This window comes from Heterodontus francisci, chromosome 15, assembly GCF_036365525.1.
Source record: "Heterodontus francisci isolate sHetFra1 chromosome 15, sHetFra1.hap1, whole genome shotgun sequence".
NCBI lineage: Eukaryota > Metazoa > Chordata > Chondrichthyes > Heterodontiformes > Heterodontidae > Heterodontus > Heterodontus francisci.
The window spans coordinates 76,648,579-76,792,757 of record NC_090385.1 but is presented as its reverse complement, the minus strand read 5'-3'; positions in this window follow the sequence as shown (position 1 = coordinate 76,792,757).

Genomic DNA, 144,179 nt, shown 5'->3' with positions numbered 1-144,179 from the left:
CTTGCATTGATGTTCGCTGGAACACTGCAGCAAGCCCAGGACAGAGATGTGAGTAGGAGAGCAGGGGGGGAGTGTTGAAATGGTCAGCAAGTGGAAGCTCGGGGTCATGCTTATGGACTGAGTGGAGATGTTCTGCAAAAAGGTCACCCGATCTGCGTTTGGTCTCCCCAATGTAGCGAAGACCACATCATGAGCAGTGAATACAGTATACTAAATTGAAAGAAGTACAAGTAAATTGCTGCTTCACCTGAAAGGAGTGTCCGAAATGATTAAACTCAATGTTCAGTCTGGAAGGCTGTAGAGTGCCTAATCAGAAAATGAGGTGCTGTTCCTGAAGCTTGTGTTGATGTTCACTGGAACACTGCAGCAGGCCAAGGACACAAATGTGGGCATGAGAGCGGGACAGTGTGTTGAAATGGCCAGCAACCAGAAACTCGGGGTCATGCTTGCGGACTGAGCGGAGGTGTTCCACAAAGCAGTCACCCAAGGCACTCTATAGCCTTCCGGACTGAACATTGAGTTTAATAATTTCAGAGCATGACTATCCCTTTTTTATTCTTATTTTATTTTATCTTTTTTTATCATGTGCATGTCTTAAACTTGGTTTTTCCTGTTTGTGTTTTTGGACAGAGCTGTTCATTATTCTGTCATTAACACTTTCTCTGCACTAATGCTTTGTCTTTCACCACACCACTAGCACACTCCCTTTGCCTTTGCCTCATGATGTCCTTGTCAGTTAATCTCTCCTGCCCTCTGCCCTGTCACACAACTTCCCTTTTGTTCTCTTTCCCCCCATCCCTGCTTCACTTGCATAAAACATATTACATTTTTAACCTTTGCCAGTTCTGATGAAAGGTCACAGACCTGAAACATTAACTCTGCTTCTCTCTCCACAGATGCTGCCAGACCTGCTGAGTATTTCCAGCACTTTGTGTTTTTCTATCTGTAGCACACTTTCAGATATCCCAGAAAGACAACAGACATCCATCTGTAAAATGCCTTAGTAATGTTAATACCCTCCTCAAGGAACCAGGTTTGAATGATGTTAATATGTCTCCATGTGGAATGCTTGATATTTGCAAAATTCAATTTGCAGATTTGATAGTGAAATATCAAAACTATTTTCTAAGGAAAAGTTAAACTGTGGGGAAACCAAAGGTTTATGCATTGAATCCGTTGGAAGATGAGAGGTTTTGTTCAGGTTGCTACTTCATAGTCTTCTACTGCTATTTGGCAAAAATTAGACAAGTCCTAAAGGAAACGGAAGAGAATTAAGTGGATCAGTCAGAAATCTGCCTATGAGTGGGTGTCACCATTCTGGCAATTGAGAAGAAATTAAGCAAGTGTTTGCACAGATTTCAGAGAGCTGAATATTCATACCTTCAAGGATCCACACCCTCTACTATCATAGTTTGACGCTTTGGCAGCATTAAGAAGGATATTATATTCACCTCTATGGACCACACATCAGACTTCTTTAATACACAAGGACAGCAAAAAGCAATCAGTACAATGGAGCCTGCTTTAGTATTATTAGTTACACCAGGTAATTCTGTAACTTTACCAGCTCTTTTAAGTGAATCATGATTTACACTTTTGGAGACCAGGGCCATATTTTCAAACTGGTAGTGAGAAACAGGAACCTGGTCTGGTTTTTGGTCTAGAACCTGCCAGCTCTGGGAGGCTGGTTCAGAATGCAATTTTCAAATGGAAAAGCCTTAATTGGTATGGAGATGGGTTTCCTGTTCTCTCAGAGCCAGTGGGATTGAAAATGACAGCGGGTCAGATCAAATCTCGGACTCATGTAGACCTCTGCAGCAGCCGTCACTGAAGCTGCTGATTGTCCTGAGGGAGAGATCTGCCTTCTGCAGCACCAGAGGGAAGCGTGATGTCACAAGAGAGCTGGAAGCCTGGCATGAGGGGCAGGGAAAATCCTCACTTCATCGATGCCCACCTGGATCGCATGCTGGAGGCCATGAGGGACAGGTGGAAGGTCCTCTTCTCGGATGGTGACAGGAGGAGGCCACCTCATCGTGCAGCAGTGGCACCTCTCTGTTCAATGTTATCCTCCTCAGCCTCCTCTTCCTCCTCTTTTATCTCCTACTCTTCCTCCGATGAGCTGTCTCCTTCCACGACCTCACTATCCTCAAGGTCCATATCTCTCAGGAGGGCCATGTTATGGAGAGCACAGCAGACTACCACAATGATTGAGACCGTTGCAGGAGGGTACTGGAAGGCACCACCCGACTGGTCCAGGCACTGGAATGGCATCTTCAGATACCCAATGGCCTGCTCAATAGTTGGCCTGTTCAGCAGATTGCATTGGTTGTTCTGCTTTTCTGCATCTGTCTGGGACTCCCATACAGGGGCAGTAGCCAACTCGTCAAGAGAATTCCCTTGTGCCTTTGGAGCTGGCCATGCATTTTGGGGGATGGAGTGAAAGACCGAGGCAGAGGATGAAGGAGTCATAGCAGCTGCCAGGAAAGCGAGCACACATATAGAGGAAGTTCTGATGAAGAGTCACTGACCTGAAACATTAACTCTACTTTTATCTCCACAGATGCTGCCAGACCTGCTGGGTATTTCCAGCATTTCTTGTTTTTATTTCAGATTTCCAGCATCTGCAGTATTTTGCTTTTCTTATATAGTGGAAGCTCTTATTGTAGTAGCAAATCATTTGGATGTTGAAGGAGTGGAAGCCCTTCCTGTTGATAGATCTCACTGGCCAGTCTCTGGGTGTCTTGATGGCGACATGGGTAAAATCGATGATGCCCTGCACCTGAAGGAATCCATAGATTACGTCAAAATCCAATGTCCTCTGCACATGCATAGGCCCATCTGTGTCAAAATGGGTGTAGTCCTGTCCTCCTGAAAAGAGCATCTGTGACCTACCTGAGGGCCTAATGAGATGCCAACTGTGAGATGCCACCTAGGTCCACAGCTGATCCCTGGAACGACCCAGTTTCATAGAGATTTAGGGCGATGGAAACCTTGACGGCTGCAGGTAGGGGACTGTCATGGGGGCCTCAAGTCATTGTGGATCAGAGTACACAGGACCGAGACCACCTGCCTGGGAAGGTGCAGCCTCCCATGGCACTGGTGCTCTGTCATTTGCTGGTTGTTGACTCAGGCTGTGTACCCGATGTCTTGGGTAGCGCCTTCCACCCCTTGCAGCGCCGCCACCCCCCCCACCCCCCTCAACCACCGCTGTGCTCCTCTGGCCTCCAGCTGTCCAGGAGGTTGCATCTGCTGCAGCTCATCCTGGCTGCTCTGTCCCATGTCAGGGTATCCTGTTCCCATCTGACCTCCCTCAACTGGGTCTTGAATGCTCACCAGGTGTTCTCATGCAAACCCCAGTTGCCACTGTGATTCCAGCAAGCTCACTTCCCTATCCAGTTTTATAGCACTCTCTAAAGTAATATTTAACTCTTCCACCTTCAACAATATCCACACTGAGACACACCTGAGGCAGCTCTGAGGTAGCTAAACTTCATTTGTTGCCTCTGCTTTAAATTAAACAGCTATTTCCATGCCTTCATCTTCTTCCACAAGGTTCATATCCTCACAATCCTGTCATGTTCCCCCATGGCGTTTTCCCCGTTTCCAGACTTCAAAAATAGTTCCCTGCTCCTGACAAGCCTGTTAATGAGCTCTTTAATAAGCCCAACAGGCAATTAATTGAATGTGGGAACCCAACCCATTCCATCCTTGCTGATTGAAGTTTAAAAATAGCCTTGCTTTCTGGATCCATTGCTGACTTCCGAGAACACGATTTTCAGATCGTGCTCTCAGTGGGGATTGAAAATCCAGCCCCATCAACCTGTTATCTAGATTTATTTTTAATTCATTCATGGGATGTGGGCATCACTGGCTATGCCAGCATTTATTGCAAATCCGTAATTGCCCTTGAGAAGGTGGTGGTGAGCTGCCTTCTTGAACCGCTGCAGTCCATGTGAGGTAGGTACACCCACAGTGCTGTAAGGAAGGGAGTTCCAGAATTTTGACCCAGCGACAGTGAAGGAACGGCGATATAGTTCCAAGTCAGGATAGTGTGTGACTTGGATGGGAACTTGCAGGTGGTGGTGTTCCCATGCATCTGCTGCCCTTGTCTTTCTAGGTGGTAGAGGTTGTGGGTTTGGATGGTGCTGTCTAAGGAGCTTTGGTGCGTTGCTGCAGTGCATCTTGCAGATGGTACACACTGCTGCCATTGTGCACCGGTGGTGGAGGGAGTGAATGTTTGAGGATGGTGTGCCAATCAAGCGGCTGCTTTGTCCTGGATGGTGTTGAGCTTCTTGAGTGTTGTTGGAGCTGCACCCATCCAGGCAAGGGGAGAGTATTCCATCACACTCCTGACTTGTGCCTTGTAGATGGTGGACAGGATTTGGGGAGTCAGTAGGTGAGTTACTCGCCTCAGGATTCCTAGCCTCTTACCTGCTCTTGTAGCCACAGTATTTATATGGCTACTCCAGTTCAGTTTCTGGTCAATGGTAGCTCCTAGGATGTTGATAGTGGGGGATTCAGTGATGGTAATGCCATTGAAAGTCAAGGGGAGATGGCTAGATTCTCTCTTGTTGGAGATGATCATTGCCTGGCACTTGTGTGGCACGAATGTTACTTGCCACTTATCAGCCCAAGCCTGGATATTGACCAGGTCTTGTTGCATTTCTACACGGACAGCTTCAGTATTTGAGGAGTCACGAATGGTGCTGAACATTGTGCAATCATCAGCGAACATCCCCAATTCTGACCTTATGATTGAAGGAAGGTCATTGATGAAGCAGCTGAAGATGGTTGGGCCTAGGACACTACCCTGAGGAACTCCTGCAGTGATGTCCTGGAGCTCAGATGATTGACCTTCAACAACCACAACCATCTTCCTTTGTGTTAGCTATGACTCCAACCAGCAGAGAGTTTTCCCCCGATTCCCATTGACCTCAGTTTTGCTAGGGCTCTTTGATGCCATACTTGGTCAAATGCTGCCTTGATGTCAAGGGCAGTCACTCATCTCACCTCTTGAGTTCAGCTCTTTTGTCCATGTTTGAACCAAGGCTGTAATGAGGTCAGGTGCTGAGTGGCCCTGTCGGAACCCAAACTGGGTATCACTGAGCAGGTTATTGCTAAGCAAGTGCTGCTTGATGGCACTGTTGATGACACCTTCCATCACTTTGCTGATGATTGAGAGCAGATTGATGGGGAAATAATTGGTCGGTTTGGACTTGCCCTGCTTTTTGTGTACATGACATACCTGGGCAATTTTCCACATTGCCGGGTAGATGCCAGTGTTGTAGCTATACTGGAACAGCTTGGCTCGGGGTGCGGCAAGTTCTGGAGCACAGGTCTTCAGTACTATTGCCGGAAAATTGTCAGGACCCATAGCCTTTGTAGTATCCAGTGCCTTCAGTCGTTTCTTGATATCACGCGGAGTGAATCGAATTGGCTGAAGTCTGGCATCTGTAATGCTGGGGACTTCAGGAGGGGGCCAAGATGGATCATCAACTCGGCACTTCTGGCTGAAGATTGTTGCAAATGGTTCTGCCTTATCTTTCGCACTGATGTGCTGGGCTCCCCCATCATTGAGGATGGGGATATTTGTGGACCCACCTCCTCTAGTTAGTTGTTTAATTGTCCACCACCATTCATGGCTGGATGTGGCAGGACTGCAGAGCTTAGATCTGATCCGTTGGTTATGTGATCGCTTAGCTCTGTCTATTGCATGCTGCTTATGCAGTTTGGCATGCAAGTAGTCCTGGGTTGTAGCTTCACCAGGTTGACACCTCATTTTGAGGTATGCCTGGTGCTGCTCCTGCTATGCCCTCCTGCACTGTTCATTGAACCAGGGTTGGTCTCCTGGCTTGATGGTAATGGTAGAGTGGGGAATATGTCAGGCCATGGGTTACAGATTGTGGTTGAGTACAATTCTGCTGCTGCTGATGGCCCACAGCGCCTCATGGATGTCCAGTTTTGCATTGCTAGATCTGTTCGAAATCTATCCCATTTAGCACGGTGGTAGTGCCACACAACACGATGGACAGTATCCAATGTGAAGGTGGAACTTCGTCTCCACAAGGACTGTGCGGTGGTCACTCCTACCAATACAGTCATGGACAGAAGCATCTGCGGCAGGCAGATTGGTGAGAACAAGGTCAAGTATGTTTTTCCCTCTTGTTGGTTCTCTCACCACCTGCCGCAGACCCAATCTAGCAGTTATGTCCTTTAGGACTCGGCCAGTTCGGTCCGTTTTGGTGCTACCAAGCCACTCTTGGTGATGGACATTGAAGTCCCCCACCCAGAGTACATTTTGTGCCCTTTCCACCGTCAGTGCTTCCTCCAAGTGGAGTTCAACATGGAGGAGTACATCAGCTGAGGGAGGGCGGTAGGTGGTAATCAGTAGGAGGTTACCCTGCCCATGTTTGACCTGATGCCATGAGACTTCATGGGGTCCAGAGTCGATGTTGAGGACTCCCAGGGCAACTCCCTCCCTACTGTAGACCACTGTCCCGCCACCTCTGCTGGGTCTGTCTAGCCGGTGGGACAGGACATACCCAAGGATAGTGATTGCAGTGTCTGGGACATTGTCTGTAAGTTACGATTCTGTGAGTTTGACTATGTCAGGCTGTTGCTTGACTAGTCTGTGGGACAGCTCTCCCAACTTTGGTACAGATGTTAGTAAGGAGGACTTTGCAGGGTCGACAGGGTTGGGTTTGCCATTGTCGTTTCCGGTGCCTAGGTCGATGCCGGGTGGTCCGTCCGGTTTCATTCCTTTTTATTGACTTCGTAGCGGTTAGGTACAACTGAGTGGCTTGCTCGGCCATTTCAGAGGGCATGTAAGAGTTAACCACATTGCTGTGGGTCTGGAGTCACATGTCGGCTAAACCAGGTAATGGTCTCTTGCTCTTCGCATCTGATGACGAAACAACCTTACAAACTGGTTTTCAGTCACTCATAGCAGTACGGGTGAACAATTGACAGCTGTGCACCTGCAATGTGTTCCTTGGGCACATGGATCTTTGCTGGCAATGTGGAATAAACCCTTTGATTCATGAGCTGTTACTAACTGCTGGTGTGGAAAGTTCGGGCACCACTAGTTACCAGTGGGTAGGGACTAGAAATTTGGAACAACTGAAACTGGCACTTAGCAACTTGACCAGAGTTCTGTTTCTTCAGTGCAGGACTGGGTGGCTGCAAATGTTAAATGCTTTTATTTTATTTTTTATAATTGTGCCATTCATGAATCAACACACTTAACATTATGTTTAAACAGATTCCAAAGATTATGATGAACATATTGGATAAATTATCAACTTGTAGCCCTACATAAAACAGGCATTGCTAATCAGTCACAACATGTTTTTATTGGAAATGAAAGTTGGACGGTTTCTATAATCAGGCAGCCTATCGACAATGCCTGTTTTACACTGCAGGCGGCAAGTTGCAATCTACCCTTATGCTTGGTCATCCCTTGAAAGCTGAGATTATTGTCGATTGATGATGCGCACCTTAAAAGTGTACATGAACATCACTGTGAATGTTTAGGAGTTCCCTCGTAGAATGTTACCAAATAACATCAACATCAGAGAATGCAGTACCACCAGAAAATAAAAGGAGCCTCAACAGAAGCACCCAATCAACTATTCCATACTGATGAAGAGGAAAGAAGAGAAGGAAAATGAGTAAATAGCTCAGGAATCACAATGTATCAATAAGTTGAGAAGCAAACATTGATTTTAGTATTCAGAATAAAATATGTCATAACAGATAGAAGAGAAGATATGACATAGTAACCTCTGATGGAGGTTAACTTGCTTCGAGATCACAATTCAATCTTGATGACAGGAGGAATTCAAATTGAGAGTTTCTGACACAAAACGCTAAGGGGTAAAATTCAAATTTAACTGGGATGCAAAGACCCCACTGTATTTCCTTTCCATTGAAGTCATCTCTAGAGTTACAAAGTGACATTAAGTGGACCAATATGATGTGTGAGGAACCACAGTATGATTTTCCACCTTGGTAGTGCATTTGTTTTTAGAGATACAGCACTGAAACAGGCCCTTCGGCCCACCAAGTCTGTGCCGACCAACAACCACCCATTTATACTAACCCTACAGTAATCCCATATTCCCTACCACCTACCTACACTAGGGGCAATTTACAATGGTCAATTTACCTATCACCTGCAAGTCTTTGGCTGTGGGAGGAAACCAGAGCACCCGGTGAAAACCCACACGGGCACAGGGAGAACTTGCAAACTCCACACAGGCAGTACCCAGAATTGAACCCGGGTCCCTGGAGCTGTGAGGCTGTGGTGCTAACCACTGCGCCACTGTGCCGCCCCAAAACATAACAATTTCACTTTATGATGATTACAATTTATGATGCTCACCTGATGAATTCTGCAGGAGGGCTGAACAATTTTCAGGTACGGGCCTAATTAGAATACATAAAGAAATTGGGTTTTGATGAAAGGTCACTGACCTGAAACGATAACTCTGCTTCTCTTTCCACAGATGCTGCCTGGCCTGCTGAGTATTTCCAGCACTTGCTGTTTTGATTAAGAAATCGGGCTCTGTAGCACCCATTTTTTAGCCACTACACAGCCTCTTAATGCTCAACATGTAATCTAAGATGTGCATGCACACTTCTGATGGAAAGTGCACTGGATGTCAGCTTTGCAAAGGGATTTGCGTGTGTGCACTTAATAACTCCATCAGTAAGCAGAGCAGGTAGATTATGACGTCACTCAGTGTGCAACATTGTTTTGATACCAGTGCTGCAATTTTCGAATCCCCTACTCAAGCCTACAGCTTGCCTTCCCTTTGCAAAGCTGAACAAGATATTAAATGATATGAAGGGCCCCCACATCAGTAATATATAAAGGGATCATAAAATTCTTGCAGGTTAGCTGCTGCATTATTTCTTCTGGCTGCTGATGCAATTGCATATGTTTTTGGAGATTTCCTATACTTGCTGAAAGTTTTCATAATGTACAAGGAGTGGTCTGGCTGTGTTGAAATACTTTTTGTTGATCTAAAAGCTTGAGCTGAAAGGAGTTGCTACCAGACACAGATGGCCTGGTATGGCTTCCTCTGGAATTTGAGCATGACTGGGAGAATGAAGAGAAGCCAATGAAGAGCAGACTCACTGCTAGAAGAGGGAGGAGGAGGAGGAGGGGAGAATGTCTTTCAGCAGGAGGCCATAATTGCTAAGGGTGTTAAGGGAGCAATACTCTTACCTGAACTGCAGCAAGAACTAAAGTAAAATACTGAGGATGTTGGAAATCTGAAATAAAAACAGAAAATGCTGGAAAACACTCAGTAGGTCTGGCAGCATCTGTGGAGAGAGAAACAGAGTTAACGTTTCAGGTCAGTGACCTTTCATCAGAACTCAGGTTGGCATTCTTTTGAAAGGTCACAGACTTGAAACTTTAATTCTGTTTCTCTCTCCACAGATACTGCCAGACCTGTTGAGTGTTTCCAGCATTTTCTGTTTTTACTTCAGCAAGAACCAATGCTTGAGACATCTTTGCCTCACTGAAATATGCTAAATGCTGCAGCCAGAAACTGTAACCTCAAAGCAGGGCAAGGACTACATTGCCTGTGGCTGTCAAGGTGATTGGGGCTCCTAACCTTTATGCATCTGGCTCCTTTCATTCTGCAGCTGGAGAAATAAGCAACATCTCAGTTTGCAACACACTGCTGCATAAGGAAGATTACTGAGACACTCCATACAACAAGGGACAGCTTCACCTCATTCCCTCTTATCAGAGACAAGCAGGCAGATCGAGCACAAATTGAATTGCAGGCTTCGCCATGGTGCAGGGTGCCATTGACTGCACACATGAAGCTCTGCAGTGCCTCATGTGAACTTGGCCATTTTCCTGAACTGAACAGGATCCCACTCCCTCAATGTGCAGCTGGTGTGTGACCATAGGCAGTCAATACCCAGTATCCTGGCAGCTGTCACGATTCCTTCAGTCTGCAGCAGTCCGCTGTGCCAGCGGTATTTGAACCACTACAGCAAGTCAAAACCTGGCTACTGGGCGACAAGTGTTATCCACTCATTACATGACTCATGACTCTGGTCCAGAACACACTCACACATGCAAAGCAGGCATACAATGAGAGCTATGATGCCACAACGAATATCATAGTGTACATTATTAGCATCCTCAAGCAATGCTTCCACTGCCTGGATTGCTCTAGAGAAGCCCAGCAGTACTCAACTGAGTGGTTATCTAGATTTATGATAGCATGCTGCATGCTACACAATCTGGTCATTATGAGGGAACAGCCCTTGCCACCACCTATCTGGTGGGAAGCTAGGGAGCAGGTGCACGAGAAGGATGAGGAAATGCAGGAGGGGGCAGTGTTACAGGAAGTAGTGGAATAAGAAGAGGAAGGGAGGCTACAAAATTAATTAATAAGTGATGCTAGTATCCAGTCAGGCAGGTGTGGCTTAGTTGGTAGCACTCTTGCCTCTAAATTAGAAGATTATGGATTTAAGGCCCACTCCAGAAGCAATGAGCATAAACATTTAGGCTGACACTCCAATGCAATACTGAGGGAATACTGCACTGTTAGAGGTGCCATCTTTCATGTGAGATGTTAAACTGAGGCCCTGTCTGCACTCTTGTAAAATATACAATATACAATGGCTCTACTACAAAGGAAAAAAAGAGTAGGGGAGTTATCTTCATTGTTCCAGCCAATATTTATCTCTCAATCAACCATTACAAAAACAGATTATCTGGTCATTATCATATTGTTGTTTGTGAGAGCTTGCAGTGTGCAAATTGTTTGACGTGTTTCCTACTTTCTGACAAAAATTGCAACTACTAGAAAGTTCACATTTCAACCCAATTTATAAATTTGATCATGACACAAATGCATACAAAAATAAGCTAATTACCTTTGTGAATCCGCCTTCCATGTGCTTTTGCCTCTCCAGGGCTGTCATATGAGATGCTTCCCCAGTGGCTGCAGCATGGGTGATGGAAGGCTGCTGACCTCCAATTGAGGAAACTGCAGGTGGCCTTGGAGGGAGACCTCACACAGCTCGGAGTTTAGAAGGCCTGGCTTTAGACTGCACCATCTCAGCCTGGGTTGCAGAAGTCTGGTCTGGCTGACTGGCAAGCAACAGTAAGAGTACTGGAGGAGTGGCAAGGGTAGGACCATGAATGCTGTCGCCCTGAGAGAGAAAAGTAGGTTCATGCTCCATGGAGCCACTGCCACTCACCCGGGGCGGTGCTTACTAATCTGTTGGAGAACAGATTGCTGGACTGCTGCGTCATCCTGGAAGCAGTCTGAGCTTCCACTGCAGCACTCAAACCTTTGTTAGAAGCTATTGGGGCTGCAGTGGAAGCTGTGATATCATCCATCTGACACGGCATCATGGTGGGTTCCTTAGGTGTGTTGCTGTGGTTCACCACCTGTTCCATGCTAGAATAGATGGGCTCCAGCTCTGTGCAAAGCCCTGCACTAAGTTGATGCTGAACTGCCCCGTGATCACTGACATTGCACCCTCCAGCGAACTGACACATGTGTGATGCTTTTCCTCTGCCCTTGATCCTGTACATTTGTGCCCATTGTCTGACCATGTGCAGATTCTCTAAAATATAAGCAGTGTCAGTATTTGAGCTGGTGACTGCAACTGTAAAATCAAGTAATGGCTTCTCTTTATCTTCATTGTCCTCTTCCTCTTCCTCCGCTGACTGGAAAGGCTCCAGTTCTTGGATAAGGAAAGGGACAAAGATTAGGTTGTGGTGATGGGAGAGAAGAATGTAAGAAGTGCATGCATACTGTCATGCAGGCCCCCACCTGCCAAGCATGAGGCATATTAATTTTGCCACATGGACATTACATTTCAAACTGTTGTTTAATTGAAGAAAGGACTTGCTTTAAAAAATTGCCAAATCTTGGCTGGAAAGACATTTTCATATTAACAGACAGTGTTTTAAAGTACAAAGCAGCCATTCCTGGCACATTCAACCCACAATAGACTTTTGATCACCAGACATTGAAGGTGGGGCAGCTCGCATTCTAGGTTGACAGCTAAGATGATGAAATACACAAACGAACATGGTCAAACTAGCTAGTCACATGGCTAACCTGCTGGGCAACCTGAGTTTTTGAAATTGTACAAACAGTTTGAACTCAGAAAGTCTGTTTGCTCCTGAACCGAGAAGATCTCTCCTCTCTGCTCCCATCTCTTTCTCACAAGCCTCTGAATCCACTGAAGACACATGAACCCCAAGAAAGAAAAGTTTCCTACAGAGAACAAGATTTAAGAAGAATAGCGGGCCCCAACAAAAAGCAAGATCTACCTGCAATCAAGGACCCTACAGTGAGTTCGAAGAACCGTAACAAAAACTCTTCAGATAGTGCCTCAAACTTTTCTACTTTATTTTTCTTCTGCTCTTTTCTGTCTTTATTTGCATGTGTGTATTACGTATGCATGCTAGCATGGGTGCGTCATGTATCCGTAAGCGTTAACCGAATTAGAGTTTAAGTTTGGTAAATTTTGACTTTTCTTCTTTAAACCTAAGAAAGCATGTTTGTGATGGCTTCTTTGCCTTATAATTGGAAAGTGGTGAACAAGGATTCACCAAGGGGGAGTTAAAAACAGGGTGTGTTTAAAATTAAACCCTGTAAAGGTAAGACCAGGTGAAGGCTGAAAGGGAACCCTAGACCTCTTTCTCACCTGGTTATAACAATACACTGTCTGAAACTTGTGAGTTGGAAGAGATTGATGATTGAGGGAGAAGGGAGGTGAGAGAAGAAAGATTGTGTATGCAGATACCTCCCTCATCATGGATTGCATCACCCTTACCAAGGGCACACAATCTCAGTGATGCCCCAACTCATGATGGCCAGCTCCATCTCCTCCATGGGGATTTAAACATGCAGGTATGCTCGATCTCCTCCAGTTCTTTGATACAGCCTCCTGCTATGCAGCATGGGCGTCGCTGAGTGTTCTTCAATTTGTTTGAATGATGTAGTTGCCATGGCCGAATAGCTGCCAGTTTGTGCAAGCTGAGTTGTGAGTTTGAAGCTTGCAACAGTGCCAAGTGTGCGAGGGTGAGGTAAAGCAAATGAATGTTCAGGTTGAGTATTAATTGATAGAAATTTTTGATAGGCGTGTGATAGGGGTGTAGTAAATTAAGTAGTGGATAAGGCGAGTGATGCAGTTGGTAAGAGATGCCATTTAAAGATGAACTTACTCACCTTGATAACACGGATACAGAACATCGATCCTTTTATCCACCTCTGTCACCAAATTCTCCAATGCAGAACCTGAAAACATTAGTACATGTTCTCGTGCATGTTCAGCCATTGTTCAAGGTATCAGAGCACAGATTCAGTTTTTAAATAACTCCCAGCACTTCTTGCAACCACAATGCACATCCTGTTTAAGGGATGACGGCTACCTTTAAATAGCACTAGCCACTCACTATATTGAGCTCCTGCTGATGCATGCAGCCAATGAACAGCACTGGTAGCGTTTGCTGCATGCAGCAATCATGTAAAAGAGCAGGCAGCACCAAGTTACTGTGGTTAATAGCAGACTGCACTCCCATATCCCTTTCCTGGGGGTCAGCAAATTTTGCCTCCATAAAATTGCATAGAATGACATTGAATTCACAGCCCTTCCCAATTGGTAAATTGCCTCGGATTGCTAGTTTGATGTTTATAACTTGCAGTCACATATAAATGAGACCCTGATTTCAAACTTGCTTGACCTCAATGCAGTGACAATGGGCTGGTGACAGGTCTGTTTCACCATACATTGTGCACCAAAACTAAAGTCTGCCCCATGAACAAACATCCAGTATAAATCAACCAAATAATATTGTGAAAAGTTGTTTATGACATACTATTTAACTTGCAAGATTTCTGTGATGAATACTAGCGTTGTGAACCATTGGGCTGGATTTTATGTGGCTACCGCAGAGTGCAGCAGCGGCCGTAAAAAATGGCAGCCTGCACGCGTGACATTCACTCTGCGGAGCCGCCGCAATCTTAAATGCGAGAGCTCATTAACATGCCCGGGGTGAACCGCGCCCGCCCCCCATCCCCCGGCAACGGCGTCCAGCACCACTGTGCAGGTGCCGGAACCATTTTTAAAGGGCTTAGAGCTCTAAATGGCAGTTTGAATTTTTAAAGAGGCAGCGCATTTAAAAGTATTACAAATAATTTTAAAAAATATTTCCAGCTCATCTCCCAACCCCCCCCCCCAATAGCCTTATATGTCATTCCCGCCCTCTACTCCCCCCCAAAATACTCACCTTCAGTACCTGACCGTCACCCCCCACAAAGTTCAGAACCTTTGTCCTTTACCTCTTCCCATCACCCCCTCAACCAATCAGGTATGTTTGACCCCCTCCCCTCCTCCCCCACTGAGAAAATTACCTCCTTCCCCCCTCCCCACAGGTGTTGCGCCTCGTTTCCCTGGACGGGGATTCGAAGGTGCGGTAGTGCTGGTCGCCAGGATGAAGATCGCAGTGGCAAATCAGGTGGCAACGGGAACTTCATTAATGCAGGTAAGTTAATTTATTTAAATATGTAAATCGTGGTCCCATCGCCGAGCGGCAGTGGGGGCCGCCATGAGGCCTCTCCGCCTCCGTTGAGATTGGGACAGGCCCCGCCGGCGTCGAGGTTCATGGCAGGCCTCATCCGGGGCAATTTTCATCCCTCCCCAACAACAGTTCCTGACATCAGGGCCCCTATAAAATCCATCCTATTATCTTTCAGTAATGGAGTAAAAGTGAAAAAGGACTGTGCAAATGATAGATCTTGGGTACAAAATTTCAAAAATTTGTGTTTACATATACTAATGAAGTCCATAGTGCTATTTGAGGAACTAAAGTGTTCAGTCATAATAGTCAAGGAATAGTAAACAGCCTATAATGGTGAAAGCTAACTATCTTCTCATAAATATGCTTAAATAACTTGGCAGGATTATTATGAACTGTCTTATGAAGTAGAGATGTATTGGGACTCCAATCCCCTGCAGTGATACAATACTGATAAAAATATGAAAAGAGTTATAAATAATGTAAATTACAGGCTGTTATTATCACTCTACCAATTGCCATTTTTAAAAAGAGGATAAGATTTGAAAAGTTAAATTTTACACTTAAAACCTTACCAATGTTTAATGTTTGTTATGTGTTAGAAGTGATTGATCCGCCTGAATTTTTATGTATCTGTATGTGTGACAGAGAGGTATAAAAAGAGCAATAAAATGGTCAACATAAGGAGGGAAATGGGACTGATCGGATAGCTCTTTCAAAGAGCCAGCATAGACACAATGGGCTGAGTGGCCACATTCTGTGCTGTATGATTCCATGATTCAAAAAAATCTTGTAAGAATTGTACCATCATTTACATTTGAAGGAGTGAAAAGATCTTGAGTAAAAGTCTTGAATTTAAACATGCAGCAGAACCTTTTTCTTTAAAAAAAAGTTTTTTTTACCGTCACAGATATATTTGATTGGCAAAGCAAGGCACAAGTAAGTTCAGTCACCCTTGAATTTACACACACGGCAGTCCCAGCATATATACTGAGATCAAGCCTACTGGTTCCTTTCAGTGTTAATCCAGGGTCAAGGGATGACTATTGCCATTAGGGCACATATTTGGTGCCTTTCTTGCCACACAGATTGGAAACTACAGTGAGACTCTCGCATTCTAGCTTCTAGCTTTCTCCCTCGCACTCCCACTAGAAACCCAGAAATCGTCTATCAGGGGTATTTTAACAATTAAGAAAAAAATCCCCTTCCTCCTTATCTTGGAGGCATCAGAAAGCTGGAATGCTTCAAACTCCAGGTCTTTGAGACCAACAATGTGGCTATCCCAGCATGATGAGTCCCTGTCGTTGGCCCTCCCCCACCGAATCCACATCAATGGCTTTATTTGGGGTGGGTATGATAAGGGGAAAACTAAATCCCAGTCAAACGTGCAGCCAATCTAAAAAGGACAAGCAATATCAGGGACATCTTTTCAGTGTTATCATTTCTGATCTTAATTTAAAAAAGCAATCCCCAAAATGATGGAGCAGTTTACTTATTTAATATTGTAGAGAGAGCTGATGTACTCTATTGCTTTTTCATTATTTGTTTTTGGAATGTTGGTGTTGTTGGCAAGAGCACATTTATTGACCATTTCTAGTTGTCATGTAACGGTGGTGGTAAGCCTTCTACTGGAAATGCAGCTGTCCTTATTGTGATGGTATCCCGACATGATTTTAAGTCACAGTTCCAGAATATTGACCAATCAATGATGAAGAAAATTCAGTATATATGAGGGAAGTTGTTATGATTTGGAATGCCCTGTCTGAAAGGATGGTGGAAGCAGATTCAATAGTAACTTTCGAAAAAGAATTGGGAGTGGGACCAACTGGATAGCTCTTTGAAAGAGCTAGCATAGGCATGACAGATCAAATGGCTTCCTCCTGTACAGTGCAACTCTGTAATTGTATGATTCTATACCCAAGTCACATGATGTGCCACTTTGAATGGAACTTGAAGGTGAGAGTGTTCCCATGATTATGCGGTCTTTGTCCTTGATGGTAGAGGTCAGGGAGGAGGAAAGTGCTGTCAAAGTAACCTTACAAAGTTGCTGCAGTATATCCTGTAGATCTTACATACTGCAGCCATAGTACTTTGGTTATCAAAGGGTCAGTGGCAGGGGCACCAATCAAGTGGACTACGCTGTCAAGATGTCTGTCTTGAGTGTTGTTGTGACTGCACCTATCAGGCAAGTGGTAAATATTCCATCACTCTCCTGGCTTCAGCCTTGTGGAGAGGTTATGAAGGGTCAGCAGCTAAGCAACTTGTCATGGAGTATCCAACTCTTTCCCTGCTCTTGTGGCCACGACATTCATCTGGCTAATTAAGTTAAGCATCTGGTCAATGGTGATCCCTGAGATGGTAATGGTGAGGAACTTGGTGATAGTGTTGCTATTGAAGACTGGGGAAATGGCTAGGCTTTCTCTTATTTGAGAAAGCCTTTCACTGTTACTATGTGATGTGAATATGACCTGCCATTCACATTCACGAGTCTAAGCCTGGATCTTATTTAAGTCTTCCTGTACGCTGGCGTGCACTGCTTCATTATCAGATAAATTGTGAAAGGAAGAGATGTTTGTGGAAGAGACAGTAAACAACCCCACTCCTGACATTTCGATGGAGGGAAGCAGATGAAGATGGTTGGATTGAGAACACTTTCTTAATATCCTCCAACAACCATAACCATCAACCTTTATCTCAGGTATGACTCCAGTCAATTCAATGAAAGATTTTCCCCTGTGACACTTCCCCACCCCCCGCAATCCCCAACTGAAAGTTTTGCTATGGCTAATAGGTTGAATGCTGCCTTGATGTCAAGGGCAGCTACTATTATCTCTCCTCTGGCATTCAGTTCTCATATCCATATTTGGTTATGATTAAGCCTGGAGCTGAGTGGTTCTAGAAGAATCTGAACTGAACATTGATCAGTAGGATCTTGGTGAGTGATTGTCACTTGCTGATATCATTACTGACTCTTTCCATTACCTCACTGATGATTGGGAGGAGGCGGTTAGGGTGGTAATTGGTCGGGTTAGATTTATCATTATTGTTTTATTATGGATGGATAGACCATACCTAATATCCACAAGATTGGGTAGATACCAGTGTTATAGCTGTCCTGGAATAGCTTAGCGAGGGGAATGGTTACTTCTGCTGTGCAGGTTTTCAGCACCACAGCTGGGAGTAAACTTTGATGGGATTCATAATTTGCATTATATTTACTCCAAATTCTTATACGTTTCACCATAAATTACCAAAAGTAGTGACAGAAATTAATTAAGCCATAAAAAAGCAAACAAAGCACAAAGAGTCATTTCTAAAGGGGTAGAATTAAAAGGCAGAAAGGTTATGTTAAACTGTATCTAACTTTGGTTGGACCACACTTGGAGTACTGCGAACAGTTCTGGTCTCCATATTATGAACAGGGTATAGAGGCACAGTGAGCCTTGCAAAATAATTTCATTTTGATGAGACCATGGCTGAGAGGATATATTTATTAGGAAAAGCTAAACAGATTGGCCTCTTTTTTCTCAAAAGAGAAGACTGAGGGGTTACCGAATAGAGGTCTTTAAGATTATGTTATGGAAGTGATTTTTTTTTTTGTCAAAATATTTTTGAGGAATTCATAGTCAAACTGAATAAATGTTGGACTAGTTTTTTTTCCAGAGAGTAATCAAGAGGGCACTGAAAGAACTAGTTTGGCAACAACATATACTGGTTGTCATATGACTCAAGTTAAAAATAGAACAGAAACCCAGTTAACAGGGGAAGATGTGGGCAGAGAAGTCAGTAACATCCCTTGATTGGACAAGCCAGCAGCAGCAGCATGCAACTGAGAGGGCAGAAAACTCACAAGTTTTTGCTTGTACGGTCAGTGTGTTTTACCTTCTGGAGTGAGCGGCTGATAAAGTTGGCCTGTTGCTGGAGAAATAAAGGAAGGAGAGAAGACTACAACCCAGCTTGCTTTCCAGCATCTCTAAAAGACCCTGAGAAGTCTGCTGTGTCGATTCATCTCATCTCCTGTCTTTGAAGAAAAGACTGCTGAATTAATTCTCAACGCTGCCTGTTACGACCGGATGAGGAAGGGGTGTCAGGCTTCCCTCTCGCCCCTTTCCTGTTTTGGCCATAACAGGGTTTAACTTTTTAAAACACAGTGTTTTTAGCTTCACCTCAGTTAGTCCTTGCTCACTGCTTTCTAATTGTAATTGTAAATGTACAAATCAGACTTTCTTAGGTTCAAACAGGAAAGATGTAAGTTTATTAACCTTAACACTCTAACTCAGTTCAAATTACTAAAAATATGCAATGCAACCATGCTAGCATGCATATGCAATAAACACAAGCACAAATAGATACGGAGGATGAGAAAGAATTAAAGGGGGAGGGTTTGGAGTAGTAAATGGAATTCAGTTACTGTTTCTGGTTTGGATGTAAAGATCATGATTGGAGTTGAGTCTTGCAATTCTCGTTGGATCCCAGTGCACACTTTCAAACTTGTTTCACTGGTACCTGAAGGCTGAAGAAGTCTTCTTAAGCTGCTTCCGTGAGTCCCTGGAACTTTGTTGGAGAGAGAGAGAGAGAGAGCGAGGGGTGGGGGGGGGGGGGGGGGGGGATGCTTTCTTCTTGAAGTTCAATTGCAGTCTGCCCCAAACCTTTCTGTGAGGCACAATTCAATCAATTCCCAGGTTGGCCAGCAGGTTAGTCATGTGACCAGCTCTTTGTTTGAAACAGCATCGCCTGTGAGGGTTGTTCTTTCATCAAAGCTTACTAGACGCACTCGGTTGGGGGGGTTTGTTGGGGTGGTGGAGTTCTGGCTCTTACACAGACAATGGCTCCCAATGTCTTTTGATCATCGCTATTGACAAAGCCAATCTAGCTAATTGAATCAGGGAACACTTCCATTGTCTCTCTATGCAACTGTCTCTCAGAATGCAAATGTGCAATTGTTCAGCTCTGTGGTCTTTTTAAACAAGTTATGTTCAATGTCCAGTAAAAGTTCAAATAGTGTTCCATATGACAAAATTGATATGTTTCCATTTGGCACGTGTGGTTTCGTCACACCACCCAAAAAGAGCTGTTCTAAAAGATCCCAGTGACCTGTTTACATGTACACAGAGGATAAACTATATGCCAGTTTTGGAACAACATATCCCATCTGCTGTTTTCTTCAAAAATGAGCAAATAATCAGCTCTGAATTTAAAAAAAATCCCATTTATTTTTCAGGTTAACTGGTGTATGTGTGTTTGTGTGTGTGAATGTGAGGGGCTAAGGTGAAAATCTGTGTGTTTCTGCATCAGTTCATTACTGGTTAAGACTTGTTTTATAATAAACTGATAATTTTGTTGTTTATTACAGAAACCTGGTTAGTGTGTTTTATTCTGGGAAAAAAGAGTATATGATTGACAGCATCAGTAAGTGCGAAAATTTAAAATATATGTTGTGACCTGTGGAGAAGTGGGACTACAATAAACAGTGCACTCCTCCGGCTTCAGTCGTAACAATTATGAATGAGTTTGATAGGGTAAACATTGAAAAGATGTTTGCACTTGTAGTGAGACCAAAACTAGAGGTCATAAATATAAGACAGTCATAAATGAATCCAATAGGGGAATTTGGGAAAAGCTTCTTTATCGAGAGCTTGGTTAGAATCTAGAATTCTGTACAACAAGGAGTAGTTGAAGCTAACAACGTAGATGCTTTAAGGGGAAGCTCGAGAAGCAGGGAGAAATGAATAGAAAGATATGCTGATAGGGTTAGATAAAGCTAGAATGTTCGTGTGGGGCATAGGCATAAGCATAGAATAGTTGTGCAGAATCACCTGTTTCTGTGCTGTAGTCTCTATGGGCTGGACTTTGTTTAGGAGACAGGGCTCCTGACGCCCAAAAAGCCGGGGGAAACCCTGCATCTGCATTTTGGCGCCCGCCCCCCCCCCCCCCCCCCGCTAAAAGAACGATCCTCCGGTGTCTTAAAATGTAAGGTTCGGGGGCAGGATCGCCATCCCTTTAAAGACTGGAATCCCGCCTCCATGAGCTGCCAGTCAATCAGAAGGCCGGCAGCTAGCAGTATCGGTAGTGACACTGGGAGGAGTGGCCATTGCTGCCACTGCAGAGGCCACAGACCCAGGCACAGTGGTGGAAACACGGAGAAGAGGTAGGTGAGGCGGGGTCGCCAGAGCCAGTCCGGAAGGCCCTGGTGAGGTTGGGCTGGGAGGTGGTCTTGCAGTCCAGGGGGAGGGGATTCCTGGGATGTAAATTGGTTCTCAGTGGAGGTCTTCCATGGGTCACAAATTGCCCATGGAAGAGGGAACCCCCCCTCACAAGCCCACAGGGAGGGTGCTAAGTATTACAAAAGCATCCTCCCTGCATAGCGGAGGCCCTCCCTGCCACTGGTAAGATGCCAGCGGTGGCAGGATGTAGCCCTCATTGGCTGCTAATAGGCCACTTAAGGGCCTCAGTTGGCCTCTGGGGGGAAGGCCAATGTCGGCCTATCCTGCCCCCAGGGAGATCGCTGGGCGATGGGGAGGCGATGGGCCCTCCACCCTGCCACCTGTCACGATACTCCATGCACCCCCCCCCCCCCCACCGCCTCAGATCCCACCTTGGGTGGGCCCATAAAATCCAGCCCTATATAATTCTATGTAATAAAGGAAACATAGAAGGAACTGTAAAGTGGACTGTTTAAAACTGTATCTGGAATAGAAATAAAATCTGGTTAAAACAGAAAGGAATAACCTGGAATAAAAACAAGAAATGCTGGAAATACTCAGCAGGTCTGGCAGCATCTGTGGACAGAGAAGCAGAGTTAACGTTTCAGGTCAGTGATCCTTCATCAGAACTGGCAAAGGTTAGAAATGTAAGGTTTTAAGCAAATAAAGCAGGTGTGGGGCAAGAGATAACAAAAGGGAAGGTGTTGATAGGACAAGGGCACAGAATAGCTGACCAGAAGGTCATGGAGCAAAGGCAAAGGGTATGTTAACGGTGTGCTGAAAGACAAAGTGTTGTGCAGAGAGGGTGTTAATGGACAGAAAAATGAAAAGCCCTGGCCCAAAGCACAAACATGAAAGAAAACAGAGAGCAGGCACATGGTAAAAAAAAATGAATGATGAAACAAACTAAAATAAACAAATCAAAAATAAAAAATAAATTAAAAATAAACAAAGTGATTCTTGACAACGCAGCCAGTGGGAACGTCATCCGCCTGCGCCAACCTGCGCACATGCGCAAACGGGCTCCTGCTCTCTGCGTGTGCACTGCATTCCGCATTGCCAGGACCAGATGGCGCATGCACAGATGACATCATCACCTAAATTGCCAGGATTGGTACACGCATGCCCAGATGACGTCATCTCATAACGCGGAAGAGAGAGCAAGCGGACAATCGGGGACACAGCGGGCTGTGGGGGGGGAAGCGGAGAGAGAGCGGGGGGTGGGTGGGTGGGGAGAAGCGGGGAAACAGAGGGGGAAGTGGGGAGAGAGCGGCCGAAGACCTTGGTGGCGGCGGGTGCGCCCTCCCCCTGCCTCCCCGCCCGTTCTCTCCGGCAATTCCCCCCTCCCCCTCGATCTCCCGCTCTCTCCGGCCATTCCCCCCCACCGCCCGCCCTCTCCGGCCAAACCCTACCACCCCCCCACTCCGCCGCCCGCTGTCGCCGGCCATTCCCCAGCCAGCTGATCTCTTCGGCCATTTCCCAGCCAGCCAATCTCTCCGACCATTGTGTGCTGCCATGTGTTTACGTTGCCTTTGTGTGATTATTTGAGCAGCGCCATCTTTAATCCTGGCAGCTGCCTGAACATCTCAGACTGTGACTTTTTAGTTGAACGGGCTGCATTTGCGCATGTGTCAGTGCAGCGCCACCTAGTGGTTGCATTGTCAGCAAACGCAGCCAAAAATAAAAGGGGGGCTGTCATTTTCTGAAATTATTGAACTCAATGTTCAGTCCAGCAGGCTGTAGCATGCCTAATCGGTAAATTAGGTGCTGTTCCTCGAGCTTGCGTTGATGTTCACTGGAGCACTGCAGCAAGCCCAGGACAGATATGTGGGCATGAGAGTAGGGGCATGTGTTGAAATGGCAAGCAACCGGAAGCTCGGGGTCATGCTTTCGGACAGAGAGGAGGTGTTGCACAAAGCGGTCACCCAATCTGCGTTTGGTCTCCCCAATGTAGAGGAGATCACATTGTGAGCAGTGAATATAGTATACTAAATTGAAAGATGTACAAGTAAATCGCTGCTTCACCTGAAAGGAGTGTTTCGGGCCTTGGATAGTGAGGAGGGAGGAGGTAAAAGGGCAGGTATAACAGCTCCTACAATTGCATGTGAATGTGCCGTGGGAAGGGAATGAGGTGTCGGGAGTAATGGAGGAGTGGACTAGGGTGTCAAGGAGGGAAAGATCCCTTCGGAATGTTGACAGAGGAGGGGCGGGGAAGATGCGTTTGGTAGTAGTATCATGCTGGAGGTGGCAGAAATGGCAGAGGATGAACCTTTGGATATGGAGGCTAGTGGGATTGAAAGTGAGGACAAGGGGAACCCTGTTGCGATTCTGGGAGGGAGGGGAAGGGGTGAAGGTAGAGGTGCGGGAAAAGGGCCGTACATGGTTGAGGGCCTTGTCAACCACAGTGGGGAGGAATCCTTGGTTGAGGAAAAAGGAAGACATAACAGAAGCGCTGTCGTGGAAGGTAGCATCATCAGAGCAGATGTGTCAGAGACGGAGAAATTGGGAGAATGGAATGGAGTCCTTACAAGAGGCAGGGTGTGAAGAAGTGTAGTTGAGGTAGCTGTGGGAGTTGGTGGACTGATAATGAATATTAGTAGACAGCCCATCCCCAGAGCTGGAGCCAGAGAAGTCGAGGAAGGGAAGGAAGTGTCGGAGATGGACCATGTAAAGGTGAGAGAAGGATGGAAATTGGAAGCAAAGGAATAACCTGGTTTGGTTTACAAACTGCAGATCAGATAAAAAACCTGTACTTTATATTGTAAGAGGGTTGGCTCACATATTTGTGAAAAAAATGGCTGGAATTTTACATTGGGCAGGAGGTCCCGCCCAAAGGCTGAAAATTCAGTGGTGAGCCTGCCTCTGCCGGGCCTGGGGAACCGTGCTGCGATTTTTCTCGCCCCAGGCCCTAAATTGGCCTTGGGCAAGACTTCCACTTCCTTGAGCCAGGAAGTCCCGCCTAATAGAGCTGCCGACAATCAGCAGCTCTTAGTCCCAGCAGCGCCACTGGGAGTGGTGGCCACTACTGGGATTACATCCAGCTTCAGCAGGAAGAGGAAGGACAGCTCCTGAAAGATGATAAATTTTTGGGGCCTTGCCGGGGACAACTGGCCAGGCCCTGGCGAGGTTAGGGGGGGTGGAGAAGTGTTGTGCATTGGGGGCAGTTGGGGCTACAGGGGCAGCTTTCCATGGGGCGCAAGGTGCCCGATCAGGAGGGGCCCCCCCCAGCCCATAAGAGAGTCACCAGATTTCACAGGGAGGGTTCTTTGGGCCTTTGCCATCCAACCGCTGCCAGTAAAATACAGTGGTGGTGGCAGGAGGCCCTTAAATGACTGTCAATTACTCACTTAAGGGCCTTGATTAGCCTGGGGCGGGAGGGCCGTTTCTTGCCGCTGCCCCACCTCCCCCCCCCCCCCCCCCGCCTACCTCTCAACTTTACGGCCTCCTCCCATGCCTCCACCTCCCCCCTCCCCATCCCAGCACCACCAGCCCGCTCGTTGAAGGGCCGTAAAATTCCAGCCAATGCCTATTTTCCAACAGACAGCTTATTCCTCCTTGTTGTTGACAATGTGGGCCTAGTCTCAAGAAAAGCGACTCTGTGACAAAATAAAAGCAATTATTTTAACCACGTCTGCTTGATATCCTTGATCATGAAGGAGGTATGCCTGCGTAGAAAGAAAGGTGCTAAATACATATTGTTCAGAATGGAAATTCCAAAATGGAATATGTGTGCGAAAATACCGAAGGCAAGCAATTTTCCCTTGCTCCTTCAGGTGCGAAAGATCTTCCGAGGTGGCCGAATGGTGTCTTGAGCTAAAATGCTGGTTTAGCATAAGTTTCGTGCAAGATGCCACCTTGGTTAAGCAGTTGAAGGTTACATTCGGAACGAGTGCCCAGCAGATCATAAGGGGCTGATTGCCACTTAAATTGCCTGCTGGAGCTCACTAAGGCTGCTACATAGCATTTTGGTGGATAGAGCTTGACTTGATGTCCTCTCCTGACATTGACCAGTGGATTGGGAGCGAACAAGTCATTGCAGAGGATTTTGACAGCTACTTAAAGATATATTACCTTTTACTGTTGACTTGCTGCTGGAAGTTTGAAGAAGAGTTTTGAAACAAATCGGAGACTTTCTGGGACACTTTGTCAAGACTTCATCAACACTCAATCAAGATTCATTCTGGAAATGCTCTGAGGACTTCATCTAAAAAGAGTGAGTGCTGTGCTACTCTACCTTAATGGACACTTTATAGGAATCTCCCAGAGAAAGGGAGTGCGTGGGCATCAGCATCTTGCAAGTGTCCCCTTGGTCTGCAGGAGGAATGGAAGGGGGACATGAAGCCAGGCACAGCACATCAGCTGCTGCAGAAGAGAGGTACAGGAGGGTGAGGTGGACTTCCCCCCACACTGCCCACCCCTTCCAACCCCTGCTTGCGGGTCCAGGACGTGCCTCCTCCTCTGGACCTCGCAGGAGCTCCAGTGCTGCATCCAAGAATCTGTGCGCCCTCTCACTTTGTCCCCGAGCCATTCTGAAACATGCCTCTGTGTGCCAGCCAGCCCACTCCACACCTACAATGGAAGCGGGTGAGTGGAGTCTATGGGCTTGATTTTCACTCCAGGGTCAGATCCGACACCTGGATAATTTCTGGGTCCTGACCCTACACCTCCACTGTGTCACTCACGTGAAGCTATCTTGAAGTGCTAATGGCCTGATTGGGCAGGAGATGAATGCCTCCAGGAAGTGGGAGCTGCTGACCTGGTGCAAGAGGCAAAGGCAAGAGGCAGCCATGATGGGGCCTGCCATTGCTTTGCCGAGGAGAACAGGCAGCTCCTCAGAGGAACAGCACCAAATATTAAATGGAACGGAGGCAAAACGGCCAAAGGTACTTCACACGTCCCTGTGCAGGAGACTGGGGTTCCCAAACATTTTAAGCTTTTAAAAAAAGATACTTTCCCATTGCCTCCTCAGCAAACCTGCCATATGTGCAATTATGTGCACCAGGTTGTTTGGGTTCACCAGAACCCAGTTCTGCAATTGAGCTGCCTGCCTTTCCGGCCCATTAACAAGCTCCTAAAGGAGCTAAATGTGCCCTTAATTGGAGGCAAGTGGTTTCCCCATTGAAAATTGCAGCCTGATCTTCAAATTGCATTTGCTCTGGCTCCTGACCCCATGGCCCTTTGAAAATCCAGCCCTATATTTATTGCTCCACAATAATTGCATTTTACCAGCATTTGAGTACTAAAGCTTTTAACACCACCAAGCAAGTTCAAATTATGGTTATCAGCAAGTAGGACCAAAATCCAGACTTTCAAACAGGTAATGTCTTTTAGCACTGCACTCAATTAACACCTATTTTCAGCCTTGCACCAGTGGAGCTTATTCAAGGAGCAGCTACTGCATGTCCTTGATAAGTATGTACCTGTCAGGCAGGGAGGAAGGTGTCGAGCGAGGGAACCGTGGTTTACTAAAGAAGTTGAAGCGCTTGTCAAGAGGAAGAAGAAGGCTTATATTAGCATGAGACATGAAGGCTCAGTTAGGGCGCTTGAGAGTTACAAGCTAGCCAGGAAGGATCTAAAGGGAGAGCTAAGAAGAGCAAGGAGAGGACACGAGAAGTCATTGGCGGATAGGATCAGGGAAAACCCTAAGGCTTTCTATAGGTATATCAGGAATAAAAGAATGACTAGAGTTAGATTAGGGCCAATCAAGGATAGTAGTGGGAAGTTGTGTGTGGAATCAGAGGAGATAGGGGAAGTGTAAAATGAATATTTTGCGTCAGTATTTACAGTAGAGAAAGAAAATGTTGTCGAGGAGAATACTGAGATTCAGGCTACTAGGCTAGATGGGATTGAGGTTCACAAGGAGGAGGTGTTATCAATTTTGGAAAGTGTGAAAATAGATAAGTCCCCTGGGCCAGATGGGATTTATCCGAGGATTCTCTGGGAAGCCAGGGAGGAAATTGCAGAGCCTTTGTCCTTGATTTTTATCTCGTCATTGACGACAGAAATAGTGCCGGAAGACTGGAGGATAGCAAATGTTGTCCCCTTGTTCAAGAAGGGGAGTAGAGACAGCCCTGGTAATTATAGACCTGTGAGCCTTACTTCGGTTGTGGGTAAAATGTTGGAAAAGGTTATAAGAGACAGGATTTATAATCATCTTGAAAAGAATAAGTTCATTAGCGATAGTCAGCACGGTTTTGTGACGGGTAGGCCGTGCCTCACAAACCTTATTGAGTTTTTCGAGAAGGTGACCAAACAGGTGGATGAGGGTAAAGCAGTGGATGTGGTCTATATGGATTTCAGTAAGGCGTTTGATAAGGTTCCCCACGGTAGGCTATTGCAGAAAATACGGAAGTATGGGGTTGAAGGTGATTTAGAGCTTTGGATCAGAAGTTGGCTAGCTGAAAGAAGACAGAGGGTGGTGGTTGATGGCAAATGTTCATCCTGGAGTTTAGTTACTAGTGGTGTACCGCAAGGATCTGTTTTGGGGCCACTGCTGTTTGTCATTTTTATAAATGACCTGGATGAGGGTGTAGAAGGGTGTGTTAGTAAATTTGCGGATGACACTAAGGTCGGTGGAGTTGTGGATAGTGTCAAAGGATGTTGTAGGGTACAGAGGGACATAGATAGGCTGCAGAGCTGGGCTGAGAGATGGCAAATGGAGTTTAATGTGGAAAAGTGTGAGGTGATTTACTTTGGTAGGAGTAACAGGAATGCAGAGTACTGGGCTAATGGGAAGATTCTTGGTAGTGTAGATGAACAGAGAGATCTTGGTGTCCAGGTGCATAAATCCCTGAAGGTTGCTACCCAGGTTAATAGGGCTGTTAAGAAGGCATATGGTGTGTTAGCTTTTATTAGTAGGGGGATCGAGTTTCGGAGCCACGAGGTCATGCTGCAGCTGTACAAAACTCTGGTGAGACCGCACCTGGAGTATTGCGTGCAGTTCTGGTCACCGCATGATAGGAAGGATGTGGAAGCTTTGGAAAGGGTGCAGAGGAGATTTACTAGGATGTTGCCTGGTATGGAGGGAAGGTCTTACGAGGAAAGGCTGAGGGACTTGAGGTTGTTTTTGTTGGAGAGAAGGAGGAGGAGAGGTGACTTAATAGAGACATATAAGATAATCAGAGGGTTAGATAGGGTGGATAGTGAGAGTCTTTTTCCTTGGATGGTGATGGCAAACACGAAGGGACATAGCTTTAAGTTGAGGGGTGATAGATATAGGACAGATGTCAGAGGTAGTTTCTTTACTCAGAAAGTAGTAGGGGCGTGGAACGCCCTGCCTGCAGCAGTAGTAGACTCGCCAACTTTAAGGGCATTTAAGTGGTCATTGAATAGACATATGGATGAAAATGGAATAGTGTAGGTCAGATGGTTTCACAGGTCGGCGCAACATCGAGGGCCGAAGGGCCTGTACTGCGCTGTAATGTTCTAATTCTAATTCTAATATAACCCCCTTAGTTTGTCATGGGAATTGTAGAGGAAGTGCTCTGCCTTTATCTCGGTGGCTTACACCTATAAAATTTCTCAAAGGGTGAGGCCATCTCTTTGCAAACTGAAAATAGTATTATTGCTGGCAATGTGAACTGAAAAGAGATTTTTTTTTTAACGTTCAGAAAGGAAATTTTAGATCCAATTTTAAAAATATTTGCAGCTTTGAAAATCATTACTAACATTCCTCCCATATATGTAAAATCTGACATGTTTGTTCGTGTTTTACACATGCACAAACATCATTTTAATACCTCCTGGGATTATTTCCTTTTAACTCTCATGCACCACCAGTTACATGCTGCTTTCATTCTCATTTTTAGATCATTTCTCAAGGATCTAAAATATCAGATATTTATAATATTCCAAAGCAATAATTTTCCTGTATCAGGTACTGGTTCGAGATCAGTATCCATTTATACTGACACAAAACCAGCAATCCCCAGTTATACTGCCAACTTCATGTCTCTATCTGGTGAAAACAGAACTCACATCACCAGCAGTCAAATCTCAGATACATTTTAATATTAGCAAGGAGGCCTTAAGTGGTCAGCTCTTTGCTGATATTAAAAAAATTAAAATTAATTTTATAAAATGTCTAGCCAGCCGCTTTGACTGCCTTGGACAATTTTGCCAAGCATCAGTTGGAGTTATACTGGAACCATTGTGATGGTGCAGCAGTGTAAAGACTTCTTTCTGCAGGTGACTTGAGTAAATTGAACATATTTTAAGTTACCATGAACTTGAGACACTTTTGCATTGAAACAAAATCTGTGGTCCCTGCTGCTTTGGGTGAGTCTGGTGATTTTTTTCCACTGCCTCTCAGATCCAATATGCGATGGCAACAACACTTTGCATTTATATAGTGCCTTTACATCGCAAAATGTCCCAAGGCTCTTCACAGGACCGTTATCAAACAACATTTGACACAGAGCCACATAAAGAGATATTTGGACAGATGACCAAATGTTTGGTCAAAGAGGTAGGTTTTAAGGAGTGTCATAAAGGAGGAATGAGAGGTAGGGAGATGGAAAAGTTTAGGGAGGAAAATCCAAAGCTTAGGACCAAGGCAGCTGAAGGCATGACTGTGAATGGTGGAGGGATTAAAATCGAGAATGCTCATGAGGAGAGCAGAGAACGTGGGGTTTTGTAGGGCTGGAGGAGATTACAGATACAGGGAAGTCAATGGAGGCATTTGAAAATAAGGATGAGAATTTTAAAACCGAAGTGTTGCTTCACTGGGAGTCAAAGTAGGTCAGTGAGCACAGAGGTGATGGGTTAACAGGAATGGGTGCAAGTTTGTATACAGTCAGCAGAGTTTGGATGAACAGAAGTTTACGGGAGATAGAAGATGGAAGACTAGACAGGAGACCATTGGAATAGTCATGTCTGGAGGTAACAAATGCACAGATGAAGGTCTCAGCAGAGATGGACTGAGGCTTACAATGCACTCTTTAGTGGCTGGCAGTATCAAAGGGGTCAATTTTAAATTTTGGGCAACCAAATGATGGAGCTGCTGGTTGGTTGCCTGTATCTGCAGTGAAGACTGTTATTTTACTGGGCTAGTAATCCAAAGGCATGCACTGACAATCCAGAGAGCGAGTTCAAATCCCACCATGGCAGGCTCAGAATCTGAATTCAGGGAATGAACAATCTGGTATCAGTAAAAGTGGCCATTCAGCTTTCGGATTTGTTGTAAACATTCAACTAGTCCTTCAGGGATGGAAACCTGCCATCCTTACCAGGTCTGGCCTCTATGTGACTCCAGTCTCACAACAATGTGGTTGACTCTTCAAATTTGCAGGATGCACAGTCTGACCCATTCTAACCTAAAATGGAAATTGGAGCCTTTGGACTACAATCCAATTTTAAAAGGAATCTATTGCTTGAAGCAGGGACCCAGTGGCAGGCCCATTTCAAAATGTCACTGGTTGCAATGTTGAGGTTAATGGGGTGGTATGGCTATTGACCCCATTTTGAGGCTGTTAACACCTCATTAGATAAAACACAGTCGACCCCACAGACTCTTTCCCACAGCCACACTAGGACTGAACTGGAAGATAATGTATTGAAGAGACTAATGATGAGTGTCATTTGGGCTTAATTACAATTGGCAAAAAATCTAATCCACTGAGGCAGAAATAAAGGGCAAATTGAAAAGATATATAGTGATGTAATTTGAAGTGTGCAGCATTCTCGTTCCTGTTGCCACTGGTGATAAGCTTTCTATTGCACACAACAAAAGTACTGTGAAGGTGTAACAATGTTAATTAAACAGTCTAACAACCCATTTTGTTAGCAAGTCAGACTCAGATTTTCTCCTGTCATTAACTGAAGCAAAATGATTCACTGAGTTCCAAAGAGGTGAAAGGTATGTGTTATGGTCAGGTGGGGAGGGGTTTAAGGGCTTCCCTTTTTCCCTCTCCCTGTTTGAACATAACAGGTTTAATTTTTAATCAAAGTGGATGTACTGGCCAATTCAGGAGGTGTTTGATTACTTACTTGCTATGATCATAACAAGAACCAATCGGGCAGGTTTTCTTGAGTTTAAAAAATAACGAGATTAACTTTATTGTACCTAAACCAAACTAATAAAAATAACAAACTACATGCCAACTTTCACTCACACACACACTAGAGGTTTACACACACATAGATATGTTACAGGGCTGAATTTTACGCTGCCCCAGCGGGTTGGATGGTGGCATGGGGACAACATAAAATTGAGCGGGAGGCTCTGGGAGGCCTACCCACTCTGCTCCGCCTCTGATTAACTTTATGGCAGTCAGGTGGTGATGGGAAATGGCCAACTCGCCTGAGGCCAATCAGGGCCACTTAGCGCCCACTTAAGGGCCCTTGCCCGCCTCCATGGATATTTTACCCGTGGCAAGTGGGTGTGCTGGGGACATGAAAGACTGCCCAGCGATAGCTGCTGGCCTTTTCGAGCGTTGCGGGGGGGCAATGGCAATCGGGCACAGGGTGCCCAATTGAAGGACGCTCCCTCCTCCTAACCCACCCCGGGACCCAAGACGCTCCCCCCCACCACCCCCAAACAACTACCCTTGCCTCGCCGCCATGATCGACCACCACCACCACCACCCCCCCCGGCGAGGCAAGCCCAACTTACCTGAGGTCCTGGCTCCATGGTGTTGGCTGGGCTGCAGTCCCAGCAGTGGCCACTGCTCGCGGTGCTGCCTATGGGACTAAAAGCTGCCGGCCAGCTGATTGGCCGGCAGCTTAATGAGGCAGGACTTCCTCCCTCAAGCGGGTGGAAGTCCCACCTCGGGACAATTAAAGCCCAGGGATTCGTAAAATGTGGGATGGATCCCCAGGCTAGGCGGAGGCGGGTTTGCCACCGACTTTTACGTCAGTGGCGAATTCCCATCCGCCTAGAGTAAAATCCATCCCACAGAGTGGGGAAAGGTAGATTGGTTGAGTTAGAATCCATAGAAAAAAGGGGTATATCGTCTGTGGGGTTTGTTGATTCAGCTGAATTCGGTAGTCCTGAGGCTTTTAATTTGAAGAGGTAGATGACTAGTTTGGTGGGTCTCTTGGAGACAGCGATGCAGATGATTTCCCCCAACGGTGTTTCGGATTGTAGCCGGAGTATGCAAAGTTGGTCAGTCAACAGGCAGAGTTCAAAGCTTTTAAGCTGAAATGGAGAGAGAGAGAGAGCCCCACTTGGGTCTGCGCGTGTCAGAGTCCAGAAGCTTCTCCTTACTACGCAGAGAAACACAAGCTTAAAACCACAGATGGGGAGGGGCTTGTCACATGACAATCACCCAGTGATTCAAACATGGTGGCAGTATTTCTCTTCTTGCTAAAAAGAACTTGTAATTCCCTTAAACTTCTTGGGTCTCAGTTCTTGCTGGATGAGCAGCTATTTCATCTCCCACCTCACAGGCCTTGCAATGTAGGATGCAGTGCTGCAAATTAGGTGGCCATCCTAAGCTGCCAGCAAAGTCATCCATCATCTGTTCTCCCTGAAATTTCGTTGAAAAATATAAATTCAGATCTCCAGTCAGTGGGTTAAAGAAAATTATCATTCAAGAAAGCGAGTTGGCGTGACATATATTTTAGGTTGATTTTACCTTATCTCACCTGGTGCTAACAGGGTGGTAACAGCCTTAATGTGTTGCCAGTAGCTCAACATCCTGCTATGCTGGCTCCCTTCAGGGCAACCATTTTGTGCTCTCTAGCTCGCCGGCTAGATGTAAATGAGCTAGGCCCTCAAACTTGAGGCTGCCTTTTTGCCGCAGAAACAGACAATTGGCCAAAACGTCAGTCGGCCAAAGGTCAAAATCAGTTCCCTTGAGTTTCATATTTTTGTGAAAGAATTCATGAAAAAGAAATTGGATGAGTCAAAAAGTCATAACTCAGAGCAGGGATAACACCAAAGCCAGAAATATTCTCAAAAATATAGTGACATTTGACAGAAGCAAAAGATGCAGAGAGTGAGAGCAAGTGGCTCAATGATTGCAAAGGTTGGCCTTGTATTAAACATTTAGCAAGTTTGAACAAGGATGGAACTGCAATTCCATTATTGACTGCTGCAGGATGAAAGGTGGCTATGATCGTCCACTCCATGATTGAGAAGGACAAGTGGTCGAGCAAGTCCACACATTCTGGGGGTTTTTGTATTTATTGTATTATATTGTGCCACTCACTGTATAAAAACATCAAATAAGCTTTGAGTAAAGCCTTCACTTTTACAACTTGGACAAAGGATGAAAAATACATATAAATAGAACAGAGCAGTCAGCACTAAGTGGCCTTTCATGTGACAATCTTCTGAGGAATCACATGGAAAGATAATTCCAATAAAAGCTGCCTGCTAACTTTCTCATGAGCCTGCTGTGATATGCCATTTGCAGCCAATTCCACTTCCATCCCCTCCCCTCCCCAATCACACATAATTGATATCTGGAGCTCAGACACTGCTTCCCATGTACAGAACTTCAAACCTTCACAGTCCTGTGGTCATTTAACAAATGCCTATAAACCACAGGTGGGCTGAAAAATTTAATGGTGACCTTGTTTTCAGGTGCTAAACAGGTATCTAAATTTATAATATTATGAGCTGGACGCTTGCCAACCACCATATTGGTATAGGCAAAAATATGTGTCCAGAGCTCATGCTTGAAACAGGCATTATGCCCTTTGCATAAGCAAATAAGGGGTTTAAGCTTGTTTGAGGCCCCTTGAGTAAAATTAGATTGTCCTGAACGCAGCCTGCACCAGACTGGCTGCATTGAATATAACCACGTCTAAGTGTGGCTTAACCAGCAGTTCTTAAAGGCACTGCTGCAGGCCACTACCAAAAAGGTATGTGTTTAAAAAATAATTAACTGATTGCAGAGTCAGGAGGTACTGGACTGCTCCTCCTGTCTCTACTACTAGCCACTGATTGCCCTCCTCCCAATCACCCCCATCTCTGTGTCCCAATCGCCCTTCCTCTGATCGCCTTCCTTGCCCAGTCATGGCCTCTTCACACCCCCACCCCCACTCCCATCTGAAAGCCTTCCCTTACCCTTTAAGCATTTGCCGAGTCCACTGAGATGACTTGGCGGCCTGAAATTTAAATCCTCTTTGTTGTGTGATTGCCTTTAAGTATGATGTCCCTTTAAGAAATTATATGTTATTTACTTGTCTGTTTACACAGCTGTTCATTAGGCAGTTCAATTGGTTTTTTTTTACTAGAGTTTGTTTATGTTGTTCACTCTCGAGTGGCTTAATGATTATTTTTAGCTGTGGCTGCCTGAATGGAAACTCTCCTTCATGCTTGAGTGGTTTAATGATTCTTTTAACTTTGGCTGTGTAAATGGAGACTCTGCATTGTTTATAGGTTTCCCACACTTTTTTGTTATCAGGCTCCTCCTGTAATGGTGCCGATCTTGATCAGCCTGGGAGAGGAATTTTTTATGGAGTCTTTGAAACAAGTCAATCTTTTAAGCACTTCAAAGCTTGTTTTATTTTTAAACCAGTATACCAGTATTTTTTAAACCAATATGTGCCATCATCTCAATGACTCACCTGATCACAGGAATTTATTTGCTGTCTGTCGTTCTGTGCTCTGACCTCTACAGCTGAAGATAAGTTCTTTTTGCTTTCCACTGTTTGTGCCGTATTTCTTTTGGACTTTCTCTCTATGGGCTGTAGGAAAGGTTGTTTTCAAAGCTGTGTTACCTGTGGTCTTCAAACTTAGATTTTGTCTTTTCACCACAGCTGCCACCATATAATGAGCTCTTTATGTTGTCTTGTGCAATATAAATGAGATGCATGGAGTCCAGTTTGTTGTAGATCTCTAACAGGTTTATTAACAGCTAAACCATTGCACACAGTACAGAGCAAACTATTTACAGAACATTCCTCTGGGTGTTGCATTTGCAGAGTAATGCTGGCTTCAAGTCACATGACTACATCCTGGTACTTAGCTCATTAGCATACTGAGTTCTTAAAAGGACATCACTCTTAAGGCAATCATACAACACTCTTCACCAGTGAGCTGCCTGGGGACTGTCAGCAGGTATCCACAGTTTGCTAGTCTCATTTAAATGAGGTGGGAGGCCCTATATCAGGTGCACCTCAGGCCTGTCCATTCAGGTGCATGGCTCCTTCCCTGCACCCAATTCACACAAATTTCTAGGTCAATGCTCCTTAACGTAGAAACATTCATTAAATATTATTTTAAAAAGGCCTGGATTTCTAATGATGCATTGTGCCATCAAAAGTGAAGTAGGGCAGGGTGGAATCTCCAGCTGCCATGACATTGCAAAACTGAGTGCATTTTAAATTGCAAAGCCTGTTCATTTACATAGTGAGAGGCATTCAGGCTGTGCAAATCTGATCCGCAATATCTCATATCTACTAAGGAGGTGGAAAACTCGATAAAAAACAGGTCAGTCCCCAATGTGTGACGGATGTTTGGCAGCCGGATGGCAGGCGAGCAGAAAATAGTTGGATTCCATTAACTCCTCTTCCTTTATCTAAATAATGCAGAACTTCCAAAGGAATATCCACTTTGCACAGTGTGAAGTCCGAAGTGGAATAATGAAGTAAAGTATTGTTCGGAACAACCCCAAAGTTTAACAGTGTCAAACCCTCCAGCAGAACCGACTATTGCATGGAACAAATACAGAATAATGTAAACAAAAATGCAAAACAAAAATTTTTTATCAGCAGCTGAAACTGTTAGCTTCTTTTAAGACATTTTCTTAAAATCTCGGGACTTCCATGGTGCCCAGTTTATATGGGCCAGGTGCATGCTACAGATAGATCCTCACCCTAAATCCAAAAATTCACAGAGTGGGATGCACTTTCGAATAATTGATATACATCAATGAGGACAGTGCGTACCAGTAGTGCAGCTCATTTTTTGGGAAAAGCAAGAAGGGACTCATAAATGTAACACAATTGATGGTTTGTACAAGAGAAAAGTACTGCAGATGCTGGAAATCTGAAATAGAAACAGAAAATGCTGCAAGTTCTCAGCAGGTCTGGCAGCATCTGTGGAGAGCAAAACACAGTTAATGGGTTGGATTTTCCTGGCCCTGTGGAGATGGATTTGGATGCAGGGGAGCCAGGAAAATAGGGGGAAATCATGTTGGAGTGGAGGTGACGGCAGTTTCCCGCCATCGAAGCAGCCTTCTGCTGAGTGCGGAGCCTGGCAGCTCCATGGAGGTGGCCTCTGAATGGCAGGCCAAAGGGCCATCAGAGCCGGAGGCTCCATGCCCTAACGAATGAGTCACCAGGATGAAAGGCAACAGCCACAGCCTGAACCGATCCGCTGGAAGGGGCTCCCCTCTACACCAATAGCCCTATCAACTGTGGTCTTCTTCATTCTCAAATTTGCAGAAGGCTTCCGAGAGCGCATCCATGTTAAGGAGCCCTCGCGATCGCCTTTTGGCCTCAGCAGTGCACCACCTCCCCTGGTGGGGCTGTCAGCCGTCCTGTGCTGCAGACCTCTGATTGGGCCTCCCACTTCGGGAACTCACCTGTTGTCCTTAATAGGATTGCAAACGTGGAAGATGCACTGGTGGGTGCCCTGATGACACGAGTTCAGGACCCCCATATGCTCCTGATGCTGTGGTCCTCACGCCCGCCAGAAAATTCAGCCCTCTGTTTGTCTCTCTCTACAGATGCTTCCAGACCTGCTCAGTATCACCAAGATTTTCTAAATCTGTTTACACAGAGGAATGGTTTATTCGTTGACATTTTGTTTTTTTCCTGTTACTTTTACGTTAAAGTAGTGCAGTCAGAATGATCTAAGAAAAGGCCACACACAGAGCAAAGTAGAACATGCGCTGTCAGTTCGGAAATTCAACAGGAGATAAGCAACAAGGCAGATGGAGTGAAATTGAAAAATCTACCAGAATTAAGTCCAATTGAGATATGAGTTTATGAAGTTTTTTTCATAAAACCTAACCAACATCAATCGAAATTACCACTATCTGACCAACAGACCAGTATGAAACACACTTTTGTGAGGGCAAAATTAAAAAAAAAATGAAATGAGAAAATCACTTGCAGATTTAGCGCTTCTTTGTTTCAGAACTTTTCTAACTTTCTTTGGAAATAGTGAAGTAAATAGACAAAATAATACAACGATCAAATATCTTATTAAACCTACTGTTTAATATTTTAAGGTAAAATTGTGTCACATACAATTTGGCTTTCCTTTTCACTTTGATCTTACTGTGTACATTCTTATGCGAAAGCACCTGGGGAAAATAAATGGTTGTACAATTGGACGATCAATGTGAAACTTGTGATAAGACTAACCGGGTGCTGAGATAAATCTCAAAGCTGTTTGATTACAAATAAAAACAAGTTATGTAGTCCTGTATGATTCCTTGATTAAATCACACCTTGAACACCATGTGCAGTTTTGGAAACTTACCTTCAAAAAGGAAAGAACTTGCATTTATTTTCTGTCTTTCACACCTCAAAGCATTTTACGTTGAATGAAGTACTATCACTGTTATTGTTAGCCAAACACAGTAGCCATATTGCACAGAGCAAGTTTCAGTAAACAGCAATGATCTGAATTAATCTTTTAATTTATTTTTGGAGATTTTGGTTGAGGGAGGCTGTTTTATATTGTTATATTATTTGTGAAGGTCTAGGAACTAATTGTTATGGGTAAGCGTACTGCAGGCAGCCACATTCACAGCTGCACCAGAGTCATGTCGACTGGAAATACTATAGTTCGAGTACTTTAGATGGGTCAGTTTTCGTCCAGTGTGTGCAGGAGGGTTTTCTGACACAGTATGTAGACAGGCCAACCAGGGGCGATGCCACATTGGATTTGGTACTGGGTAATGAACCCGGCCAGGTGTTAGATTTAGATGTAGGTGAGCACTTTGGTGATAGTGATCACAATTCGGTTAGGTTTACCTTAGCGATGGGCAGGGACAGGTATATACCGCAGGGCAAAAATTATAGCTGGGGGAAAGGAAATTATGATGCGATTAGGCAAGATTTACGATGCGTAGGATGGGGAAGGAAACTGCAGGGGATGGGAACAATCGAAATGTGGAGCTTATTCAAGGAGCAGCTACTGCATGTCCTTGATAAGTATGTACCTGTCAGGCAGGGAGGAAGTTGTCGAGAGAGGGAGCCGTGGTTTACTAAAGAAGTTGAAGAGCTTGTCAAGAGGAAGAAGAAGGCTTATGTTAGGATGAGACATGAAGGCTCAGTTAGGGCGCTTGAGAGTTACAAGCTAGCCAGGAAGGATCTAAAGGGAGAGCTAAGAAGAGCAAGGAGAGGACACGAGAAGTCATTGGCGGATAGGATCAGGGAAAACCCTAAGGCTTTCTATAGGTATATCAGGAATAAAAGAATGACTAGAGTTAGATTAGGGCCAATCAAGGATAGTAGTGGGAAGTTGTGTGTGGAATCAGAGGAGATAGGGGAAGTGTTAAATGAATATTTTGCGTCAGTATTTACAGTAGAGAAAGAAAATGTTGTCGAGGAGAATACTGAGATTCAGGCTACTAGGCTAGATGGGATTGAGGTTCACAAGGAGGAGGTGTTAGCAATTTTGGAAAGTGTGAAAATAGATAAGTCCCCTGGTCCAGATGGGATTTATCCTAGGATTCTCTGGGAAGCCAGGGAGGAGATTGCAGAGCCTTTGTCCTTGATCTTTATGTCGTCATTGTCGACAGGAATAGTGCCGGAAGACTGGAGGATAGCAAATGTTGTCCCCTTGTTCAAGAAGGGGAGTAGAGACAGCCCTGGTAATTGTAGACCTGTGAGCCTTACTTCGGTTGTGGGTAAAATGTTGGAAAAGGTTATAAGAGACAGGATTTATAATCATCTTGAAAAGAATAAGTTCATTAGCGATAGTCAGCACGGTTTTGTGAAGGGCAGGTCGTGCGTCACAAACCTTATTGAGTTTTTCGAGAAGGTGACCAAACAGGTGGATGTGGTGTATATGGATTTCAGTAAGGCGTTTGATAAGGTTCCCCACGGTAGGCTATTGCAGAAAATACGGAAGTATGGGGTTGAAGGTGATTTAGAGCTTTGGATCAGAAATTGGCTAGCTGAAAGAAGACAGAGGGTGGTGGTTGATGGCAAATGTTCATCCTGGAGTTTAGTTACTAGTGGTGTACCGCCAGGATCTGTTTTGGGGCCACTGCTGTTTGTCATTTTTATAAATGACTTGGAAGAGGGTGTAGAAGGATGGGTTAGTAAATTTGTGGATGACACTAAGGTCGGTGGAGTTGTGGATAGTGTCGAAGGATGTTGTAGGGTACAGAGGGACATAGATAGGCTGCAGAGCTGGGCTGAGAGATGGCAAATGGAGTTTAATGCGGAAATGTGCGAGGTGATTCACTTTGGAAGGAGTAACAGGAATGCAGAGTACTGGGCTAATGGGAAGATTCTTGGTAGTGTAGATGAACAGAGAGATCTTGGTGTCCAGGTGCATAAATCCCTGAAGGTTGCTACCCAGGTTAATAGGGCTGTTAAGAAGGCATATGGTGTGTTAGCTTTTATTAGTAGGGGGATCGAGTTTCGGAGCCACGAGGTCATGCTGCAGCTGTACAAAACTCTGGTGAGACCGCACCTGGAGTATTGCGTGCAGTTCTGGTCACCGCATTATAGGAAGGATGTGGAAGCTATGGAAAGGGTGCAGAGGAGATTTACTAGGATGTTGCCTGGTATGGAGGGAAGGTCTTACGAGGAAAGGCTGAGGGACTTGAGGTTGTTTTCGTTGGAGAGAAGGAGGAGGAGAGGTGACTTAATAGAGACATATAAGATAATCAGAGGGTTAGATAGGGTGGATAGTGAGAGTCTTTTTCCTCGGATGGTGATGGCAAACACGAGGGGACATAGCTTTAAGTTGAGGGGTGATAGATATAGGACAGATGTCAGAGGTAGTTTCTTTACTCAGAGAGTAGTAGGGGCGTGGAACGCCCTGCCTGCAACAGTAGTAGACTCGCCAACTTTAAGGGCATTTAAGTGGTCATTGGATAGACATATGGATGAAAATGGAATAGTGTAGGTCAGATGGTTTCACAGGTCGGCGCAACATCGAGGGCCAAAGGGCCTGTACTGCACTGTAATGTTCTAATATTCTAATACATGTGATACTATACCACTCTAAGCAGTCCTTACCAGGCAGCATGGAAATTGAATGATATAAACAAAGAGCTCCAGTCTTTCCAAGTCCAAAGTGTGATTATTTCTAACATATGGGAACCAGAAGACATAATATGGTAGCTGCAAGTGTCTGTAAGTATGCCTAAAGTATTTTAAATGAATTTAATGTTGAATTAGATTGAAGAAAATCGACCCAAATTAGTGCCAGAGAGAGAAAGAAAAGACTGAGTGAATCGTGTGAAAACAAAAATGTCACATTGAATGCATAGCTGCAGCCCATAATGAATTGGGAAGCTGATGATGTTGTCGAGGGATTTAAGAAGTTTATACAAAAGTGCTGATTGACATTCAGTGGTTTTCTAAAAGCCACTAGTGAAGAGGAGGGGTGTCAGCTATATCTTTCTGTGGACGGGAGATAGAGGATTAAATTTGTTCAATAGCTGGGAGCTGAGTGCAGAGGACAGCAGAAACGAAACCAAAATTTAAAAAAAAATCTGCAGCCATCTCCAGTCAGCATCAAACTATTATATCTACCGATATAATTTCAAGACATCAGACAGGAATTAAGTGAGCCTATTCACAATTTTGTAACAAGATTGAATAATGCAGCCAGAAATGTAAATTAAGGACACAGATGAAGAGCTGATAGATCAGCTCATTTGGGGTTCTGCACACCTTGAAGTACTGAAAGCTCTAATTGGAAAGGACAAACTCACAATATTTCAGGCTATAGACACTGCCAGAGCACATGAAGCCATGAGCAGACAAATGAAGACACTGACTACCCAAATGGCTAGCCTTCATGTAAGCCAGGAGAAAGGCAGCAGGGTTGATGAAGCAAAACAGCAACAAAAGAATCACACCAGATAGTGAGAAAGACGTGCAGGAGCTGTCGGCAACCACATGAATTCACAGACAGAAGGAACTGAACCACATATGGATCAATCTGCAGCGCTTGCAGAAAGGCTAATCACTGGGAAAAGATGTGTAGAACAAAGAAAGAATGTTGTGGACAAGTCACCAGACTCAGAGCAACAGGGCAAATGAGTAGGAGAAGAAACCAAAATATCCATCCCCTGGAAGATAACGATGAGTTGGAGAAACATGGGAGACATAGGAACCATACGACTACATGAAATGTCTGGCGGCAACAGTTCCCAAAAAAAGAAATTCACACAACCATTCAGATCAGGAAGAGAGTGAGAAAAAAGCCACAATGATAAATCTGAAGGTGCAAATTAATACCAGAGCATAGAGTAACATAATTCCACTCAGTCTATACCAGAAGATATTTCCTGAAAATTTGGAAGAAAATGGCTATCCAAGGAAAGGTGCCCTGAAACTGAACATTGCATACGGAAAAACTGAGATTTAATAGCTCGGAACAGCTCAAATCAGAGGGACGTACAAAGAAAAAGATGTTAACTGGATGTTCTACATCACTGAAACAGATGGTCCTGCTGTCCTGGGGTTGAGCAGTTGCGAAAAGCTGCAGATTGTCTCAGGAAACTATGAGGTGAAGGAGGCGACACTGCGGGTTGAAGATTGTATGCCCATTGAAAAGTGCCCTCCGCTCAGAAGCAAAGAAGATCAAGGTATAAAGATTATTACCTATTGAACTTAACAACACTGAAACTGAATCAAATTAGAGATGAGATCAGCAAAGATGAGAAGTTACAGATGCTCTCTTAGCAAGTGATCCAGGGATGGCCTGATAAAATACAGCACACACAGCCAGCAATACGGCAGTACTGGTCTATCAGAAATGATATTGCACTAGAAGATAATGTTCTGCTGCCGGAATCAGAATAATCATACCCAAAACAATGCAGGACAACCTTCTCCAGAAGATAAGGATAAGACAGATGAATGCATGGCTGGAAAGTTGATGCAGGAGGGAGGGCTTTAGATTCTTGGGGCTGGCTCTGGGGCAGATAGGACCGGTACAAGCTGGATGGGTTGCACCTGAATAGAGCCAGGACTGAGTTCCTTGCGGGATGTTTTGCTCGTGCTTTTGGGGTGGGTTTAAACTAGTTTGACAGAGGGATGGGGACCTGAGAATAGACTCAGTTGGGAAAAAAATGAGAAATGAAAATGAAAGGCAGAAAATTAATGGATCAGTCTGGAAGGCAGAGGAAACAAAGGTTAGAACATTTTTAAAAAGTGTTTGGCAGTTCTCAAGGGGAGCTACTTCAATGCAAGGAGTACAGCAAATAAAGTGATGAGCTGAGGGCACAGATAGACACTTGGCAGTATGATATCATAGCTATTACAAAAACATGGCTTAAGGACAGATAGGAATGGCAGCTCAACATTCCTGGTTACATGGTTTTCAGACACAATAGGGAAGGGGATAAGAAAGAAGGGGGAGTGGCAATTTTAGTCAAAGAAACAATTACAGCTATGAGGAGAGATGATATGTTGGAAGGTTCATCAAATGAGGCCGTATGGATCAAGCTAAAGAACAAAAAAGGGGCAATCATACTGCTGGGAATACATTGCAGACATCCAAGCAGTCAGAGGGAGATAGAAGAGCAGGTATGTAGGCAAATCTCTGAGAAGTGCAAGAACAATAGGGCTGTAATAGTTGTGGATTTTAACTACCCCAATATTAACTGGGAGAGTTTTAGTGTGAAAGGTATTGAGGGAGCAGAATTCTTGAGGTGCATTAAGGAGAACATTTTTGGCCAGTATGTAGCAAGTCCAACAGAGAGGGCACAGTTTTAGACTTAGTGTTAGGAAATGAAGATGGCAGGTGGAAAGAGTGGCAGTGGGAGAGCATTTTGGTGGGAGTGATCATAAGTCAGTCAGTCTTAACATAATTATGGAAAAGGACAAGGATAGGACAGAAGTTAGAGTTCTCAGTTGGGGCAAGGCTAATTTTATGAAGCTGGGGAGTGATTTCGCAAAAGTGGACTAGAAACAGCTACTTGAAGGTAAATCAGTGTCAGAGCAGTGGGAGGCTTTCAAAGGGGAGATTCAAGGGGCTCAGAGAAAATATGTTCCCTCAAAGAAAAAGGATGGGACAGCCAAATCTACAGCCCCATGGATGTCAAGGAGCTTACAGGGTAAAATAAGGCAGAAAACGAAAGCTTATGTCCAACACTGAGAACTCAATACTACAGAAAGCCAAGAGGGGTGAAATCAAAAAGGAAATTAGCAAAACTGAATATTGGCAAGTAAAATCAAGGTGAACCCAAAGATGTTTTATCAATACATTAAGAGTAAGAGGATAACTGAGGAGTCGGGCCCATAAAAGACCAAAAAAGTAGCCTATGTGTAGGGGTGCTGGTATTGTTCTTAATGAATACTTTGTGCTTGTCTTCACAAAAGAAGGGGACAATGCAGATGTTGTGGTTAAGGGAGAGGGGTGTGAAGTATTGGATACGATAAACATAGGGAGAGAGAAAGTATTAATGGGATGAGCATCCTTGAAAGTTGATAAATCACCAGGGCTGGATGAAATGTACCCCAAGATGTGAAAAGAAGCAAGAGAGGAAATAACGGAAGGTCTGACCATCATTGTCCAGTCCTCACTGGATACAGTTGTGGTGCCAGAGGATTAGAGGACTGCTAACATTGTACCTTTGTTTAAAAAAGGAGCAAGGCATAGACAGAATATTTAAAAGCCTGTTAGTCTAACCTCAGTAGTGGGAAAATTACACTGGAATCAGTTCTGAGAGACAGGATAAATTGTCACTTAATCAAGGATAGTCAGCATGGATGTGTGAAGGGAAGATTGTGTCTGATCAATTTGATTGAATTTTTTGAAGTAACAAGGATGTCATGCTAGGCTCCCACCTGCCAAGAATGGGGCACGCTAATTTTGTCATGAACATTGATTTTAAACTGTTATCAGAGTGAGGGGAGGACTTGTTGAACAGATCGACCATGGCTGGAAGGGATGTTTGCATATTCGCTGAAGGTGCTTGGAAGGACAAAGCAGCCATTCCCTGACATTCAACCCACTATGGATTTTTGATCACCAGGCATTGAAGGTGGTGGAGCTCACATTCCAGGTTGACTGCTAAGATGGCCGAATACACAAATGGACATGGTCAAACCAGCTAGTCACATGACTAACCTGCTGGGAAACCTGAGTTTTTTGAAATTGTACAGTTTGGGGCTGAAAGCTGTTTGCTCCTGGACTGAGAAGATCTCTCTCCTGTCTCTCCCATCTTTTTCTCACAAGCCTCTATATCCACTGAAGACACATGAACCCCAAGAGAGAGAAGTCTCCTGCAGCGAACAAGGTTTAAAAAGAATACTGGGCCCCAATGAAAAGCAAGATCTACTTACAATCAAGGACTCTACAGTGAGTTTGAAGAACCATAATAATAACTCTTCAGATATTGCCTCAAGCCTTTCCACTTAATTTTTCTTCTGCTCTTTTCTGTCTCTATTTGCATGTTTGTATCGCGTATGCATGCTAGCATGGGGCATTGTGTGTATCCGTAGGTGTTAACCGAATTAGAGTTTAAGTTTAATAAATTTCAACTTTTCTTCTTTAAACCTAAGAAAGCCTGTTTGTGTTGGTTTCTTTACCTTATAATTGGAAAGCAGTGAACAAGGATTCACCAAGGGGGAGCTAAAAACACAATGGCTGGAATTTTATGCCACCCCAACGTGCCGGATGGTGGCGGGGGTGGGGGGGGTGGAGGTGGCACAAAATGAAGCGGGAGGCTCCTGGAGGCCTTCCTGACCCATTCCCACCTCCGCCCCACTTTACGTAGGGGGAAGGGATGCGAAATATGGGCCACCCGCCCCAGGCTAATCAAGGCCGTCGCCAAATAACGGCCCCTTAAGGGCCTTTGCCCTCCTCCACGTAGATTTTACATGTGGCAAGTGGGCATCCTGGAGCCGGGAAAGGCCGTCCGGTATCAGCTGACAGCCTCTCAACGCTCCAGGAGTGGGCCCTGACAATCGGGCCAACTCGGCTTCCCCAACCACCCCCAGGACCCAAGACGCCTCTCTTCCCCTAAATGATGACCCTTGTCTCACCAGGGCCCGTCCGATTACCCCCGGCGAGGCTGCCCAAACTTACATGGACTCCTGGCTCCATGTCCTTTGCTGGGCTGCAGTCCCAGCAGTGGTCACCGCTCCCGGTGGCGCTGCTGGGACTAACAGCTCCCGGCCCACTGATTGGCTGGCAGCTCAATGAGGTGGGACTTCCTCCCTTAAGCCTCGGAACAGTCGTAAAATGTGGAACTGATCCCCAGGTTAGGTGGAGGCGGGCTCGCCACTGTCTTTTACGTCGGTGGCCAGCTCCTATCCGCTCAACGTAAAATCCAGCCTGGTGTGTTTAAAAATAAAACCCTGTTACAGTAAGACCAGGTAAAGACTGAAAGGGAACCCTAGACCTCTTTCTCAACTGGTCGTAACAAGGAAGATTGATGAGGGTAGTGCAGTTGATGTAGCCTACATGAATTTTAGCAACATTTTTGACAAGGTCCCACAAGGCAGACTGGTTAAAAAAATAAAAGCCCATGGGATCCAGGGAAACGTAGCAAGTTGGATACAAAATTGCCTCAGTGGCAGAAAACAAAGGATAATTGTTGACGAGTGTTTTTGCGCTTGGAGGGCTGTTTCCAGTGATGTTCCGCAGGACTCAGTACTTGCTCCCCTGCTTTTTGTGGTATATATTAATGATTTGGATGTAAGCGTAGGGGGCATGATCAGGAAGTTTGCAGATGACACAAAGATTGATCGTGTGGTAGATGGCGAGGCGGATAGCTGTAGACTACAGGAAGATATCGATGGATTGGTCAGGTGGGCAGAAAAGTGGCAAATGGAATACAACCTGGAGAAGAGTAAGGTGATGCATTTGGGGAGGTCAAGCAAGGCAAAGGAATGCACAATTAATTGGAGAATACTGAGAGGGAGAGGAAGTGAGGGACCTTTGAGTGAATGTCCACATGTCCCTGAAGGTTGCAGAACAGGTCAATAAGGTGGTTAAGACGGCATATGGAATCCTTTCCTTTATTAGCCGAGGTATGGAATATAAGAGCAGGGAGGTTATGATGGAACTGTATAAATTATTGATTAGGCCAGAACTTGAATACTGTGTGCAGCTCTGGTCACCTCATTAAGGAAAGCATGTAATTGCACCAGAGAGGGTACAGAGGAAGTTTACGAGGATGTTGCCAGGGCTGGAAAAATGAAGCTATGAGGAAAGATTGCATAGGACGGCAGTGTTCTCTTTGGAACAGGGAAGGCTGAGGGGAGATCTGATTGAAATGTACAAAATTGTGAGGAGCCAGGATAGAGTGGATGTGAAGGGCCTATTTACCTTGACAGAGAGGTCAGTGATTAGGGGGCATAGATTTAAAGTGATTGGTAGAAAGATTTGAGGGGAGATGAGGAAAAACATTTTCACCCAGAGGGTGGTAGGGGTCTGGAACTCACTCCCTGACAGGGTAGTGGAGGCAGAAACCCTCAACTCATTTAAAGGGTGTCTGGATATGCACCTCAAATGCCATAACCTGCAAGGCTACGGACAAATTGCTGGAAGGTGGGATTAGACTGAGTAGCTCATTTTTCAGCCGGCGCAGACATGATGGGTTATGTGGCCTCTTTCTGTGTTTTTAACTTTCTATGATTCTAAGATACATGAAGGCCACATGGGAATGGAGAAATGTAAGGTCAGAGCCAGATCAGCTGTGTGGACATTTACAAAGATGTCAAAAATATGGTATGTACATGCAATGTATGTCAGAAGTACAGAAACAGCTGAAAGAGGAGATGATAGCTACAGATGTACCATTCAGACAATGGCATACTGTAATAGCCGATTTATTCACAGCACAATGAAGAATGGTATCTCATAGTTGCAGACGACGACTCAAAGGTCACTTTTATCTGGAAGGTGAAACACTTGAGAACCACAACAATCATCACAGCAGTATAAGTTCTGATCTCTGAGCAAGAGATTCCTGAAAGATTAATATGTGACAATGGCACCCCATTCACCTGCAGAGAATTTATGGAATTTGCTGAACAGTATGGGTTCAACACCATCACCTCATCAACCCACTACCCACAGGGGCACGCCAAGAACCCTTGCGAAATGACGAGAGGTGAGGGAAGACACAAACCTGGCCTGTTGTCACACCAATCCACACCTCTCAAGACTGACATGAAATCACCTGCAGAGCTGTTGAATGGAAGAAGGTATAAGCCAAGTTTGCCAAGCAAAATATATCCTTCAAGTGACCATGAAGAAGTGAGACAACTCAGTGAAGCACAGGTAAGAGAAGATCAATACTTCAACAAACATGCTAAATCCTGACCTGATCTATTGAAAGGATAAACTGTACATGTATAGGATCCAGTCATGAAAACCTGGAGCCCAGCAAACATTGTTGGTGAAGCTGAGACTCCAAGTTCATACGTCATTGAGACTGAAACCAGGAACCAAATGAGAATGAGCAGAGTCCGTATTCGACCTGCACCTGAGCTGAAATAACAGAAAAGACCGTCAACAACACTGGAAATATCACTATCCAGTGAGACAACATTAACAACATCACCAGCAAGTGACACAACCTTAGCAACAGCAAGCACGACTCCTACAACACAAGGAGCAACAAGCATAACATGGCTTATACAGCATGCCAACTCACCACTGAGAGCAACGAATGCCAAATCTACAAGATGGAGGCACATCTTTCCACCTAAGAGAAATCGTGAATATTATTTTTGGAAAAGAGAAAAAGCTATAAAAGACTCTAAAAGGGGTTTCTTTTATTTCTAAAAATCAATTATTAATCTTTATTAGTTTAGAAAAAAAGGTTAATGACCGGAACAGTTATATTGATAGAGAGGCATTATGTTTTTTAAAGAAAGAGGAATGTCATATATTGCTATATTATTTGGAAAGCACTAGGATCTAATTAGCTAGGAATTAATTGTTATGGGTAAGTGTGCTCCAGGCAGCCACATTTGTGGCTGCACCAGAGTCATATGATGCGTAACACAACATTGCTCTAAGCAGTCCTTACCAGGCAGCATAGAAGCTGAAAGAAATAACCAAAGAGCTCCAGCCTTTCCAAATCTAAAGTATGATTATTTCTAACTTATGGGAACCAGAAGACAACCAGGAGACATAACAGAGGGTGTTTAATCAAGACACAGGGGAAACCCTCTGCTCTTCTTTGGATAGTGCCATGGAATCTTTTACTTCCACCTGAACTACCGGAACAGACAGACAGGGCCTTACTTTGCCATATCTTCCAAAGGACACCACATAGAATAATGCAGCACTCCCTTAACACTTCAAAGAAGTATCAGTCCAGATTATGTACTCATACACCAGCGTGCGACCTTCCAACTCAAAAGCTAGAACTCTGGCAAGCTGACACAAAATGCAATTGACGCATCAGAGAAAGTTCACAGAAGTAGTGATGAGGATTTAAGAAATTTAAAAAAAAAACTTGTTTTCAATGGAATGAAGAAAATTTGGAAGACATAATTAGGATTCTTAAAATGATGTGAGGAATGGGTATTACAGATTGCTGCTAGTTATTTAACATGAATTGTGATCACAGAAGTTAAACACAAGTATAACATTAGTAGGGCTTAAGTGAGATTGGAGAATGTAAGGAATATTTTCACAGTGGTAGAAAAGTAATTAATCCTCTGTCATTGATTCCTTTAGGATTAGTTTTAAATATCCATTCAAAAATAGAATAGAAAGTTATGAGACAGGATAGATGGACAAGGTTGAGTACTCTTCAGAACACAGTAGGGTAGATTTTAGCTATTGGGTGGCCGACCAATAGTGTTTGTTATGATCAGGTGAGGAGGGGTTGAAAGGCTCCCCTCTTGTCCCTCTCCTTGTTTGACCACAACAGGATTTATTCCTTTTAAAACATTGGATGTGCTTACCAAATCAGTGAGTCTTTAATCCTTTATGTATTCTGATCATACTAGAACCAATCGGACAGGTTTTCTTCAGTTTAAGCATGAAACAGGTTAGTTTATTGTACTTAAAATCAAAACCCAATCTAAGTGAAAATAATAATCTACAGTCCAACTTTCACATGCACACACATAGATGAGAATCACATGCACACACACACACAAATATGTTACAGAATGATGAAGAACAATTTGGTTGGATTAGAGTGCAGAACAAATAAAAATAGTATACAATCTGTGGGTCTGCTTATTCAGTTGTTTACTGGTTAAATTCATGGTTCCTGGCTGGCAGAAGTGCACTTGCAGCTGGTCCACCTGGTTCTGTGTTTTCTTGGAGATAGTAATGTCGGTGGATTTCTCTCCTGGGGTCTCTGTCTGTGCGATGATAGGCTTGGACAGGGTTTGAAGCTTTCAGTATACCTGGAGAAGGAGAGCGAGAGAGAGAGAGACTGCCCCACTGGGATCCTTCAATGATTAGCTCCCAAAGCTTGACTGCTGTGTGTAACAAAAACTCCAAGATCGCACATGTCACATGGTTCTCTCAGTATTTTTTTTTTACTTTAATGTGGTCCAAAGTCTAACAATTTCAAATCTCTCACAGGTCGTTCAATATTTATCCCCTGGAGATATGTCTCCACTAGTGAATGCTCTAAGATGGCTTTGAATGTCTTGCTAATGAGACTGATACTAGATAATTTACCCAACTGTTTAAGCTATTGTCCTAGATGAGAGCTTTCTAGACATGTGTCTCCACTTTGATGCCTTGGAATGTGAGGTATTTCAATGCAAATTGTGGTGACCATCTTAGTTGCCAGTTTTTTTAAAGTTGCAAGTAGGATTCCAACTTTCCTCTTTAAAAGTTTAATGTAGGTTTCCGACCAATGAATTAAAAATCCTCATTCAGTATAGCATGTTTTCCTGACACCTCCCCACCACATGGAATGAAATGTGATGACACGAACCTTTCATTATAAGCTCATAGATAAAGGAAAGAAACTGTATAGACACATTCATTCTCAAACACTCACTTCTCAAACTCACACTGCCGTAGCTAGGCTCTGGTTTAATTTTCATCTGGAATGATTCTGCGTTGAGTTAGACTCTGGACAATGCATCAGCTATTACATTGTTTTTCCTGCAGTGCAGGTAATTTTTAAATGGTAGGGTTGTAAAAGCAGGCTCCATCAAAATAGCCTTGCATTTTGATTTTTGAATTTTTCCACAAAGGTTATGGTTGGTGTGGACTATAATCTCTCTATATCCATTTTGGACATAGACCTCAAAATGCTAGAAAGCTAGCAACATTCTCAGTGTTTCCTTTTCCACAGTGAAATACCTCTTTTGGTGTCGGTTTAATTTTTGGAGAAGTACCCAACTGGTCTCTCAATGCCTGACTCATCATCTTGGAGCAGGACAGCACCTGCCCCAAGGTCACTAGCATCAACTGCCACTTTAAAGGGTTTATTAAAATTCGGAACTGTGAGCACTGGTTTATTGGTTAGAATGGCTTTTGGCCTCTCGAAAGCTATTAGGCACCTCTCTGACCACACTACCTTTGCTCTTTTCTGCAGTAAGTCTGTCAGTGGGGCAGCTATTGGGCTGAAGTTTGGGACAAACTTGCGGTAAAACCCACACATCTCCAAAAATCGCATTATTTCCTGTTTGGTCGTGGGGAATGGGAAAAAACTATCAGCGCCTGTACTTTTGCTGCTCTGGGCAGCACTCACCCTTAATCTACAATATGCCTGAAGTAGGTTACTTGAGCTTTAGCAAACTCACTTTTTGCAAGGTTTGCCACGAGGTCAGCCGACTGTAACCTTCGGAAAAGGGTTTCTAATTGGTCTAGATGGCCCACCCAGGTGTCACTGTACACTAACAGATCATCCAGGAACACTACATAGTTGGGTCGGCCAGCCACTACCTGGCTGATTGAACTTTGGAATGTGGCTGGGGCATTTCTTAATCCAAAGGGCATCACTCGGCACTGGAATAGGCCTTCTGGGGTGACAAAAGTTGAGATCTCTTTGACTCGGGGTGTTGAGGTAACCTGCCAGTATCCTTTTAGCAAGTCTGTCTTGAGAGCTGCTGAAAATAGAGACATGTTGTCGAAGCTATTCGTCTTGCACTCACCAGGACAATACGCAAGAATACCAATGTAAGGGAAACTAACAACTTATACCGCATGAGAAGGTTGGCAAGCGAACTCTGATTGGTAGAGGCATTGCCATGGCAAATGCACTGGTTTACGGTGACTGACAGTTAACTGCCAAGCTTTGTTTCAAATTTAAACCAGGCAGCTTGACTCTGATTGGTCAAGGCATTGCCCTGAGGAATGAACCAGAGAATGGCTGTCACTTATTTTGTTCAGCTGAAACAAGCACAATGTTCTTGCTGTCTGCAAAGAACAGGGCCCTGTGTATTAATATATATAGTTTCCAGTAGGCGCAAATGTGCCACACTGCGAGCCCTACTGACAATCTTAAATTGGTTGTCAGCGTAATTCTTAGCACACTGAGGATTATTTAGCAAATGTCCATTCGCAGAATCATATATAATGTTGAACAATGTGTTTTGAGTTTTGCAAGCATGGGCTGGTTAGGTACAGCCTGTACCTTGCCCATTGCGAACAGCAGAAGGGACATGTTGTTTGGTACGATCCGCCACATGACTACACTGACAACCAATTTAAGATTGTCAGTAGGGCTCGCAGTGTGACGCATTTGCGTGTACTGAAATCTACTGTTCTGCGTCTAAGTAGGAGAGTACAGTGTCTAATTTTCCTAACATCTCAATGTTGGCTAACCGGACAGTATGGGTTGGATTTGGGAACCTCGAGGCCCTCCACCAACTCATCCTCACTGTCCTTTTTGTTCTCCTCTGTGCTAACTGCCTGAAAGATCTGGGTTTGGTTGTCCCCTTCCCAGCTGTGATACTGTTTTAACATGTTGCTGTGGCATAGCCTTTGTTTATTCCGACAGTCTGGAGTGTCAATGAAATAGTTCACCTTGCCAATTCTCTTTACTACTTTATAGGAGCCACTGAACTGGACTTTCAGGGATTCATGCTGTATTGGGAGTAGCACTAACACATGGGGCTGAATTTGATCAACTGCGAGCTTAAAAGACGGCACGGCGCACGCGCGACTTATGCGCCGCTGAGCCACCGTGTTATTTTGAGCAGCGGCTCACTTAAATGAAGGGAGGGGGGGGAACGCCCGCCCTGGATGACGTAGAGGGGGGCGGCAGCTCCAACCCTGGCAATGGTGTCCGGTGCCAACATACAGACGCAGGCACCATTTTTAAAGGGCTTTAAGCCCTTCAGCCAAATTTACATATTTAAAGAAACATTGTTTTCACATTGATTGTAAAGAATTCACTTTTGCCCTTCAACCCCTTCCCACCATCCCCTCAACCAATGGAAACAGTTTTCTCTGTTCCCCCACCCCCGGTAATATGCGGCAGAGCCCTCCTGGCATCAGGGGTCGTGGCGGGCCTCTCCCAAAAGAATTTTTCAGGCCCTCCTGCCACAACCCCCGACGTCGGAGGGCAGGTAAAATTCAGCCCATGGTTTCCAGGGCGAAGTGTTCTGGCCTTGGCATGTTTATCTGCCTGCCTTTTCATAGCTGTCTGGGAGGTTTTTAGGTGCTCCTGAGCCACTCACTCCCAGTGTTCATTTTTAAAAGTTTAATGTTAGTTTTCAACTGATGAATTAAAAATCCTTATTCAGCACAGCATGTACTCCTGATATGTTGCAGGGAGTTTGAGAAATAGGCTTCATTGCCGTAGGGTCAACAAGCTGCAGGTGCCATGTGGCCACACCTTTTGCATTTTACCAGCTCCAGGTAATATCGAGCAGTCTATAGATTAACCCAGCTAGCATCAAGGTACCTCCTGTGGAAGAGAGCATTCGGCAATGCGGGAATCCAGTGCAGCAGTGGTTTACCTTATTTTTCTGGAGCCCAGAAGAGCATTCAAACTCTACCTGACTTTAAAAAAAAAATAAGAACTTGGCTTTTTGTCTCTCCTTCGGCTGCATTGCCAGGTGGATCAAGGTGAAGCGAGCACCATGTTGACTTCACCCACTTGTTCTACAAAATAGCAATTGGCTGCCTATACCTGCAATGCTGGTTTTCATAGTAAAAGGGCTGACTGCCAGAATCAAGCAGGTGCTCCAGCCACCAAGCAGTATGTCCTTCCAGAGATGACATTAGCGGATCGGGAGCAGGAACAGGGCAGTTAGTTATTCCCCACCATTTAAGGGACACTATCACCCTGTTTCTGCTCAGTGGCATCAGTGAAAATCTCTCCAATGGTTAATGTGCTGATGGATTTACATAGGCATCATCTGAGTTGATGGACCAGATTTATATTAGATGTGTTTTTGATTACCAAGGATAACGAGAAATTTCACAGGTTTTACTCATTTGGTTTCCACTCAGCTCCACACTAATCAATGTGGATGAGATCGGGAGCTTAACGGTTTTGAATGCAATCTATGTTGCTCCATTCCTCAGCATTATACATCGGTGTTTCAACACATTGCCAGTGCACCACTCTATTGATTCATACTTAGGCAATGTGTCCTTCTGATTCTAATATTAGGTTTGACTATTGGCTATTGAGCTCATTCATGTAATATTCCATACAGCTGATTGAGCTTATCCCTGTAGTATCCTGTACCTCTTATTAAGTTCATCCCTGGAGTACCCTAAATACTTTATTATCTTCATCCCTGGAGTACTTCAACCTTTCCATTATATCATCAAATTGCATTTTGAATTTCCCTAATGTTTTGTTTCTTTCATCCCACCTGACAAATTATTCCAAGCATATGTCATTCTTTGATATATTTTTTAAAATTTACTTTGAACTGATTTACATGCATATGTTATGATATTGACCAAATTTGAAGTAGTGCTGTACCATTTCAGTATTAAATAAAGATAAAGGCGTAATTGTGCATCCCTTCAGTTCCTCTTCGACCTTCTCTAACAGGTTTTATGAAATCAATTGAATTATTTTTTCAGCAACTATTTGGTTGATACATCTTATTGTATAAAATATTTTTGCTCACATTATGATTTATCATTGATTAAAATGTGTCATTTTCAGGTAAAACCAATAAAGCACATGTTTTTTAATAATATCTGTCATCAATGTTATGCAATTAAATTGAAAGTACTTTATTGGACTATTAGATGGTTTTTCTCCAGTCTAGTATATTAGCTTACTCAGCTGGTAATACTCTCGCCTCTAACTCAGAAGGTTGCAGCTTCATGCATAAATGCAATACATAATTCAGCATGACCAATTCCATGTGATATTGATGTGGTACTACCCTGATGGAGGTACTGTTCTTGGATGAGTGGGTCAAACAAGACCTTGTTTCCTCTGTTATACTGGTGCAGCTGGGAATTAAATATCCGGTGGCGCTATTTGAACATGAGCAGCAAAGTGTCCTGGTCCAACATTCTTCCAGAGAACCACAGTGAAACATGGAAACAGATTATTCCATCCAAACAGTGGACTTTGGTTTTACCCTCCACATAAGCAGTAGCCCTATTGTATGTGCCCACTTTGTTCCTGTATCCCTTTATCCCCTTCTTCTTCATCCACCTAATCTATTCTTAAATGTTAACCTGGCCTCTGCTTCAATTATTAACTCTGGCAGTTCATTCTATAGCCTCTCAAGCCTCTGTGTAGAAAGCTTTCTCCTCCCCATCCTAAATTTCTTACATTTAAACTTAAATCTATGTCCCCTTTTTCTAGACCCATCAACTGCTAGAAGGAATTTATTTCCAACTGCGGTACCCATCCGTTCATAATTTTAAACACCTTTAGAAATCAGCCCATAATCTCCTCTAATGTAATGAAGACAATTCCCATCCTAGGGAATCTACACTGTTCCCTATCATTTCGACATCCTACCTATAATGTGGAGCCTAAAATTGCACACTGTACTTCTAATAAGATTTTATTTTGATTCACCATTACATTTTAACCTTTATGTTCAATACCTCTTGCATTAGCTTATTTTTCAAGGCCCTATCCACTTGAGATGCTGCACTTAATATCTTGTGAACTGAAACTTTCAAATCCGTCTGCTCTTCCACCTCAGACAACCCTCCTCCATTCAAAATATATTTATTACTTTTTTAACTAAAATGTTCCATGTCATACTAAATGACATCAAATGCCAAATGCCACTTCTTTGCCCATTCTACCATCTAATCAATATCCCTTTGCAGCTTCCTTTGCTGCTTAGAATTATATATCAGGCCTTCTTAGTATCATCAGCAATTTGGACACCATTCCACTAGCCCTAAAGAACCCAGTAGGACATCGCTACCTAATTCCATTCACTCAGAGAAATTATCCTTAATTCCTAATCTCTGTTTACTTTTTTTAATTAAGGTTGCTGCCCACCCCATAATTCCATACTCCTTTATGTTCTCCACTAGTCTCCTCTGGAGAAGAAAGAATTTGCAATTCCTTCCACAACCTCAGGATGCCCTGCTTTACAGTTAATAAAGTATTTTGCAAGGAACTGCAGCAACTAATGTGCACACAGCAAGCTCCCATAAAAGACAATGAGATAAATGGCTGTCAGCTGTTTTGGTGATGGTGGTTGAAAAATCAATCTTTGCAAAGATACTGGGAGAACTCAAATAAAAACAGAAAATGCTGGAAATACTCAGTAGGTCAGGCAGCAGCTGCAGAGAGACAAACAGAGTTAATGGGCTGAATTTTCATTACGGAGGCAGGAAACAGTAACCAAGTCTAGTTTTGGGTCAAAAAACCACCTCCAATGGGAAACTGATTCAGGTTCAGATTTTCAAATGGGTAAGCCCTTAATTGTTTTGGAGACGGGTTTCCTGTCCATTTACAGCCAGTGGGAGCAGGAATAGAGGTCAGGCAAATCAAGTGGGGGACTCATGTAGACTCTCATAGCAGCCATCACTGAGATCTCTGGTTGTTCTGGGAGAGAGATCTGCCTTCCACAGCACCAAAGGGAAGAGTGGTGTCACAGGAGAGCTGGAGACCTGGCACCAGGGGCAGGGCAGATCCTTTCTTTATCGATGACAACCTGGATCTCATGTTGGAGGCCGTGAGGGAGAGGGGGAGCTCCTCTTTCCGGAGGGTGACAGGAGGAGGCCACCTTGTCATGTAGCAGGGGCACCTCTCCTCACTGTCATTCCCCTCAGCCTCCTCCTCCTACTCCTCCTTCTCCTCCTCTCTTACCTCCTGCTCCTCCCTTGATGAGCTGTCTCCTTTCAGGGCCTCACTGTCCTCAAGGTCCACATCTCTCTGGAGGGCCATATGGCTTGATGAGCTGCCAACTGTGAGATGCCACCTCGGTCTGTAGCTGATCCCTGGAATGGCCCATTTCATAGAAATGCAGGGCAACAGTGACCTTGATGGCTGCAGGTAAGGGACAGCCATGGAGGCCATGAGGCCTTAGACCATTGTGGATCAGAGCACAAAGGTCTGAGACCAACTGCCTGGATAGGCGTAGCCTGCTATGGCACTGGTGCTCTGTTATGTGCTGGTAGATGACTCCTGGGCAGCAGATCCGATGTTTTAGTTCGCACTTTTTTCCCCTTGCAGTTCCCCGCTGTGCACCTCTGGCCTCTTGCTGTCCAGGCACTCATCCTTACTGCACTGTCCAATGTTAGAGTAGCCTTTCCCCATCTGAACTCCCTCAGCTGGGCTATGTGCATTCACCAGGCCTTTCTCTGCCAACTCCAGGTGCTCAGAGATGCCAGATTCCTACCTCTCACTACTGAGAAAAGCAAATCTTACAACTCCAGCAATGACTACTCTGTGGCACTTTTGGAGCAGCTGAGCTATATTTTGCCCCTCTACATCATGTTAATTAGTCTTCCATTAGCCCACCATGGCTCTGCACATTGTTCACATTTCCTAAACCCTGCCGTGGTCCTGACATGGCATTCTCCACGTTCTCTTCCTTTAAAAATTGTAAACAGCTGCTGACAAGCCCGTTCATGAGCTCCTTTTTATCCTTGATTTCTAGCCATATCATGTTGAACCTCCATTTGTGCACGTCAGTCCAGTCTACATCATATATTCCTTCCTTCACCAATATTACCTCTTCCTTTCTGTCCATCCTAAAAGTATTATAAACCGATTTATTTATTTTCCATTCTTGCCTAGTTTTCACCCAAGTTTCTGTTAGTGCAATTAAATCTACATCTTCCGTTGACCCTATTTCCACTAATTTTGCCACACATTTATTAATTTTTTTGCACACACTAATGATATTTTTGTCTAAGCTAACACTTTGTTCCTTTATCTCAGCTTTATCCCCATTTAAAACTGATCAGTTTGATTTTCCTTTTGTATGACCTATATTGCTTTTGCAAGTATCCTTTTGCTAGCTGTGCTATATTTGTATATTTGCATCACCCATTTTTACCTTCTCTACTTATCCTTAAGATTACTTTTAATTCTCTTTGCCCCCTTCCTTCCTAATTTAAATTACTCTTCATATCCCTATTTATCTGTTTTACCTGTTTGTGAGCTAGCTTCCTGTTCAAATGAAGCCCATCATTGCTGCTTAGCTCCCATCTTCCCCAGACCTTGTACCAAATGCCCATAAAATGATACCCTCTTCCTGACATCAGCCCTTTAGCCATGTGTTGAGCTTCCTAATCTTTATTCTCCCCAGCACGTGGTTGATGAAATAATCTATAGATTACGACCCATGAAACCTTTTTGCTAAACTCCTAACTTCTTTTCTCAGGATATTTGTTTCCTTTTTTATTAGTTCCCATTTGGCCCCTGTTCCAACACCACCAAAAATACCTTCAGGGAGAGGACAGGTGCTGGACCTATGTGGGAGCACCTAGAACCGGGAGCGGATAAATACAGCATGAGGCTCAGGGTCTTCACTTACCTTCTGGGAGCTAAGAGGAGCTGGATCTGCGTGGGTGCAGCTAAACAGCTTCAAGAGTCGGCGCGCGCTGACTGAGTTTGTAAAAACAATTACATCACAGGAAAGGTGTAAGTTGACTGGTCGGTGAGTAATTGCTGTTAGGGAGTATCTGTAAATAGCTAAGTTAGTACACTGCTGTTAGGATGTGCGTGTTAATAGTGTTAATAGCTGAAATTAGAAAAATGTAAAATTCAAATTTATGTAGCTACCTTATAATTAATTAAGACAGGCAAGCAGAAGGGAAGTAAGAAACTATTGAGTCTACTGTTCTGTTTTAAAGTGGTAATGTTTATTGTATTACCAAGGTTTAAATTAGAGCAGTATATGTTGGTGAGGAGAGGCATTAATAAAAAATTAATTAAGTCGATCATTAATTAGTTATTTAAAACACAATAAGAATGACAGGGCAGGTGATGTATTGCAGTTGCAGTATGTGGGAGCTCGTGGACACCAGTGTGATTCACAGCAAGCAAGTCTGCACTAAATGCCTTAACTCAGGGAGTTTCAGCTCAGAACTGATGAACTGGAGGCCAAACTACAGACACTGCGATGCATCAGGGAGGGGGAAAGTTACCTGGATGCTTTGTTCCAGAAGGCCCATAGGATAGGGTCTTCTGACTTGGTCAGTGGTCAGGGACAGGAGGATGTGACTGCAAGTTAGGAAAGTAAGGGGATCGAGAAGGCAGAAGTGGAGGAGCCTCTGCGCTTACAATTGTCCAACACTTTTGAGGTTCTTGCAGCTTGTATGGATGAGAGCGGGGGCTGCAGGGATGAGCTCACTGACCATGGCACCATGGTACAGGCATTCAAGAGGGGGTAGTAAATAGGAATATAGTGGTAGTAGGGTACATTATCGTCAGGGGGATATATACCGTTCTCTTCAGCCAAAAGCGAGAGTCCAGAAGGCTGTGTTGCCTGCCCGGTGCCAGGGTTTGGGACATGTGCTCAGGGCTGGAAAGGAACATGCAGTGGGAGGGGAAGGATCCAATTGTCATGGTCCACGTGGGTACCAAGGACATAGGTAGGACTAAGAAAAAGGTTCTTCATATAGAGTATGAGCATCTAGGGGCTATATTAATCTCTGGATTATTACCTGAGCCATGAGCATATTGGAGTAGGGTAAATAAAATTAGAGAGTTAAATGTGTGGCTCAAAGATTGGTGTGGGAGAAATGAGTTTGGATTCATGGGGCACTGGCACCAGTACTGTGGGATGTGGGAGCTGTACCATTGGGACAGTCTTCACCTGAACCATGCTGGGACCAGTGTTCTGGCAAGTCGTATAACTAGGGCAGTAGAGAGGGCTTTAAACTAAATTGTGGGGGTGAGGGATCAAGTGAGAGAAGATACGATAAATTAAAAAAAGAGGACAAGGCAAGAGAGTAAGATAGCAATAAGGGAAACAATAATCAAGAGTGTGGCAGGAAGACACAGAATGTACAAAATTAAGAGTGTGCAAGCAGCTAAGGCTACAGGTTGCATAAATAGTAAAAAGATAGAACTAAAAGCTTTGTGTTTGAATGTGTGTAGCATTCGTAACAAAACGTATGAATTGATAGCTCAAATAGAAATAGTATGTATGAACTGATAGCCATTACAGAGACATGGCTGCAAGATTGACAAAAGTTGGGACCTGAATATTCAAGGGTACATGACATTTCGGAAGGACAGGAAACTAGAAAAAGGAATAGCTCTGTTAATTAAGGATGACATTAGTACAATAGGGAGAGGTGACCTTCGTTCAAAAATCAAGATGTAGAATCAGTTTGGGTACAGATAAGAAATAGTAAAGATAGGAAGTCACTTGTGGGAATAGTTTATTGTCCTCCTAACAGTAACCAGACTGTAGACTGGGGTATACAGGAAGAAATAATGGAGGCTTGTGAGAAAGGTACGGCGATAATCACGGGTGATTTTAATCTACAGATAGATTGGATGAATCAAATTGGCAAAGGTAGCCTGGAAGATGAGTACATGGAGTGTTTTCAGGACAGTTTCTTAGAGCAGCATGTTCTAGAACCAACCAGAGAACAGGCTACTCAAGATCTGGTAATATGTAACAAGACAGGATTAATTAATGAGCTCATAGTAAAGGAACCTCTAGGTAGCTGCAATTACAACATGATGGAATTTTGAATTCAGTTTGAGGGTGAGAAGACTGGATCTAAGACTAGGAGCTGCATTTTACCACAGGTGGGCGGGACTTCGCCATCAACGTAAAAGCCAGTGGCAAACCCGCTTCCGCCCAGCCCGTGAATCTGACCCGCATTTTACGGGTCCCTGGGCTTTAATTGTCCCGAGGCGGGATTTCCACCTGCTTGAAGGAGGAGGTCCTGCCTTAGTGTGCTGCCGGCCAATCAGCGGGCCGACAGCTCAGTCCCAGCAGCGCCACCAGGAGTGGTGGCCACTGCTGGAACTGCAGCCCAGCCGACACCATGGAGCCAGGACATCAGGAAAGTTGGGCTTGCCTCGTTGGGGGTAGTGGGGGGTAGTCAATCATGGGGGCGAGGCAAGGGTAGTCAATTGGTGGTAAGGGGGGGGGTGTCTTAGGTCCTGGGGATGGGTTGGGAGGCAGGGAAAGCCCTCAATGGGGCACCCCGTACCCGACTGCCATGGCACATCCCCCACCGCCGGCGCGTGGAAAGGTAGGCAGCTATCGCTGGGTGGCTTTTCACATCCCCAGCTTGCCATGGGTAAAATACCTGTGGAGGTGGGTGAATGCCCTTAGGTGGCCGTTAGGTGGCCACTTAAGGGTCTGGATTGGCCTTGGGTGGGCAGGCGGGCCGTTCCCCCCCAACCCCCCACCCCTTCCCCCCCGCCGACTGCCGTAAAGTTGGCCAGAGGCAGGAGAAGGGTAGGCAGGCCTCCACGCCCACGCCACCATCTGATCCGCTGGGGCGGCATACAATTCAGCCCTAGTGTTTTAAACCTAAATAAGGGTAATTATGAGGGTTTGAAGACAGAGCTAGCTAAAGTATATTGGAAAATTAGATTAAGGGATAGGTCAGTAGATATGCAGTGGCAGACATTTAAGGAGATATTTCATAACAGTCAGCAAAGATACATTCCAGTGAGAAAGAAAGACTCCAGGGGAAGGACGCACCATCCGTGGCTAACTAAGCAAGTTAAAGATTGTATCAAATTGAAAGAAAAAACTTACAATTCAGTGAAGAGTATTGGGAGGTCAGAAGATTGGACAGAATATAAAAATCAGAAAAACTGACTAAAAGAATAATGAGAGAGAAATTAGAGTACGAGAGGAAGCTAGCTAGAAATATAAAACAGGATAGTAAAAGTTTCTACAGGTATTTGAAAAAGGAAAAGAGTAAATAAAGTGAGTGTTGGTCCTCTACAGAGTGAGTCTGGGGAGTTAATAATGGAAAATAAGGAAATGGCAGAGGAACTGAACAGATTTTTTGCATGTCTTCACTGTAGAGGGTACAAATAACATCCCAGAAATAATTGTGAAAGAAGAGTTGAAAGGAAGGGAGGAACGTAAAACAATTACCATCACCGGGAAAGGGTACTGAGCAAATTATTAGAACCAAAAGCTGACAAGTCCACAGGTCCTGATGGACTGCATCCTGGGGCCTTAAAAGAAGTGGCTGCTGAGATAGTCGATGCATTGGTTTTAATTTTCCAAAATTCCCTAGATTCTGGAAAGGTCACATCAGATTGGAAAACAGCAAATGTAACTCCGCTATTCAAGAAAGGAGGAAGACAGAAAGCAGGAAGCTACATGCCAGTTAGCTTAACATCTGTTGGAGGGAAAATGCTGGAATCTAGTATTAAGCTGGTTTGAGCAGGTCATTTCGAAAATTGCAATGCAATCAGGCAGAGTCAACATGGTTTTGTGAAAGGGAAATTGTGTATCACTAATTTATTAGAGTTCTTTGAGGATGTAACAAGCAACGTGGATAAAGGGGAACCTGTGGATGTGGTGTACTTGAATTTCCAGAAGGCATTTGATAAGGTGCCACATCAAAGGTTACTAAACAAAATAAGAGCTCATGGTCTAGGGGGTAACATATTAGAATGGATAGAGCATTGGTTAGCCAACAGAAGCAGACCCATAAATGGGTCATTTTCAGGTTGGCGAGCTGTAACTTGTGGAGTGCCACAGGGATCAGTGCTGGGGCCTCAACTATTTACAATCTATATCAATGACTTGGATGAAGGGGCAGAATGGATGGTTGCTAAATTTGCTGATGACACAAAGATCGGTAGGAGAGTAAGTTGTGAAGAGGACATAAGGAGTATGTAAAGGGATATAGATAAGTTAAATGAGTGGGCAAAGATTTGGCAGATGGAGTATAATGTGGGAAAGTGTGAACGTCCACCTTGGCTGGAAAAATAGAAAAGCAACATATTATTTAAATGGAAAGAGATTCCAGAACACTGACATGCAGAGGGATCTGGGTGCCCTAATACACAAAACATAAAAATTTAGTATGCAGGTACAGCAAGTGATTAAGAAGGCAAATGCAGTGTTGTTGTTTATTGCAAAAGGAATGGAATATAGAAGTAGAGATGTTTTGCTACAGTTGTACAATGCATTAGTGAAACCACATCTCGAATATTGTGTACAGTTTTGGTCTCCTTACTTAAGAAAGGATATAATTGCATGGGAAACTGTTCCTGGGATGGGAGGGTTATCTTATGAGGAAAGGTTAGACAGGTTGGGTCTGTAATCATTGGAGTTTAGAAGGATGAGAGGTGATCTTATTGAAGCATATAAGATCCTGAGGTGACTTGACAGGGTAGCTATTGAAAGGATGTTTCCCCTTGTGGGAGAGAATAAAATTAGGGAACACAGTTTAAAAATAAGGGGTCTCCCATTTAAGACAAAGAGAAGAAAATTTTTCTCTCAGAGGGTCATGAGTCTGTGGAACTCTCTTCCCCTAAGCGTGGTGGAATCAGGGGCATTGAATGTTTTTAAGTCAAAGATAGACAGATTCAAAGGGTATTGGGGCTAGGCAGGAAAGTGGAGTTGTGTCCACAAACAGATCAGCCATAATCTTGTAGAATGACAGAGGGGTCGAATATCCCACTCCTGCTCCTAGTTTGTATGTTCGTAGATCAACTGGTCATTCAGCTTATTTCTCCCAGTTACAACTTGGTGTGCAAAATGACTACAGTTGAAAGTAATCCCCTTAACATGAAGCATTTTGAGATCGATAACATGCCATGGCTTTCTTCTTTGTACACTCTGGCAGAATGGGAGTGATCATATATTGAAGGGCTCTGAATGTCGTTGGGACCTGGGGTGTAGTAGGTAGAGGACAAATTAGGTGCAAAAGACCTGACAGGCAAGAAAAATCAGGTGAGACCCAGAATCAGCAGGTCTCTACCTAGAAGAGGAGGCTAAATAAATTTCCATTGAGGACTGAGTGGAAAGAGTTTCTGTCTTTTCCAAACATGTTACAGATAGGCAGGCCAGCAGCACGATATTTCCCACCTACTGAGAATTCCTGTTCGTCTTGCCTCATGCCTACCCAATGCCCTGGATTCTGGAAAGAACCCAGAAGGTTATTTACAGGGCTGCAGTTGGGCTCGCTTGGGTATCCAGAATTGGGTTTTGGCCTGGGCATCCTTGAAAAATGTTAAATTTCTCTGGTTATTCACCCTGTTGTAAAAGGAGGGTATTAGGCACCATACAAAAACTGTCTGAGTTGGGGGTACCATCTTGCCACTTGATTAGCTTGCCAGAAATGTATCATCTACACCCCCTTAAGCAGGCATCCAAGAAGCACCACCCCTACTTCAACATCTCAATGTGTTCAGGCACCCACAAAAGTACTCAAATGCTGTGACTCTGTCCTGGCCCACATACTCTGTTCGGGGTCAGGAACAGAGGTCAAAGGTGCAATATAACTCCCACTCTACCGTACCTACACTAGTATACAGGGCTTGAGGTCATCTGGGGCCTGGACCTTCATATTCCTAGCGACCAACTAACATTTTACATCATACAGTGCAATGCTGGTCACTTGTAATGACAGCCCAACAAATATTCTGCCTATAGTCATAAGCCATCTCTGTGCTATCTTCAACTGTGAGTGCTCTCAACAACACCACACAAGCGTGCCATTATGCAGCCTGCTGCTACTTGTTTAACTTGAATACACCTGACATGCATAATTTATACATTTTATTGTCAATTTTGCATATTATTCCTGGTGAAAATTAATAGAGAAAGCTGGTGCCTTGTATTCATTAAAACGGAAAGCAGATGCTCCTGAATTTAGGTGATGACAGACTACAGTGTGCAGCACACGAGATGTTTGTCACAATGCACCTATTTCCAGACCGACATGAAATAGTAGCACAAAGCACACCACAAAACATGTATTAGGAGAAGTGACCTACTTTCCAACTGATCAAGCACCTCATTTTTTAAGAAAGTTGAATTTTCATGTTTCTCCAAATTAAAGTATGCAAGCAATAAAAATTTTACAAGCAAATCTGCTGCAGGATATCTGTGTACATTGTAAACATCAACAGAATCCCATGGGCTGAATTTTATCCTGCCAGCACAAGCAGGATTGGAGGCATGGTGGAGCCAAAAAATTGGGAGGGAACACTCTTGCCCAGAAACCTGACATTGTGATGTCGGTTCCAGATTTTGTCAGCGGCAGGAAAAGTCCAAGGCGGTGTTGCCATACAACATGGCAGAACTGTAACCACAATCGCTGAACAGGTATTTAGCATGTATTTGCACTGGCCTGACTCAGATTTTATGGGAGGTTTCATATTTAGTGGAGGGCGCACGGGATTGCGTGCCTTCAGATCCTAGGCCATTTTAAAGTTGCAGCACTGAATCGAGGCCTCAGTGCTACCAAGGGAAGACAGCCATGGGGATTTGGATGAACCCAGGAAGGGGAACAGGGGGTGCGGTGGCCCTTGTCCGATAGCGGTGCAGCCCTCCCGGCATGAGTGGGCACAGAGGGATTTGCAGCTTTCGAGGCAAAAGTGTGATTTGTCTCTGGTAGTGGACTCTCTGCAAGGTTGGTGGCTGAGGGGCATTAGTCTGTGTTCAGAGGGAAGTGGCAAGGGGAAGGCTCCAAAGGCAAGGTCATCTCTCCTGGGGCAGTGCACAGGAGGGGGAGCAACCAGCTGGCATTGGTTTCATACACCCATCTTTGTAGATCCCCGCGTTGTGCAGCAGAGACTCAGAGGGAGTCAGGGTCAGGCAGAAGCTGGGCAATCTGGTGAAGATCAACTAGAGGAACCACAGCAGCCGGCCATGCCAGAAAGGCTTATTTGTGGCAGAGAGTGCACTGGACTCACCTCAGTTACCTCCAAATGTTCAAGACAGTGGCCGCGAAGACTGCAGCTCTCCAGGGAGGCCATCACCTACCTTTGTGCCATGCTACAGGATGAGCTGTGACCCATGGGTTTTGGTGGACCTCCAATGCCCATGGGCCTGAAGATCACCGTGGCGCTCAACTTTTATGCCTCTGGATCTTTCCAGGGATCCACTGGAGACATGTGTGGTGTCTCCCAAGCATCAGCCCACCGCTGTATCAAGGAGATGACCCAAGCCCTGTTCCAGAGGGGTGGTGACTATGTGCGGTACCGGACCGACCCTGACAGTCATGCAGAGAGGGCCATCATCTTTGGGGCCATTGCTGGATTCCCACAAGTGCAAGGTGTCATCGACTGCATGAATGTGGCTGTCAAGGCTCCAACGGACCAGCCAGCCACCTTCATCAATAGGAAGGGCCATTCAATCAATGTTTAACTGATCTGTGACCACCGAAAGTGTTACCTGTAGTTGTGTGCTCACTTCCAGGGAAACAGCCATGACACCTACATAATTTGACAGTCCCATATGTCACAGTTTTTCCAGCCCCCCTCTCACCTTCTTGGGGACAAGGGCTACCGATTGAAGACCTGGCTACTCACATCCGTGATGAATCCTCGCACTGCAGCAGAGAAGAGATACAACACCTGACACGGGTCCACCTGAGCGACCATCAAGCAGGTCATTGGGTGCTGAAGATGAGATTCTGGTGCCTGGATCGATCCGCTAGGGCCCTGCAGTATGCCCCAGCGAGGGTCTCGTATATCCTGGTGGTACGGTGTGCTCTGCACAATCTAGCACTGCAGAGACAGGTCATGATTGATCACTATTCCTCATTCGATGAGGAGGATCTAGAAGAGGATGCTGAGCAGGTAGCGTGAGATAATGAAACTCATGCACCGGAGGCAAGGGCCATTGAGAAACGCACATGGGAGGCTTGGGACAATCTCATACGTACCCAGCTTTTGCCGCAATGATGCCAGCTCCAAGTGAACTCAACAAATACTCACCTCACTGTAGCCCACATGTCACCTCTTTCCTATCACTCTCCCGCGCTTTGTGCCCAGGCTCACCTGGTGCATATTCAAAGCTGAGAAGGTGCCCACACACAGACTGCTCCTGCACTGGCAGCCTATTGAGGGAGCAAGGGTGAAGGTGGCATCTGACAGGGCAGCAAGGAAAACACAAGCGAAAAATGAGAGAAAGTGATCTCCATTTATTTAAACGTTCACAGTACCCAATAACAAGATCGCGTTGCAAACACCTGGGAAACCCCAAGTTCATCTTGATTCTCCTCCCTCATGTACTTCCATGAACTTCTACAAAGTGCTCCCCCTGCGCTGGCAGCTGAAGTGGAGGAAAGCTGCTGAATGTGCTGCCCCGTGGCCTGGGATGACTTTGGCTGGTGTCCTCTGGCTGCTTGAGGCCTGAGAGTCCCGGCCAGTTATGGGGTTCATGCACAGGTGCAGGACTCTCTTCAGACATCGCAGCTGCTGGAGCTGGACTCACTGGTGGAAGGGTTGAGGTGCCACTGTCCACACTCAGAGTGCCCTGAGGGGAGCCCCCAAATGTTGAGGTCAGCCTCTCCTCCTCCCTTTCAAGGCTCATTTGAACCTTTCTGCTGATTATAGAGAGACGAGAACCTGAAGAAGACGCCAGAAGCCTAGTCTTCCTCTCACTTTGCCACTGCTGCATTGAACTCATGGCCAAGGCAAGTGTATTCAGGTCTGTGTGTATCTGTGGAATCTGGCTCTCCATGAGGGTCACCAACCGCTCCATGGAGGAAACCATGTACTCACACGCCTGAGACATGGTAGCACTCTGGCAAGGATAGACTCCTTCATCGTTCACCCATGACTGCCCATGGCCTCTGGCAGCTCAGCCAGATTCTCCCTTACCTCTTTCTGCAACTTCAGCATGTTCTGTGCTGTCAACACCAGACACTCGTCATCAGCCTGGGGCTCAGCATGGGCCTAGCCTCCCACAGTCCTCCGACTGTCAGTGACCTCACCTGTCATGGCCTCTGTCACCTGTTCAAGTGCATATGTGGTGCTCTCACCTGCTTGTGACCCTACATCTAAGCCTGAGCACATAACCACCAAGGTGAGAGTATCTGTGCTCGTGGAGGGTGTATGGGAATGGTGTGATGATGCATCCTCTGAAGATTCTACCTCCTCGTCCTCAGAGGATGATGGGATTCCAGCGGAGCCAGCAAACAATCTTCCCTCCGAGGTGCTACAACGTGCATGAAAAAACACAAACATTTTGGGATTCTGCTGCATGGATCTTTCCATGCCAACCGTGTGTGATGTGGTTCTCTAGAAGGGTGGCGGTGGGCACATGTACACAATGCCTCCTCATTGTCTTGGCTGCACACTCCAGTCTCTCTGTCTACTATGGATCGGCTGCCCTGGAAGCCCACCAGTTCCAGGGCCTCCTCCACTGCCGGGGTGAGTCCTCATATGTCCAGGATCCCACCTCCAATTTTTGCCCTTTCCCTGGAGTTGTGGGCCGTTTTCTCCTGTGAACAGAAGTAGGACACTTTTAGCCTTCCGATGGAGACCAGCAGGACACTTGTTCTGTTGGCAGCCCTTTTGTCCCTGAAGGGGGCTCCTGAATGCTTCCTCATCTCGTATGCTCTCAAGGGATGCTCGGACAGAAGGCCAGCTGTCTTGGCGATGCAGCAATGCATCTGACATGATCTGCTATTGACTCAGCCCCTTGCCACCTCCTTTGCAGCCATTCCCTGACTGTGTTGTGCTCCCTCCCCAGTGGCAACATGCAAGCCTCAAAGATGAGATGGATATGGAGGTCTCACCTTGACAGGGCAAGGAGGTAATTGACCCTCTTGTAGCACTGGACACAGTTTGTAAGGAGACCTCATGGCTGATGACCTCATCTGCAATCTCCATCCAGGCTTGCTTGGTCAGGTAGCAGGGTCTTTTCCTGCCGTCCCTTGGGAAGAGGAGTTCCGCCTTTCACTGCAGCCTCTTGGCTCCCAGAGCTCCTGGCATTATGATGCCTTGGTCAGGAGTACAGCAGCACCAGGATTTCCAGCCGGGGGAGGGGCAGGGGTAGTGGCGGGGGGGTAGTGGGGGGTGGCGTCATCAGTATAGCATCGGGACTACAGTCAGCAGCACAGCAGCAAAAAGGCAAAGCAGCAACAAACTCACTCAGTGAAGCAGCAGTTCCAGCAGGGCTGGCAGTGCTTTAAATATGGCGTCAGTACATGTATTCATCTCAGCAGATGATGCCATCGGCGTCTCATTACCCATCCTCGTCCTCCAGTGGGATGGGCCCGTGCTTCCTACATTCAAATGGACCAGCCGCCACGTGATCATGGTCAGCCGGCTACACACATGACATGCGGTGATGCCACTGTAATCTGGTCCCACGATAGGCTGATTTGTTTTCCCTGTGCTCTTCAGGGTCAGAGATGTCAGTATAGGGAAATGGAATGCTTTTCCACATTATTCTAGCCCAGTGTCAATATCTAACAGTCGTAGTGCAGGTGTAACACTTGCCAGATGCAAAGCTTCTTCTGTTCTTCCCCAAAAATGTGTTACAAGGCTGGAGAAAGATATCCCTTATTTCACCAGTGTGACATTTCCATTACCCAAAGACACTAATTTAACACTAAGCAGTGCTGAATTATAAACTTTTCTGTGTTATGGACTCATACCAAATAGGAAATGCATTGAGATTTCCAATTATGACTCCTACACCTGACAGGGAAGGAATTATATCCATCATTGTAGGGTAGATTTCGCTGGTATCTCAGAGATGACATAACTGCTCGGCTACTGCTGTAAGACTGAAGTGAAAGGAGATATGTGGGTGTTGATAAACTTGGCACTTAAAGCAAATCAAATCATTCTATATCAGCAACACCAATTGCTGAATATATTACTAAATCTGTATAATATAAATTAGAGGGTGTTATGGAGTGACAACTCAGTTCACTGGTCAGACTGAATCTTAAGCACTGTGTCCAGTTTTGGTGATTAAACACAAGGAAAACATTCAAGTCTGGGATAATGCAAAGAAGAGGCACAAAGGTTATCAGATATGGGAAGACTGGAGATTTGGAGCTCTTTCGCTTAGAAAGCAGATGACAGGAAGAGGACCTTATAGAGGTATATGAGTCATTAAACAATATGGAAAAGGAAATCTGGAGATACTATTTAAGGTCAGCGGCAACAGTATAATAAGGAGAAATAGATTCGAAATAATGAAAGTTAGTTTAGGTCAGATGTCAAGGAAGAATTTCTTGACACAAGGAGTAATCAGCAATGAGAATAGTTTCACAACAAGATAACAAAGGTAAAAACTTAGCATCATTCAAGAGCCAGTGGATGTAATGCTGTAGATTTTGCTTTCTGGATGGTTCAGTTGAGAGGAGCTAAATATCTTTCTTTCTGTGTCTTTATCATAAATCTTGCAAAAAAATGTAGTAGATATAATTTTAATGTTTAGCAATGGTATCAAATAGGCAATATTAAATAAACCATCCATTATACACCAAGCTCACTTCTCCTTTCCAATTAAATCAAATTAGTAAAATAATTAAAATTGCCCCCCCAGTATCTTTCTTTGCTGTCATCAATCAAAACTAAACAATTTACTGCATTCAAAACCATTTTAAAATTTTAAATATGCAAAAAAAGTGAAATGTAATCAAATATTAAATGTCTTTGGAGCTGTCATTCAACTTGGTGGATGTTTCCTGACGTGTAGGCCACAGTCTGACATCCCATGGTCCCAGTCACATTCATGTAATTTGATTTATGGCGAAGGTATAATTTCAAAATTTGTGTGTGGCACCAAATTGGAGGTGTATGGTTAATATAGAGGACTGCAAAAAATATAGAAAGCCATTAGAAAACTTGCAGAATGGGTGTGTAATTAGCAAATTAACTTCAATATAGATTAGTGCAAGGTTATACATTTTTGTAGAAAGAATACAGAGGCCACATACTTCATGGAAAATAAGGACCCAATTTTAATTCTGTGTAAGTGTGTTTGAAAGAGTTAAAATCTCGTAAGTATCTAAATGGGGTGGAAGAACAGAGCAATCTAGGGGGAAAGATACAGAAACAGGCCACTCAGCCCAAAAGGTCCATGTCAAAAGCCTCCTCCCAATCCAATTCATCTAACTCTATCACCATATCTTTCAATTCCATTCTTCATCATGTACTTACTAATTTCCCCTTATGCTATTTTCCCTGTGGTCACAAGTTCCGATTTCTAACTGCTCTCTTAGCAAAGAATTTATTCTGAATTCCCTATTGGATTTATTTGTAAATATATTATATTTATGGCCCTGAGTTCTGGTCTCATCTGATTCTTATCTACATCTACCCTATCAAACCTTTGCATAATCTTAATGACCTCTACCAGGTCACTCCTCAGTCTTCACATTTCCAGAGAAAAGAGCCCCAGCTTGTTCATTTTTTCCTGATAGAGATAACCTCTAAGTGCTCATCATTCTAGTAAATCTTTTTTGCACCTTCTCCAGTACCTATATATCCTTTTTATAATATGGAGACCCGAACTGTTCAGAGTACTTCAAGTGTGGTCTAACCAAAGTTATATACAAGTTTCACATAGCTTCCCTGCTTTTCAATACTCTCTCTCTCTCTAGAAATGAACCCAAGGGCATTGGTTTCTTTTTATTATGGCCTTATTAAACTCTGTTGCTACTTTTAGTGATCTGTGTATCTGTACCTCAGATAGTTTTTTCCCTCTACTCCATTTAGACACTTGTTTTCCAAGAAGTATGTGGCCTACTTAATCTTCCTATCAAAATATATTACCTCATTGAACTTAATTTGTCCATTCTGCAAGTTTATTAGCTTATTTTGCCACAGCCTTCCTTTGTATTACCTATACACCCTAATTTGGTGTCATCCATGAATTTTGAAATTGTACTTCCAGTTCCCAAGTCCAAATCTTTTATGTAAGTGGTGAACAACTTGTGGTCACAGCATAAATTCATGTGGAACACCACTTCTCACCATTTGCCAGTCTGAATTAACTGCCTTTAATAAAAACAGATCATGCTGGAAATACTCAGCAGATCTGGCAACATCTGTGGAGAGAGAAACAGAGTTAACATTTCAGGTCAATGACCTGCCATCAGAACTGGGAAAAATTAGAAATGTAGCAGGTTTTATATAAGTGAAAAGGTGGAAAAAGAACAAAAGGGAAGGTCTGTGGTAGGGTGAAGGACAGGAATGATTAAATGAGAAAAGAGTTGATGGTACAGGACCAAAGGAAATAGTGTTCCTCGAGGAACACCACCTCGTCTATTGATTGGACACTTGACAGTCTTCCAGAATCAACACTTCAACAATTTCAGACCATAATCTCTGCTTCCATTTTGTTTCCATTATCTTTGCAGGTTTTGGTTTTACTCTCATGTTTCCCTTGTTTTTGCTTTCAGGCAGCAGTTGTTCATTCACAACTCCTTTAGACACATCTGTTTGTTTATTTGTCCCATTACCAGTCCCTTTGGCTTTGCACCAGCAACCTTTTGTCATTTAATCTCTCCTGTCTTCCACCCTATCAGAAACCTTCCCTTTTGTTCTTTTCCCACACTTCCTCCTTTCACTTGCTTAAAACCCAGGACATTTCGAACTTTTCCCAGTTCTGATGAAAAGTCACCAGCCTTAAGCATCAACTCTGTTTCGTTCTCCACAGATGCTGCCTGTCCTGCTGAGTATTTCCAGCTTTTTCTGTTTTTATTTCAGATTTCCAGCATCCACAATATATTTCTTTTGTAGCTACCTTTAACTCCTACAGTCTGTTTTCTGTTTTGTAGCCAGCTTGCTGTCCATTCGGCTCCTTATCCCCTGACTCTACATGTTCTGAGCTTATTCATTAGTGTACTATGTGGTATCTTATTGAAGGCATTTTGCAAATCCAAATATATTACATCTACTGCATTACCATTATCCATTCTATCTGTTACTTCTTCAAAGGATTCAATAAGGTTGACTAAGCATGATCTACACTTTTGAAATCAGTACTGACTACACTTTATTGTATTTTCTGTTTCTAGATTTTTTAATTACATCTTTAAGTAAGGATTCTGTTATCTTTCCTACCACTGACGTTAAACTAATTGGTCTACAGTTCCCTGGGCTTGTTCTATCTCCTTTTTATATAAAGAAATCACATTAGCTGTCCGCCAGTCCTTTGGCACTGTTTCGTTTTCTAATGAATTCTTATCTACATGTAAGAGTGCCTTTGCTATCTTTTCCCTAACTTCTTTAATATGCGCCGATACAATCCTTCCAGACCAGGGGTTTTTATCTTCCATAAATTTGATTAACTTATCAATTATCTCTTGCTCCCCCAGCCCCCACTTTCTATCTTAAATGTCTTTTTATCCTTTTTTTTAATCTCTTCTTCTAATGTCACATTCACCATGTTAGTCTTCCTGGTAAATACCAAGGCAAAGTAATTATTTAATGTTTCTATAATTTCTCTATTTATCTTGTGTTATCTCTCAGTGGCCCTATCCATTTCCTTTTTTTTGCTATCAGTCTGCAGAATATTTTTACTGTTTCTTTTTATATTCCTTGATAATTCAAATTTGTTGTTTCAATTTGTTTTTCTAAATTTTTTTAGATCTTTTCCTACCTTTTTCTAATGTCCTTTTGTCATCCTTTCCTTTGTCTTTGTACTTAGTATATGCCCTTCACTCTAGTTTCAATCTTTATTTTCTTTATTCATCCATTGTGTAACATTACTAGCTAGTTTGTGGAGGGAAATGGCACAGGTACATTCAAGAGGAAGCTAGATAAGCAAATGATGGAGAACGGAATAGAAGGATATGCTGATGGGGCTAGATGAATTGGGCTGTGAGGTGGCTTATCTGGAGCATAAACACAGGCATGGATGTGTTTCAACAAATGGCATGTTTCTATTCTATAAATGCTTACTCATACTTTGTAAGACTGAATCAGGATTTACTCTGGTTTAGCTTCTCATATTACTTATGATATTTGTTTGGAAATGGTTGGCCACCAGAAACATTTGCTCACCCAGTGATGACCTTATAATAGGGTTTACCGTATAAATTTAGCAAAATGTATTTCATGTACGTCAAACAGCCTAGGCATAGTGAGGTGCTTTGTTTATTTTGGTGTCTCAGAATGCCTTTTGTGCTGCATTTGAATTCAAATCACCAAGACTGAGCCTAGAAATGTGTTAGTATAAAGAATACTTCTTTATAGATGCTGACTGTACTACTTCCTTGCAGTTAACTTTTGATCAGCAGCTGACAAACATGAAATAGTTAAATTATAGTAATTGATCCTACACTGTAGGCATCATGACAATTCAGCAATACAAAGTGCACTGGTTGTCAGCATCCATGCTAACATCCATCGCATTGAGCATCAGAAACAGAATTAACTCTATTATTATATAATTCTAAACTAAAATAATAGATACCTTAAGAGTAACTTCTTGGATGTAATATCAACCCATAGCTCAATTGATGCTGATAAATAGTTCAAGCTTTTCTTTTGACCTTTAGAATCATAGAATGGTATAGCACAGAAGAAGGCCATTTGCCAATGCCAGCTCTTCGGAAGATCTGACCAATTAGTCCCATTCTCCTACTCTTTCCTAATAGCCTGGCAACTTTTTCCTTTCCAAGTATGTCATACAGGCCCCCACCTGCCAAGAATGAGGCACATATATTTTGCCACATGAACATTGATTTTTAAACTGTTACTGGATTAAAGAAAGAACTTGTTTTTTTTTAAAATACCAGACCCTTGACTGGAAAGACATTTGCGTAGTAACAGACAGTGCTTGGAATGGACAAAGGGGCCACTCCCTGCTCCAATTTAATCCACAATGGACTTTGGATTACCAGACATTGAAGGTGGAGAAGCTGGCATTCCAGGTTAACTGCTAAAATGTTAGAATACACAAACAGACATGGTCAGACCAGTTTAGTCACATGACTAACTAGCTGTTGGAGTGTTTTGAATTTGAATTTGCCACAGAGAATTTGAACTCAGAAAGCTGATTGCTCCTGGACTGGAAAAGACCACTCTCCTGTCTGCTCTCGTCTCATTCTCAACAGCTTCGGAATCCATTGAAGACATATGAACCCTAAGGGAGGAAAGTCTCCTACAGTGAACAAGGTTTAAGAAGAATACTGGGCCCCAATGAAAAGAAAGACCATATCTTCAATCAAGGACTACAGTGAGCTCAAAAGCACAGTAACAAAAAACCCTCTTCAGAGATTGCCTCAAACCTCTCCACTATCTTTCTTCTGCTCTTTTCTGTCTCTATTTGCATGTGCATATTGCTTATGCATACTAGCATGGCGTGTATCCTTAGACGTAAACTGAATTAGAGTTTAAGTTTAAGTTTCAATAAATTTCACTTTTCTTCTTTAAACCTAATAAAGCCTGTTTGTGCTCATTTCTTTGCCTTATAATTGGAAACCGGTGAACAAGGATTCACCAAGGGGGACCTCAAAACATGGAGTGTTTAAAATTAAAACCCTGTTACAATAAGAGCAGGTGAAGACTGAAAAAGACCCCAAGACACCTTTCTCATCTGGTCGTAACAAGTATATATACAATTTCATTTTGAAAGTTATATTGAACCTCTTTCTCTTGCCCTTTCAGACAGTGCATTCTAGATCATAATACCTAATCAGTGTTATATAAGCATTTTGATGAAATTACTTTTATTATCCCCCCCCCCCGAAAAAGTGTATATGCAGTCCAGTATCCTAATAGCGGGCATGGTTAATACAGGCAATCTGATAAACCTGCCTGAAGACCATGTATTAAAACTGTGCCCATGTTACTGCTTTCTCAAGGCAGGATTATCGCTTTGGCTGCACATACCAATGACATGCTTCATTGCTGTTCCTTTAGCACGTGACATCTAATCTCTCCAGGCCTGATTTTCCAGACATGTCCCAACTCCATACTCTCGAGGTGTACATAGTACATGGTCAGAACAGATAGAAAAGGCACATATAACTAAATTATTTAAAAGGTAACTGCACAGATCTGAAAAATGTGTTCAACAAGGCTTCTACGACAGCCCCTCCTTAACCCCTAGAAGGTGCATGGCAGCCTCATCACCTCCAAATTTGCCTCCAAGCGGCACACTATCCTGATTTGGGCACATATCTCCTTTCCCTCATGGTCACTGGATCAAAATCCTCAAACTTATTATTTAATAACACTGTCAGAGTGCCTTCATGATATGGACTGCAGCAGTACAAGAGGACCACTCCCCACCATTTTCACATGGGTAACTAGGGATGGGTGATCAATGCGGGCCTTGCTACTGATGCCCATTTTCCAGAATTTGTTTATTAAATGTTGTATATAACAGGTTTTCTAGGAATGATTTCCATGGCTTAAAGAGTATAGAGTACTCCTAAATAAGATAAAACTGTGTGAATGACAGAACCTATTGGGGACTATTGAGGGCATGGAAGAATGCTCTGGGAGCAAGCAGTGCTTTAACTTTAATTCAAGCAGAGGGGAAAAATCATTGGAAAAACAAAACTAAGGGAACAAGTTTTTATACACATGAAGTGATCCAGTAATATGTAGATGTTCTTTGTGCAGAACCAAGAGTAAATAACTAGGGAACATGCTTATAGGTTCAAGAACCTGTGAAACCAGATTTAGTTGGAAAGCCACTGCTTCACACTCAGAGATGTGACTATATGAGGGGACCATCACCCCTGACTGTGGATGAAAGATTCAGAAACAATTAAGTTAAAAATTCCAGCAAGAATTAGAGAGGTTGAAGCCTGACAATGAGAAAGGAAGGATGATCTGTATATTGACTTGAATGATGGGGAGAAATAAATGGGCTGAATGGTCTTTACTTTCTACTTTCCTACATCCCATCAAAATAAATTAATTTTAGGTCAAATGATTCATTTCAAAAGGAATGAATATGGGGTTATGAAAAGGGCTAAGGGTTATAGGGTTAAGCTGAGACTTTTTGGGACTATGTAAATGCCATCTGTAGAATTCAGGGTTGAATTGTAGCATTAGATTGATAACGCTGTTTTCACTTAATTGCCTCTGGGAGGTTCAGAGAGAAATGTGTGAGAGTCTTCTATTCTTGAAAGGTCTGCTTGTGATTATTCATCACTCTCATAAGATTCAATAGGTTGAAGAGAGTCCATAATAGTGCAAATTATACCTGACCTCTCAGAAGGATTCAGCATTATGGGCCATATGACCTCTTTTCTCATAGTTAAATTCTTATTGTTGACTATGGGCTGGATTTTACCAAGCCCACGATGTCGGGATCCGTGGCGGGGATTTGGGGGTGGGGGGGGGCAGGTGCAGAAGATGGTTATGGCAGAGGCCCGCCGTGGAGGCTGACACCGGGAGGGCCCAGCCTGATCCTCCCGGTGGCAGCGAGACTCCCTGGCGGTCCCCCCATGGCTGGGTGACAGGAACTGGATTTAAATATGTAAATTAATGAGATCAATAAATTTAAATAAACTTACCTTGAATTTTCCAGGCCTGCTGCAATCTTCGGAGCGGCGGCCGGCAGTCCCATGCCTTCAATTACCTGTGTGGGGAAAGCAGGCGTGACATTGGTGAGGAGGGGAGAGGAGCTAAGATTTTTATTGCAGGGGACGGGGTCAAATAAGCATCATCACTGTTGGGGATAATGGAAATGGGTGCACTTTCAACTTTGTACAGTCTAGGGGGAGAAGGTCAGAATTCAAAGGTAAGTGTTATTGGGGGGCCGGTGGAAGGGCAGAAACATACTGTAATTTTTATTGGGGGGTTGGAAAGGGGTGTTACAGTTTTATTTTGTAAATTTTGGAGGGGTTCACTTTAAAAGTTCAGATTTGTCGGCAAGACTGACTGCCCTCTAAAAATGGTGGCACGCCCACGCATAGGCAGCTGATGCTATTGCCGGTGAGGGACAGCCCGCCCCATCCACGTGATTGGTGGGGGTGGGGAGCGCGGGCCACCCCGGCTATTTAAATGAGCCGCTATGTGGGAGATAATGGCAGCTCTTCAGTGACATTTTAAGCTCGCCACTGGAAGCAACAGCGGGCTCTTAAAATCCAGCCCGATATTATTGTTTTGACTCTGTGAGAATTGACAATTAGATTTAATAAGATTGGGACTATCAGAGCGCTGATGGAAATTTGTTTTCATCAAGATTGCACAGTTTTAATTTGACTGTTTATATTTAAAATCACTCAGCCATGAAATTTATTTTGCTGCAGTAGTAGGCCTATTTTATTTTACACTGGAATTACTGAAGCTTGAATTTAATTGACAACTGTGTTTAGCACAGTCTTTTAAAAACTGGGAAATATATTTTCAAAAAGTTGATTTTAATGGAGGCTATATGGTCAGAAACACGTTTTGTGCTTCTCCAATTGCATTTCTGATTATTATATTGCATATATCAACCCTCAAGACCATTTAACATTTCTGGACCAGATTTTGCAGTCACGCTCAATATGGCCTTGAAGAAAGCTGCCCACAGAAATCTAATAATGTCTGTGGGGTGGGTTTTATCTCTCCCAGCATTAATTTCATTCTGGCACCAACTACAGGGGATCTCCGGAGTCCAGCAATAGTGATGTCATCAGGCAACCAATCACATTGAAGAATTCTCACAGACAGAAAATCAGGAAGTAACAAGCATGTTTTACGTTACACTTTTTTATAATTTCCCAGAAGCAAAATAAAGATTGTATATACCCATGGGATTAAAGTAGAACCTGAAATATCACAAACCAACTCTTTATAAAAATTTAAATTATATGGCATTTCTAACAAATGTAAAATTAGTCTTGCAGGGCCAGGAAAGTTGTTCAGTAGTAATTAAGGCTGGAATTTTATAGCCTCCAAACGGGCAGGCTGGTGGCGGCGGAGGGGGGCAGGGGCGTAAGATTGAATGGGAGGTGGGGGGGGGGCATTCCCGCCCCTGCTGCAATTTTACGCAGGCCGGCGGCGGTGGGCAATAGCCTCCCTGCCCCAGGCCAATTAAGGCCCTTAAGTGGCCAATTAACTGGCACTTAAGGGCCTCCTCCCCACCGCGGGTATTTCACCCTTGGCGGCCAGACGGCAGAAGCCTCAAAAACCTTGCCCAGTGAAACCAAGCGGCCTTCTTATGGGCTGGTGGGGGGCCCTTCTGAACGGGCACACTGTGCCCCACGGAGGGCCGCCTCCAAAGCCCCAACTGCCCCCAACATACAACACTCTCCCCCCCCCTAAATGACCCCCGTTGCCTCCTCGAGGCCTGACCAATTGTCCCCGCCGAGGCTCTATAAACTTACCTTTTTTCCAGAGCTATCCTTCATCTTGCTTGTGATGGCTGGGTGTAGTCCCAGCAGTGGACAGCGCTCCCGGTGGCACTGCTGGAACTAACAGCTACTGGCCCAAAGATTGGCTGGCAGCTCCATTAGGCAGTACTTCCTGACTCAAGGAGGTGGCAGTCCCACTCAAGATCAAATGAAAGCCTAGGGAGCGAAAAATCCTGGCGTGCCTCCCCAGGCCTGGCAAAGGCGGGCTCGCCATCGACTTTTCAGCCAGTGAACGGGGCCTTCCACTCAATGAAAAATTCCGGCCTATGACTTAGCATGCTGTTAAAAACTTAGCTACACTTCATGAAACAAGGCATAGGCCTGAAACTTATTCGGATGCCGCGCTCCAGGGCGGCGCCCTTTGAACTCGGCAGCATGCCCACATTCAGCGTTAGCATCACTGCGTTGAGCCACCCCCTCATATTATGTGGGGAGAGACAGGACATAAAAGGCAAATACACAACAGAAATAAAACCATAACCGAAGAATATTTGCACACGATGGGCTTCTAATCATCTGACTGTTAAAAGCCGTAGACTAATATGCATTTGCAATCTGTATTCATTTCTCTGCTAACTGTCATGTGAAAATACATGTAACTGTAATTAAATGACCTTTTTTTTAAAAAACAGGAAAAATGTTCATATTCTAGCTGCATTACCAACTAGAAATATTACACCCACAACTATGAATAGCTGCTGCAGAAGCAAAGTGTACGTGAACATGCTTCGATGTGTAATAGTTGAGAAATCATGACAACAGCACAGATTTCCTCACTAATCCTGCATTAGTTTTCAAACATGTGCAAGACAAACCTTGCCAACAGTAGTTAGAGCAGTTACACGGTGGTGTCATCTTTGCATTTAAAGGGCCACACCAAAAGCCGGGGATGTAGAGGGGTGCTCTAGGATGGCCACACAGTTCAGCAAAGCCTCCCTCTTACCCTCCTCCGGGCTGAGTGGGCAAGGTGGGAGGTCCTTTTTGCCAGCAATGGTAAGAAGAGGCCCTCCCGCCTCAGCAAAGCAGTCTGGCTGGAGATGGCAGAGGAGGTGACCAGCTGTGGGGCTATCCTGCATCAAAGGGTCCAGTGCCAGAAGGGGATGAACGAGCACTCCTCCAGCCAGCTGGGGCCCTCTAGGCCTCGTGCACACAGGGTACGAGCGCCAAAGTCATCCACAGCCAAAGGGCCATCAGATCAGCAGCCTTCCTCCAGTCAGGCTGCTAGCACAGAGGTTGCACCGAGAAGGAGCACTCGCAAGCATTTACAGAGAACACATTGACACAAATGGGAATGCACGGGTGTCGCAGCAATGTAAATACGTCTTACACTAAATGATCCTCACCAGCGTGTGTGTCCTTTTCTCTGTGTGAGTGATGTGTGCCAGCATGTAGTGCCCATATCACATCCCTTTGCACCATTGGCCCTTCAGGAGAACCAACGTATGCAATAACATCATTGCCATGCCACCATTACAGATAAGTGTCTCCACGGATGCAGTGACATGGACATTGGCTTCGTCAGCTGCCTATAATGGTTTACACAGGGATGCTGCAGATGTGGACTTCTGCACAGCAGGTGATCGAGGGTGATGTGTGGCTTGCAGAGCTCATGTCGATTCCTATGGAGCAGACAGCCTTTGTCTGATAAGACACTGCTGTACATCCTGGCTCACTGCTAGCCCTGCGTGCAGAGACTGGGTGCCATCTGCCCTCCCATGTGCCTTTCCTGTTGTAGGTCTTCAGCGTCCTCATAGTCTGAGGAGGAATTCTGTTGATGTCTCTTCTCATCATGCCAGGCCTGCCCCCTATTGGGTGCATAGTTGTGCAGAGCAGCAAAGAAAGAATCTGGCCTTTTCAGCCCATAGTACAGGCCATCACCCTATCCATACAGGCATTGGAGGCGCTTTTTCAGCATGCCAATCACCTGCTCAATGGTGGCTCTTATAGCTCAGTGGCTAGCGTTGTATCTCTCCTCTACAGCAGTGATGGGGTCTCTCACTGGTGTCAGGAACCATGTCTGCAAAGGATAGCCCTTGTCTCTAAGAAGCCACCCCTCCATCTGCCAGTTCAGTGAACAGCGGTGGCAGCTGGGACTGGCGCAGCTACCTGAGAAGTGGGCACAGATTTGATCTCTGGTGATCACATACCATCTTCACCTAGATTGAGAGGATTCCTTTAATGGTAATGTCTGCAGGTGTTAGCCTGGCGGGAGGCCTGATGGTCCAATGGGTGCAGTCTATGAACCCTAAAATCTATGGTTCTCCAGCAATGGTGCCGAAACTGACAGCCCTCTGGGCCTGGCAGTGAGAGTCTGTCCTGAAGTGGACATACTCACTGGCACTCCCTGATGCAGTGGGGCAGTGCTAACTGTGTGACCCCACAAAGGTCTCCAGTGGGCCCCTGAATGCTGCATCGGCATCAAGCTTGAGAACCGCTGCCCCAAGAGGACCACAAGCATAGGATGTCCACCGGAGCCCACAGGCTGCAGCTCATCATTAAGTAGGGCACAGAGATGTGTCACCATCCTCTCTACATGCACAATCACCTCTGACACTGGTGCTCTGACATCTGATGGCATGTCATGTGAGGCCTGTAGATGCACGGCGACCATAATGGCGAGCTCCCTTTGGGAGCTGCTGCTCATGACCGGGGGCCTCTATGTGGACCGCACCTGCCTGTTGATTTTGGCTCTGGTGCACATGGATCCTACACAATGTAGGATAAGCCATACCCATTTCCATGTGATAAATTAAGTTGTATACTTCATTTATTTGAAGGCTCCTAACATGGCAGGGATTGGAGTTGACGGGTACATCAGGTGCTTTCATGGATCAACTATGTGGTGTGGCATGGCATTGCCCATCTTGGCTATCATTCAGAGTGGCACTGCATGACCACATCAAGATCCTACCAACTGCATTGATTGCCCCCACCATCCATATAACCTTAATGCTCCTGCTCTTTCTGGCACCCTCCCCATACACAGGGTGACTAGAGCGCATTGCTCCTTCACATAAACAAATGCAGAACATACACTGGTTACGGAGGGAGGGTACACGATACCTCCCTTCATGCCTGCAGAGCTTTCCCTCCACTAATCACAGACCCTCTCCCTCCTCCCTTTAAGAATGCAGAGCTGAGACCCCTGTTATCCCACCCCCCTCCCCCTTCCAGTAGGCAGAGTGAGACCCCTGAATATCTGAACTTACCCTCCGTCGAGAAAACGCCTGCCTCTGATGACCCACTGGCTTTTCTACTTGGTACGTGACGGCTGCCCGTTCAATGTAGAATGCGGAAGTGTTCGTCGAGAGACGATGGGCTGCATAATCTACAGAGGTAAGTACCGTTTTGCATATGGTAACTGGGGTGCCACCCCTGAGCGGTGAATGGGACGCACCGAGGTTCCCGCACTGCTGGTAATATACAGCGGGCCCTTCTCGACATCGGGAGTCGAGGTGGGCCTCTCCCCATGGAGTTTTAACGGCCCCGCACCGCGACCTGTGGCGTCGAGGGGCCAGTTATATTCAGCCCATAACCTTTTCACAGACTTTTACAGTGAGACTGATAATGTTAAAACTGGAAGTTCACATCAAATCAGTGATTTCAAATTGATTTCCATCTGCAAGAACTTCAACAACTACCCTGTGGAGGAGAGGAGAATCACTGACAGCAACTTCTGGATTCCCACCTTTAACTGCGCATGCGCGAATGCCAGAAGTTGCTGCCAGTTTCACAGAGTAATGATGGCAAAGGCTGACAGTTTTGTTGTCAATACAACCGCAAAATCTGGACCATTGTATTTTCTCAAGACCTTTCAAAATCTGAATGAGCCAAGTAAGATGCAGACATGAAAATTAATACTAAATATTCACAAATAGAAAACTTCAGCTCATTAGAAAGAACGGCAGCTAATTATTTAAAACTACATTGGAAGTATAAAATGGTTATGACCTAAATGAACCATTCCACATTCCTACAGAACAGCAATGGTATGTTGACATTATAAGCTTCTTCTGAGTTTGACTGCTTTATCAGCACAGGTGGCTGGTGGCCAAATGGCACTCACGTTACCCTCAGCACAATCTTACTTCTATGATCCTGCCATTCCTATGAGTGATTCAGAGAGATGGTAAATTTACAGACCACTTACCACTCACTGGAGTGTGTCAGTCCAGTCATTAAAGACATTTGAGCAGAGTTAATGCATTCAAATGTAGGCTTAACAAAATGGTAATTGCTGAGTACTGCTTGTGAACTATTTATACACTAATTGAACTTGATTTTTTGGGGTGAGGTTGGAGGGCAGTGGTCTAGATCTGCTTTACAATGACATATTTGTCATTTTTAAATATTAAACATTTTAGAATGGATTGATAATAAAGGCAGTATTGAGTAAAACACAGAATGTCACAGTCACAGCATTGGTTATATTATCTGCGGAGGTGTAGGAAAAACAGCAAGGAGATAGCTTTACTCACAGGAAAAGAGTTAACTGGATTTAATGAATGAGCGGGTTTAAAACCACCAGAGAGGTAATAAAAGGTCTCAAATGCAGAAGGTTTCCTCAGTGACTCTTAATGTTCTGAAATTATTAAATTGTTACTTACTGGATTTCTCCAATTAGTCATCAAGATTACAGCAGCATTCTTCAAGGCACCTTATTCACCACTGCCACCTCCCAAGTACAAAAGCCAGGCAATTTTAATGCCACACCCTTTCTGCAGGAATGATAACTTCAAATTTTCGTGCTACATGAAAAATCTACATAAATGCAAATAAGGAATTCAAAGCCCAAACCTTGAGTGCTTATTAGGTCCAGACCCCATCTAACATTATTTTTACTCTAAATATTTTTGTAAGTATACACAAATGTTATAAAGTGAAGGACAAGTTCACTATGCTAAAAATAAAAGCATATGCGATTCTTGGTTTTATAGTAGGCAGAAAAATCATTGGTTAGAACCATAGAACCACAGAAAAGTTACGGCACAGAAGGAGGCCATTCAGCCCATTGTGTATGCGCAGGCTGAACAAACTAGCCCCCCAATCTAATCCCACCTTTCAGAACCTGGTCTGTAGCCTTGCAGTTTACAACACTTCAGGTGCTTGTCCAGCTACCTTTTAAATGAGTTGAGGGTTTCTGCCTCCACCACCAATCCAGATAGTGAATTTCAGACACCCACCACCCTCTGGGTGAAAAAGTTTTTCTTCATGTCCCCTCTAACCCTTCTACCAATCAAATTAAATCTGTGCCCCCTCGTTAATTGACCTCTCTACTAGGGGAAACAGGTCCTTCCTGTCTACTCTATCTAGGCCCCTCATAATTTTGTACACCTCAGTTAAGTCACCATCAGCCTCCTCTGTTCTAAGGAAAGCAACCCTAGCCTATCCAATCTTTCCTCATCGGTGCAACTTTCAAGCCCGACCAACATTCTTGTAAATCTCCTCTATACTCTCTCCAGAGCAATTATGTCCTTCCTGTAATGTGATGACCAGAACTGTACGCAATAAGGTGAGGTTAAAATGCTATGTTTAAATTTGGGTGCCCTACTTTAGGAAGCATGTCAAGACCACGAGGAGGGTGCCGAAGAGAATCACTGAGAAGTTACCAAGAATGAGGAATTCAGCCCATTTGCTACTGAAACAATCATCCATGCTTTTGTTACCACCAAATCCAACTATTCTAATCTCCTTTGGCTGGACGACCTTCCAAAACAACAACTTGCATTTATATAGTGCATTTATCATAGTAAATCATCCGAAGCATATTCACGGGAGTCAATGGTGGAGTGATTAAAATCGGGGATGCGCAGGAGGCCAGAATTGAAGGTGTGCAGAGATCTCAGAGGATAGTAGGGCAGGAGGAGATTACAAAGATAGGGACAAGCAAGACCATGGAAGGATTTTAAAACAAGATCAGAATTTTAGAATCAAGGTATTGTCAGACCGGAAGCCAATGTAGGTCAGTGAGGAATGGGTGATGGGTGAACAGGATTGGTGTGAGTTAGGACACGAGCAGTAGAGTTTTGGATGTCAACCTACTTGAGCCCAACCAAAACTCTGCTGCCTCCTAAATCACACCAAGTCCAGCTCACCCACAATCCCTGTGCCTATTGATTTATATTGGCTCCCAGTCTGGCCACATCTCAGTTTTACAATTCTCAATCTGTTTATGAAATCCCTCCATGGCCTCGTCCCTCCCTATTTCTGTAACTTTCTCCAGCCTTAAAGCCCTCCAAAATATCTGCGCTCCTCCAATTCTGGCCTCCTATGCATCCTCAATTTCCTTCGCTAAATTTTTTTCCCCAAAAATATACTTTATTCATTATTATCTGTAAAAAAAATACAATACAAAGCAGTTCAAAAGAGCACTAAGTTGACATTCCAGAAAGTGCAAAGGAAATCAGTTTTCTTCAATACAGGAGTGAGTTGCCTCACAACCCTTCCATTCCATTTTTCATGCAATGTACATTTCACAGCAAAACCATATTTGGTGTATACAGCCCAAGGGGTTTTCCATGGGTCCAGCCCCTGGGTTCACAATAGTGGGAGGACCTTACACAGTGGTCTTTCCACATTGAGCCTTTGCGGCGGCTGCCCCAAGCTTTAGTGCGGCCCTCAGCACGTGGTCTTGGACCTTGGGATGTGCCAGTCTGCAACGCTTGGTCGTGGACAACTCTTTGCACTGGAAGATCAGCACATTTCGGGCAGACCAAAGAGCGTCTTTCACCGAATTGATGGTCCTCCAGTAGCAGTTGATGTTTATCTCAGTGTGCGTCCCTGGGAACAATCTGTAGAGCACAGACTCCTGAGTTACAGAGCTGCTCGGGATGAACCTCGACACAAACCACTGCATCTCTTTCCACACCTGCTTTGCAAAGGCACATTCCAGAAGGAGGTGGGCAACAGTCTTTTCTCCACCACAACCACCTCGAGGGCAGTGTGCAGAGGTGGTGAGATTCCGGGCATGCAGGAAGGATCTGATGGGGAGGGCCCTACTCACCACCAGCCAAGCTATGTCTTAGTGCCTGTTTGAAAGTTCTGGTGATGAGGCATTCTGCCAAATGACTTTGGCAGTCTGCTCGGGGAACGATCTGACAGTATCCACCATCTTCTTTTCCCGTAGGGCCTTGAGGACATTCCGTGCAGACCACTGACTGATGGATTGGTGGTCAAAGGTGTTTTTCTGCATAAACTTTTCCATGAAGGATAGGTGGTACGGCATGGTCCAAATGGATGGAGTGTTCCACGGCAATGTGATCAGACCCATCCTTTGCAACACTGGGGACATATAGAACCTCAGCACGTAGTGACACTTGGTGTTTGCGGACTGGGGCTCTACACACAGCTTGAGGCAGCCGCACACGAAGGTGGTCATCAGAATGAGGGCGAGGTTGGGTATGCTTTTTCCGCCTTTATCCAGAGGTTTGAACATCATGTCCCTCGGACGTGGTCCATTTTGGATCTCCAGATAAAACGGAGACTAACTAGGGTGACGGCCATGGCGCAGGCATGGGGTATGGGCCAGACCTGCTCTACATACAGCAACAACGTGAGCACCTCGCACCTAATGACCAGGTTCTTACCCACAATGGAGAGAGAACGCTGCTCCCACATGCTCAATTTATGGTGTACCATAGCCGCTTGCTCCTTCCAGGTTTTGGTCCACACCCCAGCCCTTCCGAACCATATCCCCAGCACCTTCAGGTAGTCTGACCTGATGGTGAAGGGGACAAAGGATCGGTCAACCCAGTTCCCAAAGAACATGACCTCGCTCTTGCCATGATTAACTTTGTCTCCCGAGGCCAGTTCAAACTGGCCACAGATGCTCATCAGTCTGCGAACGGACAGCGGGTCCAAGCAGAAGATGGTGGCGTTGTCCATGTACAGGGAAGTTTTTACCTGAGTGCCTCTGCTGCCTGGAATTGTCACCCTTCTTATGCCCACATCCTTCCTAATGGATTCAGCAAAACGTTTGATACAGCAAACAAACAAGACAGGGGAGAGAGGACAGCCCTGTCTGACTCCAGATTTGATCGGGAAACATTCTGATTCCCACCCATTGATTAAGATAGCGCTACTGATGTTTGTGTAGAGCAGTTGGATCCAATTGCAGATTCCGCCCCAAACCACATTTTGGAGAGCACGTTCATCATGTATGTGTGTGATATCCTATCAAAAGCCTTCTCCTGGTCCTCATGGATCCTGACATGCTGCCAGTGAGAAGCATACTCTCGTACACTTCCAGCAGGTCTGGGCCGATCCACTCCCACAGAGCAGAATACAACTCAACCGGTAAGCCGTCGCTTCCGGGAGTTTTACTTGTTTCGAAGGACCTGACGGCCTTTGTCAGCTCATCCAGAGTTAGCGGTTTGTCCAGACTCTCCCACATGCTGTCATCTAAGACCTCCGTGATAGATGACAGGAAGAACTGGGGGGGCGGGGGAGGTGGCTGTGCTGTTCGTGGGCTTCAGGTCGTACAGCCCAGCATAAAAAGATTTGCTAATCCTTAGTATGTCAGACTGTGAAGACATTACCGAGCCATTCTTTTCCTTCAGGCTGCTGATCACAGAGCTCTGTGTGTGTACCTTTTGGAAGAAGTAATGCGAGCGCATCTCATCCTGCTTAACGGAGTGGACTCTGGACCGGAAGATGATCTTGGAGGCCTCCATGGCAAAGACCAAGGCCTGCTAGCTTTTCACCTCTTGGAGATCCTCCTTGATCTTGACCCCCATTGACTGCAGCTGGAGCAGATTTTGCATTCTTTTCTGGAGTCGGGACATTTCCCTCTGTCTCACTCTCACATTCTGAACACCTTTGAGGATAAAGAACCTCTTGATGTTCTCCTCGATCGCCTCCCGCCAGTGAACTGGAAACTCAAAGAGGGGTTTCATTGTTCTCAATGCTCTCTGGGGTTAGCAGTGTAACATACATTTCCATGTCCCCCTGCCAACCCACTTGTCATCCTGTAAGTGACAGTCGGCCAGCACGAGGCAGTGGTCAGAGAAGAACAACGGCTTGAGGTCAGTGGATCTGACTGAAAGCATGGGACACAAACAGGAAGTCAATCCTGGAAAGGGGCACACCCGTCCGGTCTTGACCTGGTGTATCTACGCTGCGCTCCATCCGCAGGTTTGCTGAAGACGTCGTGCAGCTTGGCATCTTTTAGGAATCTGGAAATAGTGTCCAGTTTTCTGTCATCACTGCCAGATCGTCCAGCTGCATCAATCATGCAGTTGACGTCACAGCCGGGATATCGTCAGCAGCAGTGGGAGATGCTGGAGGATGGTCAGCTGCTCGCTGCATTGAACCGAGGCATACACGTTGATTAACTGGAGAGGAGCATTGTTGTACATTACATCTGCTATGAGGAGGTGACCGCCCCCCACCACCTTAACTTCGGAGATGGTGAAGTTGCCTCCCCACGCAGAATACCCAGGCCGGAGGAATGGAAATCATTTCCTCCTGACCAGGTCAATGGACCATGGGACCACCATCGCAACCATTGCCTGTAGGTGCTGAGGTGTGGTATTCCACACTCCTGCAGAAACAGCAGGTCGGCTTTGACCTTGGCGAGGTAGTCCAAGGTTGAAACACATCGCATAGTGGATTTAACGCTACGCACGTTAATCGAAGCAATCTTTATGCACATTTTAAAGTTGGGTGTTGCCTATCACATCACAAGGTGTCCTTGCTAGTCCTGGTCTTTGGGTATTTTCCTGCATACCCATAGTGTACGCAAGCTGTTTCACATTCGTTGGGCTCAGAAACCCCTCCTGCTTACTCATGGGGGGGTTTGTTCTGCTGGGGTGACATCGGGGGGGGTCTTGTAGGCAGCAAGGTTTGGGCTGTCCTCTGCTGGTGGTGTCTTTCCCCTCTGTTCCTCCTTGAAGACATCACTGTTCCTGCCTTCCCAGAGTTGGAGTGCGCCAGACGCTTCGCTGCTCTCGGTCTCCCGGAGCTGGGGTGCGCTGGGCATCTCGCTGGGTTCAGCGCTTTGGGGTTGGGGCGTGCTGGACCCGTCACAGTTTCCAGTGCCCCGAAGCTGGGGGGGGGGGGCTTTTTCTTCCAGCTCCTTTGTGTTCTGTCGCTTCTTTTGCAGGTGCCGTCTTTCCGTCCCTTCCTCGTCCAATGAGGAGGAGCTACCGTAGTCTGTCTCAGATGGTAGCTTCCTCTTGCCACTGGTTTGGATGATGACCTGTTCCTTTTTTGGAGGCTTTTTCTTTGTGGTTTCCTTTTTGCCACTAGCCACTGACCAGTTTGTCCATCTGCTGCCTCCTCCTCCATTGATTCTGTCTGTAGAGGAGGAGCAGTTGTAGAGCACGGGGTAGGTGTTGGGTCACTGGTTGCAGCTGCCTCCCCTTTCTTCTTCTTCTCAGGTAGACTTGCCTCGCTGCAGAGAGGGTTGCTTGTCTCCTTCCCAGCACCAGATGTGTTCACTGTTCCTTCTCCCGGCCTTTCCTTGGACCTTGCCTCCAGTGCATAACTGAGGCAGCGTTTGGGGCAGGTTTTGTAAAGATGGCCTACCCCACTGCACAGGTTGCAGCACTTACTCTGTTTACCGTCCTTGGTCTGATGGCCTTCCTTCTTGCAGTTCTTGCAGATGACTGTGCTGCAGTTGGCCGCCACATGACCTGAATTGCCACAGGTACAACAAACTCTGGGCTGCCCCGCATAGACCAAGATGCCTCGACTTCCCCCGATAGCAAAGCTGGAGGGAGGATGGATGATGGCTCCGTTGGCATTGACCTTCAGGGACACCTTGACCTGCTGCTTGCTGATCCAAATCCCAAAGGGGTCCTTGACATCAGTGCTGCTGCCGACCACCTCGACGGACCTGGGCGAGGAAGGTGAGTGCATCCACGACAGGAACATGGGGGTTGTAGAGGTGGAGTGTCACCACCCGGTCGCATTGCGACGGCAGCGTGAAGAGTGGCTGCACTGTGAGGATCGGCAGCAGCGCCTGGTTTCCCCTCTCCTTGAACACCTTCAGGAACTTGATGCATCCCGCCACGTTCTTGACTGTCACGTTGAAATATCCACTGCTGGGGTAATCCTGCAGGCAGAAGATGTCTGCAGCTTGGAATCCACAGCAATCACTAAGGATTTTCTTCATGAAGAAAAAGTATGGTCAACAGGTGCACCTCTTTCATTATCCTTCACCACTACCTGAACACACTCCCTGGCCTGAAGCTCTAGAATTAGTTACAGCCATTTCGCTCAAAACTTACCTGGAACAGGACCAAAGGCCACTGATCATGGTCTCTCCCCTTTGCTACACCTTTGGTGGCCATACCTTCACTTGCCTAGGCCCTAAGCTATGGAGTTCCCTCCCAAAATCTCTCTGCCTCGATACCCTCCTCCTTTAAGATGTTCCTTAAAACCTACCTCCTTGACCAAGCTTTTGGTCATCTGCCCGAGTGCCTCTTAATGAGGCTCAAATTTTGTTTTGTAGCAGTCTACGAAGCACCTTGGGACATTTTGCTATGTTAAAGGCACTATATAAATGCAAGTTGTTGTTGAAAGGCTAGTCTGTTTTCATTGGAACAAGGAAGATTAAAAGGAGATCTGATAAAGGCGTTCAAAATTATGAGGGGTTTGATAAATGAAAGTAGAAAAATTGTTTCCACTAGTGGTTGAATATGTAACTAGAGAGCATCAATTTAAGATTATATCACCAGAAGACCAAAGGGATTAGTTAGCGCACTTTTTCTTTTACACAGAAGGTTGTTGAATTATTAGAAGATGGAACATGCTGTAACAGTGGTGGAAGTAGAATTCGTATTGAAAATTCAAAAGGGAAGCAGATAAATATTTGAAAAAGAAAATATTTAAGTGGCATGGAGAAAGTGCAAGGGAATGGAACTAAATGGAAAGCTCTTTCAGAGACCCAGCACAGATACAACGCAGTGAATTGGTGCAGTAATGAGTCCGATTTTAACTCGCTCAAAACCCATTCACTTAGAGTTAAAATCGAGCAATGTTAATATTCTATGAACTTAATTATGTTATGACCAGGTGAGAAAGGTGTCTAGGGTTCCCTTTCAGCCTTCACCTGGTCTTACTGTAACAGGGTTTTTAGTTTTTAACACACTGTATTTTGAGCTCCCCCTTGGTGAATCCTTGTTCACCATTTTCCTATTACAAGGTAAAGAAATGAGCACCAATAGGCTTTCTTAGGTTTAAAGAAGAAAGGCGAAATTTATTGAAACTTAAACTAAAAACTTTAATTCGGATAACGCCTACGGATACACATTGTATACCCATGCTAGCATGCATTTGCGATACGCACATACAAACAGAGACAGAAAAGAGCAGAAGAAAAATAAAGTGGAGAGGTTTGAGGCAATATCTGAACAATTTCTTTATTACGGTTCTTCGAGCTCACTGTAGAGTCCTTTTGTAGGTAGTTCTTGCTTTTTGTTGGGGCCCAGTATTCTTCTTAAACCTTGTTCACTTTAGGGGACTTTTCTCTCTTCGGGTTCATGTGTCTTCAATGGATTCCGAAGCTGGTGAGAAAGAAATGGGAGCAGATAGGAGAGAGATGTTCTCAATCCAGGAGCCAGGAGCTTTCTCAGTTCAAATTCTCTGTCTCAAGTTCAAAGAAACCTACAACGGCCAGTTAGTCATGTGACCAGCTCACCTAACCAGTCCTGGCCCTTGTGGATTGTCTTGTCCCAGCAAACCTTGGAATGTCTCCTCTGCACACAATACCTGGTGATCAAAGGTCCATTTTGGGTTCAATTGGAGCAGGGAATAGCCCCTTTGTCCTTTCAAATACTGTCTGTTAATATGCAAAAATGTCTTTCCAGCCAGTTTGGCACCCCTTGTAATAGGCCTTCTCTTCTTCCCAGCAACAATTTGAAGTTTTAATGTCCATGTGGCAAAATTATTGTGCCTTATTCTTGGCAGGTGAGGACCTGCATGACAGTTACATGAACCCATTTGAAGTATAGATTTTGCTGCAATACTGCCTGTGGTAGAGCTTTTTGTACCATTTTGATTATTCTTAATTATTCTTAATTCTTTACCTGTTCGAAGGTCAAAAGCAAAATACAGATGACAATCTACCGAACACAGAATTGGCAAAGCAACTATAAATTACAATGTAAAATGCAGCTATGTGTAGAAAGGTTCACTTAATGGCAATTCTTGTAGTAGATGTCAGCTGGTATAATTTTATCATGAGAGTATAAGCTACAAACATTTCCAATTCTTTCAGAATGCTTTCTTCTGCAGCTAAAATTCATCCTGTTTGCTTCAGACTGACATAATGATTTATAATATGTGAAAATAATGTAGCAGAACTAAATGAACAGTGCTGTTAACTGGGCATATAGGAATAAAAAAATATGGCAGATACGGTGAAGATAAAATTTTAAATTGCAGCTATTCATAAAGTTTTTTGAAAAATTGTTGGCATCTCCAGAATGTGTCAATGTAGTGTAACTCAGTATATATAGATATATGAGCAGATTTCTTATGGTGTACTATATTTAGTAGAAGATCTGTTGTAGTGTGGCTCCATATATATATAACAGTAGAGCTCTCATGCTGTTGTTCTAGGCATAATAATAATTCTATCGGGGTGTTCTATCTATTTTTTTTTCAATAAATATATATTTCATGGTTTTCTTGGGTATATATATTTCTTCCTAAATCTCTTGTGGCATTTTCTTTTCCTCTCTTTTTCTCTCATAATATATATATATATATATATATACACTTCAGGAATTGGAGTGTGGTTTCTGATGTTTCTCCAGTCTTACTGCAGCCTGAACACAACTGGGATTCTCCTATTGCTGTACCACAGTAACTTTACCAAATTAATATATCAGATGATTGGCACTTGGTAAAAATATTACATGCTTTATTAACAGTTAAAGATACAGGGTCTCATTGATATAGACGTAATTTTAGGCTAACTCACCGAGCAGAAAACAGGAAGTTCAGGTCAGTTTTTACATTATAATTTTTTTGGCTCTACCTTGCAAGGCTGATTTTGCAAAGGGTCTCAGTGTTGTAGTTTCACAGGAGCATGGTAAAAATTAAATGAATCACTCCTCTCTTGCAGGTACAGTACATACTAATAGAAGCCCAACAAAAAAATTCCCATCTTTTGGACATATAAGTCCCATGCATCAGAGAAAGAAGTAAACTTATGCAGGGGAAACTTCTTCCTGTATTTCTAACATTAAATTATTCATTTTATGAGTAAATTTAGTGGGATGTTTTAATTAACAATTCTATTTTTTTTATGACTGGTGCATTTTGTTGCAGTTACTGATTCCTAGTTGTTGGCTTAGAAAAAATGAGAGGTTGAATTGCATCAGTTGCTGATTCCTAATTGGTAAACTGCTTGCTATTCTTACCTATTAAGCAAGTCAACATGGTAAATTAAATAAAAGATAGTAAGTTATTTTTAAGCCAATCCAAAAATGTGATGGACCACCTTTTATTGGGCTACTGTCATGAAAGTGCTTCCATTGTTAATATTTTTGAGGACTTGTATGTAAAAGACTGTGGAGAATATCTGAGGAGATGCTGGACGTTTTTTTTAAAGGGTTACTGGAAGGACATTTGGGACTTTGTTTAAAAACAAGCACTTACTGGAAGTCACATGTCTTAAACAAAGTAAACAGCAGAAGGCAGGAGCCTTGCTGACTATTGGAGTTATCTACCAAGAAGTGATATGTCCAGATTTATGATGATCAGGAGTTGATTTTGTTTTTGAACTGTTTGAATTGGCAGTTGCTTGCTAAGCCTGCTAAGAGAGAGAGGCTACCAACTCAGCCTGTTCCATCTCTTCGAGAAACCCTGAGAATCCGGTGTGAGAACTAGAGAAACTGATGCAGCATTTCTCCTGAGAAGCTTCTGCAAGACTTTCTCTTGACATCTCCTGAATGAACTGCTTCTGACACCCATCTACGTGTACTTGGACCCCAGATCAAAGAGACATCTGGAATATTCCAGCCCTTATCCTTTTTCTTCAAGAATTAACAAGTATTTGGCCAAAGTAGGTTTGTTTTTGTAAAGTTGATCACTGCAGAGAAAGCTTCTTTATTTTTCCTTTAACGGGTGTGTGTGTGTGCGTCTGTGTTGGGTTATTTAGAAGGGAATGTATTTATACTTTCATATTTCAACCTGTGTGTTAATAAGCTTTGCATCTTTATTGAATGAGTCTTGTTTTATAATAAATTAATAATTTTGATGTTAATTAAAGAAACGTGGTTGGCAGATTTTTAGTCTGAAACTAAGATAGATGAAGTATGTAATTGGCTGTATTGGTAACTGGGTAAAACATTTAAATATATGTTGTGACCCATGGAGAAGTGGAACTAGAGAAAGACAGTGCACTCCTCCATCCTCATTCGTAACACTACAAACATAGATCTGTGACATACAAGAGCATTTGAGTAAATTCCTGCATGAGACAATTGCTGTATTATTCTGTCATTTTAAAGTGCAGAAATACTTAGAATGAGTTTGCGAGCCCAATGGGAGTTTGTTTGTTTTGGGGATGTCATCAGGAACTGGGTTGGATCAGAGGCACTAGTGGGAATGCTTGGAGAACATAACAGAAACAGAGGGAAGAAACAAATCATTTTATAACTGTTGCTGAAAAAAGAGACACACTGGCAAAGCTTTTCATTTTGCACTGATCAGGACAAATGTAAGAATGCCAAATTTCAAGGGGAGCAACAATTTATGCTGCAAGAGAAAAGGGTGCTGATTGGTTGGCAAGTCGATTCCGATTGGTCAAGATGTTGACATGGAGAATGCACCAGGGAACTAATGTCCCCACACTTTGTTTAATTCAAAAAAGGCACAATGCCTGGAAATGTTCCTTTTGCCTGCAGAGGACAGATCCTGCTTATGAATATATGTAGCTTCTAGCAAGCGTAAGTGAGCTACATTGCGAACCCACCTTATAAGCTTAAATTGGTTGTTAGTGTAATTCTTAACACACTCGGGATTGTTCAGTAAGTGCTGTCCAATTGCAGAATCACGTCTAATGTTAGACATTGTGTTCTGAGTTTTACGAGTACGGGCTGGTTGAGTACGGTTAGCATTCTAACTATTGTGAACAGCCAAAGGCATGTGTTGTTTGATATGATCTGCCAGTCATTGGGACATACAGCCTACATACCTGGCATCGCACTGGCACTAGAATTCATAGACCACATTACTCATTTGTGTGGTTGGCCAGGTACATGGGCCATTGATGTCCTGTGAGTTAAGACCAAATGTAGTTCTGAAATGGAGTTCACGATGGGTGGGTGGTGGATGGGGGGGGTGGGGGGGGGGGGGGTGGTGGGGGGAGGTGTGGAGGAATAATTGGACCACAGCAGCATTTAAACTCATAGGGCTGGATTTTCCAGCAGGTGTCAGGACCACAACATCGGGCTCATATGGGGGGGTCTCAAGCCCGCCCATGTCATCACTGCACCCACCTAGGCAACCTTCTGCTGCCTCTGTACTCACTGTCCTGTTAAAGATGGCGTTGGGTTCCCAAGGCTGCAGGCCCCATCAGAATGGCCGCAGTAACGTCAGGCCAACAACACCATAAGGAGAGGTGGGCGCTGTCCAGCAGGCAGGTAAGCGCGAGGGTTCTTCAACATGGAGGCGCCCTCAGTTGCCTCCAAAGAAGTCATCAAATAAAGAGGTCTGAAGCCGATAGGGCCATTGGGGTGGAGGGGAAAGCCCTTCGCAGGAGAAGCGACCACGTGGTTGCAGTTTTTGATTCCCACAGCCCTGTCATTGGGGCATGGAGACTCGCTCCAATGGCCACCCGACCTGCTGCCGAGAGGTCGCCTCCAATGAGCTGACAGCCTCTGCACATGGCGGGGAGGCACCCCGACAGCAGAAATATACCAGCACCATTGCAAAATGGCCCCTAATTGGGGTCTTAATTGCCCCCTTCCATGGATTGGGCAGCCAACCCTGTTCCCACCCCTGGGAAAGTCTCCCGGAGGCAGGAATGCATCAGACTCCTCCCTGTTTTTTGGTCCCCTCCCTCCAACCCCATCTCCACGGGACTGGGAGAATTCAGGCCATACATTCTGTTCTTATTTTAATATGCATGGACTTTATATTACTTACATAGTTAAATAGCAAAACTTAAGGCAATTTGGGAAAGAGGGAAGTAGAGTTGATTGACGAGCAGGAGACTCTCCGCAATATAGGCTGAGAAGCTGGAAGATGCAAACCCAAGGAGTTATAGTGCCCCCACTGGAGGAAGGAATAATTACAGCATGATGAGTTCACACTGGCAGTTTCCATTACAAATGTAAACTGGGAATTCATAACTGAAAAAAATTGACACAAAAATGTATCCAAAACGTAACAACGGAAAGTAAGGTATTGTAAGTGTTCACATGATTGAGGTATATAAAATTATGAGAGGCATAGATAGGGTAGATAGCTAGAGTCTGTTTCCCATGGTAGGGGTGACTAAAACTAGAGGGCATAGATTTAAGGTGAGAGGGAGGAGGTTTAAAGGGGATCAAAGGGGTAAATTTTTCACACAAAGAATAGTGGGTATCTGGAATGAGCTGCCTGAGGAGGTGGTGGAGGCAGGAACAGTAGCGACATTTAAGAGGCATCTGGACAGGTACTTGAATGAGCAAGGCATAGAGGGATATGGAATTAATGCAGGCAGGTGGGATTAGTATAGATAGGATGCAGTGGGCTGAAGGGCCTGTTTCTATGCTGTACGTCTCTATGACTCTATGTAACTTTTTGATGTATTATAAATTATGTATAATTTCTTGCCTTTGTTATAAACATTTTTTTTAAAAGCTTTCGTGTTTTAGTACAACACCTGCTGCTCATTTAAATGGGCAAATGGAGCTGGCTCAAAAGACCCAATCTCCGAAGTTTCAAAATCCTTGTGTCACAAGATCACCAATGGCCTAAAATCCAAAGTCTGGCAGCACAATTGTTGGCAGCAATACAGATGCAGCAGCATTCAGGGTGAGACTGGTGCACTGTTCTGGACAGCTGACAGGTTCATTTATTCCACCATGAGTGCATGGGTATATTTGGTCACATATTTTTAGAATAAATGCTCGTTGTTTATACCCAGATGGAAATATAGGAAGTTATTTGTGATGGTCGGGACAAGTTTTGGTTAGCTTATGATGTTAAACCACAGTTTCTGCACACCATCACAATGGTGGCCACACAGTTACAAAGAGGCACACAACACAACATGAAACCTGGCTCACTCAAGCCTTATAAAGCCTATTTATAATGCTTGCGTTGCTAACTCTAATCGAGGGCAACTGTACCTCAACCAACTTCAGACAAAAGTGGAGAAAAGTGAAGGCAAAAGAAAAGAAAAAAGAACAAAAATAATCCAAAGGAAAAACACATTAAAATTAATCATAATTTGTTGTAATGATTTGCTTTTAAGATGTACTAATAGTCCTTCTCAAGACCATCTGGAAAATTTAAATCTTCCTCATGTAACACTAATCTCAAGGAAAAGAGAATGAATTATCCACGGTCTAGGCACTTCTGGCGCATTAACCTTATAGACTGCAAGTGGTGCCGGCTTCAGTAGCTGCACTGTAGATAAATGACACAGTGCTGCTGCCTCCAAACAAGCCAAGTGCCATCTAAAGAACTGGTGTTCACTGCACCTCTGGCAGCAGTGGCACTGATGGTTGTAATGTATATGCCACATCTAAATATGCAAGCCGCTACTTTTCCTGCAGCTGATCTGTAAGGATAAATGAGATGCTTTTTTGCTCACTGACCTGTGCAAGGCCTGTTCCAGTGATTGGGTAATTGCTACTGTTGAACACAGTTGTCTGTTCTTCTGATATGGTGGAATTATCCATAATGCAAACTGGGTCGATTCCATAGCACGGCCAAGCTTGGCTCCGTTATATAAATTCAGCATCAGACACACCTTTGGTAAAGAAATTATTCAGCTCATGTCACGAGGGATATACAACAATATCAAAACTGGATGCTTAAATTATTACAGCCACAATAACATGTATTAACTAGCTTCATATTCATTGCAGTCAGATGATTAAGAACAGTTTATAAATTATCCCAGCTGATCAGCCATACCAGACAGAGGCAGTAAAGGTCATTGTTTTGGTCAAGTTTCAGTAATATGACTTAGAGAAGTTTTTGTCTCTGTCCCAATTATGAGTGACTATTTAGCAGGATCCTGTTGTGCCACCAGTGTCTGCAAATTCTGTGGAGCAATTGCACACCCACTGAGCATTTTTATATTCTTATTTGGATTGCTTTTTGAGATGTAAATAGACAGAATATTAGATATTTTAATATATGCATACTAGATTTTCAACATCAAGATAATAGCTTCAGGCTGTGCCCATTGCCTTAAATGAATGCAATTCTTTATTAATGATTTTAGTGGATAATGGTCTTAGCAATCTCTCCAACCCATGCGTAAAAGCAGCTTTTACGTCTTTCTAATTCAACATGGATTGCTCATATGTTGCATCTGATGGAATGAGAGTGTGTATGTGTAACTCTTTTTGTTAGATGCTTTAAGACATGGTACTCCTTTTATTGGTTGAAGGACGCCATTTCAAATGGCTTGGGAATCACAGACCCCCCCTCCCATCTCAATTATAGTACTATATGATTCTAATAATGTAAAAGTACTGCATGTAAAGAGTGTTTTAATAATGCTTTTAAAAAAACAGGGTTGCAAAAATCATTTCCATAGTGCCACTGGTTTCGGCAAAACGGGAGCTGAGAAAGAAGAAAAAAAGTTGGGAGATTCACTCTTGACAACCGCCAGCACAGCCCACGCCATTCGCCATGCCACAAAGGACTCAGCTGAGGATTTTGATGGGGTGAAGTACAGGAAAGGCTGATAGGTATGCATACTGAAATGCTTAGTGTATTGACAGGCCTGTCATACAGCTCCCGGCTGAGCGTGCAGCCACTCAGAAGCCTGTTTAGTGTTGGGCTGCATGGCACAATCATGGAGCTGCCTCCCAACATCACTTCCATCAGAGGGAGGGTAATCAGGCATTGCGAGCCCCGCACCCGCTAATGGGACTTATTGAATTCTTCCATCCAAGTATTTACATACAGATATCAGTGAGGTGGGTACACCTGCTTCTCACTCCAGAGTCTGTCTATCCTTGGTGTGATGTTTGAGGTACTCCATCCCCACCTCCCAGTGGATACCATCTCAAGCTGCTTCTCATTCACTTACTATTGACCATGACACCCCCCCTTCCTTGACCATGGTGCCCTGGGCAGTTGCCCACGTTACCTACCCATAAGGCCGGCCAGGCTCAGCAAGCACTTTCACAGTATTTCATAGACCCCAGAAAGTCTGTATGGCCCTCTAGGAGTCTGCAAATCGCAATTTGAGAACACTGTAATAGAGGCTCCATTCTATATCCATATTATAGAAGCTATGCAATCAAGTTAAGTTTAATACAGTTTACTTTAAAACACGAGATCAATCAGAGAGCTGACTGGCTATCACTATTTGTCATTACCACCATCAGTAATTTCTTTAATGTGCATGCATGCACAGCAACCCAGAACATACCACACAGGCCGCTCACAGATAATATATAAGACAGCGAGCCGGGAGGTGGGTACAGAGTGCAGTTACTATGGCTGGAATTTTATGCTGCCCCAACGGGTCGGATGTTGGCGTGGGGGTGGCGAAAAATTGAGCGACAGGCTCCAGGAGGCCTAACCGCCCCAATTCCGCCTCCGACCAAGTTTGCGGAGGTCCGGCTGGAGGGCAGGGGGGTGAGAAGCGGCCTGCCCGCCCGAGGCCAATCAAGATCCTTAAGTGGCCACTTAACGGCGACTTAAGGGCCCTCTCCCGCCTCCATGGGTGTTTTACCCATGGCAAGTGGGTGTGCCGGGGCCATGAAAGGCCGCCCAGCCATAGCTGCCAGCCTTTCCGCAACCCGGGGGGGGGGGGGGGGACGGTTGCCTGGGAATCGGGCACAGGGTGCCCGATTGAAGGCCGCCCCCGCCTCCCAACCCAACCCCGGGATCCAAGACGCCCCCCTCCCCCTAAACGACCACCCCAGCCTCACCAGGGCACGGCCAGTTCCCCTGGTGAGGCTGCCCAAACTTACCTTCTGTCCCGGTTCCATTGCGATCTCCTCGGTCAGCTGGGCTGCAGTCTCAGCAGCGAGCACTGCTCCCGGTGGTGCTGCTGAGATTAAGAGCTGCTGGCCTGCTGATTGGCTGGCAGCTCACTGAGGCGGGACCTCCTCCCTCAAGTGGGTGGAAGTCCCGCCTCGGGCCAATTAAAGCCTGGGGATCCATAAAATACAGGACGGATCCCCAGGCTGGGCGGGAGCGGGATCAGCACCGACATTTACATCGGAGTCCGGCTCCCGTCCTCCCAGCGTAAAATTCCGGCCTATATGTCCTGTAAGGCGAGCCCTGCTCGGTACTGACATTATGGGTAGAATTTTTTGTTGGCCAGCCCCATTCACCGGCCAAAAAGTCGGTGGCGAGTCTGCCTCCGCAGGGCCTGGGGAGCCAGACCAGGATTTTTTGTGCCCAGGCCATTAATTGACCTTGGGCAGGACTTCCACTTCCTTGAGGCAGGAGGTCCCACCTAATGGAGCTGCCAGCCAATCAGCAGGCTGGGATCAGTGGCCACTACTGGACTACACCCAGCCATCGCAAGCAAACTGAAGGACGGCCCTGGAAAAAAGGTAAGTTTTTTTGCCTTGTCGGGGACAATCAGTCAGGCCCCAGCAAGGCAAAGGGGGGTTGGTTAGGGGGAAGGGGGAGTGTTGTGCGTTGGGGGTGGTTACAGCTTCAGGGGTGGCCCTCCGTTGGGCAAAGGGTGCCTGATCAGGAGGGCCATCCCCAGCCCACAAAAAGTCCGCCTGGTTTTATCAGGCGGGCTTTTTGAGGCTTCTGCCAGCCAGCACAAAGGATAAAATACCAGCAGTGGAAGGCGGAGGCCCTTAAGTGCCAGTCAATTGGCCACTCAAGGGTCTTGATTGGCCTGGAGCAGGCGGGCCATTTCTCACCACCACTGCCCTGTGTAAAATTGCAGCAGTGGCAGGAGGAGGTTGGGAAGGTCCCCATCCCGGCCTCCCACTCAATATTACGTCCCCCCCTTACCCCCGCACTAGTCCGCTCATTTGGGCGACGTAAAATTCCAGCCTACTTTGCAGACTCCCAGAAGGTCTCTACAGACCCACAGTGGTCTGCAGACCCCACTTTGAACACCACTTTTTTAAGGAATGTATGCGTACACCTTTTCAAGGATTGGGGGACTTACATTGGCAGCTTAGTGCTATATTAAGAAAAATATATCTTTTTAATTTTCTTACTATTTTTAGATAATTTATGTGGAATCAGGAGGTGCATTAATGCTGTACATTGACCTGGCACAAATGTTGAAATCCATAATTGCAGATTACCTTCATTGATCCTGCATCCTAAGTGGTGAACATCACTTCATGAGCACAATCATTAGGAATAAATGCTAGTGTTGCAGCCCTTTCTTTGACTCTAGCTCGTTTCAATTGTGCCTTCCAGCTCAGAGCATTGGATTGGTAGGTTTACCCTTATGCTTCTCCATGTTATAGGCCAGAACTTTATGAACCCCAAAGAGCGGGAAGGTGGCGGGGGGGGGGTGGGGATGGTGGTGTAAAATGGAGCAGGAGGCTCAGGGGCCCTTCCCAACACATTCCCGCCTCTGCCGCCACTTTATGCAGGGCGGCGGCGACGGAAAATGGCCCGCCCACCCCAGGCCAATCAAGGCCCTTAAGTCGCCACTTAGCGGCCAATTAAGGGCCTCCGCTCGCCATCATGAGGATTTTACCCGTGGCCAGTCGGGTGGCCCGAGCCCAAGAAAAGCTGCCTGACAAAAGCAGGTGGCTCTCTGACGGCCTAAGGGGGATCCTTCATGATATGGCACCCTCCACAATGGAAGGCCGACCCCGCTGCCCCAACCAAATCAACACCCAACATGCCCCCCGTTCCCCCAATCGACCACCCTTGTCTCTCCAGAACCCGACCGATCACCCCCGGCGAGGCAAAAAAAACTTACCTTGGTTCCGGGGCTCCCCGACATCTTCTTCTTCAAGCTGGGTTGCAGCCCCAGCAGTGGCAACCGCTCCCGGGCAGCTTCATTAGGTGGGACTTCCTGCCTCAAGCGGGTGGAAGTCCCGCCTCAGAACAATTGAAGGCTGGGGATCTGCAAAATGTGGGTCGGATCCGCAGGCCAGGTGGAAGCGGGTTTGCCACCGACTTTTCAGTCGGTGGATAGCTCCCGTCTGCTGAGGGAAAGATCCCAGCCATAATCCCTCTCACTCCTTTACCCTTGCCACTGTCACCCATCCTCTCTGTCACCCTCTCCATCACACCTAAACCCACTCCTGTCCTCCTTTTACCTTCCTCACCCCATTCCTATCCTTCACCACCCTTCCTCCAGTCCCCAGTATCTCTCCTATCCTTCCCCCTGCCAACTTGACCTGAAGGCCAGTTTCCCAGCACTAAGGCAGGAAATTGAATCTCTGTTTTCTAAAGCCCTTATAATGCTATAAATAGACAATAGTGCTATTCACACATTAAAGAATAATGTTCCTGTTTCATTGGTTGAGTACAGCCCAAGGCCCAAGACCCAACACCTAATGCCATGGGGAGGGAAGGGAGCAGGCCAGGATGCAGCGGAGCAGTGAGAATAGACGGACAGAGGACATTGATGGGTACAAATGGACAGGGGCTAGATGAGGTATAAACAGGCTGGGGTTGGCTATTGGTAATGGGAAAAGGCCATTATGGTGGCAGCAGCTGTGGGAACAATAGGGACCATAATTATCTTTAATATTTTAATATAAAGGGTATTTTTTTCAGATTTACCTGGAGACCTGAAAGGTCTGAAGTGGCATTGTCTAGATTGGAGGCTGGGAATAAGTAGGCAACAATGCCACCTACCTTGGCGACCAAGTATTTCAGGGCTCAAGAAATAATTATAAAATCAACGTGACAGAAAAATGGCAGAAAAGTGTGGCTGTGACAGAAAAAGTGCAACACAAAATGTGCTATAGGAAATAAGTGTTAAACAGTAAGTGTGTGCAGACCCTAAATTTTTAGTATATAATGACTGGAAAATTCAACCCTAAGTTCCGTTCAGAGCCTGAGTTTGGGCAAAGTTGGAATGCCAGTAAACATTTTAGACAAAAGTCCTGAAGGACCTGTGACAGAACTCATGCCAGCTGGAATGAGGTTTCTGAAGTTGTCACACCATATGCTACTTCATGTGAAGGAGGAATCACCTGTAATATCGCAATGTATTGCTGCAGATAAGCTGATTCCTGCTTCCTTTGCTTAGGCACTTTAGGAACTCCCCATGAGCCCCAATTGCTGCAAAGCTGAAACAATTCACCTTTGGTTCTTTTGGCTGACGTGATTCCAGTTGCTTAGTTCCTATAAAAATCAATGCCTATTTTGTAGCAAAAACATTGTTAGATTGAAGGCACAATCTTCCCTTTGTAATATCTTATCCAGTCCTATACTCACACATCTTGCCTTTGAACTACACTACTTCATCCATTCCCTCATGAGATGATAATCAAACTATAAATAAAAACATTTTGAATCAGAGAAAGGTGAAGTGATGAAATCTAATTCCAATTTAACTCAAATTAGTTCAAGCTAACAAAGGTTATGTAGTAACTGATATAAAATAAAAACAGAAAATGTTGAAAACACTCAGCAGGTCAAGCAGCACCAGTGCAGAGAGAAAGAGAGTTAATACTTTAGTTTGATGACCTTTCAACAGCATTCACAGATATTGGTTGACCTGCAGAGTGTTTTCAGCATTTTCTGTAGTATAATGATACTCTTAAATGACTAGTTGGCTATTGGAAAAAAAAAACTATGATTTCAAGATGTACTCTCTGTAAACTATTTAAAGGTATCTGAAGTTAATTTGCAGAGTTATTGAAATGATTTACAGATACATTGTATATATCATATATGTGACTTCGTAAATTACAATGGCCTCCTAATTGTCACCATTGCTAACCAAGATTCCATTTAGAAATATCTCACATTTAATAAGGGGCATTTTAAATGATTCAAAGCTCTTCTAAATTAATTAAACATATTGAAGTTGCGTTTAAAATTGCCTTTAAAGTTGCATTAACCAGTTATTTCACTTATTCTAATCTGTAAAACTGAGGGGTGATACTGAGTAACAAGTTAGAACAATGTCTTAAAACAATTTTCAATGCATATCTGTCATAGGGTCATTCACAGCACGGAAGAAGGCACATATCGAAATATCCTTAATTTATTTTTGACATCAAAAAATACATTTTAGATATTTTCAACCACTATAGTATACATCATCCTGCATTGGAAGATACTGTGCTATTTGTGATGGCTGAAGGTTGTTGTTCTAGCTGTAGTCCCAAAGGACCATAGGCATCTTTTCCATTCGAGAGAGACAGCTGGTAATGTACAGCTTGAACAATACCATTCTGCAAGCGCGGGGCAAGGCAAGGAGGCAGGCCTCCATGAATTACCACAGCCAGTACGGGGATTGAAGCTGCATTGTTGGCACATTTCTGCATCACACGCTAGCTGTCTCGCCAACTAAGCGAACCAACTTCCTAATGGTTGAATGACAATTCAAACTGTAATACAGCCTTAAACTTTACCATATAGCCATTTATACTCTTAACCAGTGTTCTTCTACTCCTCTGGTTTCGGAACTCATGCATGAATTTGGGCATGCAGTGCTATAATCCATATTGTAACACATTCAGGGCATGGAATTAAATATAGATCCATAGGACACCTTAAGCAAGTTAGAACATTGGATTCACAGCAAGGAGGCACAATTTTGAATTACATTCTGGGCAAACATCCTTGCTTGAGTTGTGTTTGTTGACCTTGGACCAATAACCTTGATATAAGCCTGGCAGGATGACAAAAGAGAAGCATTGATTGCATCTGTGGAAATGTCCAAGGGCCACAGCACAGGTGAAGGGATTGAAGAGGTTAGCATAGATGAAGGAATTAATTTGAAAAGAAAATTACAACCGAAGTGAACCACTATTTTCTTTCCTTTTATATGTATGTTGGTGACTGGGGTTGATAATGTGATCAGAGGTACCCTATTATCCAATGGCTTAAGGCCTACTCCATGCCTGATGTGCCTTGCACAACTAAATACAACCTAGAAACATTTCGCTAATTTAAGTCAATGCACTAATTGTGTGCAAGGCTCGTTAATGCACCCAGTTATCCAATTGACAGGAAGCCCCATAATGATTCTGGCATGCTTGAACAGCATTCCAGACACTCAATGCCCATTCAATGAGCAGGGGGGGAGGGGGGGAATGTTCTGAACATTTTCCGAACACTACTTAAAGTGTTTAGATCAAAGTGCTGCTATAACTTTTTGATTGCTTTTCTTCCACAAATAGTGGTTCCTTGCTCACTAATTAGTCACTAATAAATCTAATAGGAGATTCAGGAGAAATTTCTTGACCCAGCTACCACAAGGGGTCATTAAGGCGAATAGCTTGGATGCATTTAAGGGTAAGTTCGAGAAACCCATGAGAGAGAAAGGAATAGAAGGATATGTTAATGGGGTCAGATGAAGAGGGGTGGGAGGAAGCTCGTCTGGAGCATAAACACCGGCATGGATCTGTTGGGCTGAATGGCCTGTATCTGTGCTGTAAAAACAATGTAATAAAATACCATGTAATGTAATGGTTACTTGTCTGCTTTGTTGTTTATGCAGAAAGAAAAATTACTATGTACAACTAACTTCTTAAAATCATACCGCATTTGCTAGATCAGTGTGTTTTCTCAGAGATATTTCATGGGTCATTTTCTGGGCAATCCTCAGTTTTTGCAGGTTTTGAATGAGCAGCAAGAAGAGAATTTGGTAGAAAAAACAGAAAGGCAGAGTATTTCTTTAATGGTGGGAGGTTGGGAAGTGTTGATGTCCAAAGAGACCTGGGTGTCCTTGTTCATGAGCCACTAAAAGCTAGTATGGAGGTGCAGCAAGCAATTAAGAAGGCAAATAGTATGTTGGCCTTCACTGCAAGGGGATTTAAGTACCAGAGTAAAGATGTATTGCTTCAATTGTATAAAGCCTTGGTGACACTGCACCTGTAGTACAGTTTTGGTCCCTTATCTGAGGAAGGATATACTTGCCATAGAGGGAGTGCAATGGAGGTTCACCAAACTAATCCCCGGGATGGCGGGATTGTCTTATGAGGAGAGATTGCAGAAACTGGGCCTGTATTCTCTAGAGTTTCGAAGAATGGGAGGTGATCTCATTGAAACTTACAAAAGTCTTACAGGGCATGACAGGGTAGATGCAGATAAGATGTTTCCACTGGCTGGTGAGTCTAGAACAAGGGGACACAGTCTCAGAATAAGGGCAGGCCATTTAAGACTGAGATGAGGAGGAATTTCTTTACTGAAAGGGTGGTGAATCTGTGGAGTTCGCTACCCCAGAGGCCTGTGGAAGCTCAATCATTGAGCATGTTCAAGACAGAAATCAATAGATTTCTGAATACTAACAACATCAAGGGATATGGGGATAGTGGGGAAAAATGGCATAGAGATAGATGATCAGCCATGATCTGTTTGAATGGTGGAGCAGGCTCAATGGGCTGAATGGCCTACTCCTGCTCCTATTTCCTATGATCCTATGAGAATCAGAGGAGTGAGTCTAACAGGTACATTGGCCTTTATAGTACTTGGCTTATGTTTCTTCGCTGTTTATACACCATCAGAGATTCCTACCTACACATGCTCAACAAAGCCTTCATATAAATGCACACATCTATAACCTGCCACCTTGAAATTCTGCTCCACACAAACAACAATCTGCCACTGAGCCATATAAGGAGATTTTAGGACAGGTGACCATATGTTTAGTCAAAGAGGTAGGTTTTAAGGGGCCTATTAAAGAGGGAGATGGAGAGCCGGAGAGGTTGAGGGAGGGAATTCCAGAGCTTAGGGCCTAGGCAGCTGAAGGCACTGCCAACAATGGCAGACTGATGAAAATCAAGAATGCCCAAGGGGCTAGAATTGGAAGAGTGCAGAAATCTTGGAGGGTTATTGGGCTGTAAAAGATTGGAGAAATGGGGTGGGGTGAGGCCACAGGGGATTTGAAAACAAGGATGAAAATTTTAAAATTGAGGCATTGTCAGACTGGCAAGGTCAGCAAGCATAGGGTGTTAATTGCATAGTAATTGAATATTTGTGTTCAGGTGGTGGACATTAACTGAGGGATTCACTAGTACTCCTATCAATAGGAACAGGCTGAAACTATGATTGTTGGATTAGGAGATACATGATTGTAATATGTGTCTCTTGTAAATAGAAGCTCATAAAGTGTCTAAAGATTAGGCTCCAGTTCTATCCTTTATCACCTCACTTTCTTGAATAGAACATGGAATGATGGGTAAAGGAGGAGTCCTTCTAAGTAACAGCAGGATATGTCTTCCAAATCTACCAACTTTCAGTGCATCATTGCTGTTAACATATCCTTTAGATGAGATTTTAACTCATTTAAAATGCATCTGCTTGCACAGAGTTAAAATCAAGTCAGCTTGTTTGCATGAGCTGCTCAGTTTATCTGGTTCAGTCTGGAAAACATGCAACAAGAGACGAGTCAACCAAGTATTTGTGGTAGAAACTAAGTTTGAGTTAACCACGTTGGTGCTCAACTGTGGAAGGCCCTAGAGTAGGCACAGTCTCCATGCAACTCAGTCAGACACTCATGCAGCAGTGCACAGATCTATGTCGTGGACTCCTCCATAAACATTTGCAAATTGTGCAATCTTCTTACCTCCTTAAGCGACTCAATAAGTGTATGTGATGATCTAACAAAGTCCTATGGGGTCTGAATCGCTGGACAATGTAGCTCACTAACAGACACCATCAAATGAATTTATCTATAATGTGCTTGCCACTGCAGGAGTGGGTGACTCTCGGTGCTTGCTGTGAGTTACTAAATGGAAGCTGTACATTGGGATTGGCTAGCTCCTCCTTTTCAATATCTGGTAGAGCAGAAGAACAACATAGAACAAATATAAGAATATAAAGAATTAATAGCAAATGATACCAACCATGAAGTTTGGGAAAGCCTCTAATTTCATGCCATCTATTCCCTCTATTGCCTTCATTCATGAAATTTAATTTTTTATTTGTTCATGGAATGTAAGCATCACTGACAAGGCTGTCATTTATTGCCCATTCCTAATTGTCATTGAGAAGGTGGTGGTAAGCTACCTCATTGAACCGCTGCAGTCCGTGTGATATAGGTCCATCTATAGTGCAGTTAGCTTACTTGCAGACTGTACCTAGAAGCATAGTGCGATTCACACGCTGGCAGATCTACTGTGGACATGATCTTCTCCATATGCCAGCTACAAGAGAAGTGGAGGGAACAGAAAATACCCCTTTATCTTACTTTCATAGATCTCACTAAGACATTCAACACCATCAGCAGATCAGGCCTCGACAAGATTTTATAAGAAACTGGCTGTGCACCGAAGCTCCTCAGTCTCATCCCTTCCATAACAGCATGCACTGCACTGTGCAGTTTGATAGCTCCACTTCTGACAGTTTCGGAGTGAATAATGGGGTGAAGCAGGGTTGTGTTCTAGCCCCCACCGTTTGGCATCATCTTCTCCCTGCTCCTGACCTTAGCTTTCCATGCCGATGTGGAAGGAGTCTACTTGCACACTAGGTCAGACGGCAAGCTCAACAATCTATCACGTCTGAAAGTGAAGACAAAAACACATCACATCCTGATCAGTGAACTCCTCTACGCTGATGATGCTGCACTAGTTGCTCACACAGAAACTCAGCTACAAAGACTCATGGACTGTCTCTCCCATGCCTGTAATCTGTTCTGTTTGACTATAAGCATCAATAAAACCATGGTCCTAGGACAAGGTGTTGCATCTCACCCCGATCACACTAAATCACATCTCACTGGAAGCGGTTAGCAAATTTTGGAGTGTTTCGAAGATGTAACTAGCAGAATAGATAAGGAAGAATGGTGGATGTGGTATATTTGGATTTTCAGAAAGCTTTTGATAAGATCCCACACAAGAGATTAATAAACAAAATTAGAGCACATGGGATTGGGAGGAATATACTGGCATGGATTGAGAACTGGTTTATGGACCGAAAACAAAAAGTAGGAATAAATGGGTCATTTTCAGATTGGCAGGCTGTGACTAGTGGGGTACCACAAGGATCAGTGCTTGAGACCCAGCTATTCACAATCTATATCAATGATTTGAATGTGGGGATTAAATGTAATATTTCCAAGTTCAAAATGAGGTGGAAGTGTGAGTAGTGAGAAGAATGCAAAGGCAGTTCAAGAGGATTTGGAGAGGCTAAATGAGTGGGCAAAAATTTGGATGGAATACAATGTAGAGAAATGTGAGGTTATCCACTTTGGTAGGAAAAATAGAAATACAGAGTATTTCTTAAATGGTGAGAGGCTGGAAAGTGTTGAATTTCAAAGGGACTTGGGTATCTTTGTTCATGAGTCACTGAAAGCCAACATGCAGGTACAGCAAGCAATTAAGAAGGCAAATGATATCTTGGCCTTTATTACAAGAGGACTTGAGTATAGGATTAAAGATGTTTTACTGCAATTATATAGAGCCTTGGTGAAACTGCACCTGGAGTATTGTGTGCAAATTTGGTCTCTTTACCTAAGGAAAAATATACTTACCATAGAGGGAGTACAACAAAGGTTCACCAAACTAATTCCTGGGATGGAGGGATTGTCTTATGAGGAAAGATTAAATAGACTGGGTCTATATTCTCTGGAGTTTAGAAGAATGGGAGGTGATCGCATTGAAACTTACAAAATTCTTACAGGACTCAACAGGGTTGATGCAGGAAGGATGTTTCCCCTGGCTTGGGAGTCCAGAACCAGGGGGCACAGTCTCAGAATAAGGGGCAGACCATTTAGGACAGAGATGAGGAGGTATTTCTTCATTCAGTGGGTGGTGAATCTTTGGAATTCTCTGCCCCAGAGAGCTGTGGAGGCTCAGTCATTCAGTGTATTCAAAACAACAAAAGCTGGAAACGTAACAGAGGTCCGGCTGGAAAAAGAATAAACCCATGGTGTAGATTTCTACATATTAAAAACATCAAGGGTTATGAGTGCAGGAAAATGGTCTTCATTGAATGGCAGAGTGGGCTCGAAGAGCTGCATGGTCTACTCCTGCTCCTATTTCTATGCTCTTATGTTCTTATGTACCTTTGGTGCATGGTTACAGACAATCTGTCCCTTGATGCTGAGCTTATTACACGCATAAGGAAAGCAGCTACCACCTTTGGCCAACTCGCAAAATGCGCATGGAATAACACCAAGCTGACCCTTAGGACCAAGCTGATGGTTTATAAGGCATGTGTTCGCAGCACCTATCTGTATGGCTGTGAAACATGGGCGACTTACATCTATCAGAAAACATAGCTCAATAATTTCCATCTTTGCTGTCTGCGGCGCATTATGGGTAGATCCTGGCAGGACAAAATCACAAATGTGGCAGTCCTCGCAAAGGCAGAGCTCCCAAGACACTAATCAAACAGAACTGGCTTCAGTGGATCGGACACGTCCACAGGATGGAAGACGGTCACATACCCAAGGACCTTCTGTATGCTGAGGTAGCTGGAGCCAGACAACTAGTGGGGCATCCAAAGCTCTGCTCCAAGGATGCTTTCAAGCATTGCATGAAGGCCTTAAATGTCGACTATTGCACTACTCACTAGCTGGCAAAAGACGGAAATGGCGACAGATCCTGTGGATTGGTGTACACAACCACAACGACCAGTTTCTACAGCAGCTTGGTAACAGGTGCCAACATCATAAACAACAACTAACAGCATCATTTGGCAGCATCACATGTGGCACTTGTGGCAGAATCTGCTTCTCAAGGATTGGCTTGCACAGCCATGTACCAAGAGAAGACACCTAACCTAAGTGGATTGCTTGCGACAGGTCCATAATCTTCTGCAGATGGAAGGATATCAACTATAATGCTGTTACGGAAGGAGTTCCAGAATTTTGACCCAGTGACGGTGAAAGAAAAGTGATATAATTCCAAGTCAGGATGGTGTGTGACTTCGGGGGGAACTTGCAGGTGGTGGCATTCCCATGCGTCTGCTGCCTTTGTTCTTCTCGGTGGTAGAAGTCGGGGGTTTGGAAGGTGCTGTCAAAAGAATCTTGGTGTGTTGCTGCAGTTCATTTCGCAGATGGTACACACTGCTGCCACAGTATGCTGGTGATGGAGGAAGTGAATGTTAAAGTTGGTGGATGGGTTGCTAATCAGGCGGGCTGCTTTATCCTGGATGGTTTCAAGCTTCCTGAGTATTGTTGGAACCGCACTCATTCAGGCAAGTGGACAGTATTCCATCACACTCCTGACTTGTGCCTTGTAGAACAAAGAACAAAGAACAAAGAAAATTACAGCACAGGAACAGGCCCTTTGGCCCTCCAAGCCTGCGCCGATCCAGATCCTCTATCTAAACCTGTCGCCTATTTTCTAAGGGTTTGCATCTCTTTGCTTCCTGCCCATTCATGTATCTGTCTAGATACATCTTAAAAGACACTATCGTGCCCGCGTCTACCACCTCCGCTGGCAACGCGTTCCAGGCACCCACCACCCTCTGCGTAAAGAACTTTCCATGCATATGCCCCCTAAACTTTTCCCCTCTCACTTTGAACTCGTGACCCCTAGTAATTGAATCCCCCACTCTGGGAAAAAGCTTCTTGCTATCCACCCTGTCTATACCTCTCATGATTTTGTACACCTCAATCAGGTCCCACCTCAACCTCCGTCTTTCTAATGAAAATAATCCTAATCTACTCAACCTCTCTTCATAGCTAGCGCCCTCCATACCAGGCAACATCCTGGTGAACCTTCTCTGAACCCTCTCCAAAGCATCTACATCCTTTTGGTAATGTGGCGACCAGAACCGCACGCAGTATTCCAAATGTGGCCGAACCAAAGTAGATGGTGGGCAGGCTTTGGGGAGTCAGGAAATGAGTTACTCATTCCAGAATTCCCAGCTTCTGACTTGCTCTTGTAGCCACCGTATTTACGTGGCTGGTCCAGTTAAGTTTCTGGTCAATGGTGACCCTAAGGATATTGATGGTGGGGGTTTCAGCGGTGGTAATGCCACTGAACATCAAGGGGAGTTGGGTAGATTCTCTCTTGTCGGATAAGGTCATTGCCTGGCACTTGTGTGCAAAGAATGTTACTTGTCACTTCTCAGACTAAGCCTGACTGCTTCAGTATATGAGGAATTGCGATTGTCACTGAATGCTGTGCAATCATCAGCGAACATCCCCACTTCTGACCTTATGTTGGAGAGAAGGTTATTGATGAAGTAGCTGAAGATGGTTGGGCCTAGGACACTCCAAGCCCTCTTTCTCATAAGAAGATAAGGGACACATATTTGACAACACTTTCTGTCTGAAAGCACTGCCTCTTGTCATGTGTAAGCTCCTTCAAGCAGATATGAAGAGGACATAAGCGGACAGGAGGATTCTGCATGAGTGCTACCCAAATGCATTATAAGCTATATTGTGATGGAGCCCATGGTTTTGCAGGACCAGTGGGGGAGCAGTTGCGAGCTGTCTGTTTGAATATTAGGTGCACAGACTCTAGTTTCAAAGCTTGTTTTTTTTCTGAGACAGACTCGAACTAAAAACTTCAGGTTTCTGGGGAAATTGAAACTGGTTGGAATCAGATAAGACACAGAATCATTTGACCAAAGGCATATGACGACAGCTATCCAAGCTCAGATTTCAGACTTGCAGAGTTCAAGGAGGCTGCAGGCTGTTTGGCAGAGTATTTTTGTAGCCAAGCTGCTGAAACTGGAACCTGATTCTCGGAACTGTTCATTGGCAAATATGAGTGGTGGCAGCTGCTTGCGGTGACTTAACAAGATACTCATGGAATCATGCCATCAAGACTGTTGTGAACAGGACGAAGGACGTTCAAGAGGCAGCAAGACCAAAATGTTGAGGGGAAGCCTGCAACTGTTGCTATCGACAAGAAGGCATTATATTGGTGTTTACATCTTGGAGGACGGGAGCTGGATCTACCTGAACAAGTTCAAAATTTTGAAGAAATTTAAGGCTGTTCAGTGCCATTTTTACTGAGCGAACTGCCCAGTAAATCCATGGGATCTATCTTGGTTGCATTCGATAATTAACGTGAAATCTGTAAACTATATATATTGACTGTGATTTGTCTGTTATTACATGTTTAAGTTAGGTTGATTTTGGTTTGATTGTTGGAAGAAATTTATAAAAGTGAAATCTTGTCTGATTGGCTTTTCTATTGGGGTCAGTCAGTTGTTTTGGTTTGTTTATCTCCACGGGGATCATAACAATCTACCAGCAATATACTGAACGTGTGAATCAGCTAACCTCACATATAGATCAAGTGAAATTGGAACCTGACAAGTGCATATACATTATCAGCACCTCTGCATGGAATTGAGGGAAAATTATTGGCAAGGTTATCTGTAATTATGGGTGAGTTTAATCTGCATATAGATTGGGCAAATCAAATTAGTCACAATACCATAGAGAAGGAATTCTTGGAGTGTATACGGGATGGTTTTCTGGACCAATATGTTGAGGAACCAACTAGAGAACAGGCCATCCTAGACTGGGTATTGTGTAATTAGAGAGAAATAATTGACAACCTAGTGGTGTGAGACCCATTGGGGACGAGCGACCATAATATGATAGAATTCTTTATCAAGTTGGAGAGTGACGTAGTTGATTCTGAGACTAGGGTCCTGAATCTTAGTAAAGGAAACAACAAAGGTATGAGGCGCGTGTTGGCTATGACGGATTGGGAAACGTTACTTAAAGGGATGACGGTGGATAGGCAATGGAAAACATTTAAAAAGCGCATGGATGAACTGCAACAATTGTTTATCCCTGTCTGGCGCAAAAGTAAAACAGGAAAGGTAGCCAAATCATGGCTTACAAGGGAAATTCGAGATAGCATTAGATCCAAGGAAGAGGCATATAAATTTGCCAGGAAAAACAACAGACCTGAGGATTAGGAGTAGTTTAGAATTCAGCAAAGGAGGATCAAGGGATCGATTAAGAAGGGGAAAATAGAGTACGAGAGCAAGCTTGTGGGGAACATAAAAACTGACTGTAAACGTTTCTATAGGTATGTGAAGAAAAAAAGATTGGTGAAGACAAATGTAGGTCCCTTACAGTCAGAAACAGGGGAACTTATTATGGGGAACAAAGAAATGGCTGACCAGCTAAATGCATACTTTGTTTTTGTCTTCACAAAGGAGGACACAGAAGGAAATCAGTATTAGTAGAGAAATGGTGTTGGGGAAATTGATGGGATTGAAGGCCGATAAATCCCCAGGACCTGATGGTATGCATTCCAGAGTATTTAAGGAAGTGGCCCTAGAAATAGTGGATGCATTGGTGGTCATCTTCCAAGATTCTATAGACTCTGGAACACTTCCTACAGATTGGAGGGTAGCTAATGTAACCCCCCTATTTAAAAAGGGAGGTAGAGAGAAAGCAGGGAATTATAGACCAGTCAGCCTGACGTCAGTAGTGGGGAAAATTCTAAAGTCCATTATCAAAGATTTTATAGCAGAGCACTTAGAGAACAGTGGTAGAATCGGGCAGAGTCAAGATGGATTTACGAAAGGGAAATCATGCTTGACAAATCTACGAGACTTCTTTGAGGATGTAACTAGTAGAGTTGATGAGGGGGAGCCAGTGGATGTGATTTATTTGGACTTTCAGAAGGCTTTTGACAAAGTCCCACATCAGAGATTAGCATGTAAAATTAAAGCGCATGGGATAGGGGGTAGTTTTTTGCGATGGATAGAAAATTGGTTGGCGGACAGGAAACAAAGAGCAGGGATAAATGGGTCTTTTTCTGAATGGCAGGCAGTGACTAGTGGGGTACCGCAGGGATCGGTACTAGGACCCCAGCTATTCACAATATATATTAATGATTTAGATGAGGGAACGAAATATAAAATCTCCAAATTTGCAGATGAGACAAAATTGGGTGGGAGGGTGAGTTGTGAGGAGTATGCAGAGAGGCTTCAGGGTGATTTGGACAAGTTGAGTGAGTGGGCTATTGCATGGCAGATGCAGTATAATGTGGATAAATGTGAGGTTATCCACTTTGGTAGCAAAAACAGGAAGGCAGATTATTATCTGAACAGCAATAAACTGAGAGAGGGGAATATGCAGCGAAACCTGGATATTCTTGTGCACCAGTCACTGAAGGTAAGCATGCAGGTCCAACAGGCGGTAAAAAAGGTAAATGGTATGTTGGCCTTCATAGTGAGAGGATTCGAGTACAGGAGCAGGGATGTCTTGCTGCAATTATACAGGGCCTTGGTGAGGCCACACCTGGAATATTGTGTGCAGTTTTGTTCTCCTTATCTGAGGAAGGATGTTCTTGCTATAGAGGGAGTGCAGCGAATGTTTACCAGACTGATTCCTAGGATGGCGGGACTAAAGTATGAGGAGAGATTGAGTAGATTAGGATTATATTCAATGGAGTTCAGAAGACTGAGGAGGGATCTCATAGAAACCTATAAAATTCTAACAGGACTTGACAGGGTAGATGCAGGAAGGATGTTCCCAATGGTGGGGGAGTCCAGAACCAGGGGTCATAGTCTAAGGATATGGGTAAACCTTTCAGGACTGAGATGAGGAGAAATGTCTTCACCCAGAGAGTGGTGAGCCTGTGGATTTAGCTACACAGAAAGCAGTTGAGGCCAAAACATTGTATGTTTTCAAGAATTTATAGCTCTTGGGTCTAAAGGGATCAAAGGGTATGGGGCGAAAGTGGGAACAGGTTACTGAGTTGGATGATCAGCCATGATCATAATAAATGGTGGAGCAGGCTCGAAGGGCCGAATGGCCTACTCCTGCTCCCATTTTCTATGTTTCTATGTAGGTTAGGAAATTGGCTGTGCAGCAGGAGGCAGTAGGGATATTGGGCAGGTACTCTAATTGGCATAATGTGACTAGTGGCTTCCCACAGCGATCTGTGTTGGGGCCTCAGCTACTCATCATACTTATTAACAAGTTAGATGATGGAGTAGGTAGTCACATATCCAAGTTTGCCAATGACAAAAAGATAGATGGATTGTAAGCAGTGTAGATGGAAGCATAAAATTTCAAAAAATAGTAATAGATTAAGTGAATGGGCAAAACTGCAGCAAATGGATCATAATATAAGCAAGTGTGAGGTCATCCACTTTGGATCTAAAAAGGATAGAACAGCTAGAAACAATGGAGGTCCAAAGTTAATTCGGGGTGAAAGTACATGGATCATTAAAATTTCATAGGTCCAAAAAAATAGTCAAAAAGGTTAATGGAATGTGGGCCTTTAAATCTAGAGGACAAGAATAGAAAGAGGTAGAAATCATGCCTCAGCAATACAAAATCCTTGTTAGACCACACCTGGAGTACTGTGAGCGTTCTGGGTACCACACCTTAGGAAGGAAAGATTGAATATTGGCCTTGGAGGGAGTGCAAAGTATAATTCACAGAATGATACCTGGACTCTAAGGGTTAAACTACAAGGAGATATTACCCAAATAGGGTTGTATTCCCTGCAATTTAGAAGTTTAAAGCATGATTTGATCAACGTTTTTCAGATTTTAAGGGGAACTGATAGGGTAAATAGAGAGAAACCATTTCTGCTGTTTGGGAATTTCAAGAGTGCCATTAGTAAACACTTCTACACGCAAAGGGTGGTAAAAGTTTGGAACTCTCTTCCGCAAGCAACAGTTGATGTTGCGTCAATAGTTAATTTTAAATCTGAGGTTGATTCATCCCTGTTAACCAAAGGTGTTAAGAGATATGGGGCAAAGTCAAGTAGATGGAGTGAGGTCATGGATCAGCCATGGTCTAATTGAATGGCTCTATTCCTGTTCCTATATAGCTATTTGATGCAGTTTTTTCAAAGCTGTGGAAAAAAATACTTTTTCTCTTTTGCACTAATAGATTGAAGCACTCACAAATTACAGGAAGCAGTAAATAGTTACAAACATAAAGCCCTCTCCACATTGCCCAAAAAAGCTTCAAATCCTTGTACTCAAAACAACAATTCCTGCTCCTGTGATGTTTTAATTTCCAAGAACAGAAACATCTTTCTTGGCTCTTTGAGTGAAGCTGTCAATTTAGTGACAATAGGTTCTGATTTGAGGAAAATGATAGCCAATAAATTGAGTTAAGGCTGTCTAAACTGCTTTGGACTTTTACAGAGATGAAAGAGTTTAGGATGTGGTCATTGCCTCAGGCCTGCTAATATTGCATTTGTAGCTCTGCTCCTGCTCCTTATTTCTGTTCTTAAAAGTTCACACCCTTTTGACGACTGTAGCAACTTATCAAATAACAAAAACTAAATGGGGAGCTGATGTAGTTAAATGTTCTTCTTGCACTCAAGACTTGTTGAAGCAAAATAAAGGCCCATTCCAATAAAGGCTAATACCTCAGCCTTTCGGAGGTGTGATAATATTTTGTCATTCATCAAGTGGGCTAAAAGCAATCATGCTCAGGTCACAGTCAGATGACTGGAAATGGTAATTTGATGAGATTCTGTTTTGGACAAATCCATGACCCCCTCAACACTGCATCACCGCCCGCGCCCCCACCTCCGCCCCCCCACCCTCACCCCCCAACTCCCTGGACTGTTGACTTATGCATCAGCTGTGTATCAGTTGGTAGCACTCTTGACTCTTTGTCAGAAGGTTGTGGCTTCAAGTTTCATTCCAGAGAATTAAACACAAAATCTAGGCAGGCACTCCAGTGCAATACTGAGGGAGTGCTGCACAGTCTTCAGATGAGACATTAAACTGAGGCCCCATCTGCCCTCTTAAGCTGTATGTAAAAGTCTCCATGATATTATTTGAAGAACGGGGGACGGTCCGAGTGTCATGATCAAAATTTATCCCTCATCCAACATCACGTAAAAAGCAAATTATCTGCTTATTATCACATTGCTGTTTGTGTGACCTTCTTGTGCACAAACTGGGCTGAATGTTGTGCAGCTGTTTGCAGCTGTTTGGAGTGGGAATGGAGGCATGGGAGGCTGGAGAACGATGGAAGTGTCTGCCTGGAAATCCAACGTTGTGACGTCAGTTCCGGATGTAGTCGGCGGCGGGAACACTTACTTTTAATACATTAGCATCTAATTCATCGCAATTCAATGGAGGGCTTGGGTTTAAGCAGACGGCGGGCAGCACTCACGAGTCTTCAAATTCCCAACCGGTGAAAGCTGGCGGTGCTGAGCTAAAGCCTCAGGTAGGCAGCCCTGGCCAGCAATACATAAGGGGAAAGGGGAGAGCAGAGGCCATTGTCGGCACACAGTGCTGTGCGCTTTGCAAGGGGTTGGGGGGGTGGGGGGGGGGGGTTGGGATCTTCGGTGCACTGCAGGGGGTTGGGATCTCGGGTGAGAGTGCCAGCTGAGCAGGGTCTTGGGTGGGTGGGAGTACCAGCTGAGCTGGGTCTCGCGTGGTCAGCAAGGGGAGATTGGATTTAGATGGGTGTATCAGTTGTCCAAACTGTTGGGTGAGATGTTTGGTTGACAAAACTGCTGGATGAAAGGGTCAGCTATCAGCAAGGGTGGGCACCTAGGGCCATCAGGGAGTCTGCCAGCAGAAGTAGCAAAAACACATCTGCCAAGACAGGGTCGTCTCTGCATCGACAGTGCTCTGGAGGCCCACTGGCCATCTGACATGGGTCTCTTACACCCTATCTTTTTAGACTCTCGTGGCATGGTGCAGTGCCTACAATGGAAGGAGGGTCAAGAGGCAGCTGTGCCAGCCCCTGAAGTTCCACAACAAGAGCAGCAGCAGCCGACCATGCCAAGAAGGGCACACATGTGCCAGAGAGTGTGGCAGTCTTGAATCAGCTACCTTCAAATGTCTGAGCGACATTGTCAGTGAAGACTACAGCTCTCCAGGGAGCCATCACCGATTTATGCGCCCTGCTGCAGGATAAGTTGCGCCCTCTGGAATTCAGGGGTCTTCCTATGCCCGTGGCCCTGATGATCACAATGGCAATAAAATTATACGCGTCCGAATCATTCCAAGCATCCACCAGAGACATGTGTGCGGTCTCAAAGGCAGTAGCCCACCAGTGCATCAAGGAGGTGACCAATGCCCTGTTCAAGAGGGTCAGCAACTATGTGCGTTACCAGACCAAACCTGACAGTCAGGCCAAGGAGACCATTTGATTCGAGGCCATCACTGGATTCCTCCAGGTGCAGGGTGTTATAGATTGAACACATAGAGTCATACAGTTATACAGCATAGAAACAGGCCCTTCGGCCCAACGCGTCTGTGCCGACAATCAAGCACCCATCCAATCTAATCCCATTTTCCTGCACTTGACCCATAGCCTTGTATGCTATGGCGTTTCAAGTGCTCATCTAAATACTTCTTAATCATGGCCATTAAGGCTCCAATGGATCAGCCGGCTGCCTTCAGCAACCAGGGCTTCCATTTAATTAACATTCAACTGGTCTGCGACCAACGAAAGCATTTCCTGAGGTGTGTGCGCACTTCCTGGGAAGCAGCCATGATGCCTACATACTTTGATCGTCCCAGATGCCACAGCTTTTCAGGCCCGCATTCACCTTCAGAAATGGTTTCTTGGGGACATAGGCTACCCATTGAAGATACGGCTACTCACGTCTGTGAGGAACCCTTGTACTGCAGCAGAGGAAAGGTCCAACACCTGCCATGGCTCTACCCAAGTGACCATTGAGCAGGCCATTGGGTGACTGAAGATGAGATTCTGGTACCACGTTCGATCTGGTGGAGCCCTGCAGTATGCCCCAGCAAGGGTATTATGTATCGTAGTTGTCATGCCAACTTGCTTTGTTGAATGATAATTTTCTTTAATCCACTGACTGGAGATCTGAATTTATACTTTTTTGAAGAAATTTTAAAAAGAACAGATATAATAAGATGACTTTGCGAGCAGCTTAAGATGGCCACCTAATTTGCAACACTGTATCCTACATTGCAAGGCCTCTGAGAGGGACAAAATGTCTGTTCAGTCCCCAGCAAGAACCAAGACCCAGGAAGTTGAAGAGAACTACATGTTCTTTTTAGCAAGAGAGGAATACAGCCAACTGCTTTGTTTGAATCACTGAGTGACTGGCATGTGACAAGCCCCTCCCCATCTGCAGTTTTAAGCTTGTGTCTTTCTGCAGCAGAGAGGAGAAGCTTCTGGACACTGACATGTGCAGACCTAAGTGGAGTCCCTCTCTCTCTCCATTCCAGCTTGAAAGCTTCAAATCCTCCCTGTTGACGACCACCTTTGCATATTCCGGCTACAATCTGGAACCCCATTGGAGGAAATCATCCACATCACTGTCTCCAAGAGATTCACCAAACCAGTCATCTACCTCTTCAAACTAAAAGCCTCAGGATCACTGAATTCAGCTAGAAGTCAGCCCAATCACAAATGTCAGAGATGTATACCCTTTTTTCCTATGGACTCTAACTCAACCAATCTACCTTTCCCCACTGTGTAACCTATTTGTGTGTGTATAAACCACGAGTGTGTGTGTGTGAGTGAAAGTTGGTGCGTAGTTTATTATTGTTATTAGTTCAGTTTAGTTACAATAAAGTTATTTCTTTCTTTGTTCAACTCAAGAAAACTTGTCTGATTGGTTCTAGATATGATCATAGCAAGTAAGTAATCAAACACCTACTGAATTGGCCAGTACATCCACTTTAAGAAAGAACTAAACCTGTTGTGGTCAAAGAAGGAGAGGGAAAAGAGGGAAGCCCTTCAGCCCCTCCTTACTTGATTGTAACATAGTAACATTATGCTCTGCATAATCTAGCACTGCAGAGCGGAGAGGCTTTGCATGATGAGGACATGGCTGAGCGACACTCCTCCACCAATGAGGAGGATGTGGTGGAGGGGATGAGCATGCAACACTGAATGTTGAAGCCCTTGCACCGGAGGCCAGGCAGATTGAGCACCAGGCCAAGGAGGCAAGAGACAATCTCATACACATCCACTTCTAGCCACCCTGATCACTCAGAGTAAAAACAACAAAAGCCCACCTCAACGTATGCAGTCTGTCACCGCCTTTCTATTTGTCTTTCGTGCCTAGCGCCCAGCTGATGCACGCTCTATGGCCAATGGGAGACCTTATTCATATGAGCGCTGTGCCTACATTTGCATCCACTAAGGAGGAAGGATGAAGTCAGAAACTCACAATTAGTGCATGATAGAATAATCACCTATACACAATGAAGGTTAATTGCTTGAACAAAACAACTTTATACGAAACATCACGTGTCAGACATCAAACACCCATGAACCCCCAAGTGTCTCTATGTGGTTTTCTTTTTCCGTTTGCAAGCGCTTCTACGAGGTGTGAACCCATCGCGAGCAGCTGGGCTGGAGGCAGCCTGCTGATCACACTGCTCCTTGGCCTCTGATGACTTTGGTGGCCATCGTCTGGCTGTCTGAGGCCTGGAGGGCCATCCCTGGCTGCCTAGGAGTTTCCTGCACTGGTACAGGACTCTCCTCAGGTGTCGCGACTGCTGGAGCGGGGCTCACCTGTGGATGGGCTGAGACTGGTACCCACAGAGGGGGTGTCCCCAGCTGTGGAGGTCAGCCTCTCCTCCTCCCTTTCAAGGCTCAAATGGACCTCCGTACTGTCCCGAAAAAGATGAGGAGCCGGAGAAGACTCCAGGAGCCTCATCCTTCTCTCGCCTTGTCAACCCAATGGTGTGCAGGTCTGCATGCATTTGTGGGATCTGGCAGTCCATGAGGGTCACTAACCTTTTGATGGAGGAAGCCATATGCTCACATTCCTGAGACACGGCAGCTGTCATGGCATGGATGGACTCCACCATCATCCACTCATGGCTGCACATTGCCCTTTTTTAATTTGTTTTTGTGGGGATGTGGGTGTCGCTGGCCAGGCCAGCATTTATTGTCCATCCCTAATTGCCCATGAAAAGGTGGCGGTGAGCTGCCTTCTTCAACCGCTGCAGTTCATGTGGGGCAGGTACACCCATAGTGCTGTTAGGAAGGGAGTTCCAGGAGTTTGACCCAGCGACAGTGAAGCAACAGCGGTATAGTTCCAAGTCAGAATAGTATGTGGCTTGGAGGGGAACTTGCAGATGGTGGCGTTCCCATGCATCTGCTGTCTTTGCCCTTCTAGGTGGGAGAGGTCATAGGTTTGGAAGGTAATAAAAACAAGAAATGCTGGAAATACTCAGCAGGTCTGGCAGCATCTGTGGAGAGAGAAGCAGAGTTAACATTTCAAGTGCACCTTCATCAGACTTGAAACATTAACTCTGCTTCTTTCTCCACAGATGCTGCCAGACCTGCTGAGTATTCCCAGCATGTCTTGATTTTATTTCAGATTTCCAGCATCTGCAGTATTTTGCTTTTATTTTAGAGGTTTGGAAGGTGCTGTCTAAGGAGCCTTGGTGCATTGCTGCAGTGCATCTTGTAGATGGTACACACTGCTGCCACTGTGCATCGGTGATGGAGGGAGTGAATGCTTGTGAATGGGGTGCCAATCAAATGGGCTGCTTTGTCCTGGATGGTGTTGAGTTTCTTGAATGTTGTTGGAGCTGCACCCATCCACAAAGTGGAGAGTTTCCATCACACTCTTGACTTGTGCCTTGCAGATGGTGGAAAGCTTTTGGGGAATCAGGAGGTGAGTTACTCACTGCACGATTCCGAGCCTCTGACCTGCTTTTGTAGCCATGGTATTTATATGGCTACTCCAGTTCAGTTTCTGGTCAATGGTAGTCCCCAGAATTTTGACAGTGGGGGATTCAGCAATCATAATGCCATTGAATGTCAAGAGAGATGGCTAGATTCTATCTTGTTGGAGATGATTGCCTGGCACTTGTGTGGCGCGAATGTTACTTGCCACTTATCAGCCCAAGCCTGGATATTGTCCAGGTCTTGCTGAATTTCTACACGAACTGCTTCAGTATCTGAGGAGTCACGAATGGTGCTGAACATTGTGCAATCATCAGTGAACATCCCCACTTCTGATCTTATGATTGAAAGGTCATTGATGAAGCAGCTGAAGATGGTTGGGCCTAGGGCATTACTCTGAGGAACTCCTGCAGTGATGTCCTGGAACTCAGATAATTGACCTCCAACATCCACAACCATTTTTCTTTGTGCTAGGTATGACTCCAACCAGCAGAGAGTTTTCCCCTGATTCCCATTGACTCTAGTTTTGCTAGGCCTAGATGCCATATTCTGTCAAATGCTGCTTTGATGTCAAGGACAGTCACTTTCACCTCTTGAGCTCAGCTCTTTCATCCATGTTTGGACCAAGGCTGTAATGAGGTCAGGAGGTGAGGGGGCCTGGCCGAACCCAAACTGAGCGTCACTGAGCAGGTCATTGCTAATCACATGCCGCTTGATAGAACTGTTGACGACACCTTCCATCACTCTGCTGGTGATCGAGAGTAGATTGATGGGGGGGTAACTGGTCGGGTTGGATTTGTCCTGCTTTTTATGTACAGGACATACCTGGGCAATTTTCCACATTACCAGGTAAATGCCAGTGTTGTAGCTGTACTGGAACAGCTTGGCCAGGAGTGCAGCAAGTTCTGGAGCACAGGTCTTCGGTATTATTGCCAGAATTATTATACTATTATTATACTATTGCTTTTGGAATCTCCACCAGATGTTGCCTTATCCCACTCTGCAACTCCAGCATGCACTGTGCTGTCAACACAAGAGGCTTGTCCTCAGCCTCGGGCTGAGCATGGGCCTGGCCATCCACAGTCCTCTGACTATCAATAGCCACAGCTGTCTCAGCCACACCCAGCTACTCAGGTGCATGTGCGGTGCTCGCACCAGCTTGTGACCCTGATTCTACAGCCGAGTGGAAACCCACTAAGGTGAAAGTATCTGCACCGGTGGAAGGTGTAGAAGAGTCATGGGACAGTGCATCTTCTGACTGCGGTTCCTCCTCAGAGGTTGATGGCTGTCCCCATTCTGCTGGAGTTCCCTGCTAACGCCGACTTACATGACAGAACACAAACATATGTGGATTAGGCTGTGCAGATCTCTTCATGCCAACCATACATGATGTGGGTCTCCAGAACTGAACTGTATGTCGATGGAAGACAATCCTCACTCTCTTGTGCAGAGACTCTAGTCTCTTCATCAGCTATTGAGCGGCTGCCCTGGGTCCCTGCTAATTCAAGTGCCTCCTCTTCAGCTGTCAAGAGAGGCCGCATATCTGGGATTCCTCTGTCAGTCCGGAATGTCTCCCTGATGTTATGGGCCCTCTTGTCCTGCAATTGGAAAGATGGAGACAGTCATACTTCACAGAGAGATCAACATGACAGTTCTACTAGGGGCAGCCCCTCATCTCCTACTGGGTTATCACAGTGCTTCCATCCACTCTCAGCGGGGGTTAATAGGGGTGAGTTGTGAAAGAAGGTGACCTGTGGCTGAGATGCAGCCAAGCATCTGTCAGGATGAGGTGATGCATCACCCCCTCTGCCATGGCCATTGTAGTACCATCCTTCCCATGTCCTACTTCCTCCTGTGTAACCACTTGCAATCACTGAAAAGGAGACAGTTGTCCAGCACTCACCTTGGCAGAAAGAAAGAGATTATTGACCCTCTTGTGGCACTGTACCCAATTCCGTGGGGTGACCCCATGGCTGCTGCCCTCCTCAGCAATCTCCATCCAGGCTTGTTTGGTCAGGCAGGAGGACATCTTCCTGTCATCACTAGGGAAGAGGACCTCCTGCCTTTCCCTTGCAGTCTGGAGGAGAATCTGGAAGGAGGCATCAGTAAACTGTGGGGCCATCCTGTATTTTGCCTCTGCCATCCTGCGGGATCCGCCTCTGGGGGTGGGGGGGGGGGGCGGGGTTGGTGGTGGGTTGTCCACAGTCACTGTAACACCGGTCTCAGTAGTGAAGAGGTAGCCACAAGTTAGTGCAAGGCAGCAACGCAAGCAGGGCTAGCAGGGCTTTAAATATGGCACCAACACCTGCTCTGGAGTCATCCGACACCATATTTGGCATGTCGGCATCCTTCCCCCACTGTGTGTTTGAATGGGCCCCGTGCCTCAATTACACAAAGTGGCCGTCCGCCAGGTGATCATGGGGGGGGGGGGGGGGTGCCAGCCATCCACGTGACAAGTGGAAATGGCACCCACTTCCAGGTCCGCGGCTAGGACCCACAACGGGCTCACTAAATTCAACCCACTGGTAGCCATGACTCCAACATTACTGCAGTGGCTTCACTTCAAAAGTACTTGGTTGTGAAATGCTTTGGGACTTCGTAAGATCATGAAAGGCACAATATAAATGCAAGTTCTTTGTTTACTTTAACTCAAAGCAGTACATTGAGTTAATAACTGAGAAGTACTAAGTTCTCCTCATCCATTGTTTCTTCAGGATAATCATACTGATGTTACTGATCAGGTGGGAAGGAAAGGAATCAATAATATAACGAAGTGTATAATGAATAGGTTAAGGCACAGTTTACAAGTTTGTCTTCTCGGCCATATCACATAAAGTCAGCACAGTGGCACAGTGGTTAGCACCACAGCTCCAGCGACCTGAGATCAGTTCCGAAGAAGGGTCACTGACCCGAAACGTTAACTCTGCTTCTCTTTCCACAGCTGCTGCCAGACCTGCTGAGTGAATCCAGCATTTCTTATTTTTATTTCAGATTTCCAGCATCTGCAGTATTTTGCTTTTATTGACCTGAGTTCAGTTCTGGGTACCACTTGTGTGGCATTTGTAAGTTCTCCCTGTGACCGCATGGGGGTGCTCTGGTTTCCTCCACATGCCAAAGACTTGTGGGTTGACAGGTAAATTGGCCATTGTAAAAAAAATTGCCCCTAGTGTAGGTAGGAGAATTGAGGGAAGGTGGGGATGTAAGAGGGAAAATGGGATTAATGTAGGGTTAGTATAAATTGATGGTTGGTATGGGCTGAAGGGCCTGCTTTGGTGCTGTATGACTGTATGAGTCCCTAACTATTCACCCTTTGTGACACATCATCATGTGCCACATAGTATTGAACCTACGGGATGAAACAATAACTAACTAACCTTTTAGCACAGATATGCAGATAACATATCAAAGTTTCCCCTCTGAAAATGCAATGTTATTCACAACTATTACGCTTTGGGCTTCCTCCCAGCACTTCAACTTGTTTTCATGGGAGAAAGGAAGTTTTCATAAGCAGACCAAGGCCCCTATGTCACAAATTCAAATGCACGGGACAAAATTGACAACAACTTGCATTTATATAGTGCCTTTTACATGTTTTATATGTTTCTTCCCTGTTTAGACACCATCAGAAATTCGTCCCTACATATGCTCAATAAAGCCATCACATAAATACACACACACACATCTATGACTACACCAGGTAACTGCTTCCACCATAGGATGGCTCCATCAAGTTACATGCTGCCTTGAAATTCTACTCCAGAGACTCAACAACAACAGCTGGCATTAATATAACACCTTTAATATCGTAAATCATCCCAAGCCGCTTCGCAGGAGCGTAATTGGACAAAATTTGACACCAAGGCACGTAAGGAGAAATTAGGACACGCAACTAAAAGCTTGAGCAAAGAGATAAGGCACATCATAAAGGAAGAGAAATAGATAGAGGTGGACAGGTTTCAGGAGGAAATTCCAGCACTTAGGGCCTAGGCAGCTGACGGCATGGCCACCAATTGTTGACTGATGAATTGGGAATGCTCATGGAGGAAGTGGACGAGAGCATGGAGATCACATGGGATTCCCACCCACTCTCCTTTTTGCCCCAAAAGTTGCTAAATGTTACACCTTTATGTTCAGGCTACACTAATAGTTACATTTATTTACACATAAGGTAATTCACAATGAAGCAGAACACCGTCCCAAGATATCAATAGTACAAATAATTAGAAAAGAATAAAAATAGAATCAATCCTCAAATCTTCAAATTTCTTCTGATGAAAGGTCATTGACCCGAAACGTTAACTCTGCTTCTCTCTCCACAAATGCTGCCAGACCTGCTGAGTATTTCTCACACTTTCTGTTTTTATTTCAGGTTTCCAGCATCCGCAGTGTTTTGTTTTTGTCTTCAAATTTATTCTTCTCACAATGTCTGATAATCCATAAGAATTTTGAGGATGCAGTATTTTGTATGTTTCCTGATATTAATGTAGTTTTGATGCTCATACTCCAGACTACCATATAGAGTTCTGGTGTCAATTACAAAAACTGAAACAGTTTAAAGCTGAACTTTGAACTTTGAACTAACAATGACCACAAAAGAAGAAGATGATGCAGACATTGTAGTTAAGGAGGCCAAGCATGAAATATTGGATGGTATAAACACAGTGAGAGAGGATATATTAAGGGGGTTCATCTTTGAAATGGCCAGACACGCACAAAATATACACCAGGCTGTTAAGAGAAGCAAGGGAGGAAATAGTGGAGGTTCTGATCCTCATTTTCCAATCCTCTCTGGCTACAGATGTGGTGCTGGAGGACTGTTCACATTGTACCGCCATTAACAAAGGAAGGAAGGAAGGGATAGTCCAAATAATTAAAGGCCAGTCAGCCTAACTTTGATGGTGGGAAAATTATTGGAAAAAAATTCTGAGGGACAGTATAAATCGTTATTTAGAAAGGCACAAATTGATCAAGAACAGTCAGCATGGATTTGTTAAGGGAAGGTAGTATCTGACCAACTTAATAGAATTTTTGTGGAGGTAACGAGGAAGGACGATGAGGGTAGCATGTTTGTTGTAGTGTACATGGATTTTAACAAGGCTTTGACAGGGTCCCACATGACGAACTGGTCAGAAAAGTAAGAGGCCATGGGATCCAAGGGCATGTGGCAAGTTGGATCCAACATTGGCTCAGTAACAGGAAGTAAAGGGTTATGGTCAATGGGTGTTTTTGTGAATGTAAGACTGTTTCTAATGGGGTTCCATAGGGCTCAATGTTGGGTCCTTTGATTTTCATAGCATTTACCAATGATTTAGACTTAAATATAACCTGCATGATTAAGATCTTTGCAGATGACACAAAAATTGGTTGTGTGGTTGATAGTGAGGAAGAAAACTGGAGACTGCAGGAAGATATCAATGGACTAGTCAGGTGAGCAGAAAATGGAATTCAACTTAGAGAAGTGTGAGGTAATGCACTTGGGGAGGGAAAACAAGGCAAGAAAATATGCAATAAATGGTAGGATACTGAGAAGTGTAGAGGAACTGAGGGACCTTGGAGTGCCGGTCCACAGATCCCTGAAGGTAGCAGGACAGATAGTTAAGGTACCTAAGAAGGCATATGGGAAACTTTCCTTTATTAGCTGAGGCAGAGCATATAAGAGCAGGGAAGTTATGCTAGAACTGTATAAAACTTCAGTTAGGCTACAGCTAGAGGACTGTGAACAGTTCTGTTCAAGACATCACAGGAATGATGTAAGTGTGCTGCAGCAGGTATAGAGGAGATTTGTAAGGATGTTTGCAGGAATGGAGAATTTTAGCTCTGAGGAAAAATTGGTTAGGCTGAATTTGTTTTCTTTGGATCAAAGGAGGTTGAGGGAGATTTAATTTAGGTGTATAACATTATGAGGGGCCAAGACGGAGTGGATAGGAAAGACTTAGTTCTTTCAGCAAAGAGATCCTGGGATTCGTTCCTGGGGTGGGCAATAAATGCTGGCCCAGCCAGCAACGCCCACATCCCAGGAATGAATTAAAAATAATATCCAGGGCCAGAGATTTAAAGCAATTGGCTGAAGGATTAGAGGGGAGTTGTGGAGAATTTCTTTCACACAGAGAGGTGTGGGGATTTGGAACTCACTGACTGAAAGGGTGGGAGAGACATTTTAAAACGCATTTTAAAAGTACTTAGTTATGCATTTGAAGTGCTGTAACCTACAGGGTTACGGAACAAGAGCTAGAAAGTAGAATTAGGCTGGATGGCTCTTTTTCAGCTGGCTCAGACACAATGGACCGAATGGCCTCTTTCTGGCATGAAACTTAATACATTAATCATTTTCCTTCTGCTTTAACCTCTGATAGTTCAGATCCAAGGTAATACATTTGTTTGCTTTGCTCAGTTTGCACACCTGTGTACATTAAAACCTCAAAACAGACATACGTGGATATCAAGTCATCTTCAGATTAAGTGAACCTCTGAATAAATGCAACAACATGAGCAAAGAAAACCATCTCAAACAGATGACTTTCTGAAGTGTGACTTTACCTGGAAAGTTTTGTGTCTCGATTAGTCTTTCAGTACAGAGAAAAGGAAGTAAATCTTAACTTTGTACAATAGCCAGCAGCTCATTTTACATCACTCCCCATTCTTATTTCTATTGAAGCTTTGCACTATTGCACAAAGTCAAGATCTACCCCAAAGAAACTGCTATAAAGCTACTCTGTGACTAATCCTAAATCAATTTTTAATTCCCATTACTCTGTCTATCTAAAGTTGCATAAAAATGATAAAATACAATTTTTCCCCGATTAAGATGACAAAAATCTGCTTCCACCTGAATGACCATATTTTTATTCTCATTTTGTTGCTTCAGGATATTAAGCAATAAAGTTCAACAAGCAAGAATTCACATTCATACCATTTTAATAATAGACGGTGAAAACAAATTTAATACTCAACAAATTAATTTCTATATTTTACTTACCTCATCTGCCATTTTCAGGGCCTTAAGGTGAAAATTCTGAGCTACAAGTTGTGGAACCACAGATGCATATACTGATGTCCTTGTATATAACCAAATTAATCCAGGAGAATTACATCATGTGTTACTCTGAACATTCATTAAGCTCAGTGGGAAATGATGAAAAACCCGCAAGTGAAGTGGGTAAGGAAGAGGCTGAGAATAATTAAAACTATAATAAATACAAATGTAGAACACAAATTAGATGACTGGAATAAGTAACAGTGCTGTAGTCAGCTATCACACTGTTCTGAAACCTCTTCTACATGCACTCAGAATGTTGATTACAGGATTTTAATTGTCTCCTTTCACAGCTCCAGCTAAACATTCTGCCTACTTCTGGTGCCACTAGCTATCATTCTAACTTTGTTCTCTGTTGAATAACAAAACAATAATTAATTTTCAATTACAGGTTTAGTGAATATAGTATGGGGTCTGATGGTGAACAGAATACACAATCTATTGGCAATAATGAGCCAGAGAGAGCATGTAGAATCTTTTTTTAGCAGCGCTAGCATTTGTTTTAACACTTGCCCTCACATCAGAATAATCAATGCTGCAGTAAAACCTCCTCCAATGTGAAAATGCCTTCTTACTCATTACTAGATAAGTGTTCACCATACAAGGCAAAAGGTTATTCTCATCTGCAACAACTGTTATTATAAAGGCCCATCTCTCTTTCATTTATCCATGAATTAAAGGACATATGGAGCTATTAGTTGCTTTTTTAAATGCATTTTTCAGGCTGTTTGTTTTCCACTGATACTCCACACAGTACACACAGCACAGGAAGTATGTAGGAGCATTTAACAGAACATCCAGATTCCTCTGCTCATAATGTATCATTTTCTCTCAGGCAGAAACTGTGGTGAGGTTGCACACGGCAATCATTTACATGGCATGATCAATTACCAGCCAGTTTGTCAACAGCTGTTATGAGCTGCATAATTCTTTACAAGATGCATTGAAATTCAACCTAATAAGCCCTCTGTTCTATTTACATCAGTGGGTAACATCTTGCCAAATTCAGTGATTCTGGCATTCACAGTAGGTGACCTATGTCAAGTGAAACTTAAACAAAAAAATCTACTGCAGCATTTAAAATCAGTGGTGTCACATGAAGGTACATCTGCAGGGCTTGCTTTTGGGCTGTCAAATATCACTGCACTTGAGATGGTTTTGTGATAGGAACTGCACCCTATTACTCTGTTTTACCTTTGTGCAGTTTTAACTGACAATTAGCAACTGACCAAACTGGACCTGTTAGTGGGCAAAAGTAATCACTTTTCCTTCTGTCCACTTATCTAGATCTGGCTGGCACAGTTCTTAGGGGATGCTTGTCTCCTTCCTGTCTCACTCAGCAGCATTTTGGAACTGAGGACGAACATATAATTTCCTGCCCTCTTTGTCAGCTCATTAGACAGAATGTTGGCTTTTTGACTCCTGTCTGTCTCCCTGTCTGGGGGCTGGCCAATGGATTTGTGGATTTGGTAATTAGATTTGCTACCATCCCAAAAAAGGAAGAACGATATACTTGTAGTTAAATAGTGCACCAGAGAATGCATTCCAGCACTAAACCTGTTGATGTTGTGGAGTCAGTGGGCTGGATTTTGTGCTGGAGGTGGGACTCCTGGCGCCAGGCCAAAAAGGCAGGGGGCTCCCCACCTCTGCCTTTTTGGGCAACACCCACCCACCCCCGCGCCCCCCCCCCCCCCCCCCCCCCCACTCTACCCCAACGCAATCTTCCGGTCTTTTTAAATCAAAGTTTCAGGACGGGGCATCCCTTTAAAGATGGGGATCCTGCCTCCATGAGCTGCCGGCCAGTCAGAGGGCCAGCAGTTCAGTAGTATTGGCAGCGCCAGTGGCAGCAGTGGCCACTGCTGGTACTTCAGAGGCCTCGGACCCAGGCCCTACACTGAAACCCCAAAGAAGAGGTAGGTGAGGCGGGGTCGCTGGGGCCAATTCGGAAGGCCCTGGCGATAGGGGGCTGGGGTATGGTCTTGCAGTCTGGGGGAGGGGGTTCCCAAGGGTTGAATTAGTTCCTGGTGGGGGTCCTTCTTGGGCCACAAATTGTCCATGCAGTATGGCCACAGGGAGGCACCTCGTGTTACAAGGCAACCACCCCTAATGGCAAAGGCCCCCCACCCCCACCGCTGGCAAGGTCCCAGAAGCAGCAGGAAGAGTCCCTTAATTGGCTGTTAATAGGCTACTTAAGAGACTCAACTGGCCTCTGGGAGGGAAGGCCATTGTCAGCCTATCCCAACCCTGTCAAGATTTCTGGCTGATGGGGAGGCGACGGGCCCTCAGCTCCGCTGCTCCCGGCCCCCGCACCCGCCACCCTTAGCAATGTTCCATGACCCCCGCCTTCGATCCCGTCTCATGGGGCATCACAAAATCCTGTTCAGTGTGAGGTCACCTCATTTGCATGGTCAAAGTGAGTACAAGAGACATTTCAGGCACATCTTCAGTGTCCATCTACACCTGTGTCTAATGGAAGCTCCAGCATCAGGACCCCTGGACACTATATCTCTGGCCCCAGATCAAGGGGACAGTTTCAAGAATTTATTTTTAAAAAATTGAGTAAACTTTGGGAATTTAGACCACGGACATTCTTTTGAGGCCATTACCATATCATGTCTGAACTGTGCATCAGAAGTAAGAACTCCCACCTAAGGAAATTCTGCTCCTGCTTTATCTTATTCCCCTGTAAGATACTGAGGAAATTCCAAGAAATGATGATAATCTGAAATGACCCCATGTATTTCAGGGACATGGAATTTACAGAGATACATAGGGGGTCATTTTAACCCCCCAAAATGGGTGGATTTGGGACAGGTGTAAAGTTAAAAAGTTAAAAATCTGAAATAGGAACCAACTCACCTCAAACCACCTAATTATGTTTTTAATGGAGGTGGGATGAGGGTCAGGCAACCAATTCACTCTCAGGAGTTGTGTTGGTCATTGAAATCTTTTAAGGAGGCTGTATCCCTTCATTTTAACACAATTTCTATTTTTAACTCATGCTGGTTGGGTTTTCCGGACTAACAAGCTACCCTATAAATGTCCTCACCGAGATCTCACTCCCTCCCACCTCCCACGAGTGAATGCCACCCAGAAAATCATCTATCCTCCACCTGTGATTTGACCTCGTCCACCAACCTGCCGGCCATGATCTCCAGCCACATCTACACTCGACCACCAGCTCAAATATGCCAGAGCAACAGGACCAGAGAGCAAACGTTCATGATGGTAAAAAGCAAATTTACCATTACATAACATTTACATAAGGACATAAGAAATAGGAGCAGGAGTAGGTCATTCGGCTGTTCTAGCCTGTTCCGCAATACATGATTGTTGACCTCAAGTCCACCTTTCTGCATTATCCCCATAACCCTTAATCCCATTGTCTTCCCAGCATCCACCCTATCAAACCCCATAAGAATTTTATGTTTCAATTAGATCACTTCTCATTTTTTCTATATTCTAGGGAACATAGGCCATATCTTCTTAATCTCACCTAGTAGAACAATCCCCTCATTCCAGGAATCAGCCTAGTGAACCTTCATTGCACTCCCTCTAGGGCAAGTATATTATTCCTTCAGTAGCGAGGCCAAAACTGTATACAGTACTCCTGGTGTAGTCTCACCAAGGCCCTATACAATTGCAGTAAGACTTCTTCACTCTTATACTCCAAACCCTTTGTAATAAAGGCTGCCATTTGCCTTCCTAATTCCTAAATATATCTGCCTGTTCACTTTCTATGATTCATGTACAATGACACCCAGGTCCCCCTGCAGTCTCTCGTCATTTAAAAAATATTCTACTTTTTTATTTTTCCTTCTGAAGTGAATAACTTCACACTTCTCCACATTATACTCCATCTGCCATAATCTTTCCCACTCACTTAATCTGTCTGTATCCCTTTGCAGATTCTTTGCATCCTCCTCACTCTTTACTTTCCCACCTAACTTTATATCGACAGCAAACTTGCATACGTTACACTCAGTCCCCTTATCTAAGTCATTGATATAAAGAACAAGGAACAAAGAACAGTACAGCACAGCAACAGGCCATTCAGCCCTCCAAGCCTGCGCCGATCTTGATGCCTGCCTGAACTAAAACCTTCGGCACTTCCGGGGACCATATCCCTCTATTCCCATCCTATTCATGTATTTGTCAAGATGCCTCTTAAACGTCATTATCGTACCTGCTTCGACCATCTCCCCCGGCAGCAAGTTCCAGGCACTCACCACCCTCTGTGTAAAGAACTTGCCTCGCACATCCCCTCTAAATTTTGCCCCTCTCACCTTAAACCTATGTCCCCTAGTAACTGACTCTTCCACCCTGGGAAAAAGCTTCTGACTATCCACTCTGTCCATGCCGCTCATAACTTTGTAAACCTCTATCATGTCGCCCCTCCACCTCTGTCGTTCCAGTGAAAACAATCCGAGTTTATCAACCTCTCCTCATAGCTAATGCCCTCCAGACCAGGCAACATCCTGGTAAACCTCTTCTGTACCCTCTCCAAAGCCTCCACATCCTTCTGGTAGTGTGGCGACCAGTCTGGTAGTGTGGCGACCAGTCTGGTAGTGTGGCAAATAGATTGCAAATAGCTTAGGCTCAAGCACTGATCCTCGCGGTATCCTCCTAGTCGTAGCCTGCCAACCTGAAAATCATTCGTTTATTCCTACTCTCTGTTTTCTGTCCATTAATCAATCCTCTATCCATTTTAATGTTTAAACTCCAAACCCATCAGCCCTAATTTTGTCTAATAATGTCTTGTGTGGTACCTTATCAACTGCTTTTTGAAAGTGCAAATACACTGCAGCTACTGGTTCCGCTACCTATGCTGCTAGTAACAACCTCAAAAACTCTACCAGAATTGTAAAACATGATCACCCTTTCATAAATCCATGTTGACTCTGCCTAATCAGATCATGTTTCTCTAAGTGCTCTGTTACCATGTCACTAATAATAGATTCTAGCAATTTTCTACTACTGATGTCAGGCTCACTCACCTATAGTTCCGTTTTCTCTCTCCCTCCTTGAAAAGTGGGGTAATGTTTGTGACCTTCCTAGCCATGGAGACAATTCTGGAATCTAGAGAATTCTGGAAGGTCAAAACAAATGCATCCACTATCTCTGCAGCAAACTCTTTTAAAACCCTAGGATGCAGTGCATCAGGTCGTGGTGATTTGTCGACTTTAAGTCCCATTAATTTCTCCAGTCCTATTTCTTTACCAGCAATGTGTGCAGTGTAAGGGAACCCACCTAAGATAGAGAACAAGGATACACAGAAAATGATCCAATTCAACAGGTGCAATCTACTTGCTACCTATGAGGAAAAGAGGACAGCCAGAATAGAAACCATGGCACCTTGGAGCAGGAGGCTGTTCAAAGAGGGAAGGAGGGGAGTGGGGGAAGGGTAATGCGATAGTTGCTAGGGATTCAATAATTAGAGGGACAAATAGCATTCTTTGTAAGCAAGATCAAGAGTCCCACATGGTATGTTGTCTGCCTGGTGCCAGGCTGAGGGACATCTCGATCCAGCTCAAAAGGATATTGGGGAGGGAAGGGTGGATCCAGTCATTATGCTCCATGTTGGGACCAACAACATAGGGAAGAGTAGGAAAGAGGTTCTGTTTGGAGGGAACCAGGAACTAGGAGCTAAATTAAAGAACAGGACCTCCAGGATTATAATCTCAGGATTATTACCTAAACCATGTGCACATTGGCATAGAGTTAAGAAGATTAGAGAGGTGAACATACGGCTGAAGGTGTGATGTGGTGAAGATGGGTTCCATTTCATAGGAAACTGGCACCAGTACTGGGACAAGAAGGAACTGTACTGTTGGGACAGATTCTGCCTGAAGTCGGCTGGGACCAGGATCTTAGCAGAAAGGAGAAATTGGGCAGTCACAAGGAGTTGAAATTAGTAAATGAGGAGGGAGGACTCTGGTGGAAAAGATAGTATAAATAATAATACAAAAAACAACAAAAGGCAAGAGAGCAGAGTAACAGTCAGAAATTGTATTTTAGGCCGTACATACAAAAGGAAAACTAAAAGATATGAAGTGATTAAAGCAGGAGAGAGAAATAAGAAATACGTGAGTTAAACATTAGAGCAGAGCACAGATGAGGGTGTGTGGCCAAAATAAGCATTCTTTATACAAACACACAGAGTACAAGGAACTAATTGAATAAATTGCAGCCACAAATTCAACTTGGAACTTATGACATGGTAGTCATTACTGAGACATGGCTGCAATGTGGTCAGGACTGGGAATATACCAGGCTACAAGGTATACAGGAAAGAAGAGAAAATGATGGAGGGGGAGGAGTAGCCTTAGTGATTAAGAGTGAAATCACTTCAATGGTTACAGAGGATGTAACAAGAGGTAAGCAGGTGTGGGGACTTTATGGACAGAATTAAAAAAATAGAAAAGGATTAAAGGCTGTAGTGGGAGTTGTGTATAGCAGCTGTGAAGTGTTCAGAGTGTAGAAATGCAGAGATTAGACAAGCATGTGGTTAAGGCAAATTGGTTTTAATGGGGGTTTTAACTTTCATATAGATTGGGACAAGCAGAGCAGCATATATCAAAAACGCAATGAATTTCTTGAGTGTGTCTGGGTCAGTTTTCTGCAACAACATATCCTAGAAGCAACAAGGATGTAGGCCATATTAGATTTAGTAATGAACAATGAGCCATATTTAGTTAACTGTCTAAAGGTGCATGAATATCTAATAGTGATCATAATATTCAATGTAGTTAGTGTTTGAAAGGGAGAAACACAAAACAGCTGCTAAGGTTCTAGATTTAGGTAAGGCTGACTTAAATGCAATGAGACAGCATTAATTGAGAAGTCATGGAGTCATAGAATCATTATGGCTCAAAAGGAAGTATTCGGCCCATAAAGTCCATGCTGGCACTCTCAAAAGCCAGCTAGTCAGTCCCATTCCCCCGATCTATCCCCGTGACCCTGCAAGTTTAGTTCGCTCAAGTGCCTATCCAATTTCCTTTTGAAATCATTGATCACCTCCACTTTCATCAGCCTCATAGGTGGCAAGTTCCAGGCCATTACCACTCGCTGTGTAAAAAAGCTTTTCCCCACATTCATCCTGCATCTCTAGTCCAAGACCTTAAATCTGTGTCCCCAGTCCCTGTTTCTTCAGTTGATCGGAACAGCTTTTCTTTGTCTATCTTATCTAAACCTCTCATAACCTTGAACACCTCTCTCAAATCTCCCCTTAATCGCTTTTGTTCTAAAGAGAATAATCCCAGCTTCTCCAACACAACCTGGTAGCTAAAATCCCTGATATCTGGAACCATTCTGGTAAATCTCCTTTGCACCCTCTTAAGGACCCTCATATGCTTCCTAAAGCATGGTAACCAGAACTGGACATAATACTTTTGTTGTAGCCTAGCCAAAGCTTTATTAATATTCACCATAATTTACCTGCTTTTGTATTTAATACCTTTATTTTTAATGCCCAAGATCCCATAAGCTTTGCTAACTACTCTCTCAATATGTCCTGCCACTTTCAAGGATCTGTGCACAAGAACCGCAAGGTTCCTCTGTCCCTGCATGCACTTTAGAACTGTACCATTAAGTCTATATTGCTTCTTCCTATCCCTTCTGCCAAAATGCATCACATCACACTTCTCTGTATTAAATTCCATCTGCCCCTTGTCTGCCTATTCTGCTAACCTATCTATGTCCTGTTGCAGTAGATTGGTATCATCCTCACTGTTTGCCATACCTCCAAGTTTTGTGTCATTGAAAATTTTGAAATTTTAGTCTGCATTCCAAAGAAAGCAATGGTCCTAGTACTGACCCTTGGTAAGCACCCTGTCTGCCTTCCTCCAGTCTGAAAAACAACCCTTTACAGTAACTCGCTGTTTTCTGTCCTTAAGCCAATTTTTTAATCCAAGTTGACACTGATCCTTCTACTCCATGAGCCTCAATTTTGTTAACCAGCCTTCTATGTGATACTTAGTCAAATGCTTTCTTAAAATCCATATAGACAGCATTCACTGCATTCCCTTCATAAATCTTCTCTGTTACTTCATCAAAAAATTCAATTAGATTAGTCAAGCATGATCTGCCTTTTATAAATCCATGCTGGCTCTCTTTAATTAACTCAAACCTCTCTATGTGCCTGTTGATATTTTTCCCCTGATTATTGTTTCTAAAACCTTAGCCACCAGTGATGTTAAGCTGATGGGCCTGGAGTTACTAGGAATATCCTTGCACCTTTCTTGAATAAGAGAATACTATAGAGGATACAAGTAACATCCCAGAATTAGCTGTAAGTCAGGAAATGGAAGGGAGGGAGGAACTCAAGAAAATTACAATCACCAGCGAAGTGGTACTCAACAAATTGTTGGAGCTGCGGACTCTGTGGTCCTGATGGACTTCATCCTAGGGTCTTAAAAAAAGTGGCTAGTGAGATAGTTGATGCATTAGTTTTAATTTTCCAAAATTCCCTAGATTCGGGGAAGGTTTCGCTGGACTGGAAAATAGCAAATGTAACTCCTTTATTCAAAAAGGGAGGGAGACAGAAAGCAGGAAACTACAGATGTTATAGCAGGGCACTTAGAAAAATTCAAGGTAATTTGGCAGAGTCAACATGGTTTTGTGAAAAGGAAACCATGTTTAACCAATTTATTGCAGTTCTTGAGGGAGTTAAATGTGCTGTGGATGAAGGGGAACCAATGGATGCATTGTACTTAGATTTCCAGAAGGCGTTTAATAAGATGCCACATCAAAGGTTATTGTAAAAAATAAAAGCTCATGGTGTAAGAGGTAACATATTGGCATGGACAGAAGATCGCCTAGCTAACAGGAAACAAAGAGTCGGCATAAATGGGTAATTTTCTGGTTGGCAAGTTGTAACGAGTGGCGTGCCACAGCGATCTGTGCTGGGGCCTCAACTTTTTACACTTTGTATAAATGACTTAGATGAAGGGACTGAAGCTATGGTTGCTAAATTTGCTGATGACACAAAGATAGGTAGGAAAGTAGGTTGTGAAGAGGGCATAATGAGGCTACAAAGGGATATAGATGGGTTAAGTGAGTGGGCAAAGATCTGGCAGATGGAGTATAATGTGGGAAAATGCGAAGTTGTCCATTTTGGCAGGCAAATAAACATATTATCTAAATGGTGAGAGATTGCAGAGCTCTGAGATGCAGAGGGATCTGGGTGTCCTATTGCATGAATCGTGAAAGTTTAGTATGCAGGTACAGCACGCAATTAGGAAAGCTAATAGAATGTTATTGTTTATCGCGAGGGGAATGAATACAAAAGTAGGGAGGTTATGCTTCATCTGTACAAGGCATTGATGAGACCACATCTGGAGTACTGTGTACAGTACTGGTCTCCTTATTTAAAGAACGATGTAAATGCGTTGGAAGCAGTTCAAAGAAGGTTTACTAGACTGATACTGGAATGGGCGGGCTATCTTATGAGGAAAGATTGGACAGGCTAGGCTTGTATCTGCTGGAATTTAGAAGAGTAAGAGGTGACTTGATTGAAACATATAAGATCCTGAGGGGTGTTGACAGGGTGGATGTGGAAAGGATGTTTCCCCTTATGGGAGAATCTAGAACCAGGGGTCACCCATTTAAGACAGAGATGAGGAGAATTTTTTTCTCTTAGAGGGTCGTGAGTCTTTGGAATTCTCTTCCTCAAAAGGCAGTGGAAGCAGAGTCTTTGAATATGTTTAAGGCAGAGGTAGATAGATTCTTGATAAGCAAGGGGTTGGGAGGTTTTCGGGAGTAATCAGTTCAGCCATGAACTTATTGAATGGTGGAGCAGTCTCCAGCAGCCGAGTGGCCTACTCCTGCTCCTAATTTGTATGTTCGTATGTTTGTAAAGTCCCCCAATATTGCCACTCTATAATTCTTGAACATTTCTGATTTCCCTGCAGGTTTGCACTTCTAGCTGTCCCTCACTATTTGGAGGCCAATAGAATACTGCCAGTAGCATGATTGTACCCTTTTCACTTCTCAACTCTAACCAAATGGATTCTGTCTTTGCTTTGTCAAGGAAATCCTCTCTTTCCAACACTACAATGTCTTCCCTAATCAGGACTGCCACCCTACCTTCCTTTTTTCTTTCTCTATCTTTTCTGAACACTTTGTATCTCTGAATATTAAGTGCCCAGTCCTCACCAGTTTTAAGCTACATTTCCATTATTGCCACTGTATCATATTCCCACAAGGCTATTTGTGCTTGTACCTCACCAACCTTATTCACCACACTTTGTGTATTTACACACATGCGTTCTAAACCTGTCTTTGTATTCCTCATCGTCCTTCTTAGTCTACTAATCTAACATGGTACTACTTCCTTCTCTAGTACTATTATTACAGACAGGTAAGAGATGTTAGGGATGGTTCCCCCTTTTTCACCTCTCAACTGACTGAAGACAGCATTTTTGTTTGGAAAAAAAGGTGTTTTTAACCCCTGAGTGCTTTCATTGTCATGAATAGACAGGCAACAAGTCTTCTTGTAAGTTTAAAAGAAAGATAAATGTTTACTATGCAACACCCGAAATATTTTCAACAACACCCACTCTCACACTCATACAGATACACGTACACTCAAGACAATAGAAATTATAATGATAACATGCATTAGGTCTGATAATTTGTAAAGAGCTCACTGTTAAACCTGCTTTCCCCCAGGGGGAACGTGAAACTATGAAGGCCTGTAATCTTTTCCCTTGTTCACTGAAGGAAGACTTGGGAGATTCAGAAAGACAGATGTGCTGTTCCAGACTGCACTTGTTATATTCCAGCCAAAAGTCAATGGCAAAGTCCTGGTACAATTTAAAAGCAAAATACTGCGGATGCTGGAAATCTGAAATAAAAACAAGAAATGTTGGAAATGTCTGGCAGCATCTGTGGAAAGAGAAGCAGAATTAACGTTTCGGGTCAGACCTGCTGAGTGTTTCCAGCGTTTCTTGTTTTTATTTCTGGTACAATTTCTCAGGTAGTGAGTTCAAGGCCAACTCCAGTTGTTGCCTACAAGTAGTTCAAAATTGGTAATCCTAGGCAGGGTCCTTTCTCTTCGATGGCATAGATGGATCTCCATTGTCTTCCCAGAATATACCTTTATTAAATCTCCTTATCCTTATTTCTACTCTCACTAGTGCATGACACTGGGAGGTTACTATCTTCGAGGTCCTGCCTTTTAACTTTCTCCCTAGCTCCTGAGAGTATGACAGTGGGACCTCAATACTTGTCCTTTCTATGTCATTGGCACTGGCATGTGCAACAATTTATGGGTGGCACAGTGGCGCAGTGGTTAGCACTGCAGCCTCACAGATCTGGGGACCCGGGTTCGATTCTGGGTACTGCCTGTGTGGAGTTTGCAAGTTCTCCCTGTGACCGTGTGGGTTTCCTCCAGGTGCTCCGGTTTCCTCCCACAGCCAAATAATTGCAGGTGATAGGTAAATTGGCCATTGTAAATTGCCCCTAGTATAGGTAGGTGGTAGGGAATATGGGATTACTGTAGGGTTAGTATAAATGGGTGGTTGTTGGTTGGCACAGACTCGGTGGGCCGAAGGGCCTGTTTCAGTGCTGTATTTCTAAATAAAAAAATAAATAGATAACCTCTGGCTCACTCCTTTCCCCACATGCACCCTCTCCATGATGTCCTTTACTCTGGCTCCAGGGAGGCAACACACCATGTGGGATGCACGATAGTTACAGAAATGCCTGTCTGTCCTCCTAACTATGGAATCTCCTATAATGACTGCATTTCTATTCTTTGTTTTTCCCTCTCATGCCGTCCCTTGCCATGGTCTGGACTGCACTCCTTCATGTTGATGTCACACCCAGCAGCCTCCAGTGCTAAGCACTGGTTTGAGAGTGGCAGACACCCTGAATCCTGCACTTCATGCCTCTTTCTAATCTTCCGGATGACCAGCCATCTATTAGCTTGAACTCTCACTGCCTGTGGGGTGACGTCCTCCTGGAATATACGATCCAGGCCAATCAAATCTTTCCCTGATGCTCTGCAGTGACTCCAGCTGCCTGTCAAGCTCAGAAACCCTGAGCTCAAACTCAAACAGCTGGAGACACTTCCTACACACATGTTCCTCCAAGACACGTGAAGTGTCCTGACGTTCCCACATGGCACAGGAATTGCAAACAATGGGTTCCAGCTGCCCATCCATGATCTAAAATATCTGTATTTCCTCTTTTAGAGTCTAGTGAGTACCTTGTTTAAACTATTAATTTTAATTAATGCCTCTAAACCTGCTCTGTGTTGATACTCTTATTAGTAATTCACTTACTGCTATACTTACCATGTTAGAAAATTTTAATTTACCCTCCTAGTTTAAACAAATGCTGAGTGAGAGAAAAAGAGTTATACTCACCAACCAATCACTTACCTGCTTTCCTGTGATGTCACACTTGGATTTTTTTTTTTCTCTTTTTTTTTTCAAATGTGCTCACTTTGACTCCCCGCTCTTGCTTTTACCTGTGGGTTTCTGGCACTGTTTTCCCTCAGGCTCGCTTGCTCTGACTGAATTAATGGACAAAATGATAGAAAATAAGGGAAGTGTTCAAAAAATAATTTAAGATGAAACAAAAACCAGTTTATACCCCGAAGAGTCTAAAATTCAAACTTGCCATAAAACAGCCATGGATGATGGAAGAGGTAAGAGACAACATAAAACTAAAAGAAAATCCATACGAAAATGCAAAAACAGCATAGATCCTGCAAATGGGAAAGATACAAATAACAGCAAAGGGTGACAAAACAGATAGTATGAACTGCAAAAAGGAATATGATAAGAAACTTGGGATATCAAAATCAACACAAAGAAAATTAGGGTGGCCATGCACAACTGACAACTGATAGCGTTGATATTATTGATGAAAATAAGGAAATGGTGGGCATGTTAATAATTATTTTGCAACAGTATCTACAGTAGAGGAAGAGATCAGCATGCTGTACATCCCAAGGAAATGAATATTGAATCAGGGACAGGGACTCACCAAAATTAACATAAGCAAAATAAGAGTATGGCTGAAAATAATGGCATTAAAGAGTGAATATCGCCATGGCCAGATTGTTTCCATCCCAACATTTTAAAGGAAGTAGGTGATAACATTGCAAATGCCCTAACTATAATCTTCCAAAAACTATAATCTTTCAAAGGTCTCTTGATTCAGGAACCTTTCCTTTAGATTGCAAACTTGCACATATCACTCTGCTATTTAAGAAAGTTGAGAGGGGGAAACCAGGGAATTATAGACCAGTTACCCTAACATCTGTTGTTAGGAAATTACTAGTGTCTATAACTAAGGATAGGATGACTGAACGCTGAAAATTTTCAGCTGATCAGAGAGAGCCAGCATTGATTTATAAAGGGTAAGTCATGAACAGAGGAATGTCCATGGGAATTATTTATATGGACTTCCAGAAGGCATTTGATAAAGTCCCTCATTAGAGACCAGTAGGTAAAGTTGAAGCCCATGGAATTGAAGGCAAATTGCTGACCTGGTTGGGAAATTGGCTGAACGGCAGGAGACAGAGAGTAAGGATAATGGGCAGGTACTCCAATTGGCAGGATACAAACATACGAGCATACGAATTAGGAGCAGGAGTAGGCTATTCGCTCCCTCGAGCCTGCTCCGCTATTTGATAAGATCATGGCTAATCTGATTGTGGCCTCAACTCTACTTTCCTGTCGACTTGCTATAACCTTTGATTCCCTTGTCAATCATGAATCTATCTAACTCATCCTGAAAAATATTCAATGACCCTGCCTCCACTGCTCTCTGGGGAAGAGAATTCCACAGACTAATGACCCTTTGACAGAAAAATTTCTCCTCATCACCATCTTATAGGGGAGACCCTTAATTTTTAAACTGTGGCCCTCAGTTCTAGTCTCTCCCATATGGCGAAACATCCTCTCAGCATCCACCCTGCAAGTCCCTTCATGATCTTCATGGCAGGCAGTGACTAGTGGGGTACTGCAGGGATCGGTGCTCGGACCCCAGCTATTCACAATATATATGAATGATTTAGATGAGGGAATTAAATGTAATGTCCCCAAATTTGCAGATGACACAAAACTGGGTGGGAGGGTGAGTTGTGAGGAGGATGCAGAGAGGCTTCAGGGTGATTTGGACAAGTTGAGTGAGTGGGCAAATGCATGGCAGATGCAGTATAATGTGAGGTTATCCACATTGGTAGCAAAAACTGGAAGGCAGATTATTATCTGAACGGCTATAAACTGAGAGAGGGGAATATGCAACGAGACCTGGGTGTTCTCGTACACCTGTCGCTCAAGGTAAGCATGCAGGTCCAATAGGCGATTAAAAAGGCAGATGGCGTGTTGGCCTTCATAGCGAGAGGGCCTTGGTGAGGCCACACCATGAATATTGTGTGCAGTTTTGTTCTACTTATCTGAGGAAGGATGTTCTTGCTATAGAGGGAGTGCAGCGAATGTTTACCAGACTGATTCCTAGGATGGCGGGACTAAAGTATGAGGAGAGATTGAGTCGGTTAGGACTATATTCGCTGGAGTTCAGAAGAGTGAGGGGGATCTCATAGAAACCTGTAAAATTCTAACAGGACTTGACAGGGTAGATGCAGGAAGGATATTCCCGATGGTGGGGGAGTGCAGAACCAGGGGTCATAGTCTACGGATACAGGGTAAACCATTCAGGACTGAGATGAGAAATTTCTTCACCCAGAGAGTGGTGAACCTGTGGAATTCACTACCACAGAAAGCAGTTGAGGCCAAAACATTGTAAGTTTTCAAAAAGGAATTACATATAGCTCTTGGATTTAAAGGGATCAAAGGATATGGGGCGAAAGCGGGAACAGGTTACTGAGTTGGATGATCAGCCATGATCATAATGAATGGCGGAGCAAGCTTGAAGGGCCGAATGGCCTACTCCTGCTCCTATTTTCTATGTTTCTATCTTTCAATAAGATCACTTCTCATTATTCTGAACACCAATGGGTGTAGGCCCAATCTGTCCAACCTTCATCC